Source organism: Tachypleus tridentatus, chromosome 10, assembly GCF_004210375.1.
Source record: "Tachypleus tridentatus isolate NWPU-2018 chromosome 10, ASM421037v1, whole genome shotgun sequence".
Lineage (NCBI taxonomy): Eukaryota > Metazoa > Arthropoda > Merostomata > Xiphosura > Limulidae > Tachypleus > Tachypleus tridentatus.
In genome coordinates this window covers 56612695-56756873 of record NC_134834.1, presented here as the reverse complement: position 1 = coordinate 56756873, position 144179 = coordinate 56612695, and the positions used below count along the sequence as shown (strand labels likewise).

At 33.9% G+C, this 144179-nt stretch overlaps 1 protein-coding gene and 8 non-coding genes across 15 annotated transcripts; 6 read left to right on the top strand and 3 right to left on the bottom strand.

Moving 5' to 3' along the window:
• The first annotated feature begins 12363 nt into the window (after positions 1-12363).
• Positions 12364-12435, top strand: TRNAT-CGU (transfer RNA threonine (anticodon CGU)). The gene has a single exon. It is a non-coding gene; the product is annotated as a tRNA-Thr (tRNA).
• Positions 12436-17169: 4734 nt separating this feature from the next.
• On the bottom strand, positions 17170-17241 carry TRNAT-UGU (transfer RNA threonine (anticodon UGU)). Its single transcript has one exon. It is a non-coding gene; the product is annotated as a tRNA-Thr (tRNA).
• Positions 17242-20661: 3420 nt separating this feature from the next.
• TRNAT-CGU (transfer RNA threonine (anticodon CGU)) lies at positions 20662-20733 on the top strand. Its single transcript has one exon. It is a non-coding gene; the product is annotated as a tRNA-Thr (tRNA).
• Positions 20734-25470: 4737 nt separating this feature from the next.
• Positions 25471-25542, bottom strand: TRNAT-UGU (transfer RNA threonine (anticodon UGU)). Its single transcript has one exon. It is a non-coding gene; the product is annotated as a tRNA-Thr (tRNA).
• A 3422-nt stretch (positions 25543-28964) lies between these two features.
• Positions 28965-29036, top strand: TRNAT-CGU (transfer RNA threonine (anticodon CGU)). The gene has a single exon. It is a non-coding gene; the product is annotated as a tRNA-Thr (tRNA).
• An 8202-nt stretch (positions 29037-37238) lies between these two features.
• On the top strand, positions 37239-37310 carry TRNAT-CGU (transfer RNA threonine (anticodon CGU)). Its single transcript has one exon. It is a non-coding gene; the product is annotated as a tRNA-Thr (tRNA).
• Positions 37311-42048: 4738 nt separating this feature from the next.
• On the bottom strand, positions 42049-42120 carry TRNAT-UGU (transfer RNA threonine (anticodon UGU)). Its single transcript has one exon. It is a non-coding gene; the product is annotated as a tRNA-Thr (tRNA).
• A 3423-nt stretch (positions 42121-45543) lies between these two features.
• TRNAT-CGU (transfer RNA threonine (anticodon CGU)) lies at positions 45544-45615 on the top strand. The gene has a single exon. It is a non-coding gene; the product is annotated as a tRNA-Thr (tRNA).
• A 13391-nt stretch (positions 45616-59006) lies between these two features.
• Uqcc1 (Ubiquinol-cytochrome c reductase complex assembly factor 1) lies at positions 59007-125627 on the top strand. 7 transcript variants are annotated; one of them, XR_013015824.1, is made up of 10 exons: positions 70961-71114; positions 74624-74858; positions 88677-88769; positions 93841-93913; positions 97265-97322; positions 103126-103234; positions 103541-103621; positions 106943-107056; positions 107222-107587; positions 125446-125627. XR_013015824.1 is itself a non-coding variant. In XM_076461559.1 (10 exons), exons 3-10 carry the CDS (start codon positions 74643-74645, stop codon positions 125545-125547), a joined length of 846 nt encoding a protein of 281 aa, XP_076317674.1. In that variant the 5' UTR covers positions 70970-71114; positions 73271-73309; positions 74624-74642; the 3' UTR covers positions 125548-125627. The 7 variants fall into 7 exon arrangements, 6 of the variants coding, with proteins under 6 accessions (XP_076317675.1, XP_076317672.1, XP_076317677.1 ...); XM_076461559.1 differs by lacking the exon at positions 107222-107587 and adding an exon at positions 73271-73309 and having other exon boundaries at positions 70970-71114; XM_076461558.1 differs by lacking the exon at positions 107222-107587 and adding an exon at positions 73271-73364 and having other exon boundaries at positions 70970-71114.
• Positions 125628-144179: the final 18552 nt, after the last annotated feature.

Below are 144179 nucleotides of genomic sequence, written 5' to 3'. Positions count from 1 at the left end.
AAAAATGTTTCACTGGAAATATGACAACGATCATATTTCTCATCGATTTTTCTTTCAAACACACTGTCGTAAGGTGTATTTTCAATATTGTTATCTGTAACTACTTGTTTTTATAAATTGAGAAGAAAATCGTGTTGACGTAATGATCGAGAAATTTTGTATAGCATGTCGAAATAAGTGTATAAAATAAATACCTTAAGCAGTAAATTAATGAAAGAGTCAGGCTAGTGTTTGTTAGTAACTTGTACTAATTTCTACTGGTTTGTGTTTTAAATCAAGTTAGTAAGTTGGTCATTCTGAATGATTGTTACTACTCGTTCAACGAGAAAATTCTGCAAGAAGGTTTATAAGTAAGTTAATTTCGAAGTTTCTTACAGAAGTTTTTTGTGAAGTTAAGCGGCTTAACTGCAAGTGTACGTAGCCTGTAGCAGATAGCAGACCTTATTAAAAATAATTGATTCATTATCGTTACCGGGTTTGAACTTCGCAATAATTTTACCAAATAATCCAAAAGAACCAGTTCAACAATAAAAATCGTTAAAACAATATTTGTAAAATTTCAGTATGAACTATGTTATTGTAAAATTACTTTTTTTTTTAAATTTAGCATGAAAAGCTCTGATAATACTAGAAGTTTTGATAAAATAAAAAAACATAATTCACTAACTGTATGACAAGATGGAAGTGTGAAAGAATATGTTTTGTGTACCTTAAAATAGAATCAGTAACATATTCATTAGTCTGTTTACAAGGAAGAAATATTAATTTCCTCGCGAATTATTTCGTCTGTAAACTTATGAGAAACTATTATTCATTATCAGAGTTTAAATTATGTCTTGTATGAGAAAAATTGAACTACCTATCACCTCACTTCTGAATAGACGTGTTTTTTGTTCGCTTCGTGTTAAGCACAAAACTGCACATACAGCTAGCTATCTTTGCTGTTCCAATTACAAGAACCGAAACCCGTTTATAGCCCTATACTTCTGTTCATGAATGAAATTAAAATACGCTAAGATATATGTGGCAAATTTCACTGATAGTAAAATAGTCTACCCCCCAGTGGCTCAGCGGTATGTCTGCGGACTTATAACGCTTAAAACCGGGTTTCGATACCTGTGGTGGACAGAACACAGATAGCCCATTTTATAGCTTTGTGCTTAATTCGAAACAACAACAGTAAAATAGCCGCTTAAGAAATTTGGTAAATATTTACTACTAGTTTACTGATAACATTTGTTTAAATTAATTTTAAAAATATTTTTAATTTCTTGTTTTAATTTGTTTGATTCTTCTTTCGGTAAGATTTTCGACATAAACAATGTCTTGAGAACTTAGCACCTCATAAAATTATTTATCATACCGAATTGCTTGTTAATTAGACTTACAGTTGATGTTACAGGTTTCTTTTCACCAAATGTGACATGTATTTTCAATTTTATTTTTGGTGAAAATAAATCTGTAAGATTACCATTAAACAACTAGTCCACAGCATAATGCGGAATATTGAATTTGGTGCGCTGTCACAATATCATTTACACAGTTGAATTACTTTAGTTTGCTAAGTGCGGAGCTAAAAAAGATTTAAAAACTTATAGTTCAGATAAACAGTTTCGATATTTCGTAAATATTATGCAATTCTACTGCAAAAACTACATCCATAGAACAATGAGATGCTAAAACTTGTTGATGGATATATATGTTTCTTGTACTTTTAATTACATGCTATACTATGTAACTGTTAATGTTTTTTATCCTGCTCAGAAAATTACATTTCATGTTTCAAACAAAATATTCAATCTTGTTTTCTTAGCTACATAATTAATGGACTTTATAACAAAATTTTTGTATAGATGGCAGTATCAGCACATATAAAGATTTGACAGGGTAAAGTAGTTTCAAGATATTCATACTTTTACAGCCCCATGATGTTACCACCTTTTCTTAATTCTATATTGTGTGATATATATTGGTACTGAATTCAACAATTAAATACAAATTGGCATTTGTACAGGTAAACTTTCTATTCCGGAAAATGCGTAATATTGTGGCTTTTCACAGCTTTTGTAACAAGATACATAGTTAAGAGGAGCAGGTGGTACGTGGTGGGGAGTTGGTTCGGTTCTTTTGTAGAAATTCGTTTTGACAAATGTTACATCCCACTCGTCCTCCTTCCACGTGCACTGTTTCTGTTGTCGCCTTTGTCGTGCACTGTTTCGCGCCTGTCTAAACACGAAGGGCTTGGAACGTGTATTCAACTTGTGACGTGGGAGTGTGGCGCCAGCCTGTCTGCAACCCAGCTGGATGGATGACCTTTCACTTAACTGACCACCTGTGACTTTATCATTCCTTAAAGAATCAGTTTCTAATACTATTTGAATTTCCCCTCAATGGATTCATAGTAAAGTGCATGCTGTAACTAGGAATTACCTAACCAAATACTATTATATTATATTGAACCAAAGTAAAATGTACAATTCTAACTGAAATATTCAATGCTTTTTGTATGATTTTCAAACTTCACATATGCTGATACATGAATGTTTAAAAATGTTTAAACGTCTCAGATTGACGGTTTTATAGTGCATGTTCAGCTATATTACAATAAAATGTGCAAGTACAGTTTAGACACAGGAATCAATGACTGCACAAAGTAATTTCATACTCATACGTCTCGTATATAAGCGCCACAGTATGTCACGCCACACGCAATTTCTTGAAATACGAAGAGTCAAAATAGCGGAAATGCATTTACCCAGATAGAATAGTTTCATCACTGTTTTGGTGACGTGTGTGCAAGAGTACCGAGAAACCTTATAAGTGTATTGAGTGTCGGTAATAACCCTAAAGTTAGGACATAGTGTAGGACCGATCATCTAGTCCAGAACCAAGTGCACAATATTTATATTGAAAGTAAAAATGTCGGTTTAACCTGTTCAGTGCCGTAGACGAGATAATTCGTCCAAGCCGATCGGTAACACAGTGCCACGGACGAGTTAATTCGATCTCAATAATACATAACTTCAACGCTCGATGTCAGCACCATACATGCATTTGACCTACTTACAAATTCTTTCACTTTCGATTTAAAATGGCGTCACGAAAAAAGTTACAAAATGAAGAAGCATTAGAGTTGTATTGTAGCAGCTGAAATACTTGGCAGTCAAGAGGTTAATTTTAAACTTAAATCGTTTCCGAAATAAGCTATTTTCTGTGATATCACCAACGTTTTTAATAAAAAAAAACTCATTAGTCAATCAAGATTCTAAATGAACAAATATTTTCCTAGTTTTGCAACTATACATTTCATTTTATACATTTAGTTCATAGACTAACAACAATATTAAGTTGCACTTTTGTTGCTAAGCGACATGACGTAAAAGCCATTGTTGAAACGCAGTGTCACCAAAACGCACTTGCTTTTTTATATTTTAGAAGTTGTTAACTTGACTTATTTTTGTCAATAATTACTCTATGAATATGCCAGCAATTTAGTTCATGAATAATTTTAATTTTGATTGGCTCACAAAAACATTTACCGATGTTTGATTGCCTCAGCTGAACTTTTCTGCCTCTTTGTTTGTTAAGCTTGATTTCGCAAAATTAATTTATTTCGGTTACCTGTGAAATTTTAAATTAGGATATACTTTGGAGAGGGGGTGGTATTATTTGACCCGTCATTTTGTACGAGCAAAAAGCTAGAATATTTACAATAGCCAGATGTCTGTCTGTGTGTCACGCTCTGTATCTCTTGAACAATCATTTGTATCGAAAAAAGAAATGTATATCAGAATAATTATTTTCAAAAATATAAGAAAATTATTCATTATTTGCAAGTTCTAAAATGTTTTATCGATATCGACATTGATCTGTGAGCCTTTATATATGCTGAACAGTTAATCCGAAAAGCTTGTTAATACTTGATGGGAATGCCAGCTAGCTCTATTCTTGTTTGGTATAACACGATTTAGAAGCTTACTTTTCACAGAGGAAGACAGATATCTAATGTCCTCGTAGAAATACTAACGTCCGAAGTTAATTCAATGAAGTTAAATGATTTGTAATGTTCTAACTCTTTAAACGTTCTTGGTTAAATTCTGTAGTTTTCCGATTAACAAGCGTTAATCACAGTTAAAGCTTCCGAGACTGATAGTATACCGACTCTAGTGTAGCTGTCCAATAATACTATGTTACTGTCTATTGGCTGGCTTTTATACCAATTAGGCAAGATTCTCGAACGTTCCACAATATTCGAAGGTACGCGAGTATTTTTATAAAACGCATATTGTTGATTTTTCTGTCGAGTATTATTTACAAATTTAGAACACAGACGGTACTTACGCAAAACACATCCAACAATATACGTCACATGCATGAAACTGAAACAAACGTAGATGTTAAAATAGATGTTTAACTGTAGCTCTGTTACAATGTTTTCATATAGGCATGATGTTATTAACACTCCTACGAAAAGTGGGGCCTATTAGGCCCCAGAGCAACTTGAAAGGTTATTAATATTAGGCTAATAATTTTGTATTTAAATGAAATTGCCATTTAAATCCATTAATGAATGGATTAACGAGATTCCCACTGTCCCTATCTACTATCTAGCGAAACCACAGCCAGGGGAACGGGCTTGGAGAAATCAGGACTAGAAACGTCTTTTCGTAGGAGTGTTAAACAATGCCGAATAACATGAAGTGAATATCTTCCCTTTGACACTTCTTATCGAAACGACAACTGTCAAAAAAGCGATCACATCGGTAATTGTTTTCTTTTGCGCTAAATTAAATGATAAGGAAAAGGACATATATTGAAAACTAGAGGGAATCTTCAATACCACCTGCTGTAATTATATCTCAAATCGGTTAAGATTTGATCTAAAAGTTTGTACTTGAAAAAAAACAACAGCCAAAACATTTTTGAGCTACTTTGCGGCTAAAATATCACAGCAGCTCTTAGCAAAGATCGGTTTAATGTTCTGGAGGCATCCATTGTACTAAAAACTAAAGATTTTTTTGCTAACAGTGCATTTTAATCGGTTTTCTGTGCTTAAAAAGAAACGCTACGCAATTTTCAGTATTGAAATAACACATGAAATGTCAAAAGACGGTTGTAAATGACCAGAAGACAACCATATTACATATACACTTAGATATAACGGATTGGGTATAACTGCATATTTTGTATTTACTCTTCATTATTTTAGGAAATTTACCGTTGAACTATTTCCAAGGAGCATCTGCAAGTACTACAATATTTCTTTAAAATTAGTTTGAACAATAGAGTTGGTTAAAATGGAAAAATGTATTTTATATTTAAATTTATTATTTCTCAATTATGTATGACATTTTATATATATAGATTAGTCGGCCCAAATTTAGCAGTGAAATACTAGATGGAATGTAGCTAGGTAGTCATCAACCCCACCGCCAACTCTTGGACTACGTTTTTACCAAAAATAGTGGAATTGACCTTCACATTATAATGTCCCTCACGGCTAAGAGAGCGAGTATGTTTGGTGGAACAGGAATTAGAATCTGCGATCCTTAGTCGAGCGCCCTATCCACCTTGCCTAACCGAGTGGTTAGAAGAGGCAGCCATATTCCCTGTTTCCCATTTGTACTACGTGTACTAAACTATATGTAATTCTAAAGATGGATCGGACAGTTATATATTATTAAAGTCTTGGTTCTTTACAGCCAAGTCCCTATTTGGTGTTAATAGAAAATAACGGGAAGAGAACCGTCTTGTATGAAAATAAATATAATATACATATTATACACGCGCTTATATCACCTGTATATCATGCAGTCGTGTTTTGTTAACTTCTAGTTTTTGTAGTTTAAGTATATAGGTGACTTCTGATCATAGGATGTTCGAGCAAACGGACAAAACACTGAATAACTCCAACAACACAGAAAATTCTCGATTAATCGTCCACTTTTTAATAACTATTCTACGAAATCATGTCGTTCACATCGTTGAGAGCAAACTTCAGAATCTGAAATAGATTTATTGGGTACTTGCTGAAACTACGTTTTTTTTGTTTGTTTATAAATAAATTTTCATAGGAAAAAACCTAACAAAGAAGTATCAGCGGTAAATTACTTATGCATTATTTCCTTACATATTTGTAGCGATTCGTTTATCAAAATGACTCGATGACACATACAAAAATTATCTGAATGTTGAATTCGGCGTGTCACGTTTACAAGTTCGAAAATTTTCCAACTATCGTTCGTTTCTCAGTGGCTCCGCTGTAAGCCTTATGGCGTATAACGCCAAAAATCGTTCTTCTATGTACTTATTCTAAGATGCTAATAAGTGTGTCTTTGTCGGCACAAGAGGCTCAGAGCATTGTTTAAAATAAACTTAAATACAGTTAATTGAAAGGATAGAAAAATGGAAGACCGTCGTTGAAGTTTTGAAGTTTATCCCATATCAGAGGCTATTTCTTGATTGCTATATATTCTTCTCTATATATATTTATTGAATACACTTACAGTTTGCATGAAAAACAATTGTTCTCATTCATACTTTGGGTACCACTTTTAAGATGTATATATATATATTCACATATATTTTCACTAGGCGGCGGAAAGATATTCTGTGGTGTAACTTTGTGCTTATCAACTAACGAAGTTCAATCTACTTTCAATAATAATAAGAACCGGCTAAATTAGAAACTTAATATTTACTCTCAATTTCTCTCATTGATTCAACGGTTAAGTTATTACTTATTTACCAAGGCTTATCAATTTTTTTTATGATCCAGATAAACAATAACCATAGTACTTGAAATTATTTTAGGTAGGATTAGAGTAAATAAACCTATGAGACATTTCATTCATTTATTAACTATACATCAGTGTGCAAGTAATACCAATCTTGGACGCGAGTATACGTGATTCACTATTATTACGCATCAGGATCTCTACATCCTGCCCTCATATTGAAATTATTTTGCGCAGGATTAAATTAAGAAAAACAAAACAAACCAATGAGACCTCCAGCGTAATGAAATCCCCAATCGAAATAATTTAAGCACTGAGCCCAAATTATAATGAGACCCGAAATCGGTCAAGAGAGGGCAGAGCTGTGAGCCAAAAACTTGTGCTTGAAAACAACATCAACACAAAAACTCAAAGGTGTTTTTGATGCGCTCTGCCGCGGCTAGAAACACTCTTACTTACGTGATATTTACTTATATTTTCTATGTATATTTGTGTGTGTGTATTTCGCATGAAATAGGAAAGCCATATCGGATTATCTGCTGTGTCTACCAAAGGCGATCAAACTTAAGATTTTAAGGTTGTTAATCCGTAGACTTACCACTGTACCACCTGGTACCACGTTTTGTAACATGAGTTTAGATAATTTGTTTGCATTCTATTCCATTTCTGAAAATTCACAGGTAGAGATTAACCTTATTAACATAATATTTTGTAGGAATATACACATGTGTAAAAGATAATAGCATAAATGCCGATAAATAGATTCTTTTTTTTTACCATAAGTTACAACTTTGGCACCAAAGATACATAATTAAAAATTGTTTTGTCATATTTTATGTAGAAGCTTTCTGATGAACTTAAAGGCGTAAGTTTGGGCTTATATATTAAAAAAAAAACTGTATGTGCTTAAAATATTGATTATGAAACTTCCAACCCATGAATTTACAAACAGGGATCATTTACAATGAATTTTCCAAAGATTAGTTGTGTAAATAAAATGTATTTTCTCCACGATGAGATACAGATGGCAGAAGAGTAGCAGATATTAGATATTCGGTATAAATATAATAAATCAGAACTTTTATATTTTATAATCATACTTAATAATTCACTTATCAATTAGAGTAGTGATCTTAAGTTGAACAATAGCTGCGCTCCACATAGATATCTTGTATCAGTTCAGGGCGTAAAGCAATTACATTTGTCAGTCCAATATCTTATATTTAACAACATGAAGAAATAAAATTATTGATTCATACTAATGCGTATGAGAAATCAAAATACAATAAAACAAAGTGATAATGAATTCCCAGTATTATTTGAACTTAAACTTTATAAATCGTTCGACGATAACAGGTATAAAACGAGTGAAACTTGAAGTAACAAACAAATGCAAGTGATAATATCAAAATTAAAGACAAACTTATATAACTATTCAAACTATTACTCGAGAGTTAGAATTGAAGATAAAAATAATAAGGTACTAACAAAAGTACAAACGTAAAAACAAACTGCAATCGTATTGTAGCCTGCGGAGTTGTGTAGTGACATCATTAAATGTTTGCTGAAGTGATGTGTTGGAACTGAATGACGTATTATCTACAAGGCACGTAAAAATCCTGAAAATGTTTTAATTTACGTATACACAACATGCATAAATGTCTCTTCACGTTGATTTGAGCAATTCTAACACATATTGATATGATATTTGTGTATCACTTTGCTATCGCCATCTAACGAGCACTTATTACACTTCATGTAAAATGTTGTGAGAAAACAGGCTCAGAGAACTAAACTTCAAAAACATTCTGTTTATCCTTTGTCACAGGAGCGTCGAATCATAGCACTGCATATAATTATTTATATCAAGCATAAAGCTGGCAGAACATGGTATTTTGAAATCATATTATTGGATGATCACAGGTGGTTAGTTTTTTTTAAGATTTCGTTTTGATTTTTTTTCTCAGGAAGGCACAAATGAAATGATAGTATAAGCAATGGAATTTAAAGAATATTTCTGACTTTAGTGAATGAAAAATTAATCAGTTATACTCAATATTTTGCCTAGTTTTCAGAAATAAAGACTTATACACAGTAAGTGAAAAACAGAATTTGTTGAAATTGCCTGTTTCTTAACTCTTCATATCTGTGATTACTTATGAAGGTAAAAGAAAGTATGTAAGTACGTTTACAGTATTTTGCCTGTTTTTATTCACAAAACATCAAGTTTTTCAAGCAGTTTATATATCATCTTTTAGTCTAAAATAAAATATTTTTTTTTCTTTTGAATTTAAGCACATGGAGACATATCTGGAGATTTACTCGAATATTACAATTAGCCCTTTGGGTATCTATGTGCTTAAATTATACGTGTAAAGGTAAAGCGCTGAAATTACAAATAAAACGAAAAAAGATACTTCAAAATATTCGACGAATAATAAGGCTGAAGGTCATTATATAAAAATATTTAGATATACTCATGTAAATAAATAAGGAAACTATATAAAACATTATTGTACACATGATAATCGTTATAAATGCGAGCAGAGACACTGCTTAATGAGTGGCTACTTGTGTCAGTAATTACTAGTAATAATGTTTATACGTCATTAAAAATATATAAAAAACGAACACTTTCTTAAAAAATTTTTTTTTTTGGTAAGGAGGGCGATCGCTATTTGCTTTTCCATGCTGCTTTCTACATTCACATGAGACACGTAAAATATTATACAATGACATAATATTATTTTAAAAGGGATGGTTGCCTCACAGATTTTGAAGTACATGACTTACAACCCCATAATTTGTGGGTAATAACCAACATCCAAGTAGCATGGTTTGAACATGATTTATTAGGGTGTGTGCGAAGCTTCATCTCTGCAGAATATTTCTTGAATCTTCTAATTAGTGCTACTATGACAGCGAGCTTAAAAAAGCCATTACTTACACAGTAGCCAAAACCTATTGTACACTAAAGGTCACTATATACCAAAATTATCAGGATCATAAATGTAGTGGATGGTATTTTTTCTTTTTTGTATAATTTGAGAAATATAACCCTTCGGTGCCAAGTCAGAATATTATCAGTTTTTATTATACAGAATATGAAACATAGCTTATTAGTATTTATTAGCATTAAATATATATGAAGTTAAATATCAGATGGTTATTCCTTCATCACGTCTTTCTACAGATAAAAATGACTACATAGGTAATAGGAACTTCTCTGATTACATATATAAAAATCAGAAGTTACATTATTAAAATAGTCACAGCCGATGATTCTTTAACTTTTAGTATGAAAAATTAAAAACAGTGTCATTATTATAATATTTCGAAGCAAGTATTTTCGGTTTCAGGCGTTATTCTAACTACGATCATCCTAATTACAGTATTAGATGATATCTGTTTCATTGTCATTTTCATAATAATCTGATTTATCATTACAAAGAACTGTAATTGTGATAGAATGTGTGCACCAGTTCTTCCAGGGATAGTATTTCCTCACAACAAGAAGCACTTCTGCTGCAAGACTGGTTACTGTTGAAACTTGAACAATTAGTTGTCTCAGGAGTTTTCTGGTTTAAAGTCTCACCACTAACAATTTCACAGGTTACACATGTGTCAGTAATTTTTTTTATTTTTTTACAGGGGTATTAAAACTTGAAAATTTAGTTGTCTTGGCAGTGTTCTCTTACACAGTGACTCAAATATACGTTTTTGTCTAAACCTTTTTTATATGGCTGTTAAAACACAAACAGTAAGTTATATCTTATGGTTTTATGGTTTACAGTTACACAATTAACGATACCACTAGATATAAGTTTGTCTGTCTATGTTGTTATGTATTGGTCTGGAACGAGTTAAGCTGCAACGTTTGACACATTGCAATGTTTCCTTGTTTTTCGTGATTTCATCTTTCTTTTCGAAAATTGTGTGGCATATGGGATATTGTCTTTGTTCAAATTCTATAAATAAGCCTTGCAATTATAACATATCAAAAACAATTTCTGGGTTGTACTTGTTTGCAAAATATGCACAAATTTATCTTCGACAAGCTTGATTGAACTTTTCGAGAACAATATTGAACGGAGTTACCGTCTTCACGACTTGTACGAATCATCTGATAAACAATGAAATTTCAGGTAACTATCACAGAATAATTACATTGATGAGCTTTAATTATATACAAGTAAGATACATAGTTAGAGTGAAATGTGTGTATAATGCGTTATACTAAACAAGGGAATTGGAGATTAAGACAATGCTACTAACACGTACACATACGTATCTCGTATTGATCTCTCACGTGAATATTTATTTACTATATCACTTATAACGTGGTTAAATCCTTTTTGTGAACGTAGAAACTATACGCGGGTTTTACAGTTTCAGCAATAACACATTAGAAAGTTATAATAAGAATACTGGTGGTTACTTATGTTAGTTACATTTACACCACCAGGACCAAACATTTGAACAAATGTTCTATAAATCCCAGGAGAGCTATAGAGCACAAAAAGACACATAACTAACCATTTGTTCGTGGTATCTATGTATATTAATTTGAATTACAGATTTTATTTTTAGTATTTTTCAAAACTTAAAGGAATGAATAAGTTTTTTTCATACATATGTATATTAAAGTAATCTTTTAAGACATTTTAAATAACATATTGACAACGAATTTAACTTAAAATTCAGGACGGATAGAGTTAATGTGGTATTTACGAATAAACATCTAGTTGCGATTTTCACACACAAAAGGATACGCTTCTCAAATGTTACAAAAAATCAAAACTTTTACACGTCACATTTACAATCTTGACATTCTTCCAGTCATTTTAACGACATGTAGCATATCAGAGGTTTTATGGCCAATTGAAATCTGTCAATTGGCATAACACTATATCTCTTGATAAGCGAGGAGAAGATACACTGTTATCTGCTTCTTTTGTTTGTTTTGAATTTCGCGCAAAGCTACACGAAGGCTATCTGCTTAATTTAGCAGTTTAAGACTAGAGGGAAGGCAGCTAGTCGTCACCACCCACCACCATCTCTTGGGCTACTCTTTAACCAAGAAGTAGTGGGATTGACCGTCACTTTATAACGTCCCCACGGCTGAAAAGGTGAACATATTTGGTATGACGGGGATTTGAAACCCGCGACCCTCAAATTAAGAGACGAGTGCCATAATCACCTGTTCATGTTGGGCCTTCGAGATTAAACTGAAAGAAAAAAAAGAACAAAACACTTTTGCGATATAAGTCAAAATATTACTTTAATTAAAATGACCTTTCTGTAACTAATAAGAAAAATGTCTGTCTCTGTTATTTAAAAAAGTAGATAGGTTGACAAAAAATGGATTATAGATCAAAACATTTACGTTCACGTTTGCTGAAAATCAGACCGATATTCCGAAAGTTCTTTACTACTGTTGATGTTAGGAAGGGCTATAACTCGGAAGGGTATTTTTACAGTGTCATCGAAGAAAGTTGTATCTTTAGAATGGGTAAAGGCATATCTCTGTAAAAGATTAATTTCGCTCCTAAGTAAAGAAATTGTTCTTTCCAAACACATTTGATAAGAAGATTGAATTACACTACAGGGAAATATAATTTTATACGCCTTCATAGCTCAGTGGTAGAGCACTGGTCTCGTAAACCAGGGGTCGTGAGTTCGAACCTCACTGGAGGCTTGAAACAAAAATAGAGGATGATGTGTTTGTATTGTTTAAAGGAAGAAAGATGTGTAAGCAATTTCTTTAATTATTTGCCGTCGAAGACGCTTTGAATTTGTAATGAGAGTAAGTAATAATAACGTTCGATGTGATTTCTTTACTCTTCAATATCGTTCCACCAGATAACAGCAACAATGGTTGTATTGTAATAAAATGCGCATTTTAAATTTATTTGATTTCCAAGCAAATTATTACCTTAATGTTGCGACTGTATTGTTGTCGTGTACCATTTATTTATGTATAGAGTTTCTGACCTATCAGACACAATGCTGACAGAATCAGAGTTTGCTTTTGTTTTATTGCTCACTGCATTATCTATTTCGTCCATGTTACATAAACGTTTAATATGTTACATCTCGGCTTTCTCTCCCAACAGACATCTTTAAGCTTTTAGTTTAAAACATGTCGCCAAGTGTAGTATTGAGCATCGGATCGGCTGTCTATGTGATGACTGTTGGTCAGTGTCGAATACGAATAACAGCGACCACCGCTTGATTACGATTTCATACATACTGCATCTTGAGTAGCCATCCTTAAAGCTGACAGTAGTAAGTAGAGAAAAAAACCGTATCAGCAGACGATGACGATTCTAGACGAAAGTGACACCGAAATTTTGTAGTAATATATTTATTTAGAAAATATTTAGTTTTAGATAAAGTATGCAGAAGCGACAGCCAATCAGATTTTGGGTCCTTACAATGGAGCCCTCAAGTGGAACAGCGGTATGTCTTTGAACTTACAATGCTAGAAATCGAGTTTCGATACCCGTGGTTGGGAGACTAGAGATAACCCATTCTGTAGCTTTGAGCTTAACTACAATCAAGCATCCGTCACATTGGAGGAGGGCCATAGAGATGTTACGACCCAAACTATATGAGAATGAGAGGGAGGGGTATGTTAACGTAGTGAACTCGTAATTTTTAATTAACACGCTTTCTACCTTTTAGAGTGTGCAGAATATCACTTTAAGAGGAAATCTGATGAGCTGCACGTAAACTCTGCTTGGCCTTACTACAATCAGTAATCCTTGATGGAAACAGGAATATTTTATGAAAATGATTTTAGTAAATGTTGTTAAGATTATTTTTAAAATGCGTTTAATTTTACTACTTTTGATAAGCACACGTGACAACCCACTGTAGCTTAGTCGTATAGCACTGGTTTTGTAAAGCACATAACTGATCAATATGCTTATAATTGTGGTTTACTATATATCCCTTATGATTAAGAGTTCACTTCATAAAAACACTCGAGTTACTGGGTGTCTTTTGTGATATTCACATTTTCCACTGATCCTTTGAGTCTGAGACAAAATAAACACCTCTTTTGATTTGTAATCAGCATGTCTCCACAGTCATCCAACTAATACTAGAAACGCAGAACAACTTCAGTGACGTGTTCACCACTATGTCAAGATAATCTTTTTCGGTTATGCGTTTATATTCGTTCTGATGTATATCATAAATAAAATCTAACTTATATCAGTTGAAATAATATAATTTTCACTGTTATCAAGAGATATGCTGAACGAAAATAGCTTGGACAGATACTATATCTACATAAACGTCTTTATTTACATATTCATTCAGACATAACATCTACGTCATTATACCAAAATTATATTAATTGTTTATATGAAGTAGAGAGGGAAGTGTAAATCGTTAATTAACTCTAGAAAATACGAAAAAGGCGAGATTACTACAAATAATTTTCAGAACAATTTCCAGTATATCTGTTTTCTCTTTATATGAACGGTGGCAAAGTTCTCTCTCAGTCATAAACAGTCGATAATGCTACTTTTCAAGGAAACGTGATGAGTGTAGGATGTCACAAATTCCAACTGATGAATGTAGAAACGTACCGATTCAAACGGCCGATAATCTGTATCTCCAGTACATTCATTTGAATATAAGTTTTTTAAAGAAAATACCAGTAATTAACCAAATGGGTTGTCCCGTTGCATCTTCATAAGCTTTTTGAAAAATGTTGTTTACGTGCTGGAAGCATTTGTCTTGCTGAAACATTTAACTGAGATGTGTTACTGACAATTTTCAATGGTATAATGTATTGAGAATTTAAACTGGTAAAATGCAGTTCTCTCCTCTGATAAATTATTAATTTGCACAAGATTAAACACTGATAAACTGAAATGGTGACTTCGTGGTTGAGACACTTTTTTAATTTTTGTACTTTCACTCCTAAGGTAAACAAGAATTAAAATATTTGATTTCTAATATCGTAAATTATAACGACATTTTTAAAGCAATTCGTCGGCAAATTGAATCTTAACAATATTCGAATTAGTCTAGGATACATGGTATGAAATTTACCATGAAACCACATCACATAGGAATAAGAGAGAAAACCTAATAAGTTAAAACGTTGCTTAGATACTGTGATTTACCACTTTTTGTTAGATCTGACACTAAACACAATACAGAAGGATGTAAACAGTTATCCATCTGGAATTCTAATAAGAGATTAATAAAACAGAGCTCCCATTATATTAATCAATTTTAACACACTTTGGATGATCTTCCCTCTGAGGCCCAGAAAGTGGCCTCCTTTTATTCTATAGGCCAAGATGAGGAGTTAGATGAAAAAAATTCAATATCCATACAGTAGAATAGTAAAGTCTTGAAAGATGTGTCATTTGGTGTGAAAAGAATACTTTTCTTCCGTGATATTGACGGTCTGCGTCTTTTAAATCTCTACAGATGTTCTGAGGAGTTGTCACTGACACAGTGTTCTGAAAAGGACAGAATAACTTATTTTACTGTTCAATAACGTGGAGTTGAAATTATCGATTTCATAAAATTGAAAGTAAACTCCATACTTTTCCAACATAACTTCTCATTGTCCCGTAAGTAACCGTCGTTCTTGTGATGTAAATTCAACAAGATATCTTTCACAGATGAATCACTTAATCCTTCTGAAATGTCAACAATAATATCCGTATCGTAATACTACAGAGACAAAATGAAATTCTTAAACATATCGTGTAATTTCAGATGATCGTGGGCAATGGTGAAAGAAGAAATAACGATAATGTTTTAACATTTGAAATACAAGTACTCATGCTTGTGTCTCCAAAGATAATCAATTACTTCATCATTAAAGGAAGCAACATCTGTTGGTACGTCAGTGTTAACATTAGTTAAAGAAAGGTACACTTTAAAATATGTTATGGAGGTAAGTTGTGATTTGTCTTTAGTCATGCCCTGACGTCTTTTCGAATATGAATTAAGCAAAGGTTTTGCGAAAATGACCTTCTTTTCTAAAATATGTAATATTTAGAAAACTCAGAATAGGGATTTGAAACTGGAGGAAAAAATGTGAACACTATGTCTCACACTAGTTGTTAATTTTTGCAATTGAATTTCTACTTTAAACTCCCGGTCCTTTCTGTGTATTATTCATGGTCGCAGTTACACTTTGGAAATTAAAAGGCTGTACATATAGATGGCCATATGTATTTGTTGAAGTTATATTGACATGCGTGTACATTTTAGACAAATGTGAGACGTGTCATAAATTGTATTTTATTAAGTATTTTGATATTTCTCATATTTTTCATTCATTTTCCTAAACCCATTGACAACAGTAAGGCCAGTCACAGTTTATGTGCAACTCGCCAGATTTTCTCTTAGAGCGACACTCTGTAAATTCTGCAAGGTAGAAAACGTGTTAATTGACAATTATGAGTTGATTATATTAATATAACTCTCCGCCTTCAACCCTGATATAGTTTGCGTCGAAATAGTTCTACGACCCTCTTCTATTGTAACGGATGTTTGTTTGTGGTAAAAATCAAAGCTACACAAAGGGCTATCTAGGCTCTGCCTATCACGTATAAAGAAAGTCGGTTTCCAGCTTTCTCCGACAAGAGATATAGCGCTGTACCACAAGGAGTTGGGGGGTATGCACTGTGACGATGATAAACTCTGTATATTTGGCACTGCTTCATAATTGTTGTGAAACTAAATATTTTCTTATTAAGTATATAGGTACAAAATGTCTTTCGCCTAGAATCGTCAACTTCTGCATACACGGTTTTTGCTACTCGTTATAGTCTGCTTTACGTATGGCTAATCTACCTACAATACGTAATAAATCTAAATGAAGCAGTTATGGCTGTAATTCGATACTTACCAATAGTCATCACTCAGAATGCCAATCTGATGCTCGAAACTAAGCTTGGTAGTGTCTTTCAAACAAAAGCATAATGATGTTTGTTGTAAGAGATAGCGTGGACGTTTGTGTAACGTTTACGTAACATGGCTGAACTCGATCATGCAGTGGTGAAAAAAACAAAACATATTGTGATCCAGTTGCGAGCGTCGTGTGCTACAGATTAGAAACTCTGAACATAAAAAAAAAAAAACGATACGCGATAATAATACAAGTTGAAACAGAAAGTTAATAATTTTATAAGTTGTAAAATTATGGTGACATGGTGCGTTTTGTGAAATTGCCTAGATTTTAAAAGAATACAGCCATTTTTGCTGTAATCTAAGAATATTGAATAACAGAGAAGAGACATTTAACCGTATTATTCACTAGCACCGTGATTTGTGATAATTAGAAAGAGTTTTCTTTGACGACAAAAAATGAAAATGAGTCTGTATGAAAAATAACACAATCATATCCTTTATTTAAAAGGATTTGCTTAATATACTTTGTAGAACGTGAAGCCACCAGTGAGGTTTGAACTCACGACCGCTGGTTTACAAGACCAGCGCTCTACCGCTGAGCTATGGCGGCTTACGAAAGAAAAATTAGTTAAAGATCAATTCAATCGTGTTAAAATGCTTCTTGGGAACGAATATTTTCTTCAGTTAGGAGCGAAGTTAATCTTTTCCAAATATATGTCTTTCCCCAATATAGAGATATTCGATATTACTGAAAAGTTTTCCTTTTGTAGGATAGCCTTTCTTACATCAAGAATAGTAAAGAACTTTGAGAAAAATCGGTCTGTTTTTCAGTTAACGTGAAAGTAAGTGTTTGGATCTTTAACTCATTTTCTGTGATTCTAACATATTTTTAAACAACATGAAGACACTCCTTACTTATCAATTAGAGAAAAGTCATTTAATGAAGGAATGTTATAACTTACATCCCAAAAGTGTTTTGTTTTCAGAATTTTTTCCAGATTAATATCGAAATACATTACAGTGTTTCTTCTCCTAGCTTATCAAGAGTAATAGTAATTACCATATTTCCAAAAAACCGTGGTATACAAATTGTCGTTAAAATGACTGGAAGAATGTCATGATTGTAAATGAGTCGTGTAAAATTTAAATGTTTTGTAAATTTGGAGAAGTATAATTTTCTATGTCAAAATCGCAACTAGATAGTTATTCGTAAATATTGCAGTAACTCTATCCATGCTGTATTTAAGTTGAAATGCATTTCCAAAACATGTGCAGTCAAACATATCTTGTGGCACCAATAACGGTGTGACCCTAAGTCATAACACCATAAGAGACAACTCACTTGATGTATTGTAACAGTCACTCAAAAAGATGAACGTGTATATAGTGTTAGTGTTTGTTGTGTGACTGTATATCAGAACACTGCCAACAGAACTAACTCTTATAGGTCTCCTCTAAGGAAAATATGGAGACACATGAATATCTAATGATATTCTTAGTAGCCTGACAATAAACCAGAAAACTCTTCATGTCAGCAGATTATTTATCGAATTGTATGTGTGCACAAGTTCCTCCAGGGATAGTATTTCCTCACAAGTACAGGACTTCTGCTGTAAGACTGGTTACTGCTGAAACTTGAACAGTCAGTTGTCTTGGAATTTCTCTGGTTTATAGTCTCACCACTAACAATTTCACAAGCTGTACGTGTGTCAGAATTTTTTTTTTTGACAGGGTGTTAAAACTTGAACGGTGAGTTGCCTTGGCAGTGTTCTTGTACATAGTGACTAAAGTGAAGTATCACTAAACATTCGTTTATCTGTAAGCGTCTCTTGGTCGCTGTTAAAACAGAAAGAGTGAATTGTATCTTATGGTTTACAATTACACAGTTAACGGTACTACTAGATATAAGTTTGTCTGTATAAGTTTTTATAGATTGGTCAACAATTAGTCCTCTGGTTTATATTATTATATTATTTATATTATTATATTATTATCTGGTTTATTGTCTCACCACTAACAATTTCACAAGCTGTACGTGTGTCAGAATTTTTTTTTTTTGACAGGGGTGTTAAAACTTGAACGGTGAGTTGCCTTGGCAGTGTTCTTGTACATACTGACTAAAGTGAAGTATCACTAAACATTCGTTTACCTGTAAGCGTCTCTTGGTCGCTGTTAAAACAGAAAGAGTGAATTGTATCTTATGGTTTACAATTACACAGTTAACGGTACTACTAGATATAAGTTTGTCTGTATTAGTTTTTATATATTGGTCAACAATTAGTCGTCTGGAACTTTTTATATATTGCAATATTTCCCGGTTTTCCCAGAATTCGTCTTTCTTTTCGAAACTCGTGTGGCGAATTGTCCTTTTTTTTTCAAATGCTGTAAATAAGCCTTGCAATTATAAAATATCAAAACCAATTTCTGGGTTGTACTTGTTTGCAAAATATGCACAAATTTATCTTCGACAAGCTTGATTGAACTTTTCGAGAACAATATTGAACGGAGTTACCGTCTTCACGACTTGTACGAATCATCTGATAAACAATGAAATTTCAGGTAACTATCACAGAATAATTACATTGATGAGCTTTAATTATATACAAGTAAGATACATAGTTAGAGTGAAATGTGTGTATAATGCGTTATACTAAACAAGGGAATTGGAGATTAAGACAATGCTACTAACACGTACACATACGTATCTCGTATTGATCTCTCACGTGAATATTTATTTACTATATCACTTATAACGTGGTTAAATCCTTTTTGTGAACGTAGAAACTATACGCGGGTTTTACAGTTTCAGCAATAACACATTAGAAAGTTATAATAAGAATACTGGTGGTTACTTATGTTAGTTACATTTACACCACCAGGACCAAACATTTGAACAAATGTTCTATAAATCCCAGGAGAGCTATAGAGCACAAAAGACACATAACTAACCATTTGTTCGTGGTATCTATGTATATTGATTTGAATTACAGATTTTATTTTTAGTATTTTTCAAAACTTAAAGGAATGAATAAGTTTTTTTTCATACATATGTATATTAAAGTAATCTTTTAAGACATTTTAAATAACATATTGACAACGAATTAAATTCAGGACGGATAGAGTTAATGTGGTATTTACGAATAAACATCTAGTTGCGATTTTCACACACAAAAGGATACGCTTCTCAAATGTTACAAAAATCAAAACTTTTACACGTCACATTTACAATCTTGACATTCTTCCAGTCATTTTAACGACATGTAGCATATCAGAAGTTTTATGGCCAATTGAAATCTGTCAATTGGCATAACACTATATCTCTTGATAAGCGAGGAGAAGATACACTGTTATCTGCTTCTTTTGTTTGTTTTGAATTTCGCGCAAAGCTACACGAAGGCTATCTGCTTAATTTAGCAGTTTAAGACTAGAGGGAAGGCAGCTAGTCGTCACCACCCACCACCATCTCTTGGGCTACTCTTTAACCAAGAAGTAGTGGGATTGACCGTCACTTTATAACGTCCCCACGGTTGAAAAGGTGAACATATTTGGTATGACGGGGATTTGAAACCCGCGACCCTCAAATTAAGAGACGAGTGCCATAATCACCTGTTCATGTTGGGCCTTCGAGATTAAACTGAAAGAAAAAAAAGAACAAAACACTTTTGCGATATAAGTCAAAATATTACTTTAATTAAAATGATCTTTCTGTAACTAATAAGAAAAATGTCTGTCTCTGTTATTTAAAAGTAGATAGGTTGACAAAAAATGGATTATAGATCAAAACATTTACGTTCACGTTTGCTGAAAATCAGACCGATATTCCGAAAGTTCTTTACTACTGTTGATGTTAGGAAGGGCTATAACTCGGAAGGGTATTTTTACAGTGTCATCGAAGAAAGTTGTATCTTTAGAATGGGTAAAGGCATATCTCTGTAAAAGATTAATTTCGCTCCTAAGTAAAGAAATTGTTCTTTCCAAACACATTTGATAAGAAGATTGAATTACACTACAGGGAAATATAATTTTATACGCCTTCATAGCTCAGTGGTAGAGCACTGGTCTCGTAAACCAGGGGTCGTGAGTTCGAACCTCACTGGAGGCTTGAAACAAAAATAGAGGATGATGTGTTTGTATTGTTTAAAGGAAGAAAGATGTGTAAGCAATTTCTTTAATTATTTGCCGTCGAAGACGCTTTGAATTTGTAATGAGAGTAAGTAATAATAACGTTCGATGTGATTTCTTTACTCTTCAATATCGTTCCACCAGATAACAGCAACAATGGTTGTATTGTAATAAAATGCGCATTTTAAAGTTATTTGATTTCCAAGCAAATTATTACCTTAATGTTGCGACTGTATTGTTGTCGTGTACCATTTATTTATGTATAGAGTTTCTGACCTATCAGACACAATGCTGACAGAATCAGAGTTTGCTTTTGTTTTATTGCTCACTGCATTATCTATTTCGTCCATGTTACATAAACGTTTAATATGTTACATCTCGGCTTTCTCTCCCAACAGACATCTTTAAGCTTTTAGTTTAAAACATGTCGCCAAGTGTAGTATTGAGCATCGGATCGGCTGTCTATGTGATGACTGTTGGTCAGTGTCGAATACGAATAACAGCGACCACCGCTTGATTACGATTTCATACATACTGCATCTTGAGTAGCCATCCTTAAAGCTGACAGTAGTAAGTAGAGAAAAAAACCGTATCAGCAGACGATGACGATTCTAGACGAAAGTGACACCGAAATTTTGTAGTAATATATTTATTTAGAAAATATTTAGTTTTAGATAAAGTATGCAGAAGCGACAGCCAATCAGATTTTGGGTCCTTACAATGGAGCCCTCAAGTGGAACAGCGGTATGTCTTTGAACTTACAATGCTAGAAATCGAGTTTCGATACCCGTGGTTGGGAGACTAGAGATAACCCATTCTGTAGCTTTGAGCTTAACTACAATCAAGCATCCGTCACATTGGAGGAGGGCCATAGAGATGTTACGACCCAAACTATATGAGAATGAGAGGGAGGGGTATGTTAACGTAGTGAACTCGTAATTTTTAATTAACACGCTTTCTACCTTTTAGAGTGTGCAGAATATCACTTTAAGAGGAAATCTGATGAGCTGCACGTAAACTCTGCTGGGCCTTACTACAATCAGTAATCCTTGATGGAAACAGGAATATTTTATGAAAATGATTTTAGTAAATGTTGTTAAGATTATTTTTTAAAATGCGTTTAATTTTACTACTTTTGATAAGCACACGTGACAACCCACTGTAGCTTAGTCGTATAGCACTGGTTTTGTAAAGCACATAACTGATCAATATGCTTATAATTGTGGTTTACTATATATCCCTTATGATTAAGAGTTCACTTCATAAAAACACTCGAGTTACTGGGTGTCTTTTGTGATATTCACATTTTCCACTGATCCTTTGAGTCTGAGACAAAATAAACACCTCTTTTGATTTGTAATCAGAATGTCTCCACAGTCATCCAACTAATACTAGAAACGCAGAACAACTTCAGTGACGTGTTCACCACTATGTCAAGATAATCTTTTTCGGTTATGCGTTTATATTCGTTCTGATGTATATCATAAATAAAATCTAACTTATATCAGTTGAAATAATATAATTTTCACTGTTATCAAAAGATATGCTGAACGAAAATAGCTTGGACAGATACTATATCTACATAAACGTCTTTATTTACATATTCATTCAGACATAACATCTACGTCATTATACCATAATTATATTAATTGTTTATATGAAGTAGAGAGGGAAATGTAAATCGTTAATTAACTCTAGAAAATACGAAAAAGGCGAGATTACTACAAATAATTTTCAGAACAATTTCCAGTATATCTGTTTTCTCTTTATATGAACGGTGGCAAAGTTCTCTCTCAGTCATAAACAGTCGATAATGCTACTTTTCAAGGAAACGTGATGAGTGTAGGATGTCACAAATTCCAACTGATGAATGTAGAAACGTACCGATTCAAACGGCCGATAATCTGTATCTCCAGTACATTCATTTGAATATAAGTTTTTTTAAAGAAAATACCAGTAATTAACCAAATGGGTTGTCCCGTTGCATCTTCATAAGCTTTTTGAAAAATGTTGTTTACGTGCTGGAAGCATTTGTCTTGCTGAAACATTTAACTGAGATGTGTTACTGACAATTTTCAATGGTATAATGTATTGAGAATTTAAACTGGTAAAATGCAGTTCTCTCCTCTGATAAATTATTAATTTGCACAAGATTAAACACTGATAAACTGAAATGGTGACTTCGTGGTTGAGACACTTTTTTAATTTTTGTACTTTCACCCTAAGGTAAACAAGAATTAAAATATTTGATTTCTAATATCGTAAATTATAACGACATTTTTAAAGCAATTCGTCGGCAAATTGAATCTTAACAATATTCGAATTAGTCTAGGATACATGGTATGAAATTTACCATGAAACCACATCACATAGGAATAAGAGAGAAAACCTAATAAGTTAAAACGTTGATTAGATACTGTGATTTACCACTTTTTGTTAGATCTGACACTAAACACAATACAGAAGGATGTAAACATTTATCCATCTGGAATTCTAATAAGAGATTAATAAAACAGAGCTCCCATTATATTAATCAATTTTAACACACTTTGGATGATCTTCCCTCTGAGGCCCAGAAAGTGGCCTCCTTTTATTCTATAGGCCAAGATGAGGAGTTAGATGAAAAAAATTCAATATCCATACAGTAGAATAGTAAAGTCTTGAAAGATGTGTCATTTGGTGTGAAAAGAATACTTTTCTTCCATGATATTGACGGTCTGCGTCTTTTAAATCTCTACAGATGTTCTGAGGAGTTGTCACTGACACAGTGTTCTGAAAAGGACAGAATAACTTATTTTACTGTTCAATAACGTGGAGTTGAAATTATCGATTTCATAAAATTGAAAGTAAACTCCATACTTTTCCAACATAACTTCTCATTGTCCCGTAAGTAACCGTCGTTCTTGTGATGTAAATTCAACAAGATATCTTTCACAGATGAATCACTTAATCCTTCTGAAATGTCAACAATAATATCCGTATCGTAATACTACAGAGACAAAATGAAATTCTTAAACATATCGTGTAATTTCAGATGATCGTGGGCAATGGTGAAAGAAGAAATAACGATAATGTTTTAACATTTGAAATACAAGTACTCATGCTTGTGTCTCCAAAGATAATCAATTACTTCATCATTAAAGGAAGCAACATCTGTTGGTACGTCAGTGTTAACATTAGTTAAAGAAAGGTACACTTTAAAATATGTTATGGAGGTAAGTTGTGATTTGTCTTTAGTCATGCCCTGACGTCTTTTCGAATATGAATTAAGCAAAGGTTTTGCGAAAATGACCTTCTTTTCTAAAATATGTAATATTTAGAAAACTCAGAATAGGGATTTGAAACTGGAGGAAAAAAATGTGAACACTATGTCTCACGCTAGTTGTTAATTTTTGCAATTGAATTTCTACTTTAAACTCCCGGTCCTTTCTGTGTATTATTCATGGTCGCAGTTACACTTTGGAAATTAAAAGGCTGTACATATAGATGGCCATATGTATTTGTTGAAGTTATATTGACATGCGTGTACATTTTAGACAAATGTGAGACGTGTCATAAATTGTATTTTATTAAGTATTTTTGATATTTCTCATATTTTTCATTCATTTTCCTAAACCCATTGACAACAGTAAGGCCAGTCACAGTTTATGTGCAACTCGCCAGATTTTCTCTTAGAGCGACACTCTGTAAATTCTGCAAGGTAGAAAACGTGTTAATTGACAATTATGAGTTGATTATATTAATATAACTCTCCGCCTTCAACCCTGATATAGTTTGCGTCGAAATAGTTCTACGACCCTCTTCTATTGTAACGGATGTTTGTTTGTGGTAAAAATCAAAGCTACACAAAGGGCTATCTAGGCTCTGCCTATCACGTATAAAGAAAGTCGGTTTCCAGCTTTCTCCGACAAGAGATATAGCGCTGTACCACAAGGAGTTGGGGGGTATGCACTGTGACGATGATAAACTCTGTATATTTGGCACTGCTTCATAATTGTTGTGAAACTAAATATTTTCTTATTAAGTATATAGGTACAAAATGTCTTTCGCCTAGAATCGTCAACTTCTGCATACACGGTTTTTTGCTACTCGTTATAGTCTGCTTTACGTATGGCTAATCTACCTACAATACGTAATAAATCTAAATGAAGCAGTTATGGCTGTAATTCGATACTTACCAATAGTCATCACTCAGAATGCCAATCTGATGCTCGAAACTAAGCTTGGTAGTGTCTTTCAAACAAAAGCATAATGATGTTTGTTGTAAGAGATAGCGTGGACGTTTGTGTAACGTTTACGTAACATGGCTGAACTCGATCATGCAGTGGTGAAAAAACAAAACATATTGTGATCCAGTTGCGAGCGTCGTGTGCTACAGATTAGAAACTCTGAACATAAAAAAAAACAAACGATACGCGATAATAATACAAGTTGAAACAGAAAGTTAATAATTTTATAAGTTGTAAAATTATGGTGACATGGTGCGTTTTGTGAAATTGCCTAGATTTTAAAAGAATACAGCCATTTTTGCTGTAATCTAAGAATATTGAATAACAGAGAAGAGACATTTAACCGTATTATTCACTAGCACCGTGATTTGTGATAATTAGAAAGAGTTTTCTTTGACGACAAAAAATGAAAATGAGTCTGTATGAAAAATAACACAATCATATCCTTTATTTTAAAGGATTTGCTTAATATACTTTCTAGAACGTGAAGCCACCAGTGAGGTTTGAACTCACGACCGCTGGTTTACAAGACCAGCGCTCTACCGCTGAGCTATGGCGGCTTACGAAAGAAAAATTAGTTAAAGATCAATTCAATCGTGTTAAAATGCTTCTTGGGAACGAATATTTTCTTCAGTTAGGAGCGAAGTTAATCTTTTCCAAATATATGTCTTTCCCCAATATAGAGATATTCGATATTACTGAAAAGTTTTCCTTTGTAGGATAGCCTTTCTTACATCAAGAATAGTAAAGAACTTTGAGAAAAATCGGTCTGTTTTTCAGTTAACGTGAAAGTAAGTGTTTGATCTTTAACTCATTTTCTGTGATTCTAACATATTTTTAAACAACATGAAGACACTCCTTACTTATCAATTAGAGAAAAGTCATTTAATGAAGGAATGTTATAACTTACATCCCAAAAGTGTTTTGTTTTCAGAATTTTTTCCAGATTAATATCGAAATACATAACAGTGTTTCTTCTCCTAGCTTATCAAGAGTAATAGTAATTACCATATTTCCAAAAAACCGTGGTATACAAATTGTCGTTAAAATGACTGGAAGAATGTCATGATTGTAAATGAGTCGTGTAAAATTTAAATGTTTTGTAAATTTGGAGAAGTATAATTTTCTATGTCAAAATCGCAACTAGATAGTTATTCGTAAATATTGCAGTAACTCTATCCATGCTGTATTTAAGTTGAAATGCATTTCCAAAACATGTGCAGTCAAACATATCTTGTGGCACCAATAACGGTGTGACCCTAAGTCATAACACCATAAGAGACAACTCACTTGATGTATTGTAACAGTCACTCAAAAGATGAACGTGTATATAGTGTTAGTGTTTGTTGTGTGACTGTATATCAGAACACTGCCAACAGAACTAACTCTTTTAGGTCTCCTCTAAGGAAAATATGGAGACACATGAATATCTAATGATATTCTTAGTAGCCTGACAATAAACCAGAAAACTCTTCATGTCAGCAGATTATTTATCGAATTGTATGTGTGCACAAGTTCCTCCAGGGATAGTATTTCCTCACAAGTACAGGACTTCTGCTGTAAGACTGGTTACTGCTGAAACTTGAACAGTCAGTTGTCTTGGAATTTCTCTGGTTTATAGTCTCACCACTAACAATTTCACAAGCTGTACGTGTGTCAGAATTTTTTTTTTTTGACAGGGGTGTTAAAACTTGAACGGTGAGTTGCCTTGGCAGTGTTCTTGTACATAGTGACTAAAGTGAAGTATCACTAAACATTCGTTTATCTGTAAGCGTCTCTTGGTCGCTGTTAAAACAGAAAGAGTGAATTGTATCTTATGGTTTACAATTACACAGTTAACGGTACTACTAGATATAAGTTTGTCTGTATAAGTTTTTATAGATTGGTCAACAATTAGTCGTCTGGTTTATATTATTATATTATTTATATTATTATATTATTATCTGGTTTATAGTCTCACCACTAACAATTTCACAAGCTGTACGTGTGTCAGAATTTTTTTTTTTTGACAGGGGTGTTAAAACTTGAACGGTGAGTTGCCTTGGCAGTGTTCTTGTACATACTGACTAAAGTGAAGTATCACTAAACATTCGTTTATCTGTAAGCGTCTCTTGGTCGCTGTTAAAACAGAAAGAGTGAATTGTATCTTATGGTTTACAATTACACAGTTAACGGTACTACTAGATATAAGTTTGTCTGTATTAGTTTTTATATATTGGTCAACAATTAGTCGTCTGGAACTTTTTATATATTGCAATATTTCCCGGTTTTCCCAGAATTCGTCTTTCTTTTCGAAACTCGTGTGGCGAATTGTCCTTTTTTTTTCAAATGCTGTAAATAAGCCTTGCAATTATAAAATATCAAAACCAATTTCTGGGTTGTACTTGTTTGCAAAATATGCACAAATTTATCTTCGACAAGCTTGATTGAACTTTTCGAGAACAATATTGAACGGAGTTACCGTCTTCACGACTTGTACGAATCATCTGATAAACAATGAAATTTCAGGTAACTATCACAGAATAATTACATTGATGAGCTTTAATTATATACAAGTAAGATACATAGTTAGAGTGAAATGTGTGTATAATGCGTTATACTAAACAAGGGAATTGGAGATTAAGACAATGCTACTAACACGTACACATACGTATCTCGTATTGATCTCTCACGTGAATATTTATTTACTATATCACTTATAACGTGGTTAAATCCTTTTTTGTGAACGTAGAAACTATACGCGGGTTTTACAGTTTCAGCAATAACACATTAGAAAGTTATAATAAGAATACTGGTGGTTACTTATGTTAGTTACATTTACACCACCAGGACCAAACATTTGAACAAATGTTCTATAAATCCCAGGAGAGCTATAGAGCACAAAAAGACACATAACTAACCATTTGTTCGTGGTATCTATGTATATTGATTTGAATTACAGATTTTATTTTTAGTATTTTTCAAAACTTAAAGGAATGAATAAGTTTTTTTTCATACATATGTATATTAAAGTAATCTTTTAAGACATTTTAAATAACATATTGACAACGAATTAAATTCAGGACGGATAGAGTTAATGTGGTATTTACGAATAAACATCTAGTTGCGATTTTCACACACAAAAGGATACGCTTCTCAAATGTTACAAAAATCAAAACTTTTACACGTCACATTTACAATCTTGACATTCTTCCAGTCATTTTAACGACATGTAGCATATCAGAAAGTTTTATGGCCAATTGAAATCTGTCAATTGGCATAACACTATATCTCTTGATAAGCGAGGAGAAGATACACTGTTATCTGCTTCTTTTGTTTGTTTTGAATTTCGCGCAAAGCTACACGAAGGCTATCTGCTTAATTTAGCAGTTTAAGACTAGAGGGAAGGCAGCTAGTCGTCACCACCCACCACCATCTCTTGGGCTACTCTTTAACCAAGAAGTAGTGGGATTGACCGTCACTTTATAACGTCCCCACGGTTGAAAAGGTGAACATATTTGGTATGACGGGGATTTGAAACCCGCGACCCTCAAATTAAGAGACGAGTGCCATAATCACCTGTTCATGTTGGGCCTTCGAGATTAAACTGAAAGAAAAAAAAGAACAAAACACTTTTGCGATATAAGTCAAAATATTACTTTAATTAAAATGACCTTTCTGTAACTAATAAGAAAAATGTCTGTCTCTGTTATTTAAAAAGTAGATAGGTTGACAAAAAATGGATTATAGATCAAAACATTTACGTTCACGTTTGCTGAAAATCAGACCGATATTCCGAAAGTTCTTTACTACTGTTGATGTTAGGAAGGGCTATAACTCGGAAGGGTATTTTACAGTGTCATCGAAGAAAGTTGTATCTTTAGAATGGGTAAAGGCATATCTCTGTAAAAGATTAATTTCGCTCCTAAGTAAAGAAATTGTTCTTTCCAAACACATTTGATAAGAAGATTGAATTACACTACAGGGAAATATAATTTTATACGCCTTCATAGCTCAGTGGTAGAGCACTGGTCTCGTAAACCAGGGGTCGTGAGTTCGAACCTCACTGGAGGCTTGAAACAAAAATAGAGGATGATGTGTTTGTATTGTTTAAAGGAAGAAAGATGTGTAAGCAATTTCTTTAATTATTTGCCGTCGAAGACGCTTTGAATTTGTAATGAGAGTAAGTAATAATAACGTTCGATGTGATTTCTTTACTCTTCAATATCGTTCCACCAGATAACAGCAACAATGGTTGTATTGTAATAAAATGCGCATTTTAAAGTTATTTGATTTCCAAGCAAATTATTACCTTAATGTTGCGACTGTATTGTTGTCGTGTACCATTTATTTATGTATAGAGTTTCTGACCTATCAGACACAATGCTGACAGAATCAGAGTTTGCTTTTGTTTTATTGCTCACTGCATTATCTATTTCGTCCATGTTACATAAACGTTTAATATGTTACATCTCGGCTTTCTCTCCCAACAGACATCTTTAAGCTTTTAGTTTAAAACATGTCGCCAAGTGTAGTATTGAGCATCGGATCGGCTGTCTATGTGATGACTGTTGGTCAGTGTCGAATACGAATAACAGCGACCACCGCTTGATTACGATTTCATACATACTGCATCTTGAGTAGCCATCCTTAAAGCTGACAGTAGTAAGTAGAGAAAAAAACCGTATCAGCAGACGATGACGATTCTAGACGAAAGTGACACCGAAATTTTGTAGTAATATATTTATTTAGAAAATATTTAGTTTTAGATAAAGTATGCAGAAGCGGCAGCCAATCAGATTTTGGGTCCTTACAATGGAGCCCTCAAGTGGAACAGCGGTATGTCTTTGAACTTACAATGCTAGAAATCGAGTTTCGATACCCGTGGTTGGGAGACTAGAGATAACCCATTCTGTAGCTTTGAGCTTAACTACAATCAAGCATCCGTCACATTGGAGGAGGGCCATAGAGATGTTACGACCCAAACTATATGAGAATGAGAGGGAGGGGTATGTTAACGTAGTGAACTCGTAATTTTTTAATTAACACGCTTTCTACCTTTTAGAGTGTGCAGAATATCACTTTAAGAGGAAATCTGATGAGCTGCACGTAAACTCTGCTTGGCCTTACTACAATCAGTAATCCTTGATGGAAACAGGAATATTTTATGAAAATGATTTTAGTAAATGTTGTTAAGATTATTTTTTAAAATGCGTTTAATTTTACTACTTTTGATAAGCACACGTGACAACCCACTGTAGCTTAGTCGTATAGCACTGGTTTTGTAAAGCACATAACTGATCAATATGCTTATAATTGTGGTTTACTATATATCCCTTATGATTAAGAGTTCACTTCATAAAAACACTCGAGTTACTGGGTGTCTTTTGTGATATTCACATTTTCCACTGATCCTTTGAGTCTGAGACAAAATAAACACCTCTTTTGATTTGTAATCAGCATGTCTCCACAGTCATCCAACTAATACTAGAAACGCAGAACAACTTCAGTGACGTGTTCACCACTATGTCAAGATAATCTTTTTCGGTTATGCGTTTATATTCGTTCTGATGTATATCATAAATAAAATCTAACTTATATCAGTTGAAATAATATAATTTTCACTGTTATCAAGAGATATGCTGAACGAAAATAGCTTGGACAGATACTATATCTACATAAACGTCTTTATTTACATATTCATTCAGACATAACATCTACGTCATTATACCAAAATTATATTAATTGTTTATATGAAGTAGAGAGGGAAGTGTAAATCGTTAATTAACTCTAGAAAATACGAAAAAGGCGAGATTACTACAAATAATTTTCAGAACAATTTCCAGTATATCTGTTTTCTCTTTATATGAACGGTGGCAAAGTTCTCTCTCAGTCATAAACAGTCGATAATGCTACTTTTCAAGGAAACGTGATGAGTGTAGGATGTCACAAATTCCAACTGATGAATGTAGAAACGTACCGATTCAAACGGCCGATAATCTGTATCTCCAGTACATTCATTTGAATATAAGTTTTTTAAAGAAAATACCAGTAATTAACCAAATGGGTTGTCCCGTTGCATCTTCATAAGCTTTTGAAAAATGTTGTTTACGTGCTGGAAGCATTTGTCTTGCTGAAACATTTAACTGAGATGTGTTACTGACAATTTTCAATGGTATAATGTATTGAGAATTTAAACTGGTAAAATGCAGTTCTCTCCTCTGATAAATTATTAATTTGCACAAGATTAAACACTGATAAACTGAAATGGTGACTTCGTGGTTGAGACACTTTTTTAATTTTTGTACTTTCACCCTAAGGTAAACAAGAATTAAAATATTTGATTTCTAATATCGTAAATTATAACGACATTTTTAAAGCAATTCGTCGGCAAATTGAATCTTAACAATATTCGAATTAGTCTAGGATACATGGTATGAAATTTACCATGAAACCACATCACATAGGAATAAGAGAGAAAACCTAATAAGTTAAAACGTTGATTAGATACTGTGATTTACCACTTTTGTTAGATCTGACACTAAACACAATACAGAAGGATGTAAACAGTTATCCATCTGGAATTCTAATAAGAGATTAATAAAACAGAGCTCCCATTATATTAATCAATTTTAACACACTTTGGATGATCTTCCCTCTGAGGCCCAGAAAGTGGCCTCCTTTTATTCTATAGGCCAAGATGAGGAGTTAGATGAAAAAAAATTCAATATCCATACAGTAGAATAGTAAAGTCTTGAAAGATGTGTCATTTGGTGTGAAAAGAATACTTTTCTTCCATGATATTGACGGTCTGCGTCTTTTAAATCTCTACAGATGTTCTGAGGAGTTGTCACTGACACAGTGTTCTGAAAAGGACAGAATAACTTATTTTACTGTTCAATAACGTGGAGTTGAAATTATCGATTTCATAAAATTGAAAGTAAACTCCATACTTTTCCAACATAACTTCTCATTGTCCCGTAAGTAACCGTCGTTCTTGTGATGTAAATTCAACAAGATATCTTTCACAGATGAATCACTTAATCCTTCTGAAATGTCAACAATAATATCCGTATCGTAATACTACAGAGACAAAATGAAATTCTTAAACATATCGTGTAATTTCAGATGATCGTGGGCAATGGTGAAAGAAGAAATAACGATAATGTTTTAACATTTGAAATACAAGTACTCATGCTTGTGTCTCCAAAGATAATCAATTACTTCATCATTAAAGGAAGCAACATCTGTTGGTACGTCAGTGTTAACATTAGTTAAAGAAAGGTACACTTTAAAATATGTTATGGAGGTAAGTTGTGATTTGTCTTTAGTCATGCCCTGACGTCTTTTCGAATATGAATTAAGCAAAGGTTTTGCGAAAATGACCTTCTTTTCTAAAATATGTAATATTTAGAAAACTCAGAATAGGGATTTGAAACTGGAGGAAAAAATGTGAACACTATGTCTCACACTAGTTGTTAATTTTTGCAATTGAATTTCTACTTTAAACTCCCGGTCCTTTCTGTGTATTATTCATGGTCGCAGTTACACTTTGGAAATTAAAAGGCTGTACATATAGATGGCCATATGTATTTGTTGAAGTTATATTGACATGCGTGTACATTTTAGACAAATGTGAGACGTGTCATAAATTGTATTTTATTAAGTATTTTGATATTTCTCATATTTTTCATTCATTTTCCTAAACCCATTGACAACAGTAAGGCCAGTCACAGTTTATGTGCAACTCGCCAGATTTTCTCTTAGAGCGACACTCTGTAAATTCTGCAAGGTAGAAAACGTGTTAATTGACAATTATGAGTTGATTATATTAATATAACTCTCCGCCTTCAACCCTGATATAGTTTGCGTCGAAATAGTTCTACGACCCTCTTCTATTGTAACGGATGTTTGTTTGTGGTAAAATCAAAGCTACACAAAGGGCTATCTAGGCTCTGCCTATCACGTATAAAGAAAGTCGGTTTCCAGCTTTCTCCGACAAGAGATATAGCGCTGTACCACAAGGAGTTGGGGGGTATGCACTGTGACGATGATAAACTCTGTATATTTGGCACTGCTTCATAATTGTTGTGAAACTAAATATTTTCTTATTAAGTATATAGGTACAAAATGTCTTTCGCCTAGAATCGTCAACTTCTGCATACACGGTTTTTGCTACTCGTTATAGTCTGCTTCACGTATGGCTAATCTACCTACAATACGTAATAAATCTAAATGAAGCAGTTATGGCTGTAATTCGATACTTACCAATAGTCATCACTCAGAATGCCAATCTGATGCTCGAAACTAAGCTTGGTAGTGTCTTTCAAACAAAAGCATAATGATGTTTGTTGTAAGAGATAGCGTGGACGTTTGTGTAACGTTTATGTAACATGGCTGAACACGATCATGCAGTGGTGAAAAAACAAAACATATTGTGGTCCAGTTGCGAGCGTCGTGTGCTACAGATTAGAAACTCTGTACATAAAAAAAAACGATACGCGATAATAATACAAGTTGAAACAGAAAGTTAATAATTTTATAAGTTGTAAAATTATGGTGACATGGTGCGTTTTGTGAAATTGCCTAGATTTTAAAAGAATACAGCCATTTTTGCTGTAATCTAAGAATATTGAATAACAGAGAAGAGACATTTAACCGTATTATTCACTAACACCGTGATTTGTGATAATTAGAAAGAGTTTTCTTTGACGACAAAAAATGAAAATGAGTCTGTATGAAAAATAACACAATCATATCCTTTATTTAAAAGGATTTGCTTAATATACTTTATAGAACGTGAAGCCACCAGTGAGGTTTGAACTCACGACCGCTGAGCTATGGCGGCTTACGAAAGAAAAATTAGTTAAAGCTCAATTCAATCGTGTTAAAATGCTTCTTGGGAACGAATATTTTCTTCAGTTAGGAGCGAAGTTAATCTTTTCCAAATATATGTCTTTCCCCAATATAGAGATATTCGATATTACTGAAAAGTTTTCCTTCCGTAGGATAGCCTTTCTTACATCAAGAATAGTAAAGAACTTTGAGAAAAATCGGTCTGTTTTTCAGTTAACGTGAAAGTAAGTGTTTTGATCTTTAACTCATTTTCTGTGATTCTAACATATTTTTAAACAACATGAAGACACTCCTTACTTATCAATTAGAGAAAAGTCATTTAATGAAGGAATGTTATAACTTACATCCCAAAAGTGTTTTGTTTTCAGAATTTTTTCCAGATTAATATCGAAATACATAACAGTGTTTCTTCTCCTAGCTTATCAAGAGTAATAGTAATTACCATATTTCCAAAAAACCGTGGTATACAAATTGTCGTTAAAATGACTGGAAGAATGTCATGATTGTAAATGAGTCGTGTAAAATTTAAATGTTTTGTAAATTTGGAGAAGTATAATTTTCTATGTCAAAATCGCAACTAGATAGTTATTCGTAAATATTGCAGTAACTCTATCCATGCTGTATTTAAGTTGAAATGCATTTCCAAAACATGTGCAGTCAAACATATCTTGTGGCACCAATAACGGTGTGACCCTAAGTCATAACACCATAAGAGACAACTCACTTGATGTATTGTAACAGTCACTCAAAAAAGGTTTAGAGATGAACGTGTATATAGTGTTAGTGTTTGTTGTGTGACTGTATATCAGAACACTGCCAACAGAACTAACTCTTTTAGGTCTCCTCTAAGGAAAATATGGAGACACATGAATATCTAATGATATTCTTAGTAGCCTGACAATAAACCAGAAAACTCTTCATGTCAGCAGATTATTTATCGAATTGTATGTGTGCACAAGTTCCTCCAGGGATAGTATTTCCTCACAAGTACAGGACTTCTGCTGTAAGACTGGTTACTGCTGAAACTTGAACAGTCAGTTGTCTTGGAATTTCTCTGGTTTATAGTCTCACCACTAACAATTTCACAAGCTGTACGTGTGTCAGAATTTTTTTTTTTTGACAGGGGTGTTAAAACTTGAACGGTGAGTTGCCTTGGCAGTGTTCTTGTACATAGTGACTAAAGTGAAGTATCACTAAACATTCGTTTATCTGTAAGCGTCTCTTGGTCGCTGTTAAAACAGAAAGAGTGAATTGTATCTTATGGTTTACAATTACACAGTTAACGGTACTACTAGATATAAGTTTGTCTGTATAAGTTTTTATAGATTGGTCAACAATTAGTCGTCTGGTTTATATTATTATATTATTTATATTATTATATTATTATCTGGTTTATTGTCTCACCACTAACAATTTCACAAGCTGTACGTGTGTCAGAATTTTTTTTTTTGACAGGGGTGTTAAAACTTGAACGGTGAGTTGCCTTGGCAGTGTTCTTGTACATACTGACTAAAGTGAAGTATCACTAAACATTCGTTTATCTGTAAGCGTCTCTTGGTCGCTGTTAAAACAGAAAGAGTGAATTGTATCTTATGGTTTACAATTACACAGTTAACGGTACTACTAGATATAAGTTTGTCTGTATTAGTTTTTATATATTGGTCAACAATTAGTCGTCTGGAACTTTTTATATATTGCAATATTTCCCGGTTTTCCCAGAATTCGTCTTTCTTTTCGAAACTCGTGTGGCGAATTGTCCTTTTTTTTTCAAATGCTGTAAATAAGCCTTGCAATTATAAAATATCAAAACCAATTTCTGGGTTGTACTTGTTTGCAAAATATGCACAAATTTATCTTCGACAAGCTTGATTGAACTTTTCGAGAACAATATTGAACGGAGTTACCGTCTTCACGACTTGTACGAATCATCTGATAAACAATGAAATTTCAGGTAACTATCACAGAATAATTACATTGATGAGCTTTAATTATATACAAGTAAGATACATAGTTAGAGTGAAATGTGTGTATAATGCGTTATACTAAACAAGGGAATTGGAGATTAAGACAATGCTACTAACACGTACACATACGTATCTCGTATTGATCTCTCACGTGAATATTTATTTACTATATCACTTATAACGTGGTTAAATCCTTTTTGTGAACGTAGAAACTATACGCGGGTTTTACAGTTTCAGCAATAACACATTAGAAAGTTATAATAAGAATACTGGTGGTTACTTATGTTAGTTACATTTACACCACCAGGACCAAACATTTGAACAAATGTTCTATAAATCCCAGGAGAGCTATAGAGCACAAAAAGACACATAACTAACCATTTGTTCGTGGTATCTATGTATATTGATTTGAATTACAGATTTTATTTTTAGTATTTTTCAAAACTTAAAGGAATGAATAAGTTTTTTTTCATACATATGTATATTAAAGTAATCTTTTAAGACATTTTAAATAACATATTGACAACGAATTAAATTCAGGACGGATAGAGTTAATGTGGTATTTACGAATAAACATCTAGTTGCGATTTTCACACACAAAAGGATACGCTTCTCAAATGTTACAAAAATCAAAACTTTTACACGTCACATTTACAATCTTGACATTCTTCCAGTCATTTTAACGACATGTAGCATATCAGAAGTTTTATGGCCAATTGAAATCTGTCAATTGGCATAACACTATATCTCTTGATAAGCGAGGAGAAGATACACTGTTATCTGCTTCTTTTGTTTGTTTTGAATTTCGCGCAAAGCTACACGAAGGCTATCTGCTTAATTTAGCAGTTTAAGACTAGAGGGAAGGCAGCTAGTCGTCACCACCCACCACCATCTCTTGGGCTACTCTTTAACCAAGAAGTAGTGGGATTGACCGTCACTTTATAACGTCCCCACGGTTGAAAAGGTGAACATATTTGGTATGACGGGGATTTGAAACCCGCGACCCTCAAATTAAGAGACGAGTGCCATAATCACCTGTTCATGTTGGGCCTTCGAGATTAAACTGAAAGAAAAAAAAAGAACAAAACACTTTTGCGATATAAGTCAAAATATTACTTTAATTAAAATGACCTTTCTGTAACTAATAAGAAAAATGTCTGTCTCTGTTATTTAAAAGTAGATAGGTTGACAAAAATGGATTATAGATCAAAACATTTACGTTCACGTTTGCTGAAAATCAGACCGATATTCCGAAAGTTCTTTACTACTGTTGATGTTAGGAAGGGCTATAACTCGGAAGGGTATTTTACAGTGTCATCGAAGAAAGTTGTATCTTTAGAATGGGTAAAGGCATATCTCTGTAAAGATTAATTTCGCTCCTAAGTAAAGAAATTGTTCTTTCCAAACACATTTGATAAGAAGATTGAATTACACTACAGGGAAATATAATTTTATACGCCTTCATAGCTCAGTGGTAGAGCACTGGTCTCGTAAACCAGGGGTCGTGAGTTCGAACCTCACTGGAGGCTTGAAACAAAAATAGAGGATGATGTGTTTGTATTGTTTAAAGGAAGAAAGATGTGTAAGCAATTTCTTTAATTATTTGCCGTCGAAGACGCTTTGAATTTGTAATGAGAGTAAGTAATAATAACGTTCGATGTGATTTCTTTACTCTTCAATATCGTTCCACCAGATAACAGCAACAATGGTTGTATTGTAATAAAATGCGCATTTTAAAGTTATTTGATTTCCAAGCAAATTATTACCTTAATGTTGCGACTGTATTGTTGTCGTGTACCATTTATTTATGTATAGAGTTTCTGACCTATCAGACACAATGCTGAGAGAATCAGAGTTTGCTTTTGTTTTATTGCTCACTGCATTATCTATTTCGTCCATGTTACATAAACGTTTAATATGTTACATCTCGGCTTTCTCTCCCAACAGACATCTTTAAGCTTTTAGTTTAAAACATGTCGCCAAGTGTAGTATTGAGCATCGGATCGGCTGTCTATGTGATGACTGTTGGTCAGTGTCGAATACGAATAACAGCGACCACCGCTTGATTACGATTTCATACATACTGCATCTTGAGTAGCCATCCTTAAAGCTGACAGTAGTAAGTAGAGAAAAAACCGTATCAGCAGACGATGACGATTCTAGACGAAAGTGACACCGAAATTTTGTAGTAATATATTTATTTAGAAAATATTTAGTTTTAGATAAAGTATGCAGAAGCGGCAGCCAATCAGATTTTGGGTCCTTACAATGGAGCCCTCAAGTGGAACAGCGGTATGTCTTTGAACTTACAATGCTAGAAATCGAGTTTCGATACCCGTGGTTGGGAGACTAGAGATAACCCATTCTGTAGCTTTGAGCTTAACTACAATCAAGCATCCGTCACATTGGAGGAGGGCCATAGAGATGTTACGACCCAAACTATATGAGAATGAGAGGGAGGGGTATGTTAACGTAGTGAACTCGTAATTTTTAATTAACACGCTTTCTACCTTTTAGAGTGTGCAGAATATCACTTTAAGAGGAAATCTGATGAGCTGCACGTAAACTCTGCTTGGCCTTACTACAATCAGTAATCCTTGATGGAAACAGGAATATTTTATGAAAATGATTTTAGTAAATGTTGTTAAGATTATTTTTTAAAATGCGTTTAATTTTACTACTTTTGATAAGCACACGTGACAACCCACTGTAGCTTAGTCGTATAGCACTGGTTTTGTAAAGCACATAACTGATCAATATGCTTATAATTGTGGTTTACTATATATCCCTTATGATTAAGAGTTCACTTCATAAAAACACTCGAGTTACTGGGTGTCTTTTGTGATATTCACATTTTCCACTGATCCTTTGAGTCTGAGACAAAATAAACACCTCTTTTGATTTGTAATCAGCATGTCTCCACAGTCATCCAACTAATACTAGAAACGCAGAACAACTTCAGTGACGTGTTCACCACTATGTCAAGATAATCTTTTTCGGTTATGCGTTTATATTCGTTCTGATGTATATCATAAATAAAATCTAACTTATATCAGTTGAAATAATATAATTTTCACTGTTATCAAGAGATATGCTGAACGAAAATAGCTTGGACAGATACTATATCTACATAAACGTCTTTATTTACATATTCATTCAGACATAACATCTACGTCATTATACCAAAATTATATTAATTGTTTATATGAAGTAGAGAGGGAAGTGTAAATCGTTAATTAACTCTAGAAAATACGAAAAAGGCGAGATTACTACAAATAATTTTCAGAACAATTTCCAGTATATCTGTTTTCTCTTTATATGAACGGTGGCAAAGTTCTCTCTCAGTCATAAACAGTCGATAATGCTACTTTTCAAGGAAACGTGATGAGTGTAGGATGTCACAAATTCCAACTGATGAATGTAGAAACGTACCGATTCAAACGGCCGATAATCTGTATCTCCAGTACATTCATTTGAATATAAGTTTTTTTAAAGAAAATACCAGTAATTAACCAAATGGGTTGTCCCGTTGCATCTTCATAAGCTTTTTGAAAAATGTTGTTTACGTGCTGGAAGCATTTGTCTTGCTGAAACATTTAACTGAGATGTGTTACTGACAATTTTCAATGGTATAATGTATTGAGAATTTAAACTGGTAAAATGCAGTTCTCTCCTCTGATAAATTATTAATTTGCACAAGATTAAACACTGATAAACTGAAATGGTGACTTCGTGGTTGAGACACTTTTTTAATTTTTGTACTTTCACTCCTAAGGTAAACAAGAATTAAAATATTTGATTTCTAATATCGTAAATTATAACGACATTTTTAAAGCAATTCGTCGGCAAATTGAATCTTAACAATATTCGAATTAGTCTAGGATACATGGTATGAAATTTACCATGAAACCACATCACATAGGAATAAGAGAGAAAACCTAATAAGTTAAAACGTTGATTAGATACTGTGATTTACCACTTTTTGTTAGATCTGACACTAAACACAATACAGAAGGATGTAAACAGTTATCCATCTGGAATTCTAATAAGAGATTAATAAAACAGAGCTCCCATTATATTAATCAATTTTAACACACTTTGGATGATCTTCCCTCTGAGGCCCAGAAAGTGGCCTCCTTTTATTCTATAGGCCAAGATGAGGAGTTAGATGAAAAAAATTCAATATCCATACAGTAGAATAGTAAAGTCTTGAAAGATGTGTCATTTGGTGTGAAAAGAATACTTTTCTTCCATGATATTGACGGTCTGCGTCTTTTAAATCTCTACAGATGTTCTGAGGAGTTGTCACTGACACAGTGTTCTGAAAAGGACAGAATAACTTATTTTACTGTTCAATAACGTGGAGTTGAAATTATCGATTTCATAAAATTGAAAGTAAACTCCATACTTTTCCAACATAACTTCTCATTGTCCCGTAAGTAACCGTCGTTCTTGTGATGTAAATTCAACAAGATATCTTTCACAGATGAATCACTTAATCCTTCTGAAATGTCAACAATAATATCCGTATCGTAATACTACAGAGACAAAATGAAATTCTTAAACATATCGTGTAATTTCAGATGATCGTGGGCAATGGTGAAAGAAGAAATAACGATAATGTTTTAACATTTGAAATACAAGTACTCATGCTTGTGTCTCCAAAGATAATCAATTACTTCATCATTAAAGGAAGCAACATCTGTTGGTACGTCAGTGTTAACATTAGTTAAAGAAAGGTACACTTTAAAATATGTTATGGAGGTAAGTTGTGATTTGTCTTTAGTCATGCCCTGACGTCTTTTCGAATATGAATTAAGCAAAGGTTTTGCGAAAATGACCTTCTTTTCTAAAATATGTAATATTTAGAAAACTCAGAATAGGGATTTGAAACTGGAGGAAAAAAATGTGAACACTATGTCTCACGCTAGTTGTTAATTTTTGCAATTGAATTTCTACTTTAAACTCCCGGTCCTTTCTGTGTATTATTCATGGTCGCAGTTACACTTTGGAAATTAAAAGGCTGTACATATAGATGGCCATATGTATTTGTTGAAGTTATATTGACATGCGTGTACATTTTAGACAAATGTGAGACGTGTCATAAATTGTATTTTATTAAGTATTTTTGATATTTCTCATATTTTTCATTCATTTTCCTAAACCCATTGACAACAGTAAGGCCAGTCACAGTTTATGTGCAACTCGCCAGATTTTCTCTTAGAGCGACACTCTGTAAATTCTGCAAGGTAGAAAACGTGTTAATTGACAATTATGAGTTGATTATATTAATATAACTCTCCGCCTTCAACCCTGATATAGTTTGCGTCGAAATAGTTCTACGACCCTCTTCTATTGTAACGGATGTTTGTTTGTGGTAAAAATCAAAGCTACACAAAGGGCTATCTAGGCTCTGCCTATCACGTATAAAGAAAGTCGGTTTCCAGCTTTCTCCGACAAGAGATATAGCGCTGTACCACAAGGAGTTGGGGGGTATGCACTGTGACGATGATAAACTCTGTATATTTGGCACTGCTTCATAATTGTTGTGAAACTAAATATTTTCTTATTAAGTATATAGGTACAAAATGTCTTTCGCCTAGAATCGTCATCTTCTGCATACACGGTTTTTGCTACTCGTTATAGTCTGATTCACGTATGGCTAATCTACCTACAATACGTAATAAATCTAAATGAAGCAGTTATGGCTGTAATTCGATACTTACCAATAGTCATCACTCAGAATGCCAATCTGATGCTCGAAACTAAGCTTGGTAGTGTCTTTCAAACAAAAGCATAATGATGTTTGTTGTAAGAGATAGCGTGGACGTTTGTGTAACGTTTACGTAACATGGGTGAACTCGATCATGCAGTGGTGAAAAAAACAAAACATATTGTGATCCAGTTGCGAGCGTCGTGTGCTACAGATTAGAAACTCTGAACATAAAAAAAAAAAAACGATACGCGATAATAATACAAGTTGAAACAGAAAGTTAATAATTTTATAAGTTGTAAAATTATGGTGACATGGTGCGTTTTGTGAAATTGCCTAGATTTTAAAAGAATACAGCCATTTTTTGCTGTAATCTAAGAATATTGAATAACAGAGAAGAGACATTTAACCGTATTATTCACTAACACCGTGATTTGTGATAATTAGAAAGAGTTTTCTTTGACGACAAAAAATGAAAATGAGTCTGTATGAAAAATAACACAATCATATCCTTTATTTAAAAGGATTTGCTTAATATACTTTATAGAACGTGAAGCCACCAGTGAGGTTTGAACTCACGACCGCTGGTTTACAAGACCAGCGCTCTACCACTGAGCTACGGCGGCTTACGAAAAAAAAAATTAGTTAAAGCTCAATTCAATTGTTTTAAAATGCTTCTTTGAGAACGAATATTTTGTTCAGATAGGAGCGAAGTTAATCTTTTCCAAATATATGTCTTTCCCAATATAGAGATATTCGATATTACTGAAAAGTTTTCCTTCCGTAGGATAGCGTTTCTTACATCAAGAATAATAAAGAACTTTGAGAAAAATCGGTCTGTTTTTCAGTTAACGTGAAAGTAAGTGTTTTGATCTTTAACTCATTTTCTGTGATTCTAACATATTTTTAAACAACATGAAGACACTCCTTACTTATCAATTAGAGAAAAGTCATTTAATGAAGGAATGTTATAACTTACATCCCAAAAGTGTTTTGTTTTCAGAATTTTTTTCCAGATTAATATCGAAATACATAACAGTGTTTCTTCTCCTAGCTTATCAAGAGTAATAGTAATTACCATATTTCCAAAAAACCGTGGTATACAAATTGTCGTTAAAATGACTGGAAGAATGTCATGATTGTAAATGAGTCGTGTAAAATTTAAATGTTTTGTAAATTTGGAGAAGTGTAATTTTCTATGTCAAAATCGCAACTAGATAGTTATTCGTAAATATTGCAGTAACTCTATCCATGCTGTATTTAAGTTGAAATGCATTTCCAAAACATGTGCAGTCAAACATATCTTGTGGCACCAATAACGGTGTGACCCTAAGTCATAACACCATAAGAGACAACTCACTTGATGTATTGTAACAGTCACTCAAAAAGATGAACGTGTATATAGTGTTAGTGTTTGTTGTGTGACTGTATATCAGAACACTGCCAACAGAACTAACTCTTTTAGGTCTCCTCTAAGGAAAATATGGAGACACATGAATATCTAATGATATTCTTAGTAGCCTGACAATAAACCAGAAAACTCTTCATGTCAGCAGATTATTTATCGAATTGTATGTGTGCACAAGTTCCTCCAGGGATAGTATTTCCTCACAAGTACAGGACTTCTGCTGTAAGACTGGTTACTGCTGAAACTTGAACAGTCAGTTGTCTTGGAATTTCTCTGGTTTATAGTCTCACCACTAACAATTTCACAAGCTGTACGTGTGTCAGAATTTTTTTTTTTTTGACAGGGGTGTTAAAACTTGAACGGTGAGTTGCCTTGGCAGTGTTCTTGTACATAGTGACTAAAGTGAAGTATCACTAAACATTCGTTTATCTGTAAGCGTCTCTTGGTCGCTGTTAAAACAGAAAGAGTGAATTGTATCTTATGGTTTACAATTACACAGTTAACGGTACTACTAGATATAAGTTTGTCTGTATAAGTTTTTATATATTGGTCAACAATTAGTCGTCTGGTTTATATTATTATATTATTTATATTATTATATTATTATCTGGTTTATAGTCTCACCACTAACAATTTCACAAGCTGTACGTGTGTCAGAATTTTTTTTTTTGACAGGGGTGTTAAAACTTGAACGGTGAGTTGCCTTGGCAGTGTTCTTGTACATACTGACTAAAGTGAAGTATCACTAAACATTCGTTTATCTGTAAGCGTCTCTTGGTCGCTGTTAAAACAGAAAGAGTGAATTGTATCTTATGGTTTACAATTACACAGTTAACGGTACTACTAGATATAAGTTTGTCTGTATTAGTTTTTATATATTGGTCAACAATTAGTCGTCTGGAACTTTTTATATATTGCAATATTTCCCGGTTTTCCCAGAATTCGTCTTTCTTTTCGAAACTCGTGTGGCGAATTGTCCTTTTTTTTTCAAATGCTGTAAATAAGCCTTGCAATTATAAAATATCAAAACCAATTTCTGGGTTGTACTTGTTTGCAAAATATGCACAAATTTATCTTCGACAAGCTTGATTGAACTTTTCGAGAACAATATTGAACGGAGTTACCGTCTTCACGACTTGTACGAATCATCTGATAAACAATGAAATTTCAGGTAACTATCACAGAATAATTACATTGATGAGCTTTAATTATATACAAGTAAGATACATAGTTAGAGTGAAATGTGTGTATAATGCGTTATACTAAACAAGGGAATTGGAGATTAAGACAATGCTACTAACACGTACACATACGTATCTCGTATTGATCTCTCACGTGAATATTTATTTACTATATCACTTATAACGTGGTTAAATCCTTTTTGTGAACGTAGAAACTATACGCGGGTTTTACAGTTTCAGCAATAACACATTAGAAAGTTATAATAAGAATACTGGTGGTTACTTATGTTAGTTACATTTACACCACCAGGACCAAACATTTGAACAAATGTTCTATAAATCCCAGGAGAGCTATAGAGCACAAAAGACACATAACTAACCATTTGTTCGTGGTATCTATGTATATTGATTTGAATTACAGATTTTATTTTTAGTATTTTTCAAAACTTAAAGGAATGAATAAGTTTTTTTTCATACATATGTATATTAAAGTAATCTTTTAAGACATTTTAAATAACATATTGACAACGAATTAAATTCAGGACGGATAGAGTTAATGTGGTATTTACGAATAAACATCTAGTTGCGATTTTCACACACAAAAGGATACGCTTCTCAAATGTTACAAAAATCAAAACCTTTACACGTCACATTTACAATCTTGACATTCTTCCAGTCATTTTAACGACATGTAGCATATCAGAGGTTTTATGGCCAATTGAAATCTGTCAATTGGCATAACACTATATCTCTTGATAAGCGAGGAGAAGATACACTGTTATCTGCTTCTTTTGTTTGTTTTGAATTTCGCGCAAAGCTACACGAAGGCTATCTGCTTAATTTAGCAGTTTAAGACTAGAGGGAAGGCAGCTAGTCGTCACCACCCACCACCATCTCTTGGGCTACTCTTTAACCAAGAAGTAGTGGGATTGACCGTCACTTTATAACGTCCCCACGGCTGAAAAGGTGAACATATTTGGTATGACGGGGATTTGAAACCCGCGACCCTCAAATTAAGAGACGAGTGCCATAATCACCTGTTCATGTTGGGCCTTCGAGATTAAACTGAAAGAAAAAAAAGAACAAAACACTTTTGCGATATAAGTCAAAATATTACTTTAATTAAAATGACCTTTCTGTAACTAATAAGAAAATGTCTGTCTCTGTTATTTAAAAAGTAGATAGGTTGACAAAAAATGGATTATAGATCAAAACATTTACGTTCACGTTTGCTGAAAATCAGACCGATATTCCGAAAGTTCTTTACTACTGTTGATGTTAGGAAGGGCTATAACTCGGAAGGGTATTTTACAGTGTCATCGAAGAAAGTTGTATCTTTAGAATGGGTAAAGGCATATCTCTGTAAAAGATTAATTTCGCTCCTAAGTAAAGAAATTGTTCTTTCCAAACACATTTGATAAGAAGATTGAATTACACTACAGGGAAATATAATTTTATACGCCTTCATAGCTCAGTGGTAGAGCACTGGTCTCGTAAACCAGGGGTCGTGAGTTCGAACCTCACTGGAGGCTTGAAACAAAAATAGAGGATGATGTGTTTGTATTGTTTAAAGGAAGAACATCACAAACATCTAATATCTACCAAAGCTGCAATCAATATACCAGTTAACACCCAAAATTTGATATTTAAGAACTTTGTTATAGTACTAAAATTTGAATTATAATGTACAGTGTGCTATCAAACATACTGAAGAACATTCATAAAATTAGGCCACTAAAAGTTTGAATGCAATTCTATAAAGATGATGAAATCTCCTTTTACCCCTGACTATAGGAAGACCTGTAGTGAGAGGGTTAATTAATTTACCTTCTAAACACTGACAAAGTCTATCTCTTAACCATTTTTATTTGTTGCAGTTTTTATTCTACTATCTTCACAAAATTTAGTAGGCTTTATTAAACATCACAAGGCTTTTCCACATGAAAACACCAGGTTTTTTAGTGAAGTAATTTTTAATAGTTTAAGATACCGGGATGAAAGGCTCACTTTTTACAGCCCTTACATAACTGGAGTGAGCCATATGAGCTTTAATACTTGAGTAATACTTGAGTTCACCTTAATGTCCTATACTGACTTATTTTATTATTCTAAAATTTAAAATCACTCTATTGAAACTATGAAACAGCCAATATTTAGCAGTAAATACTATACTATAGTCCTGTGAAAAGTAAACACTTAGGAACAGTTTCATTTTATAAATAGGGTGAGTAGTGAATTTTAGTATAATAATAAGCTAATCTTCAAAGTTTTTTTTTCATGTTTGTGACATTACTCTTTGAAAAAGCAATTTACTTTGACAAAATGTACTTCAGTTTATTGACTGCTGAAAAAAGATGTAATTACATCAGATGTTTTGTTGAGATGATTGTAAAATGTTAAAAAATGAGTGATAATAGATTAATGAAGTAATTTTGTTTTTATTTTATCAACCCACATTTTCATTGAGATAAACGTTTAGGGCAGATGTCTCCCTTTTTCATTCAGAAGGGACGAGAGGGACTTGCTGGCTCTCCAAAGTAAGTGAAGAAACTTTTGTCTGGTGACATATTAGTGGAAACATCCACATCTCAACACAGTGAATTCCTCTTGAATTCAATGGCAATTGTGGATATATCTATTGAGGTTACACCTCATGCTACTTTGAATTGATCACGAGGAGTTATTGTTGAGAGGGATTTAAAGAGCATTCCCGATTCTGAGATTCTCGCTGGTTTCTCCACTTAAGGATTTTCTGCAGTGAGGCATATCTCCACTCACAAAGATGGAGTTACATTGCCGACCAATATCCCCATTCTGACATTTACATCATCACGTGCACCTGCCACCATCAAGGCAGGTTATCTAATTTGCAGGGTACGGCCGTACATTCCAAACCCTCTCCGACGTTTCCAGTGTCAGACGTTCGATCACTCAAAGACATCATGTCGTGGTTCCCTGACATGCGCTCATTGTGGTGGCAAGGACTGTGATGCCTATGAGTGTGAAACGGACCCACATTGCGTCAGTTGCAATGGCTCTTACCCGTCCTACTTTCGTTCTTGCCCTAAATGGTTGGAAGAAAAAGAGGTGCAGCATTTGAAAATGTTTCATAACATTACTTATCCTGAGGCTCGAAAACTGCTGTCCACCACTTCATCTCAGACATATGCTGCTGCACATCGTTCCACAACTACAGTGGGAGTGCAGACAGATCTTTCTGTGCCTCCAAGAGAATCGTTCTGAGAACAAGTGAAAAGCCTTTTGACTTCCATGGTTAAAAAAGTTGATGAATCAACTTCTACGTCCATCTCTGTTCCATCCATACATTCCAACAAACCCCAAGATGCACATCCTTTGGTTCCAGGTACAGGCATTTCCTCAGATACATATTCTCTCTTGCAATCTCCTTCCAACAACAAAGACCTGCCCAATCGATCCAGGGCAGGATCCATGGAGGTTGATAGACCTCCCTCAAATAAGGACAATAAAGAAAAAAGACGTGGTCGTAAACATCAGGGATTTCTGGCCAATTTGTATACACGTAATTAAAAATGGCCATCTTGATATAATGGAACTGTTGAGGTTTACGTTATAATCTGGATGACATCAAAACACTGATTGTTTCCTACCATCCTGTATGTCTTTCCTTGCAGGAAGCATTTGTGAAACCTGCCGATACAGTCATTTTTTGGCAGTTTTCTTTGTACAGAAATGACGGACTGTGTGATGGAGGGGTGGCACTGTTGGTTGATCAGTATGTGCCCACCCTGTCTTTGTCACTCAACACACCCTTAAAGGCCGAAGCCATCCGTGTTTCCTTTGGCCATATCATTACTTTTTGTTCTCTCTACCTTTCATCTGGAGAGACATATGATCAATCAGACCTTGATGCTCTTATTGAACAGTTGTCATCTCCGTTTTTAATCATGGGGGACTTTAATGGAATCGTCCATTCTGGGGAACTGCTGTTATTGATAGGAAGGGTCGCTCTGTGGAGCACATGCTCTATGATCACAACCTTTCTGGTTTCAGCACTGGTTCCTATACTTATTTTCATGCACCTAGTCAGTCCTTTACTGCTATTGATCTCAGTTTGCTCCCCTTCATTATTCTCCCATTTTTTTATGGAGGGTTGACAATAATCCATGAGGCAGTGATCATTTTCCTATAATTGTGAGAAAGACTGGCCGTAGACGATGCCACTCAACCCGCGTGCTCCAGTGGAAGCTTGATCAGGCAGACTGGCCCACTTTCACTGCTCTTGCAGAACTTGATCCTGTCATCGTCTGTCAGCCATCAATAGATGACTGTGTGGCAACAGTAACTGACTGTATTATAGAAGCAGCTGCTCAATGTATTCCTAAAACCTTGACACCTTTTCCACTATATCCTCGTCCATGGTGGAATTCTGCCTGCCACATGGCACGGAAGGCTGAAAAACGGGCTTGGGATACTTTCCATAGATATCCCACACTTTCAAACAGCATCGCTTTTCAGCAGGCCCCTACACATGCTAGGTGGGTAAGACGTCAAAGCCAAAATGAATCTTGGATAAAATTCACAACTGGCATATCTTCTACCACCAGTTCCAAAGTCACATGGGACAAGATTCCATAGGTCAGTAGGGAATACAATTCTGTCCCCTTCTATACCTTACTCTCTTGATGGCCAGGAAATAGCTGATATCTGGAGCATCGCTGATACTCTAGGTGAAAGCTTTTGCTGGGTATCTAGAACTTCAGCTTCTTCTTCCACCTTCTTAGCCATCAAGACTCGGGCAGAGTGATCACCTCTTTCTTTTGAGCCGATTGTCTCTGTGACTATAATCATCCCTTTACACTGGTTGAATTGAATCTGGCTCTTCATTGGCCTGGCAGTATATCAGTTGGACCAGATGATATACACTATGAAATTCTGCACCATCTATCTCCGGCTTCTCTTTATATTCTTCTAATTGTTTTTAACCGTATCTGGCTGGTGAATGTTTTTTCTGGATGCTTTGTGCCAGGCTATTGTCCTACTTTTCTCTAAGCCTGGGAAAGATCCCAAGATTCCATCAAACTACCATCCAATTGCTTTGACGAATTGTCTCTGTAAGACCTTAGAGAGGATGGTTAATGCTCATCTTGTTTGGTTCCTCGAATCATACAACCTTCTTTAACCCACCCAGTGTTTGTTCCGATGACAGCACTCCACCTTGGACCACCTGAGTTGACTTGAAACGTCAATCAGAGAAGCCTTTCTCAAACGACAACATCTTTATCAGTATTCTTTGACATGAGAAGGCATATGACACAACATGGAGGCATGGCATTTTGTGAGACCTTCATATATATGGGTTACGTGGCCATTTGCCCATTTTTCTGTAAACAAATTTTAATGGACACGAGATTCCAAGTTCGTGTGAGTTCAACACTTTCCTGTTCTTTTCTACAGGAATTTGGAGTCCCTCAGGGCTGTGTTTTGAGTGTCACACTTTTCAGTATAAAGATTAATGCCATCATTGAATAACTCCCTCTCACTGTTGCAAATGGTCTCTATGTCGACGACTTTCACATCTCATATCAGTTGTCGAACATGAGATACATTGAGTGGCAGCTACAAACTGCTCTCAATCATGTACTGAAGTGGACCATGGCAAACCACTTTCGTATTTCTCTCTCTAAAACCGTTTGCATGCACTTTTGCCACCAACAGAGTATTCACCCTGATCCTGAACTACATATTGATGAAGTTGAGCTGCCTGTGGTCCCTGAGGCCAAGTTCTTGGGGCTTGTCTTTGACCATAAGCTGACCTTTATACCACACATTAAGCAGCTATGGGTCAAATGTACAAGAGCACTGAACATCCTCTGTGTCCTCTCTACCACCACTTGGAGAGCAGATTGATGTTCTATGCTAAAAGATATATCGTGCTCTCATTCGATCGAAACTCGACTATGGATCAATGGTCTATGGCTCTGCCAGACCCTCGGCCTTAACGATGCTAGACCCCATTCATCATCAAGGACTTCGGCTCTGCACTGAGGCTTTCTGCACCTCCCAAGTTCAAAGCTTATACATAGTCTCATGAACCTTCTTTGCACATTTGCCGTTTGCAACTGTCTTTACTATATGTTTCGAAACTTCGGTCCTTATCAAAGCATTCCACCTGGAGTTGTGTTTTCCTTCCTCGGTGGAACATACTTTTTCAGAACAGACGATCTGCCATTGCCTTTGTACCCAGGTGCAATTGAATGAATTGGGTCTGTCCTTGGATAACATTGCAGAATCCACTGGTCAGCCCATCCCACCATGGCTTATTACAGTCCCCAAATTGACCTTCCAATTGGAAGTACCACCTTTTATTCACTGAACATCTTTCAAACAATCTTTCCATTCCTACTTATATGGATGGCTCAAAATCAGGTGACTCTGTGGGCTCTGCCTCGGTTTGTTACGGTTCGGCGGTTGCTCGCAGAATCCCCTCTACAGCTTCTGTGTTCACTGCTGAACTGTACGCCATTTCTTTGCCCTGGATCACATAGAAGCCAAGCAGTACTCCAACTGCACTATTTATACTGACTCACTTAGTTCTCTACTCGCTTCACACCCTGTTCTTGTTGCTATTTAAAACTAACTGACCCATTTCTCTTTAACATCTTCTTCTATCCAGTTTTTCTGGATACCGGGCCACGTTGGTATTGATGGGAATGAGCTCGCAGACACGGCAGCCAAATCTATCTGCTCTGGCACTATCACTGCGATACCTATTCCATACATGGACTATGGTTCTGTATTCAAGACTCGGCTCTGTGTCAGCTGGCAGTCGACTTGTTTGAAAAACAAGCTTTTCCAAATAAAACCTTATATTGGACTTTGGCTGTCTTGTTTCCGTAAGGATCGAAAGGAGGAAGTTGTTCTTACTAGACTATGGATTGGTCACAGTTTTTAACTCATCGTTTTCTTTTATCTGTATCTGATGCACCAATGTGTAGTCTGTGTGACACTCAGATCACAATAAGCCACATTTTACTTTCTTGCCATCGTTACAACTCTCAACGAGGGCACCACTTTAAACATGTTTTGTCCATAACGTTAGACAGTGTTATTGGTGATGGTGACACTGTCCATCTTGATAAAGTTTTTTAAAGGTCATTAATCTTTTTACTGTCATTTAAGGTTTTAGTTTGTACATTAAACATTTTTAATGTGGTTCCTTTTTAAGAATCACAGTCTTTCTAGCTCGATTTGAAATTAGATAATGGCCATAACATTAAAGAACTCGACACCAGGACTGGAAAGACCAAGTTAAGGTGACTAATGCTGCTGTTTGAACTACCCGTTTGTCATCCTGGCGAGTTATTATTAAAATTTTGCTGCAGGTCTTTTAAAACTTTTATTCTTTTACTTTTTTAAAATTGCCACAATGACACATAACTCGGAACCAGGATTGGAAAGGCCAACTTCAGGTGACTGATGGTGGTTCTTGTACTTGCCTGTTTGTCTTCCTGCTGGCTTATTATAATTACCATTATGCTACGGAAAGCCCTTTACAACTTCTCTTACTGTAGTTTCTCTCTTAACGTTGTAAACAAGATGTCAACAGTAGTTTTATGCTATTTATGTTTTTAAACTGTTTTGTTTTACCTTCATTTCCTTTTATGAATTTTACTATATTTACTTTACTTTTACCTTTTTACTGAATGTTTGGCATAGACAGCCTAGCTGCTTTGTGCCGTAAAACACTAAATCAACCAACCAACCAAACCAATTTATTTTATCAAATAGTGCACCCTAGAAAAACTGTTTGCTATCATAATTACTTGATGAATTGAGGTTTTAGTCGTGATTTGTATAAAGGATGTGTATTTGAATTTTGTATTTGTGTCTTGAGTGTTTTATTTTGATTTTAGTTTATATGAATACATTTATCAGATTTATCTAGCTTAAATTATTTTTGTTTACTCTCCAGAGATTGATGGCTTGTGCAGTTTTTTTATATGAAGCATGTGTTGATGATGTGAATATTTCCATATTCTCTACACGTATTTAATTTCCGTGGAAAAATTAATTTTTTGCTGATGCACTATATGAGTAAAGAAAATTAAATAGGATATTTAGAATACAAATCCAAGATTTTCATTGATGAGTTTAAAGAGTTAATTCTACATGAACAGTCTTTAATTAAATGTATGTTATTTTAGATCTCATGATTTATATAGATATGCATCAAAATTCAACGTGTAATAATCAATAAAGTGAGAACTGAGACTTGAGATATTCAGAAGATACAATGAACTAAATAATTGACGGGACCACTTCTGACTACTGAGTTTTTGTGCAGCCAGTGGAAGTCTTGTTATATTTTGTTCCAACAATAAAACTAGTGAATGAAATTGTTTAAAACTTCATACAGACTTTCATAAATGCACATAATTTAAGAAGCATAAATGTTGTTACATTTGATAAGTTTAGTTGTTCTTGCATTATGATCTTTAATATCTTTTAAAACACCATCAGAAAATGGTATATATAAGTTGTGATTATGATATTTATATTAATTCCAGTTTTGAACTTTAATTTTTATGTTTTAGTCTATCAATTTAAAACCTCAACTTTTTGTCATCCATATAATACAAATTTTTGCCTATTTTTGTTTCTTCTAATAATCATACTCTTCATATAGTTCCAAGTAATATACAAAACTGAAGATCTTATTTCTAAGTAAACCTAGACAATAAAGGAGTATTTTTATTTTTATCTTGGATTTCATGCTCATGTCTGTACATAAAAGACAGATTTGTCTTAAAACGGTTCTTGTTTCAAGTTTATTCTTCATAGCAACTATATTTGTTTATTGTGCAAAAAAAGTTAGGATAGCAGCATGAACTTTGTACATTTGCTGTAAACTACCATGCCTGTTGGGGATCACTCTTGTTCATTCCATACCAGGCACATTTGAACAATACTGTAGATATGATAGTAAAAAGCTTTTCAGTACATGAATATTATTTCTGTGAACTTTCAAACAAGTTTATTTCAATACATGTCCTAATATGTTGTTTCTCTGTGGAGACAAAACTATTTACCACAACTGGTGAATGTAAGTAAAAGTTTACCATACAGGTGGTTTGAACAACACTGCCTGACCCAAGTTGTATAATATATCCTGTTACAAGATATTACCAAAGGATACATACATCACAAATTATAACGAACATCAATTTACAGCAATTACCATATCATGTTATATTTCATAGACAAGGCCACTACCTCTCGGTGTCGATTCCTGTACGTGGTAAGGGGACCTCCCATGGAAGGTTCTATTCTTTCTGGTTACCTGCTTTGGGATCTAAACATCCACCCACGTGTTTTCAGTGCGTGGTGCCCAGTGAAGGGGAGGAGAGGATCCTGGTGGTTGAGGGGTCCAACCCTAACACACCACTTTGGTCTTCAATTCCTATAGATCGGCGGCCTTTGGGTGGCCCCTTGGGTCAATCGGCTAGTCCATTTGGGCTAGGGTAAACCAACTACCAGTGTTGGAAGTTCTCAATGGGTGTTGTGGACATTGTGTCTGAATCCGATGCTGGTGTTTGGGTATAGTTCTCACGAAACCCTGGCGTTGCTGCAGTATCCTTGCTTGACATTGTAGTGTGTCCCCTCGTAGGGCTCCATGGTGGGTGGGGTCAGTGGTCACCGAAATTTCCTTTTTTCCTGTGGATTCTCCAAATAAAAATTTAAATAAAATAGTGAAAAACAGTCAATAAATAAAGGGCCACGTCTTGAAGATTCTAAGCAGCAATCTTCAACATCAGACACACTTGTCATTTTCTTATACTACATTTTCTTTGAGACAAACCTTTAGGGCAGATGTCTCCCTTTTTCATTCAGATGGGACAAGAGGGACTTGCTGGCTTTCCAAAGTAATTGAAGAAGCTTTAATCTAGTGACATATTGGTGGAAACATCTACATTTCAACACAATGAACTTCTCTTGCATTCAAAGGCGATTGGGGATATACCTATTGAGGTTACATCTCATGCTACTTTGAATTCATCACAAGATGTTATTAGTAAATATAATCCAACATCTCAGCATGCCCTCTACATTCCTACACTCAATTACACAGCCGCCTTCAAACATGTTGTCAGCTATCGGTCAGTTACCACTTTCTTTCTTTGTGAACCTGACAATGACCAAAGAAAGTCGAATCGTTGATTGCTACTCTATCTGTGCTTTCTGTTCCCGTACCTAGCATTTTTACATATATAATTTTCTCATCATCATGGACTACTTCTATCCAGTTTTTCTGGATACCGGGCCACGTTGGTATTGGCAGGAACAAGCTTGCCGACACTGCAGCTAAATCTGTCTGCTCTGGCACTATCACTGCTTTATCTTTTTTCATACATGGACTATTGTCTTGTATTCAAGACTTGGCTCCCTGTTAGTTGGCAGTCGACTTGGAGTAAGCAATGTGAAAGCAAGCTTTTACAGATAAAATTCTCTATTGGACTTGCTTTTGTAATGATTAGAAAGAGAAAGTTGTTCTTACGAGACTATGCATTGATCACAGTTTTTTAGCTCATTGTTTTCTTTTATCTAGGACTGATGCATCAGTGTGTTGTCTGTGTAACACTGAGGTCACAGTAAGCCACGCTTTACTGTCTTGCCATCGTTACGACTCTCAATGGTTGGTGGCACCATTTTAAAGATGTTTTGTCTCAAAGTTTACCCATAATGTTAGACATTGTTATTGGCGATGGTGACACTGTCCACCTTAGAAATGTTTTAGTTTTTTAAAGGCCATTAATCTTTTTAATGTTATTTACATTTTTAATTTATTTATTAGACTTTTTCTAATGTGATTCTCTTTCAAGAATCAGAATACATCTAATTCAATTTGAAATAAGAAAATGGCCGTAACGTCAAAAACTCGAGATATGGACTGGAAAGGCCAACTTCAAGTGACTAATGCTGCTGTTTGAACCACCGTTAGTCATCCTCACAAGTTATAATTAAAATTTTGGTAGAAGTCTTTTAAAACTTTTATTACTTTACTTTCTGAAAATGTCCATAACGTGAAATAACTCGGAATCATGACTGGAAAGGCCTGGTCTTTGAACTTACCTATAAGACTTTTTTGAGAGTTATGATAATTACCATTATGCTAAATAAAGTCCTTTACAACTTGTATTACTGTAGTTTTTCTCTTACCGCTGTAGATTAGATGTAAACATTGGATTTAGTGTTATTTATATTTTTTGAAACTTTTTGTTTTACCTTAATTTCCTTTTATGAATTTTACAAAATTTATTTTAATTCTGATATTTTACCAAATGTTTGGAGCAAATAGCCTAGCTACTTTGTGCCATAAAACACCAAACTAACCAAGACCACTGTTGGTTTGTTTGTTTTGAATTTAGCAGTGTAAGACTAGAGGTAAGGCAGCTAGTCATCACCACCCACCGCCAACTCTTGGACTACTTTTTTACCAACGAATAGGGGGATTGACCGTCATATTATAACGCCCCCATGGCTGGGAGGGCGAGTATGTTTGGTGCGACCGGGATTCGAACCCGCGACCCTCGGATTACGAGTCGAACGCCTTAACACGCTTGGCCATGCCGGGACCACTGTTGGATTGAGTATTTGCACTAGGCCCTTTCAGTTTAAGTAACTGTATGAATTAATGAATGAAAGAAACATTAAAAATTATATGTAAATTGATGAAAAAAATTGTTTTAAAACTTATCACCTATATTAAGTGAAATCTTTTAACAATTAAAAAGTCAATTTACATATAGTTTTAATACAGTTAAAATTTTTACTTCACAACAATGTTTTGTAAACACAGCAAAACTATGTGTGATGGGTTTGGAATCAATACAAAAAAATATATTTCATAAAATTAAAACTATTGGAGAGGTTTACATTTGGCCTTTGTTTCTGATTATCTCTCTCTGAGGATGTCATGGCACTTTTTGCGTTTGCTATGCTCATGAATCAGGTATGTGATATTCTTTTTTTTTTTTTTTATAAACTATATATTATAAATTATCTTTGTTCATTCTATCTCTTTTACTTCTTCCTGTCCTAATTCTGTACTGTCTCACATCTGTATTGTCATACTCATCTTTTGACACATTTGCTTCAGCCATTTTATATTTCATGACACCCAACATCTTTTTTTCTGCTTAGCGTCTCCTCTGTCTCTGTCATTTCTTTTCTTTCCCACTATCTGTTCATTTTTTTATATCTTTTCTATTTCTGCTTTTCACCTCCTCACTGAAGTTTGTCATGTTGACTCCAATGGTTTTTTTGGTGAAAACCTCTATTCTTCTTTCTTTATTGCTTTAGTTTTAATTTTTCTCTTCTGTCTTTGTTCTGATTTTTTTTTGGTATTTCCTTAGTTTGGTGTTCATATCCCTCCATCTTATATCTAGGTCCTTTGTCTTGTCGATTTTTTTTATAGTTCTGCCCTTTGGGGTTGCTCCCAACTCTTTGAAATCCAGGGTTTAGACTTCTTGCCTGCAGTCTTTTATTATTATTTCCATGTTTTTCCAAGTCACTGGTTAGTAGGTATTTGTGTCTGACATCCATACTCAGAAATGACCATTAGTTTGCCATATTCTTATTCTTTTTCTTATGTTTGTTACCTCCCTCCTGCAAGGCTTTGGTCCTGTCAGTGCCTACTTCTCTCACTTCATCTCCTATTCTTCTTTCTTTTGTAGCAACCCTGGTACTTTGTATGCCCTATCTCATCATTTCAATCTCCTTTTTTCATACTTCACCTTTCTTATTGTTCTCTCTACTTCCCATTATTCCTCTGTATCTTCATTATTAGCAGGAGGAATTCCCATTCTACTCTGGATTTTTATTCGTCTTTTTGTTGTCCCTATAAAGGTGGGGGTTTCTCACCCTATCCTTTCTTTATCATCTCTGAATCACTTTTTCATTATTCCTCAGTTCTGTGTGTATAATTTTCTTGGTCTGTGTTGTACCCTCTCTTCCAGGTTTGGTTCAACCAAACTAGATATTTCAGATATCTTTCTACACATTCCTGTTATTCTGTGTCTCTATGGCTTTTTCTGGAACCTATCTTGGCAGGAATTGGTAATCACTACCTTCATTGTTCTTTGGGAGCCTTCTTGTAAACTGATATAATATTTCAAATATAGTTTCTTGTTTATTTGGCTGTTTATCTTAACTACTGAGCATGTTGGGCTCAATCCTCTCCCTTGTGTATATGGAAATTTTTCTATGAAATGCACATTTTTTTTTCCATCTCGGGACTTTTGCTTCCTTAGGAGTTCTGATTCCTCATAGTCATGTACACATGCATCCCCTTTAATAGACTCTACAGGAACATTGAAACATGCCCTGCATTCTCTTATCTACCTTTATGCTTCTATCTTCCTCTCTACTTCCCTTTGTCATAGCAGCCGAAATTCTCAACATATTTCTGGATATAATGATTACTCTTTGAAGTAACTTTCATCTTTCCATTGATGCTTGTATTTTTGTGCGGAAGGAAGGGGGCAGTGTATGTCTTCACATCAACTTTCTGGAGATGGCTGATATCAATTGGCCTCATCCTGTTGTTTGGTTATGGTTGAATGGGGATTTTATGATGATCCACTCTTACAGTTGTATGGTCATTACTTCAGTCAATCACCAGGGAGGTATCTGCTTCTGGGACCTGTAATTTCTAACTCTGAATTTTCTTTCTTGGGCCTACAATTATTATATTCACTTCACAACATGTCATGCCCTTGACATTTGTATCTGGTGATCACTCACTTTTCTCATGGAATGGCATGGCCAGGTAGTGAGGGTGCTTGACTTCTGGTCTGAGGGTTTGAATTTCTATTCCACCAAACGTATTAGCCCTTTCTGTTGTGGAGGCATTATAAAATGATGGTCAATCTCACTATTCCTTGATAAAAGAGTAACTCAAGAGTTGGCAGTGGGTGGTTATGATCAGCTTCCTTCCCTCTATTCTTTTAGTGCTAAATTAAGGAAAGCTGGTACAGATCGCTCTTCTGTAGCTTTGTGCAAAATTCAAAACAAACCCTTTGAGTGGCTCTTACATCCTTTAATCTTCTGTTGGTTTTTTTAAATTTTGGAACCACTTTCAATCAATACTTTTGCAAGACCCAATTTTGTGGTTTCTCTCAGGTGACCTTAGTCATCCATTTTTCATGACAGTGTTGCACCTTCATATGGTTCCTTGTCTCATGTGAGATTGCCCTGGTGTTTCATCTTGGGCCTGTCAGTTCTGCCCAATGCATGTTATAATGGAGCATTGTCCATGCAGTTTCCTTTTCATTTGGTTTTTGCCTCCCACCAGTTGTTATTCTTTAGTCTACCCAGAAGATCTAATGTGATGATTTTTGCTTGTTGTGTTTATTAGTCATTTCCATATCATTTGTACATTCCTTGGCACCTCATTGTACATACTTTGATTTTTGTACACATTCCAACACACTGAAAACTACTCAGTCATAACAAAAAATAAAATGAATAGAGGAAGTCAAGAGTCATCACATACAATGTTACATGAACTACATTTTCACTTCTTGTCTCTGGGGCTATTGGAATCCACTGAGTTACTGGCATTACCTCACAGGTATTACTTAACAGAAGTCTGCATTGAACATGGGAGAATGGAAAATATTAAACCCATCTCCTCCTTTTAAGTGGCCAGTGTTGAAATGAACGTTTTCTGGCAATATAATTGACATAGCCAATTCTGAACTCTAACAAAAACAAAACAAATAAAACAGACAGGACTTTTCTAATCTTTTTCCTGAGTTCCAGTGCATTTTTTTTAACCTTTTCAAAACAAGCTTATGATTATGTGCTGATGCTTATATGGAGATTGTGTTACCTTTCTATTGGTAGAGGGCTACAGCAGTATGATTGTCGTAAGCTGTTGTAATGCATGTGGGAACTTGTTCAACGTTTATAGCATGTGGTAGTTGTATATAATTGAATAGCTCTTAATGATGCAGAGGTAAGTAGCTATTTGAGAAACATTTATACATAAGGGAAATTTTAACCCTGTCTCTTGACTGTTGAATAATCCTAGAATGAGTTAAAAATATTATAGTGTTACTGGTCCCTGTAGTTTGTACAAACTGAGTTTTAAGTTTTACTCTGCACAACAGTGAAAGGAAGAGTAATTTTGAATGTGATTACCAAGTTACAGATAAATATATGTATTCTACTTGGAAAGGGTTCAACATCTGTTGTTTTAGAAATTTGATTTGGTTTTAGGACTTACAATATCAAAACAATTATATTCACTAAGTTTACAATTATGAAAGGGAAAACTTTGATTTCAAGCCAGTTTGATTTTCTGTTGGTCTAAGAATGTCTCATAGTCAGAATGTATGTTTGAAGTTCCTTCAGCAAGAACCCTATTTAAAAGTCTAAAAAGCAGAAATTTCATTCCTTCTTTACTTATGTTTATAGTGTTCTTGATGAAATATGGTGTACATATTGTTGCGTATGAGATTTCTAAGACAAATCATTTTATTTTATTAAATGATTTTTTTCATTTTCTTACTCTGTCATTATGCTGATATTTATTTTATAAAAAAAAATTACATTTGAAATTTTTATTCCTTAAGTATTATATCCCTTGAAATATATTTCAGGTTATTGATTTCCAGACACATTTCTCTCCTGGTTTCTTGTAATGGAATTGCATGTTTGGTTAGCTTATTTATCTCCAAATTTTTATGTATTAAAGGAGTAGGTATGCAGATATACTTGCTTGTCAAAAATGTAAGTGGCACAAAATAATGAAGGTACCAAACATTTGTAGTGGACATGTATGAAAATATACAGGATAAAGAGAACATACATTTAAGATGCTCTTTTAAATATAAATATTATCATTGTATTCTACCATTTAAGTGCATGATAGAATTGTTGGTATTAATTTCTAAGAGAAGTTACTTTTAAATAATTATATTCTGTGGAATAACTAATGATACCATGAAATTCATTGGCTCTATCAATTTCCTATTCTTAAAAGTAGGCAATTTCACAAATGTAATCTGACTTTTATGTAGAATTTAAAAAAAGTGTTTTGATCTTTATTAAATATTTTAACTGTATAGTTGGGAAGAGTAATCTGCATTACCAGCAGCAGGATAAACTCAAAATGCATACCAAAAACATTGTTCTACATACTTTAGAGCAGGGGTTCCCAACCGGTGGGTTGGGAAGCCTTGGCAAGGCGGTCGCAAAGCCTTGGCAGGGGAGTCGCGTAGCCTTGTTAAAAGTAGCTTGGGATAACATTAATTTTATTTCATCAATTACATTTTCATGTCGCGAGTGCCAAAAGGTTGGGAACCCCTGCTTTAGGGCAAAGAGTGATACAGAAAAAGAAACATGTGAAACATCCAAGCAAAATATGAAAAATTACTTTGTTTTTATAACTCGTTAAAACAGAATCCTCAAGGCCCTCTTACCATATGGGTAAAAAACCATCTTAAACATCTTAGATACTTTAACCATCTCATTTCTACCACAAAGTATAGCAACTATACAAGTTTCAATATCATACATTCCTTAACTTATCCTGCATGTGCTTGGTTGAATTGACCAACCATGTGACCACTTTGTACTAATTTAAAATTATTAAAGTTGTGATACTACTAAATTTTAATATGCGTATCTTTACAAAATTTGTTTTCGACACAAAAAATCTTATTTTTAGTGAAGTATTTTTAATTAACTAACTAAAGATTTGTTCATCAATATATTGTTTTTTTTACTATTTCAAGTGCAAGGTGATTTTTATGTTAAAACTAATAATACTTTTCTTATCTCAAAAATGTCAGATTTCATATGCTTTATTTCTAAAATCTTCTAAATACATTTTTTGTTTTCCAAAAAAACTTTATAGTTTATCTGTTTTTTCTCTAACCCGTTAGAAGGTTATCCAATTTGAGCAACTGCATAACCACGAAAAAAAACAGTTGAAAGAAATCTAAATTAACATTTGTTTTACCACAGTGACTTCAGAATATAACATGAAATCATATTTATTTATCCTCAGTAGATTTAAACTCATAACAGTATATACATCTATTTATTTATACTTAAATGTTTTTGTTTTATTGCCCTTTGATTTTCCTTTCATATTTGTTTGTCCACGTTTTACACTATATTATCAGTTGTAAATCACTTGGGGAACATGGGGCTCATGTTATGCTTTTGAATTACATCACCTATGAGCTACTCCATACTGCTCATATTTTGTTATAATATAGGTAATCTTAAATACTCTAAAGAGATACTTATTTTTATACTTTAGTTATTTGTATAATAATAAATAAAGAATACACATGAGAAACAAGAAATAAAGAACTAACCAGGACCACCTTTTTTTTTTTTTGCTGTTGATTGTGACACTTAACCACAATGGTTATAGTGCACTAAATTTTTTTAAATTAAATAATACACCAAAAAACATACAATGTTAAGATGCAAAAAAGCAGACAATGTCCATAACTATCACAGTTTTTTTTATTTTTAACTTTGTGACAAAAGCTGCTTCAAATTCATTCAAACTAGTCAATATGTTTCCTGTGGGAAGAAACTTGCATTAGAAGAGAAATTGCCAATTCTCTATTCAGCAAACAAATAAGATTGAAGGTTAGAATAATTATGCTTTATCTGGGTGTTGTTGATAATTAATTTGTAATTTAATTTAAATTTGAAACTAAGTGAAGGGGTAGTGAATAAATTAAAGAAGAAGAAATGCCTAGAGAAAGTCACATTTCTCACAGTAGGGTATATTCAAGGTTTTTTTTCCTGTTGCCCTGTGAAATTGTAAACTTAAAACTTGTATACTATTAAAATATGGATTATCAAGGATGAGTTTATGATATATTAAATTGTATGTCTTAAAAAAAGTAATTTAAATTTTGAAGGTAATTCACTAAAAACCTTATGATGTGCAATGAAGGATGCCTGTGGGAAGAAGGTTAAAGTTTACTTAAGCAATGGAAGGAACTGTGAACTATTTTTTAGAAGTTCCTGTGAAAGTAATGTATTTTATTTGACACACTGGTTTTAAAAGCTGTTAAGAACTTGTAAAATCAAGTGTTTTATCAATGACTATAACAAAAAGATGCAAATTTTGTGTGTGTGTCTTCATGTGTGTGCATGTGCATGCTGGTGATGTTTTATTGTGTTTTACTGATTAAAACCAGGAACTTTATGTATATTCATTAAGCTATATAAATTATTGGAATAAGAAATACTTATTTCCAAAACATACCTCCTCTCGCATTTTAGCTTTATTCAAACAAAAGGTTCTCTTCTTTTCCTGTCTAAGGATTGGTAGGAATTCTACCTTGTTTGCTCCAGTTCTTATGCCCCACTCGATTGCACCTAATGATTTTAATATTGTAACTCTGTTCACTTACATCAGTGCACCCCTTCTACCCAATCCATATATAACCTTTCTGTTATTCTTTATTATTCACTGTTTCTTGACAGTAAAACATCATAAAGACAGTCTTTCACAAGACTAATGTTACTAGTACTACAACTGCAACATTTTCTTATTACTTAAATTAGATTTTCTTGGGGCTTGCATTTCTTTTCTCAATTTTATGATTAAAAACACTTTTTATGAGAATTTTTCAAACATAAATACTAAGATTAATGTATTTGATATGAAGTTGCCTGATGCCCTACCTCTACCTTGTCATGAGTTTAATGTTGCCCAGGCATCGTGGAGGCACCTTCTGTGGATGACCTATAGTTTCTTATATGTAGAGGTAAAATCTTATGTAGTCTGATGCTTTTTCTCCTGTTGGCTCTGAGGCTGCAATTATGGGAGATCAAAGGTGGGTTAGTGATAATTTAGACTTTTTCCAGTACCCTTCTTTGCTCATGAACTTCAGATGGACATTTTGCCTCCTGCATCATTTGCATAACTAGTAGAATACGTTAATGTTTTGAGAATTCCTCCTCTGGCTTATAAGCTTCCCTTTCTTTTTTGGAGAAATTATTTTATATAATTAACTGATCATCCCACCTTTACCAGATGCTGCTGTTCATGGAAGAAAAGTTACAGATTAATTGAGGGAGAGTGCTGTCATATCTTGTCCTTCTTGCTTATTGTCTGGCAATCCTTTATACCTTCTAATTCCTATTTGGTGTTTTAGACAAGATGTCAATGTTCACCTTTAGCAACTCTACTATTTTAGAATTTGTCTGTCACATACAACAGTTGTGCCATTTTTCTCATCTTTGCAACTGTTATCTGAAGCCTACTGTAAATTTTCTGTTCAAATTTTGAAGGATTGTAGTCATCTCTTGAGTTTTGCTTTGGTTAGGTTCTTGGCTGCTGCACTATCCTTAATATATTGATTGGATTGTTGCTGGGATCTTTTCGAGAGAGATGCTTTACTGAAGTGAGTGTGCTTTCTTATGTTAGGCCTTAAAGTTCTTAAAGAAGTTTCTTTTTTCAGACAATGTATTTCTGATGGAATTCCAAGCTTTGTAGAATGTTGTGTAGATATGGCTGGTCTACATTTTACACTGGCTTCTCAAATGGCCCAAAGTTCTTCTACAGGACAGTGTGCTAGATCTCATGCTTCAGTGCCACGATCTATTGGAACAGAAGGGTAATTTTGACTTTATCAGCAGAGATCCTCCTTCAAGCTGGAGAACCTGTTTTGGGATTAATGACTACCATGTCGGGTTAGGTCCAGTGGGCCTCATTTCAGAATGGAAGAGATTCACAACAGATCATTTAAATTTTGAGGAACAGAGTGGTTGTCGTTTACATCTCCTTTGCCTCTGTTTCTCATATCATTTGATGTTTTAGACAAGATGCCATTGTTCACCTTTATCAACTCATTTCACATCCAACTGTTGAGCACAAACCATCCAGGACATTCTCCTGGATGTTAAAGGAAGATGAAGTTAAACTGGGAACTTAACTAAGAATGCTCAACATATGCACTATTTGGATTTATATTTTAGTAACCACAACACCAGCTAAATGAGAATTGTAAGTGCCAATATTTTAGTCTACTAGTCTTTTACAACGCTAAAATCAGGGGTTCGATCCCCCTCGGTGGGCTGAGCAGATAGCCCTTTGTGGCTTTGCTATACAAAAAACACACACACACACTTTACTAGTTTTACAAAATGTTCTTTTGTTAATTTTTGGTAATCCGTAATGAAAGCCTGGTTCTGAGTTATTTGACATTATGGCCATTTTCAAAAAGTAATAAAAGAATTAAAGACTTGTAGCAAAATTTTAATAACTCGTCAGCATGACTAATGAGTAGTTCAAATAGCAGCGTTAGTCATCTGAAATTAGCCTTTCCTCTCGTGGTTTCAAGTTATTTGACGTTACAGCCATTTTCTAATTTCAAATCAAACTAGATGGACTTTGATTCATAAAAGGGAATCACATTAAAAAATGTCTAAGGTGTGAATTAAAAACTTTAATTCCATAAAAAACATTGATGGCCTTAAAAAAAACTAAAACTTTTCCGAGATGGACAGTGCCACCATCACCGATAACACTGTCTAACGTTATGGACAAACCTTGGGAGAGAACATGTTTAATATAGTGCCATCATTGAGAGTTGTAACCTCAGAAAGAAAGCAAAATTAGGTTATTGTGTACATCAGTTCCAGATAAAAGAAAATGATGAGTTAAAAACTGTGACCAATGCATAGTCTAGTTAGAACAACTTCCTCTTTCTGATCCTAACAAAAGCAAGATGGCAAAAGTCCAATATCGAGTTTTATTTGGGAAAGGTTGTTTTCACATTGCTCACTCCAAGTCGAATGCCCTCTGGCATGGAGCTGAGTCTTGAATACAGGATCATAGTTCATGTATGGAAGAGGCACAGCAGTGATAGTTGCAGAGCACTCAGATTTAGCTGAGGTGTCAGGTAGCTTGTTCCTGCAAATACCAATGTGACCCTGTATCCAGAAAAATTGGATAGAGGTAGATGTTAAAGAGAATTGGGCCAGTCACTTTTGAATATTGGGGAGAACAGATTGTGAACTAAAGTGAAGCAATTCCAAGACCAGTATAGAACTAAGCAAGTCAGTATAAATAGTGGAGTTTCAATACTGCTTAGCTTCTATATGATCCAGGATAAGAGAAATGGCATATAGTTCAGCAGTAAACACAGAAGCTGTAGAGGAGATTCTACGTGTGACCCCCCAAACCTAAACAAACCATGGCAGAGCCCACACAGTCCCCTGATTTCAAATAATCTGTATAAATAGGAATGGAAGGATGGATCAAAAGGTGTTAAGCAAATAACAGACAGTATTTCCAATTGGGAGTGTCTGCTTTTCTCAGATGACACATCTGGAGACTGTAAGAGCCATCATGGGATGGGCTGGCCAGTGGATACAGCAATATTATTCAAGGACTGACCCAATTCACCCAACTGCACCTGGATATGAAGGCAAAAAAGGAGCAATGGCAGATCATCTGTTCTGAAAAGTATGACCCACCGAAAAAGGAAAACACAACCCCAGGTGGGATGCTTTCATAAGGAACAAAGTTTTGAACCATATATTTAAGACAGTTGCACACAACATAGGTGCAAAGAAGGTTTAGAAGACTCTGTGTATAAGCTCTGAACTGGGGAAGTGCAGAAAACCCCAGTGCAGAGCTGAAATCCTTGATGATGAATGGGGTCCAGCATCTTTAAGGTTGAGCCATAGACCAGTGATCCATAATCAAGTCTTGATGAAATAAGAGCACGATCTATCTTTGGCATAAAGCATGGATCTGCTCCCCAGGTGGTGGAAGAGAGGACACGGAGGAGATGGCATCATGGTCCTTGACACCACAATGAGGACACATGAAGGAACCATGATATGACATTTTTGAGTGACCAAACCTCTAATACTGGAAACATCAGAGAGGGTTTGTAATGTATGGCTGTATCCTGCAAATAAGATAACCTGTCTTGATGGTGGCAGTTGGATGTGGTGATGTAAATGTCAGAATGAGATCATTGGTCGGCATCATATTTCCATCTTTGCAAGTGGAGATACGCCTAACTGTAGAAACTCTTTGGGTGGAGAAACCAACAAGAATCTCTGACTTGGGGATGTTCTTCAAATCCCCTCTCAACAATAACTCTTAGTGACAAATTCAAAGTAGCATGAGGTGCAACGGCAATAGGTATATTTCCAATTGCCTTTGAATGCAAAAGGAATTCACTGTGTTGAGTTGTGGATGTTTCTCTGAATATGACACCAGAGCAAAGTTTCTTTACTTACTTTTACTTTGGAGAGCCAGCAAGTACCTCTAGTCTCTTCTGAATGAAAGAGGGAGACATCTGCCCTAAAAAGTTTGTCTGAAAACAATGTAGTATAAGAAAATGAGGTACAACATGTGTTACAGATGTTGAAGATTGCTAATCAGAATCTTGAAGACATAGTCTTTTACCTATGGACTGTTTTATCACTATTTCATTTGGAGGATTCACAATGAAAAAAGGAATATTTCGGTGCCCACTGACCCCATCCACAATGAAGCCTTACGATGGGATGCACTACAATGTCAAACAAGTACACTGCAGCAATGCCAGGATTTTGTGAGCTCTAAACCAAAACAACAGCATCAGACACAATGTCCAAAATACCTGTTGAGAACATCCAACACTGGTTCTTGGTTGACCCTAGCCCAAGTAGATCGGCTGATTTGCCCTAGGGGTATCACCCAAAGACTGTCCGTCTATTGGAATTCATGGCCAAAATGGTGTGTTAGGGTTTGACCCCTCAACCACCAGGATCCTCTCCTCCCCTTCATAGGTCGCCATGCATGGCAAACGTGGGTGGATGTTTAGATCCCAGAGTAGGTAAACTGAAAGAACAGAACCTTCCATGGGAGGTACCCTCACCACGTTCAGGAACCCATGCCGAAGGGGAATGAACCTTAATAATGTACACAGATGAGTTGCTGACGTGTCCCAAGTTTGACTTTGGCAAATTCTCCTGAAACATTATAAAAGTAATGTAGTATATTTAACATATCACAAAAAATATATTTGGTACACTTATATCATAAAAATATTTTTAGTTGAATATAGAATTATAATTACTTTAAAGTCTAATGATTTCTGAGAATAACATTAATGTTCTTATTGAGTTTAAGAATAATATTTCTGTTGACAAAATCATTAGATAATTCTACTTTTTAAATTTTGCATCATAGAACATTTTTAACTGCTTTACTTAAAAAAAAAACTAATTAAAAATTCTGACTTTAGAAATGGAATATAATTCTAGGGCCTGAAGATATTAATACGTAACAGGCTGATTAAATTATGGAGATAAAAAATGTGCACATAACATGAATACATTTGTTGCATGAAGCAACAATTGTGACTTAGAAACAGTTTACATTTATCAACAAAACTTGTGTTTTGTTTACAGCAAAAGCTAACTGAAAAAATACAACAAACAAATAATTAAATAATTATGACCTTATGTCAGTACACATGAGCACGACTTGTTAGATATTATGATTGTATTGAAGAATAAATACTCTTTCAAACAATTTGAAAAGTTAATTTCCAAATCTGTATGAAACCAATGTATACCTGTTTCTATGGTTTCATGGAGTGTGTACTGGCCTTCACAGACTGCATAAGAGCTGGATTTAGATAGTATATTTGTTTCTTAAAAAAATGAAATAAAGTTATTATAATGTAAAAAACCCACATCCATACTAAAGTTTATTCTCAGGTCTGCTTGGACTTTTCTTGATCAATATAGTAACAAATCACTTTAAACATTTTCAACAGTTAAAAAAAAAGCAAATCACAGTCTTGTTGTATGTGAATTAATTTTAAAACGTTATGATAATTTGACATACAAAATGTTAAAACACTTGGTGTACACAAAATTTTCAAAGTCAGAATTCCTTTGTTTAACATTGAAAAACGATGGAAACAAAAGAGCACATACATATTAAATCAGAAATTTAGCCTAAACATATTAAGAACTCAATCTGCTTTATAAATAAAATACAGTTAATATGCCTAAAAAGCCCTTAATACAAAATATCTCATTAGATTCTTAACAGAAACAAGAATCCAAAACTTAAAGTTTTGAATTTCAGGAATAGATCAACAGTTTAAATTTCACAAACAGCAAAATAATCTTTTTATTTCACTGAAACTGGGAAACAATAAAATGTTTGTTATACAGCATTATATTTTTCTAGTGATGTATGCACACCCAGTACTAGTGTAGGAATTACATGGACATGTGGGTATCCCAACTGTTGCCCTATAATGAAATGTTTTTGCAACACCATTGGGTAAATCCAGTTGCTGCATCAAATAGCTTTAAATATCATGTCAGATAAATCCAATGACAGCATCCATAGAGTTTTAAAAAATCTCATTTGCTAGATTATAGAGTGGTTGGATGAGAGAAAGCAAAATATTGTTATTAATGGACTTGCAAACAATCTGCTGTCTAGCTTTCTGGTTGCAAACAACATGTACACTAGTTAAGGTCACATCAGTTTCTGTTACAGTCCTGTTTTTATTGTATAAGAAAGGAGAGTATTTATTCAAATGTATTCAAAGAGCTACTAGGATTACTTCATGAATGGAAGGATTGAATAATGGGGATGGGTTAGTCATACAGTCTAAGCTCAGTTAAAGTGCACACTGTGAAATACGAAAAGAGATAGAGCATCAACATTATCAAATCTCTTTAAAATTTTAAACACCTTAATCAGATCGTCCTAACTCTTCCTTTTTCAAGATAAACAATTTGAGAGATTTCAAGCTCTCCAACAATGACAATCCTTCCATCCAAGGCACCATTATAGTAACATTTCTCCGAACCATTTCCAACAATTTTTATCTTTTTCTAAGGGTAGAGAGCCCAATACTGAACACAGTATGCAATATTTTTGTAAATACAACCTAAAATCCTGTTGGTTCTATCACTAGCAACAACACAATGCTTAGATGATTTAGGAGACTGATGAACCATTACACTAAGATCCCTTTCTTTCACGAAACTATTATTTGGATCTAAATTTTACTCATAATTCAATTTGTGATATCTTACATACAATACTTTGCATTTATTATAATTAAAACTCATTTTCCATTTACTTGCTGAACTCACTAAATGTTCTAATTCCTTTTGCAAGTTAACTGAATTATTTTTAAAGATAAAAACACCAAAGACCTGGGTATTATCTGCACATTTCTTCACTTTATTGTCTATTCTTCAATCATGCCATTGATGTAAATAATAATAAAAGAGGATTAAGACTTTAGCCGTGAAGGTCCTTACTTGTGACATAAATCCAGTGAGGCTGAACTCCATTTGTATTAATCTTCTACACAGTCATTTATTATCCAAGTAGTTAGCTTTTCCCTCACACCTATAGAGATAAATATATAAGACTCTCATGAAGCACCTTCTCATATGTTGTTTTTTAATCCAGATACACAAAATCTGCACCATTACTCTCACGTAAATAAGCAGTAACCTTTCCAAAGAATATCAAAAGATTTGTAAGGAATGGTTTTCTCCCAGTGAAACTTTGTTGGTACGTTTTTTATGAGCTAAAAACATAAAAGAATACTTTCTTTGAGCACAAACATACATACACAGTAAACTATTTTGGCTCTCTATACTGCAGATATTGAAATCCAACTCTTAGCATTAGAAACTCAATAAGTGTAGACCCTATGAACAGTTATTCAGAACAACTTTTTCTTCTATAAATGATACATAACTCCTACTCCAGAGCGTTAAAACCTGTAATAACAAGTGTCATAACGGTTTAAAAATAGAGAAATTATTTACGTCCACCAAACAAAACCTGTGGCAGAGAAGATCAATGTTTGTTAAATGTGTTAACCATTGTACTTATTGAGCGTATGAAACCCTTTTCTACTACGAGACTTTTAAAACTTCATGGTTTTTCATGATGTTTACCATGCTGAAAAACACTTTACTCTAAAAATTGGCATATTTTTAACGCTAAATCTAAGTATCAGCTTAATTATTTTGTAACATTTATCGTGACAAAATTATTTAAGAAATAGTTTTGTTTAAATGAAGGTTAGTTTATTCATGGTTACTGATTTTGATATTCAATGAAAGATTGATCTTACCGTTTATAAGGTAACTCATAACAGATATCAAAACCAGAACCTTATTTTAGCTTCATAACCAATTATATTTAAATTTGCCCCTGTGACGCAGTGGTATGCTTGCGGATTGACACTACTAGAAACCGAATTTCAACATCTGTGATGCGCGAAGCGCAGATAATGAGTTGCATAACTTTGTGCTTACTCCAAACAATCACCCGCTCACTTATTGATGAGTCACTCATGTTTGGCGATTATGTACTTTTTTATTTTAGCGTAGAACCGCTAAAAACGCTATTTGCGCTCCGATCCACCTCGAAGAATTTAAGTACACAATTTATAGTCGTAATTTTATAAAAATAAAGATTTTGCTGTTAAAATAATACATTTTAAGTCTTCTGGTTTTACGGGTGATGATTAACAGATTTAAAAATTCAGTAAAATATTTAAATCCTAGAAACTTCCAACAAATGCATTTGTTAAAAGCTAACATAAAATCTTTCAGTATGATTATATCATTAACGGTGTACTGATGTTTCTTTCTCTCTCCAAAAGGCATAAGGTTTACTTAACACTATGTATAGTCAAAGATAATTTGTGATAGGTAAATTTCTTTTAAAGTTATTTAGTCATGTATTTTATACAGCTATTAATTACATAAATACAACTTTACATTTTTTTCAAACGTTGCTAAGAGTTATTTTGATTCACAATAAAATACTATAATAATGAGCGCGAGAGGGCGTCGCCTTAAAAGTTTCTTTTCTCACAACGTAAACCGAAAGTGGGTAGACGAACAATTATTTATTCTAATAGTAATTAGGCGAAGCAATGTAAGATTGATTTATTATATCCCTAAGTTTAGATCCCAGATTGTGTTTTCCATATCAAGTGTAAGTATTAAAGTTTAACTTTCATTGCTTCCATCTGCTGCTTAGAGTTTACAGTTTATTAAACTTTAAAGTCTCTAGTCAGTCGTAGATTCATGGTTCGACTCACGTTTGTTTACGTTGCAATTCAGTCAAATTCATAGTACATCTGATTAATTAACGCTGTTGTTATTCGGTGTTATTGTTAGAGTTGCGGTATATGTGGGGTGTTTAGTGTATAAATATATATGTGATTATAGCTACCTTTATAATATCATAAAACGGTTCCTTTATTTTTTTTATCTTACACAGTAATACTTACAATGCCCCCCAGTGGCTCAGCGGTATGTCTGCGGACTTACAACGCTAAAAACGGGTTTGGATACCTGTAGTGGGCAGAGCATAGATAACCCATTGTGCAGCTTTGTGCTTAATTCAAAAAACAAAAACAATACTAACAATTGTAATAAATTTCTGCCTAATTTGGTGAGGAACGCAGTTTTCAGAAAATAAAGTTTGGAGATGGCATGAATGGGTAGTGAGAGAGAGTGTTATTACAAATGGTCATCTTTTCGACAAACTTCTGCAATAAGCTTTATTGTTAAGTTTCTTTCACTACTCATTCAAGCAATCTCCACACATTAATATTGCCTCAGGTTTTGATTCATGAGGTAATTTGGATTTTAAAGTAACGTTTGTTGCTTATATGAACATATTATTAAAAAAAATTAACTTTTCAAATTTGTGTATGGAATAAATAAGCTTGCAATGAAATGCATATTATCATTATTAAATCATGTTAATGAGTTATAAGTGCAATTTATTATTACATTGTAATGTAAGCATAACAACTAGAGTGTGTAATTTTGTTAATTGCTATATTCCTATGCTATAGTATATCTTAGAAACACCTTGCACCATGGAATCGTGCTTAGATGCTAGTCTCAAAACTGGTACTTGCACTATGAGTATCAACAGCTTGTGGCTATCAAGTGATTATCTTGTACTGTTACTAAGCTAATTAGTCTTCTCTTCACTCAATTGCTTGTTTCTTGTGAATCTGTTGCCATGAAACTTCCTGTTCTCTGATTAGTGAGGACCATGCTTTATGTCCATCTTAAAACATTTAGGAATTACAATGGTAATAAACATTTTTGTTGGACTACATGAATTAGTAAAAGTACTTTCTTTGTTTAACACATAGAGTTTAACATTTATGATTGACTCATCAATGATAGGTTATTGGTACAGTCCATTCAAAGGAAATAGCAATAAGAAAATCTGTATTTTGATAATGAGGAGGAATTACAGAAAAATTGGGTAAAAGCATTACTTAAAAAGGATAAAAACAATTGTGGATCACACTTCCATGAAAATGGAATGTAAATAGGGCATTTAAATAGAAAATCTTTTAGTTTTCATACTTTTTAAGGGTTTACAGTGTTTCTAAGACTTTTTGATTATACATTGAAAATATAGGGCTAAGGATTCAAAATATGTAAAACATTAATTGTGATATGTTTTGATATTTGAATGGAACATGCTACCTTAAAATTAAGAATAGGGAACCCCAGGTGTTATTGATCTATTCATTTACTGATTCAGCTCCTAAGGTGCCTTTTAAGATGAAAATTTCAGTTACAGCTATTCTGGCAGAAGTTATTTGTACTATATTTACTCTTTTCCAATTATAGTTGACCACTAGAAAGTACCAAAATATTTAAAGTTGTAATACTTCACTTGCATTTCTTATCTAACTTCTTTAAAACTTCAAAACCTTTTATGACAATAGTTTCATTTTAACTTTATCCATGTATTATAAGTATATAAATAATCTGTCAATTTGTTTCTGTTGATATGCATGTGTAAGTAATCACTCAATTATAAAAATTAAACACATCTTAAGGGTGTTGAATGTTGATATAATTACTAGAATCTTCTTTACCATTAAAACTTTTGTTTTTGAGAATGATTGTATGAGTGATCGAAACATTGTACTAGTTTTTAAGATATTGTTTCTTACTGTAATAGGTGTAACTTGTAATAATATTCTTACAGCAGTGTTGGTATTATCAAACAGTTATCCCTTTTTATGCACTTGTTAAGAGAAGAATGACTTTATAACACCCCTATTTGAAAAAGTTTGAATAAGTTATCCCTGTTTTTGCACTTGTTAACAGATTCCTTAGAATTCTTGCTCCACTACCAGCATCACAGTGGTATGTCTGTGGACTTTTAATGCTAGAAACTTTGTTGTGTGTTCTGATACACATGGTGGGTAAAGCAAAGATAGTCTGTTGTGTAGATTTGTGCTTAATTACAAACACACAAATACTTAGAACTCAACAAAACATTTAATTTCTGAACAAATTTTAAAAAATTATACAGCAGACATAATTGAAACTCAAATAGAAACAACAATGTTCAGGTGCAGTTAATTCACATGTATTGTTTCTTTAAAATAAAAATGTCTTGAGCATAAAATAACATAAATAATATTCATAAAATTGGCTTTTTAAAAATTATTTTGATGCAAGAAATTTAGATAAATTGAAAAATTAAAAGCTTTTGTCCTAGAAAATGATTTTTGATTAATTTTTAACAACATACATAGAAATTAATGTGCATCCAGTAAATTCACTATTAAAAACCTTGCATCTTATATATATATTGTATGATTGTAATATGAATTGTTTTTTTGCCTGTTTTTTTATTTTATTATTGATATTTGTATACAGTGGAGAGACATCCATATTCACAAATAATATGATCCTACTAGTAAAATGTGTGAAAATTTGATGAAATGTATGGAGTTGTGACATTTCAAGTTACAGTCTTAAACTGAGGACATTTGAATTCATGTTGGGAAACTTGTTTACACAACTTCCTTGTAAACAAAATTTTCAGTATTTCTTTATAGTTACAGAGATATGATACTAACTTGGTGAATAACTATGACTTGTGCAGAGCTTTCTGAAGCTTACTGGAATAGAAAATTGGCTCAGCTAAGTGCAAACTTAACTGACAGCTGTGAATTTTTTACAAGTTATGTTATTGTAAGGTTTATAGTGTTGTTACATTTAATAAACAACAACAAAATAGAAATTGAACTTCTCAAAGCCCCTGTTTTTATGTAATTATTATTTAAGTATCGTATAAGAAAGATTTAACACCAAACTTAACAATCTGAGTAACAGTATGTGCTGGTGAACAAATTATATGCTGTGTCTTTTTGTGTAAGTATTAAAATTCATGTGTAGATTAAAGATAAAAAAGTATTACATTTGTTTAGAAAATGAGATAGAAAAATAACACTTTCCATTTAATATATATTAATTAAAGCATAACCTACTATTTTATAACTTTGATCTTCATATACAGTATTCATCTACATATTCAGAGTAAACGAAGGGATTATTGGAATATAATTTTTGAGCTACAAAATCTTTGAAAATGTAGAATAAGTTTTTCATAAACAAGTACTTGTGTTGAGCTGTACCTCATGTTTAAATGTGTTAATGCCATGTTTTTAGGTAATCACCCAGATAAATCATGATTCTAGCCTGTCTAAAAGCTCAAGTTGGATTATACACACCATTTTTACATGTGGTAAAACAGAATTTTACATTATATCAGTGGTGTTGTGCCATGACTATCTGCACAAACAGAAATAAGCTTCAATATGCTGGGCACTGTGTATGTGAATTGAACCATCTGCCAAGATTTCGTGAATTTGAACGTATGCTAGGACACTCTTGTAAGTGGAACGTAAGTTAATTTCTATAGTTTTTAGTATCTGCTTAGATTCATGTAAGTTTAAAAAGTTCAAACATTTCAAGTAACCGGTCGGGTTGTTTTTTAAAAAATTTTGGTACCATTCAGCAGTTTTATTTAATCAGCATTTATGTATTAACATGTTAGGGTAATTGAAAACCAACACTAGCCAAAATGAATAGTGATATATATACTAAAATTTTGATGTTAGTCACATACAACACTCTGAGTTATTTATTGAGCATTGGAAGTTTAAGTTATCTTTATTAATAATTAAATAAAGCAGGTAGAAAAATTTGCTTCAGTTTAAATTATCCAAGCTTTGAATAAGGTTTAATAGGAACTGAGAATGTCTTTCTATATGTATATTTTAATTTATAATACATTTTCATATTCTTGTCTTTTAATTATAAGTGAATATTGTTTTTGACTTTTTTATCTTCAGTTTACGTGTGAATAGATGTAGATGACTTAATAATTTAGAATTTAGAAGTATACATAATACATTGAATAGTTATATAGTTTAAAGTAACATTTAGGGTGGCTTAAAGCTATGAAATGGGTTAAAAAGTAACTTATCAAAATAGTTTATTAAAAACATAAAATAAGCACAACAAAGTGCCATTTGCTCCTACAAAGCAGTATTTAAATATCCTTATCTGAGAAAGTAGAGATTTCATTCAGAAAGAAAACATTGATTCCTCTCTTAAGTTCTCTTTGAGTACTGACCTCCACTAGTGCTGACAGAAACTCATTTCATAAACCAATCACACTATTATAAAAATAAGTTTTGCTGTTACCTTGCCATTGTTTAAATTTTAACATTATGCCCTCTTGTCCTATTGTGTTCACAATATAGCAAAGAAATTAAAAGGCTTTATCCTACTGAATCTTTGGATAATTTTATATACTTCAATAAACTAACAGTGTATTTGGCACATAATAGTAGAATTAACATATTAACTTGCAGTTTAGGCATGGGCACTCAATTTGTAATATACAGGTTTCAGGTTTGAATCCCTGTTTCCAAACATGCTGATCCTTTATTTGTTATAGGAACAAGACATCTGAATGTAACCTTTCTTGGCTAATACAAAATATCTGAACATCAAACATGAAATTTTGATGGGATTGAGGTTGACTGAAGAAGTAGAATTAACACCAGGACTTTCTTTAGATGTTGTCATAGTAAATAGAATATGTGAATTGGGGCTGGCCTTTAAAGGGTCAGGGAAAAGTTACTTTTAATAAATTTGATACTACTGAACTTTGAAATAATGGTTTTATGAAGGACAGTGTTTGGCAATTTTTTTTAATCCTGAAAATCTGTTATGAATAGTGTGTGATGTAGATGGTAATGTATAATTTCTTTTTTTCTTTTAAATGAGAAGAGATGGGATATAAACATTGTTTAATGAAATTTAGTCAACTTATTTTTACTCTAGTAGTGAGGAAAGCTATAGAATACTAGTAAATAAAAGGCTGTTACTGATGGAATTTTGGCAAGCTATAGTTTTAGCTTAGTTTGTTGTATACATAGGTCAAACTGAAATAAACTTAAAACTTTAAAATGAATAAACATAAGTAAAATGTTGGGAAAAAAAGGTGAAATTCCTACATTATGTGAACGTGCATATTATATCAGTTTTATCATTCATTGGAAAAGAACTGTTATTTTGGATCAACTGAATGAAATAATAGCTGGAAATATCAGGTAATCTATGAAAGAAATTAAAGTGAAGTAATTATAAAGATAAAGGTTGTCAAGTCAACCAGTATATGAATGGTATGTTTTTCTGAAAGTTCAGTGTATAAATTAAGTACTGACATGATCAGTGGCTTTTTACATATTTATGGTTTGCATGTAGACTACCTGGTTTGAAACTATTTAAACTTTCAGGAAAACATTGATCACTTGAGTGCCTTAATTAAACTGTACCCTTGTTATTTGTGGAGTACCTGAGGGTCAGTGCTTGGGCTTTTGTTCTTTTGCATTTACATTAATTATATTGATAGAGGCATGTCATGAGAGTTTACTGAGTTATAAATTAAAAATTTAATTAAATTACTTTTATTATCGTGGTAAATAAACTTGGCCTCAAAATGTAACTTGTAATACAACTTTGGAAACTGTATAGTTTTAATTTTCCAGTTTTATAAGACAACACTTAAAAGTGTCTTCAGTTTGCCATTGTTCCAGAATTGTGATATTTGCCCATTAAGTATTTCCCCTTTTCTTATTTATTGACCACATCTCCAAGAAGTACAAAATTTAACATAAGTTGCTCACTATAATATTGTTATTACACAGACAAAGTATAATTTTTTATAGCCTTCAATCTTATTTGGTTGCAGAGTGATAAACTAGAAAATCAAGCATCTTTAGCCACACCGTCACATTATGTTTTCTCTTTCACAAGTTTCCAATATTTAGTTATCTTTGATATTTAAAACTATTTTACTTATAACCAATAGAAATCCAAATATTTAATCTAACAAATTGCATATTATATTACATCATTTTATGTAAAGGAGTTTGTATATTTTGCTTCCAGTGCAAATTATATTCCCACAGGAAACACATTGGCAAGTTTAGCTAAATTTTTATTGGGTTTTATTAAATAGTTATAAAGCCAGAAAAATTTTGATAGTCCTGGGACAATGTGTAATTTTAGCATGTTATTATGTATTTGTTGCATTTTTGATTAACTAACAATCATTTAGTGGAGTAATACCATTATAATAATGGTTAGTTTTAATTGAGAGTTGATAAAAAAAAACCCAGGTAAGTACAAATTTCTAGTTTTTCATGTGTATTATTTTTTATTATAAAGGTAAATAAAATATAAGTTTTAGAATAGGTTAAATAAATAAAAAAGTGCATTACATAATTTCTTAGGGTAACTTAAGCTACGTGTTTGCAAAGTGTTTTACAACTTTTGGTGAGATTATTAGTTAGACACAGTTCATAGACCAATAAAATTTAAACATAAATATACATATATTGTTAAGAGCTTAAAGCAATTTAGGATAAACAAATGTGTCATGAAGTTATTCTAAAAAATGAAAAGGGCAATATGTTTTCATGGTATATGAGGTATAGAGTTAGAATGGGGAAAATATCATAATATGTAGTTTTACTGAAAAAAACACAGATTGAAATTCCAATGCAATTACCTACCCTTTCTCACAGTTATAGCTATTTTTCATATGATTTCATTCTAGTGCACAGATTATCACTCACTACTAGCTTTGAATTACTATCTAATTACACAAGTATGCCACATGGCTCAGTTGTGTTTAAGTGTGCAAATTAGCATTCAACAACCTTCCACCAATATGAGTGTAACACATCCTTCTATTGCAGCTGATTCTCTCAATACAGTAAACTCAATTTTCACTTTTTGGTTTAACATGATCGTGTTAAGACATAGAACTTAATTTCAGACATTTTTATTTTATAGTGTGATATTTGGTGGGCTTCCTTGGAGTCTCATGTTGTATCATGTAGATTGCACAGTTCCCTTACTTTTCATTGCCTCAGCTTTCTCTTTCATATCCTTTACTGGTTCCTTCTTTCATGACCATGTCAACATGTTTTTCTGTTGTTCACTGAAACCTTGTATGATGTTTCCAATTCTGGTAACTACTCATTGGATTCGTATCCTACTGTAGCCAGGTTTGCTTATTTTTCACAAGTGTGGGAGACTTTTACCACTAACTCATGGATTATTTGAGTTTTGTGAGAAGGATTGACCCTCCTTTTTCTCACATTTCTTACCTAATCTATTCTAATTTTTCCCCCTATTAAGATCTCATTTTCTACTAACATCTCACAGAAGCTGTTCAAGACCTTCTCATCAAAGGTGTCATCAAATAGTTTTGTCTTGTGCTTTCAGGATTGTATTCCTGAATATGTCATACCTAAAAAGACTGGCTGTTGGTGTCCAGTTGTCAGATTCTTCCATCTCAGTTTCTTCTTTGATGTGATGTTTCTTGACCTACCATGGAATTCTCTTTCTCAGATTGGACTTTTTTTCCAGGGCTTTGGATGATAAGACTAGACTTGTCTCATATTTATCTTTACATCCTATTGCTCAAGTGTCACATCATTTTTTTTCTTGTTTCATCCACAATGATTGTGTTTATCAATTTCAAGCTCTTTCTTTTGGGCGGGCATCAGCACTCTATGGTTTAGTCAGGTGGTCTGGTTGTTTGCCCGATTCATTCATTCTCATTGGCTGAATCTTCATCATTGTATATAGGACCAGCCTTTTCTCTTTCCATCTTCACAGTCTCTCCTCACACACCCAGTTCCTCTTTAGAGAAGTTCATCTGGTGTTGGTGGGTTTATCAAGGTGGAGAAGTCTGCTATCTGCACCACTCAATTTCTTTTTTACCTTGGGGTGTTTGATTTATAGTTTACATATTAATTGAGCCCAACCTCCTCCTCTTTGTCTGCAGTCAATGGAGGTTTTAGGTCAGTAGGCACTTTCAGCATCTTTTATCCTTGCACTGGAGGTTTTGTTTCTTCCAGGGACTTGGGCATCACTGGAGACTCTTATCTGTCTGGGCCATGTTCACATGCTTTCCTTCCAGTGGGTACTACAAGTTCATTAGCACTCATCACCTACCCTTTGAATTTTCAGATATTCCTTTTTCTTTTCTTCAGGTTTAACTTTTTTTTGGTAGTTAGAAAGGAAATACATAACAGTGAAGGTACATATTCTATGTACCTGTCTAGATGGCCATGTCTTCACAGATGCAACATTATCAGGGTGGAGTGCATACTGCATTAAACAGGAGTTCTTGGGCCATTGGTCTTGAGAGGAGTTAGATCTTCATATTAACCTCTTGATACTTCTTGCTGTTTATCAAGCAGTGGTTCATTTTTTTTGTAATCTCTGGGACATGGCAGTTATGAAGCATTCCATAAACTCAGTTGTTGTGTCTTACACCACCCCCTCGATGTTCATTCAGTTTACCTCTTCTAGGATCTAAATGTCCACCCACGTGTTTGCCCTGGTTGGTGACCCGTGAATTGGAGGAGAGGATCCTGGTGGTTGAGGGGTCAAACCCTAACACACCATTTTGGCTGTGAATGTCTGTAGACGGGCAGCCTTGGGATGGCCCCCTTTGGGTCAGTCGGCTGGTTCACTTGGGCTAGGGTCAACCAAATACCAGTGTTGGATGTTCTCAACAGGTGTTGTTTACATTGTGTGTATCTGATGCTGGTGTTTGGGTGTAGTGCTCACGAAATTCTGGCATTGCTGCACTGTCCTTGTTTGGCATTGTAGTGTGTCCCCTCATATGGATTTGGTAGGTGGGGTCAGTGGGCATCAAAATATTCCATTTTTTATTATGGATCCTCCAAATAAAAACTTAAATGAAATAGTGAAAAACAGTCCATAGGTAAGCAACCATATCTTTAAGTTTCTGAGCAGCAATCTTCAACATCTGTAACATCTGTCATTTTCTTATACTACATTTTCTTTGAGACAGACTTTTAGGGCAGATGTCTCCCCTTTTCATTCAGAAGGGACTTGCTGGCTCTACAAGGTAAGTAAAGAAACTTTTGTCTGGTGATATATTTGTGGAAACATCCACAACTCAACACAGTGAACTTCTCTTGCATTCAAAGGCAATTAGGGATATACCTATTGAGGTTACATCTCATGCTAATTTGAATTCATCATGTGGAGTTATTGTTGAGAGGGATTTAGAGAACATCCCGAAGTCAGAAATTGTCAATGGTTTCTCCACTAAAGTAGTTTCTGCAGTGAGGCATATCTCCATTCGCAAAGATAGAATTCTGATGGGGACCAGTGTCCTCATTCTGACCATTACATCACCATGTCGACCTGCCACCATCAATGCTGGTTATCTTACTTGCGGGGTATAGCCAAACATTTCCAACTCTCTCAGATGTTTCCAGTGTCAGCGGTTCAATTGCTTGAAGATGTCAAGTCATGGTTTATTTTACTGTGCTTGTTGTTGTGGCAAGGATCACAATGCCTATGAATGTGAAATGGACCCTCATTGCATCAATTGCAGTACTCTCACCTGTTCTACTTTCATTCTTGCACCAAAATGGTTGGAAGAAAAAGAGATGCAGCATTTGAAAATGATTGAATACATTGCTTACCCTGAGGCTCGAAAGTTCCTGCCCACCACTTCATCTCGGATATATGCTGTTGCACCTCATTCTGCAACTACAGTAGGAGTGCAGACAGATCTCTCTGTTCCTCCAAAAGAATCATTCTCAAACCAAATGAAAAGGATTTTGACCTGCATTGTTAAAAAAGTTAATGAATGAACTTCAACTCCCATCTCTGTTCATCACATACATTCCAGCAAATCCCAAGATTCATTGGTTCTGAGTGTGGGCATTTCCTCGGGTGCATTTTCTTCTCCCACCCCAAGATGTAAAATGATCATTTCTTCACATCCTCAATTGCTGGAATCCTCTTTCAACAGCAAAGACCTGCCCGATCGATCCAGGGCAGGATCCATTGAAGTTGAGAGACCTCTCTCAAATAAAGACAGTAAAGAAAAAAGATGTGGTCATAAACAGAAGGGCTCTCCATTTAATATACCTACACATAAATAAAAATGGCCACCTTTGTACAATGGTACTGTCTTGATTTATGTTCCAAACCGGATGACATCAAAGCACAGATTGCTTCTTACCATCCTGTATGTTTTTCCTTACAGCAAATATTTCTGAAACCTGTCATTGCATTCACCTTTTGGCAGTTTTTGTTCTACAGAAATGACAGGCTGTGTGATAGATGAGCATATGGAGGTGTAGCACTGTTGGTTGATGAGCATGTGCCCACCCTGTCTTTGCCACTCGACACACCCTTGGAGGCCGTAGCCATCTGTGTTTCCTTGGGTCGTACCATCACTGTTTGTTCTCTCTACCTGTAGCTTTGAGAGACCTGTGATGAATCAGACCTTGAAGCTCTTATTGAATAGTTGCTGTCTCCCTTTTTAATCCTGGGAGGACTTTAATGAACATCATCCCCTCTGGGAAAGTGCTGATATTGATGGGTGGGGTTGCTCCATAGAGCATATGTTTTCTGATCACAACCTTTCTCTTTTTAATAGCAGTTCTTATACTTATTTTCATGCACCTAGTCAGTCCTTTACTGCTACTGATTTCTGAATTTGCTCCCCTTCACTATTTTTCCACTTTTCATAGAGGGTTGACAATTATCCATGAGGCAATGATCATTTTTCTATAATTTTGAGAGAGACTGGCCCCTCTCACATGCCCCAGTGGAAGCTGGATCAAGCAATCTGGCTGTCTTTCACTGCTCTTGCAGAACTTGATCCTGCCATTGTCTGTAAGTCATCAATAGACTCTCAATGATGGTACCATTTTAAACATGTTCTGTCCCAAGGTTTGTCCATAACGTTAGACAGTGTTATTGGTGATGGTGACATTGTCCACCTTGGAAATGTTTTTAGTTTTTTAAAGGTCATTAATCTTTTTACTGTCATTTAAGTTTTTTAATTTATACATTAAACATTTTTTAATGTGAATCCCTTTTAAAAATCAATATCCATCTAGTTTGATTTGAAATTAGACAATGACCATAACGTTAAATAACTCAAAACCAAGACTGGAAACACCAACGTCAGGTAACTGACACTGGTGTTTGAACTACCCATTAGTCATCCTGGCGAGTTATTATTAACATTTTGCTATAAGTCTTTTAAAACTTTTATTACTTTTTGAAAATGGCCATAACGTCAAATAACTCAGAACCAGGTCTGGAAAGGCCAACTTCAGGTGACTGACAGTGGTTTTTGTACTTACCTGTTAGTCTTCCTGGCAAGTTATGATAATTACGATTATACTACAGAATGTTCTTTAAAATTTGTATTACTGTAGTTTTTCTCTTAAAATTGTAGACTAGATGTAAACATTGGTTTTATGCTATTTATGTATTTTTTTAAATTTGTCATGTTTTACATTTATTTTCCTTTATGAATTTTACTAAATTTACTTTTATTTTAACTCTTTTTTTGGATGTTTGGCACAGATAGCCAAGCTGCTTTGTGCCATAAAACACACAATCAACAAACCAACCAACAGAGAAAACACACCCTGCTGAAGAGAACAAAGAAATGAAGCAACTAAAAGAACAGTAATGTTAACAGTTTTCTGAATCATGTGCTGCTGCCATGATATTGTGGAAACTAAGTAATAATAATAAAAATTCTAATTATTATATCACTGTAAAAGATGTAAAACATATGATGTGCCCATATATCAAAATATCATAAGGTTTAAGAAATTTATTGACCAGTTTTCATCTTTGCCATTAATATAAATCCAAAAGAGTAAAGTTTCTAACACTGATCCTTGAGGTACCCCACTCATGACATTAATTCAAGTTGATTGAACTTCTTATATAAGGGTCCTCTACTTTTTGCTATCCATTCACTGTAGATTGTAAATATGCTCATGCAGCACAATTAGCAGCATTTTTCTGCAGGGATTATTGTAACCCTGGTTCTGAAAATACAGTGGGAGAGTATTTATCTTCTTGACTTTAGTATAGTTGTTGCAACTAGAATTATCTTAAGTAATAAAAGTATGAGAAATTGTTTATAGTATGACACTGTACAAAGTTCAGATTGATTCAATGAGTGTGATAAGAGTTTGGATTTTAGTTATTCTCCCAGAGTGATTAGAATTTAGAGATACAGGTGTACAAATTGTGTAAGTGGTAATTAACATATGTATATGTATGTGTATATACTACAAGTTTTGAATTTCCCACTTATTTAAATTGTCTTAGTGCCATGAATCTAGCATGCAAATCATCACATGACAATCTTTCACCAATAAGAATGCCAAAAGCCTCTCTTGACACAAGTGACTCCCTCTATTGTGTTATAGTGTTTAGTTTCTGTTCTCTTCAAGTGTTTTATTTTTTAATATTTTTCCATATCTTTGTATTAATTTCTCATAACAAGTTTAGTATTTAGAGTACAACATGCTGAGTTATTCCGAAGAAGTATTTGATGCATTTACCCAGTTACTGAACTTACTACTTCATTACAAAAACTTTTTCTTTTATTCTGACAGCACAGTTGTATATTTGTTTGGTTATTCACTTTTCATTATGAATTCTACATTAACACTTTGGAGATGATATGTTCTATTAGCGTGCTTACATTGGCTTTGGGACTTTATTTAATCAGGAGATTGATCATTCAGTACACTGACTGTTGTCTGTCTTTGCTTTGAGTTTTAGGACCTACACATTTGAAATACAGTCTATCAACTTTGTAAAGATAAGACATTCTACTGTTATGGTTTTTGAATAATTTTATTGTATTTATTATTATCTATATATATTTGAGTTCCATAAGTTTCATTATATTGGTTAATAATGATAGTCAAGTTCAGGTTAGTTGGTAGTGTTAGTTTTATCCTTTTTTTTGTTAAAACCAGTTCCTAGGTGTATCATGGTTTTTGTTATTTTACGTTCACCAATAATTCATCTTGCTAGTATATGAATCATTATTGTAATTATACTTTTTTCTACTGTATATCACATCTCATACATATGTTATTGTAATTGCAAACTTTCTTAATTTTATACAGTCATGTCTGCTTCATTTTTATTATTGTTTTGTATTGTTTAATTGGGCTGCACAAATGTTTATTTGCAGTTTACCTATATTTCTGTTTATAATTTACTCAACAATTAGGTTAAATAGTTTTTCTGCAACACATACATATAATTATTTGACTTTACAATTTCTTAACATTTCCATTCTGTCGACTATTTCATTTTCATCTGTCTTTGTAATAATATGTACTTTTACTGTTGATTTTGTTTAATTTATAGTTTATACTTCTTTACCATTAATTTTGTTTGTGAGTGATTGCGTGGAATGGGATCGTATTACCTGCTCTCAGTATTGCTCACCTTCCTTCTGTAATGACTGAACCATTTTCAGATGATCTAGATTTAATTAGTATTTCTTGCACCTTCTTATAGATTGTCTCCCATGCCTCTACTGCAAAATTTGCTTTGTCTATATGTTTTTTTTTAAACATGTTTCACAGTATATTAGGGGTTCTTGTGTTATTATATGATGATGATATTTTGTTATCATTGAGAATGGGTAATTGCAAGCCTCATAATGTACAGGCTTTAATTCTTTATGCCATAGTGTGCCATCAGCAGATTTTATTTCTGATTATATGTTATTTGAATCTCTTCTAAACTAATCCATTTTTATCCACAGCTTAGTTTTTAGCTTTGTTTTACCCTATTGGCACTCCCACAGTTAATTTGTTACATTCAGTTTCCTTATTTCTATGTTCCACTTATAATTAGGGTATTTTTGTGGGACACCTTCACCTTTTTCCTACCATACTGAGGTGTTTTGTCATTTTCAGTTCATACCTTCCACACATGGTTTCTTTGCTTTTATCATTTTTCTGAATGTGTTAATGTAATAAAAATAATATATATATATATAAATGATTATAAAACCTTTCAAATGAAAGTAGGACAGTGGTGTTCTGCTGGTATATATAGCATGATATTGTCCACTGTGTAATATGGGAGGAGCCATCAAAATTGCAGTTCACCATTTAGATTGGTGTCATTCATCCTACCTTTATGTAGACCTTGGTTTCAAGTAGCTGGGTTTATATTTTGAGCTTACAAAATCAACACAGGTCCTCACACATGTATTACAAATGTCTGTTCCCTGACTCCTTTATATTCTTGTTACTGGATTCTTGTTGTAGGTCAAGGTGGAGGCATTTACAGCTTAGTATGATTCTTTATTTTCTATTATTCCTTGATGTTATTTTTCTGAGGATGTTACTGCACTTTGGATAATTCCTGTCAATTTAAATTTTGGGAGAGATGGTTTACATTTGGTACACATCTGTTTAGTCTCGGATGTTGTATTTCCATATGGACCAATCAATTTTTCACATGTCTGAAATTCTTTCTGTTCTTATGAACTTGTGGTGAAGATGGTGATATTCTTTTCCTACCCCCATCAGATGGCCGTGTTTTGATTTGTAGTTGACTTGTTGCTTCATACTTCATGTGAATTTCAGTTCCAGGTGGCCTGGATTGTAATTTACTTGCTGTGTATGGTCCATTGTACCATAGCCACTCTACATCTTACCCACTTTGATGTTTTCTGGGATTGAGTTTCATAAATATGGGCAAAGACCAAACCTGGTTTATAAGTGGTGTGGGCTTCCACATCAGATTTTTAATTCCAAAGATTTTCTCATAGGCAGTATCCTTCAAATACATTTGAAAAAAGCTTCATTCATTCCATTACACCAGAATCTCTACCTATTCAGTTTGAGGAGTGGAAGTAATGTACCTATCGGAAATACATTTCAGAGTAGGAAAAAATATATCTTTCACTTTTTAAAAAATATATTCTATTTCCCAATCGTGATATTAAAATGTATTAAGATTTTAATTATAAACTACTTGTTAGACCAATGTTATTCACATTCAGTGATGGTAAAGGTGTTTAATTAAATTTGGATAATAACTTAAAATGTGACATACAGTCTTTCAAGTATCTGTTGAAGGAAGTTTAATTATAAAGTTAGGAAGACAATTTCATTGCTTTAATCACTATTTAAGCTTGATTTTGAGTATTATATACAGGTATAATTCCATTACCTCAGGAAAAATATTGACTTTTGTTATGTAATGCATAGAAAAAAGGCTATTAGGATGGATGGATTATCATATAAGAATAGGTTTATCTTTTAAATTGTTTCAATTATTAAACATTCGTAAGAAACTTATGAAATTGGGGATTTTTTATATTGAATATAAAGTGTAAAAGGAAAAGAGGATATGTATGTAAGGTTTGTAAATGCTACTTTCTCCCTTCAGTTGAGATTGAAAGAGTCATAAACTTTGTAGCATGTTAAAAAAGGGGGTAAATGATTATTAACATAATAGTACACTAGAAGCAACAAGAAACCATTTGATCTGTCAGAGCTGTTTCAAAACACTCTTGCATTAAAAGATAAAAAGGTAAACTTACATTTGATTTTTCAAGAAATTATCTATTCCCATCTTGCAAAGTGTTGGTGTACACTTAGTGCTTGTGATAATTTATTGTTTATGCATGACACCCTGTTAAGAATATAAAATTGGTCTTACCTGAAATCTAGTATGTCTTTTTGAAATCGTGAACTTGTATATTCTCATCCTTTGGTTTTAGATATATCACAAGAAATCACAACATCTTCATCCTTTCTGAATAAATTTATATATTTCAATAAAATCTCTGTTTTGTTTTTTTAAGGCCATTACCATGCTTTTTATTAGTTGCCAGGTAAGTCAATTACCAAATTCAGTTGATGAACAGAGAATCTACCTTATTCTGTCTAGTTATTTTGGTTTTGTATATGCCTTATTAACTAGCTTTTTTATTTTGTAAAAGCTCAGTCATCAACATTATTTTAACTGATCTTCTCAAGTCCTTAATTAAAGGAAAATGTTTTAAAGTTGTTTTAAATACTTTGTTGCAAGAGAGATGTAATGCAGATTGTATGGTCAGTTGTACGTACTTAATGGGCATTCTTTACTCATTCACACAAAATTATATTCATATTGCTTCAGGCTCAGTCAGTAAATGTAACAACACCCCACCCCCACAACAAAAAATTATATTTTTCTAACAAATTTTGCCTACTTCAAAGGTATCTTCAGGTAACTGAAGGGAAAAGAGTTACGACATTTATGAAAAGATGTTATTCACCTAATGGAGAAAATGTTAAATAATTTGTTTATTGTAAATTAAACACTTTTTATACCTTTATTTGAAAAGCGACCAGAAAATACAAAGAATGGCGTTTCCAATTTTAAATATTTCTGGAGGAGTATGCTTCTGGATCTTCCTAAGGGTATTGTACCTAAAATATGGTGTAGATTCATAAGCCAACAATACATAGTACACTAACAGGATTACCTGCCTGACTCATTAGTATCACCCACTTAATGTGAAACATACTGAAAACACTGGTTTTTGCTCTTTTCTGAAGAGATCTTAATATAACCTTTCTGTCAATGGAGTAATTTTAGGAGTTATAGTGTGAACAAGACTACATTGACTATCGAGGATCTTGTGACTTGTATAGAAAGATAATTTCCTCTTTTTTTACTTGATAATCAGTTTAATTTGAATTACCCTGAACAGTCCTTAAAACGTCACTTCATTCTTGCGTAAGAAGACCAAAGCTGCACTTTTGTAAGCATTTGGTGGATCAGATTAAGATATATTGATTATCATTTTGGTGAGAGAATTGATCCCAGAGGAACTTGACATCTTGTATTTCAGAAGTTACTTTGTTTCATAAATGTTTAACAGAATTTGAACAATAACGTTTTTTAATAATTGTTTTTTATGTGGACCACTAAGATTTTCTATACAAAATCTTTACTAAAAGAAAAGGATTTTAATATTATAAAACTTAATTTTTGTAATTATAATTTCTTTAATAAAGATATATGATTTGATATGAACTTGTAGAAAGACTTGCCATCATTATGGTTGAGAATGTAACTGAAATGTGCCTAGGGTAAGTAATCACCGTAATACCAAAGTATCCAATACCAAATAATTAGTAGTAAACTGTATTTTAACAAAAAGATTAATTATGGGACAATTGAAAACAAACTACATATTATGTGTTATAAATATTTTCACCTGATTTTATTCCTCACTTGACTTATGTTTAAAATTTGGTGTAGCAAGTAAATTTAGAAAAAGTAATTTTTACAGCATCCAATCAAGAACAGTTTTCCTGATGAAGTTACTGGTGGCGTTTTATCAAAAGTGAAAAGAAAATTAGGCTTACTAGACGTTTCCAAAATGGTAAGTGTATCTAAAGAATTTAAAAAAAAATGTACTTCAAACTAAAACATTTAGGCTATTGATTGTCATTCATATACATATTCCATTATCACTTAAATTATACTCTTTTAAGCCTGTATATGGACTTGGTCATTATGACCAGTTCTGTAATCTCCATGCAACCATGAAACTACATAAGCTACTGTAATGTTCTAAATATACTAAGTGTATCATAATGAGTTTTGGCAAATTTTTATGTAAACCTTACAAGCCTTTTGTAAATGGAAATTTTATTTTAAGTAAATTGTTTTTACAAAACATTTATCTGTTAATTTATAATTCTTTATCCAGTAATTCTGAATAAAGGGCAATTTTTCATGCTAAGAACAAAATTACTGGTGTTCGCTTTATGGTTTTTATATTTAATTTACATAACTTGTAATACCTTCTAAATCAATATCAATTTTTTATTTTTCATGGAACTTTTGCCATCCATCCTTTTGGTCTTCATATCCAGGTGCAGCTGACTGAGTTCGGTATGTCATAGATTGAAAAGGCTGTCTCCACTGATTAGCCCACCATGCTATGTCTTATAACCACTTCCACCTGTGACTTTTCTCTGTGTCATGTTTCTGTGTTCACTGTCAAGTTGTATGGTATTTCTTTTATTCTGCATAAAACACAAGTTATTCAGAACACTTATTGTACTATTTACACCAACTCTCTTAGCTCTCTACTGGTCAGGGAATCACTGTGTTAATTCTCACCTTGTTCTCATCAATATTCAACACTGGCTGACCTATTTTTCCTCTATCTTCTATTCACGTGAAGTTTTTCTCGATAACTGGCCATGTTGGTATTCACAGGAATGAGTTCACTGACACTAAGTCAGTCTGTTCCGGTGCTGTCACTGCCGTACTTTCTGTATATTGATTACAGTGCTGTATTCAAGGCTCAGCTTTGTACCAGTTGGCAGTCATCTTGGAATGAGCAATATCATAAGTTTTTTTTTAAATCAAATCTTCTGTTTCTCTTTAGCCATCTTGTTTCAGTAAATATTGGAAGGAGGAAGTTGTCCAGGCTAGGCTATGCACTGTTACAGTTTAATAATCAATAATTTTGGTTTATTTGAGACTGATGAATATGTTGTTTTTGGGACACTTGAGTCTCAGTAGCTTACATTTTACTGTTGTTTGTAATGAAACTGAGCTATGGTACCATTTGGACAGTGTTATTAGCAATAGTGACACTGTACAACTTGCTTTTTTTTCAAATATTTATGGGACATTGGCTTTTTTAGCTGCCTTTGGAACCTTATTTGGTTTTTAACTTGATTTATTTTTAATATGTATAATATTTTACTTTTGTATTTTTACCACTTATTTGGCACAGATGGTCTTGTTGCTTTGTGCCATAAATCACCAGTTGACAAACCAACCAATGAGAAACTACAGTTATGAAAAATGCAAATGAATTTATGTACTTTATCTGTAAAAAACCTTTTAATGATGGACAAATTATTCTGTATTAAATAAGTAAACATCATAATATAACTTCTTTGGAATATTCCTATTTACAAATGAAAAGATTATAACTTTAAAAGTTTAACACAATTAGTGATAGAGACATCTAAATCTAATTAGTTTGCTTTATTTCTAGCAGAAAAGTTTTTTCCAGAGTGAGCTCTAGTATAAAAATATATAAAAAATTGTGCCCAGAAAACCTTAATAATTTGTTATAGTATTATCTATATATCTGCAAAGCTTTACTGTAGTCTGACTAGTAAAGTTTGCAATGTAAGGAAATTTTAGTCTAAATAAATAAAGATTTCCAATTTGTTGACTACAGTTAACACTAATTGCAATTCCTTATCCCAGTTTGAAGAAATGTTGGCAAAATTGCAAAAATGTATTTTCAATTAAAATATGTTGTGGCTTGTACTTGACAGAAACAGAGATAATTTTCATAAGTGATGTGCCATATACACCTCCTCTGTGTTTACAGGAGAAAAGTCGTTAACTTAAGTAATCAAAAAACTAAAATTATTCATGAAACCCTCTAATTTTATCAACATAGAAACTGGTGTAATGATTGCTGAAATCAAATGTTTATAATGTTATAGCTTCAAAGCCTTTAATTTTCTCTTAACATTGAGTGGAATTACCATTGGTTACACATTGATTAATACTTCTCTCTCTCTCTCTTTTTCTTTATTTAATAGCATTGTATGACTTCTTTAAATGTTGTTTGATGTAATTCAGACCGTTACCTATAATAATTGACAATTCCTTGGTTATAGTTTTTTATTGCTGTAATAAAACCTTTATTTTTACTGTGTTTTTATGTAATATTAGAATCTAAAGTAATAAATCTAGGTTTAACAACATTTGATCTGACCAAATGTATATTAAATCTGATAAAACAAAAATTTCAGTTTTATTGTTTATGAACTTTATTATCTGGTTGTTTTAATAAAACAAAATGATAATTTTAGGTTTTATATATGCATTTTAAAATAAGTAAGTATTGCCAACTACTCGATCAATATTGCAGCATTCTTCTGTGATTTATCAGGCTTACTAACTGATCTGTATTTTGATTAAAAAAAATAGTTTTTTTGGATAACATTTTCATTTTTTCCTTCCTAGTAAGATGCTAGACAAATAAATAATCTTGAAAAGTTCCCACTTTTTGAAGACTGAGTAAATCATGTGGAGGGAAGTATTCTGATGTTTCAAATGATTATTCACTTGCTAGAGGCAGAAGTAGGTATGCATAAGCAGGTATTTACAAAAATGAAGATTTGTGCATCACCCACTATGTTTGATTTGTTAAATTTAGTGGTAACTCTGCAAATAGAAAACCCTTCTGTGTGGATTATTGTACGTGGTGAGGACCTCCCAGGGAAGGTTCTGTTCTTTCAGTTTACCTCCTCTGGGATCTAAACATCCACCCACGTGTTTGCCGTGTGTGGTGATCTGTGAATGGGAGGAGAGATTCCTGGTGGTTCAAGGGTCCAACCCTAACACACCACTTTGGCCTTGAATTCCTGTAGATGGGCGGTCTTTGGGTGGCCCCCCTTGGGTCATTCAGCTGGTCAACATGTACTAGGGTCAATCAAGTACCAGTGTTGGAAATTCTCAACACGTTCTGAACATTGTGTCTGATGCTTGTGTTTGGGTATAGTGCTCACAAAACCCTGGCGTTGTTGCAGTGTCCTTGCTTGACATTGTAGTGCGTCCCCTCGTAGGACTCCATGTTGGGTGGTGTTAGTGGTCACTGAAATTTCTTTTTTCCTATGGATCCTCCAAATAAAAATTTAAATAAAATAGTGAAAAAACAATCAATAGGTAAACGATCATGTCTTGAGCAGCAATCTTCAACATCTATACCACCTGTTTTACCTCATTTTCTTATCCTACATTCTCTTTCAGAGAAACCTTGAGGGCAAATATCATCCTTTTTTATTCAGAAGGGACTGGAGGAACTTTCTCGCTCTCCAAAGTCAGTAAAGAAGCTTTGATCTGGAGACATATTGTTGGAAACATTCACATCTCAACACAATGAATTCCTCTTGATTTCAAAGGCAATTGGGGATATATATACCTATAGAGGTATGCTACTTTGAATTCATCATGAGTAGTTATTGTTAAGAAGGATTTGAAGAACATCCCCAAGTCAGAGGTTCTCACTGGTTTCTCCACTTGACTAGTTTCTACAGTGAGGCATATCTCCACTCGCAAAGATGGAGTTACATTGCCGACCAGTATCCTCATTTTGACATATACATCACCACATGCATCTGCCACCATCAAGGTAGATTATCTTATTTGCAGTGTATGGCCGTACATTCCAAACCCTCTCCGATGTTTCCAGTGTCAGACATTTGGTCACTCAAAGACATCATGTCATGGTTCCCTGGTATGTGCTCGTTGTGATGGCAAGGACCATGATGCATATGAGTGTGAAACGGACCTACATTGTGTAAATTGCAATGGTTCTCATCCATCCTACTTTCATTCTTGCCCTAAGTGGTTGGAAGAAAAAGAGGTGCAGCATTTGAAAACTATTCTTAACATTACTTATTCTGAGGATCGAAAACTGCTGTCCACTATTTTATCTTGGATGAATGCTAGCACTTTTGCTTCTTTCTCCACCTTCTTAGCCATCAAAACTCGGGCAGAGTGATCACCTCTTTCCTTTTGAACTGATTGTCTCTATGACTATAATTGTCCCTTTACACTGGTGGAATTGAAACAGAGGTGCTTCTCTTTATATTCTTCTAATTGTTTTTAACTGTATCTGGCTGGTGAATGTTTTTCCTGATGCTTTGGCCAGGCTATTGTCCTACCTTTCTCTAAGCCTGGGAAAGATCCCAAGATTCCTTCATACTACCATCCAATTGCTTTGATGAGATGTCTCTGCAAGACTTTAGAGAGGATGGTTAATGCTCATCTTGTTTGGTTCCTTACATCGAATAACCTCCTCTCCCCCACCTCTTTTAAAACTTTTATTCCTTTACTTTTTGAAACTGGCCATAAAGTCAAGTAACTCGAAACCAGGACTGGAAAGGCCAACTTCAGGTGACTGATGGTGGTTCTTGTATTTACCTGTTTGTCTTCCTGGTGGCTTATGATAATTACCATTATGCTACAGAAAGTCTTTTACAACTTCTCTTACTGTAGTTTCTCTCTTAACATTGTAAACAAGATGTCAACATTGGTTATATGCTATTTATGTTTTTAAACTGTTTTATTTTACCTTCATTTCCTTTTATGAATTTTACTACATTTATTTTACTTTTACCTTTTCACTGGATGTTTGGCACAGATAGCCTAGCTGCTTTGTGCCATAAAACACTAAATCAACCAACCAACCAACCAAACCAATTTATTTTATCAAATAGTGCACCCTAGAAAAAAACTGTGTTTGCTATCATAATTACTTGATGAATTGAGGTTTTAGTCGTGATTTGTGTAAAGGATGTGTATTTGAATTTTGAATGTGTCTTGAGTGTTTTATTTTGATTTTAGTTTATTTGAATACATTTATCAGATTTATCCAGCTTGAATTATTTTTGTTTACTCTCCAGAGATTGATGGCTTCTGCAGTTTTTTTATATGAAGCATGTGTTGATGATGTGAATGTTTCTGTATTCTTTTCACGTAAGTATTTAATTTCCTTGGAAAAATTATTAATTTTTTGCTGATGCACTATAATGAGTAAAGAAAATTAAATGGGATATTTAGAATACAAATCCAAGATTTTTAGTTGTGAGTTTAAAGAGTTAATTCTACATGAACAGTCTTTACTTAAATGTATGTTATTTTAGATCTCATAATTTATATAGATATGCATCAAAATTCAACATGTAATAATCAATAAAGTGAGAACTGAGACTTGAGACATTCAATAGATCCAATGAACTAACTAACTGACCTGACCACTACTGGCAATTGAGTTTTTGTGCAGCCAGTGGAAGTCTTGCTATATTTTGTTTCAACAATAAAACTAGTGTATGAAATAGTTTGAAACTTCATACACACTTTTGTAAATGCACATAATTTATGAGGCATAAAGGTTGTTACATTTGATAAGTTTAGTTTTTCTCTCATTATGATCTTTAATATCTTTTAAAACACCATCAGAAAATGGTATATATAAGTTATGATTATGATATTTATATTTGTTCCAGACTTGAACTATAATTTCTATGTTTTCTTATATTATTTTAAAACCTCAACTTTTTGCCATCCATAGAATACAAATTTTTGCCTATTTTTTGTTTCTTCTAATAATCATACTCCTCATATAGTTCCAAGTAATATACAAAACTGAAGGTTTTATTTCTAAGTAAGATTTCATGCTTATATATGTACATAAAAGACAGTTTTGTCCTATAACGGTTCTTGTTTCAAGTTTATTCTTCATAGCAACTATATTTGTTTATTGTGCAAAAAAGTGAGGATAGCAGCATGAACTTTGTACATTTGCTGTAAACTACCATGCCTGTAGGGGATCACTCTTGTTCATTCCCTACCAGGCACATTACTGTAGATATGATAGTAAGAAAGTTCTTCAGTGCATGAATATCATTTCTGTGAACTTTCAAACATGTTTATTTCAATACATGTCCTTATATGTTGTTTCTTGATAGAGACAAAACTATTTACTACAACTGGTGAATGTAAGTAAAAGTTTACCATACAGGTGGTTTGAACAACACTGCCTGACCCTAGTTGTATAATATATCCTGTTACAAGATATTACCAAAGGATACAGACATCGCAAATTATAAAGAACATTCCTGTTCTTTACACGTGTGGATTCTTGTAGGTGGTGAGGGGACCTTCCAGGAAAGGTTCTGTTTACCTCCTCTGGGATCTAAACATCCACCTACATGTTTGCTGTGTGTGGCGACCCGTGAAGTGGAGGAGAGGATCCTGGTGGTTGAGGGGTCAAACCTTACACACCACTTTGGTGAATCTCACTGTTCCTTGATGAAAGAGTAACTCGAGAGTTGGCAGTGGGTGGTTATGATTAGCTTCTGTCCTTCTATTCTTTCATTGCTAAATTAGGGAAAACTAGCACAGATTGCTGTTCTGTAGCTTTGTGCAAAATTCAAAACAAACCTTTGGAATGGTCCTTATATCCTTTAATCTTCTGTTGAATTTTTTAAATTTTGGAACCACTTTCAATCAATACTTTTGCAACACTCAGTTTTGTGTTTTCTCTCAGTTGACCTCAGTTGTCCATTTTTCATGACAGAGTTGCACCTTCATATGGTTCCTTGTCTCATGTGAGATTGCCCCAGTTTTTCATCTTGGGCCTGTCAGTTCTGCCCAATGCAGGTTGTCATGGAGCATTGTACAAGGTGTCCATTGCTACCTATTTTTGTGGAAAATTCTGTTATCTATGTTTACTTTTACAGAATCTTTACCTCTCTAGATTTGTCCTTTTCTAGTTTAACTGTTTGGGTTCACCAACTGATCCATTTTGCATATTCTTCTTTGGGTGAGTCTGACCATAGGCTTTTTTGCATCTCCTGCCAGTTTCAACATAGCACAGTCTCTTTCCTCTTTTTATTGTTTGTCTTTAGAGATCTCACAGACTGGTGTATGAACTAAAGGTATCACTTTTATCTAGCATAGCTTGTATTGTCACACAGTTTCCTTTTCCTTTGGTTTTTGCCTCCCACTAATTGTTATTTTTTAGTATACCCAGAAGATCTAATGTGATGATTTTTGCTTGTTGTGTTTATTAGTCATTTTCATATCATTTGTACATTCCTTGGCACCTCATTGTATATACTTTGATTTTTGTACACATTCCAATACACTGTAAACTACTCAGTCATAACAAAAAATAAAATGAATGGAGGAAGTCAAGAGTCATCAGATACAATGTTACATGAACTACATTTTTCACTTCTTGTTCCTGGGGCCATTGGAATCCACTGAGTTACTGGCATTACCTCACAGGTATTACATAACAGAAGTCTGCATTGAACATGGGAGAATGGAAAATATTAAACCCATCTCCTCCTTTTAAGTGGCCAGTGTTGAAATGAACATTTTCTGGCAATATAATTGACATAGCCAATTCTGAACTCTAACAGAAACAAAACAAATAAAACAGACAGCACTTTTCTAATCTTTTTTCTGAGTTCCAGTGCATTTTTTTTTGGCCTTTTCAAGAACAAGCTTATGATTATGTACTGATGCTTATATGGAGATTGTGTTACCTTTCTATTGGTAGAGGGCTACAGCAGTATGATTGTCGTAAGCTGTTGTAATGCATGTGGGAACTTGTTCAACGTTTATAGCATGTGGTAGTTGTATATAAGTGAATAGCTCTTAATGGTGCAGAGGTAAGTAGCTATTTGAAAAACATTTATACATAAGGGAAATTTTAACCCTGTCTCTTGACTGTTGAACAATCCTAGAATGAGTTAAAAATATTATAGTGTTACTGGTCCCTGTAGTTTGTACAAACTGAGTTTTAGGTTTTACTCTGCACAACAGTGAAAGGAAGAGTAATTTTGAATGTGATTACCAAGTTACAGATAAATATATGTATTTTGCCTGGAAATGGTTCAACATCTGTTGTTTTAGGAATTTGATTTGGTTTTAGGACTTACAATATCAAAACAATTATATTCACTAAGTTTACAATTATGAAAGGGAAAACTTTGATTTCAAGCCAGTTTGATTTTCTGTTGGTCTAAGAATGTCTAATAGTCAGAATGTTTGTTTAAAGTTCCTTCAGCAAGAACCCTATTTAAGCTTCTGAAAAGCAAAAAGTTCATTCCTTCTTTACTTATGTTTATAGTGCTCTTGATGAAATATGGTGTACATATTGTTGTGTATGAGATTTCTAAGACAAATTATTTTATTTTATTAAATGATTTTTTTCATTTTCTTACTCTGTCATTATGTTGATATTTATTTTATTAAAAAAAATTACATTTGAAATTTTTATTCCTTAAGTATTATATCCCTTGAAATATATTTCAGGTTATCGATTTCCAGACACATTTCTCTCCTGGTTTCTTGTAATGGAATTGCATGTTTGGTAAGCTTATTTATCTCCAAGTTTTTGTGTATTAAAGGAGTAGGTTTGCAGATATACTTGCTTGTTGAAAATGTAAATGGCACAAAATAATGAAGGTACCAAACATTTGTAGTGGACATGTATGAAAATATACAGGTTAAAGAGAACATACATTTAAGATGCTCTTTTAAATATAAATATTTTCATTGTATTCTACCATTTACGTGCATGATAGGATTGTTGGTTTTAATAAGAGAAGTTACTTTTAAATAATTATATTCTGTGGAGTAGCTAATGATACCATGAAATTCATTAACTCTTTCAATTTCCTATACTTAAAAGTAGGCAATTTCACAAATGTAATCTGACTTTTATGTAGAATTTAAAAAAGTATTTTGATCTTTATTAAATATTTTAACTGTATAGTTGGGAAGAGTAATCTGCATTACCAGCAGTAGGATAAACTCAAAATGCATACCAAAAACATTGTTCTACATACTTTAGATACAGACATTGAAATGTGTGAAACATTCAAGTAAAATATGAACAATTACTTTGTTTTTACAACTCTTTAAAACATAATACTTAAGGTCCTCTTACAATATGGGTAAAAAACATCTTAGATACTTCAACCATCTCATTTCTACCACAAAGTATAGCAACTATACAAGTTTCAATATCATACATTCATTAACTCATCCTTCATATGCTTGGTTGAATTGACCAACCATGTGATCACATTGTACTAAAGTTATTGTTGTTGTGATACTACTAAATTTTAATATGGGTGTCTTCACAAAATTTGTCAGACTTTCAGTAAATATTACAAGTGTTTTAGATACAAAAAATCTTATTTTTAGTGAAATATTTTTAATTAACTAAAAGATTTGTTCATAAATATATTGTCTTTTTTGACTATTCCAAGTGCAAGGTGATTTTCATGTTAAAACTAATAATACTTTTTTTATCTCAAAAATCTCAGATTTCATTTGCTTTATTTTTGAAACCTACTAAAAATTTTTTTGTTTTCCAAAAAAAATTTTTATAGTTCATCTGTTTTTTTCTAACCCCTTACAAGGTTATCCAATTTGACCAACATTATAACCACTAGAAAAAAAGTTGAAAAATATCTAAATTAAATTTTTTTTACTACATTGACTTCAGAATATAACATAAAATCATATTTATTTATTATCAGTAGATTTAAACTCATAACAGTATATATATGTATTTATTCATACTTAAATGTTTTTGTTTTATTGCCCTTTGATTTTCCTTTCATATTTGTTTTTCCATGTTTTACACTATATTATCAGTTGTAAATCACTTGGGGAACATGGGGCTCATGTTATGCTTTTGAATTACATCACCTATGAGCTACTCCATACTGCTCATATTTTGTTATATTATAGTTAATCTTAAATACTCTAAGACAGGGGTGTGCAACAGGCGGCCCGCGGGCCACAACCCAGCCCGCCAAGCCATTTAGTGTGGCCCTAGTTGTTGTAATCTAACCATGTGGCCTGATCTGTAATCCAACGCAAATGGAATATTTTTAAAAGCATCGATCCTACGGGATTCCCAGGTTTCGACTCGACAAACTTCTAAAATTATCTTTGCTAGAGAGGAGCAGGCCGAATTCGATTGGTCGGCCTCCTTAGGGCATGAATAGGTGACGTGCACTAGCACTATTGTCTACGACTCAACGTCATGTCCTGAACCTCGCCTTCGCCCGCTGGCGACAATTTTCCCTAACCTCTGCTGTCCGTCATTCATTATTGGTGAAAATTTTATTACCTTTTACAGTTACTACAAGAGATTGAAGGTAAATTGATTATTATTTAGCATATTGTTGTGACTTTACTGAATTTATTAAAATTTTTGCTTTCAGATGCATCTGATTCTATGTACAGTGTGACCTCGTTATTCGCGGGGTTACGTTCTTTACCCTCCCGCGAATAGCGAAAACCGCGAATATTAGATGCAGTTTTAAAACGTATATGTATGCGATTATATACTATATGAAATGCTTCCCAAACACTAATGATACTTATACTCATTGATGCAGTAATAATGTAGCAATATTGCATACTGTTATGTATTTCACTAAATTGTACCGTGCGTTACCGGGCTGTGCTTTGCCGTTTGCGTTGTTGGGGAAGCTGAGGCAGTCAGCCAATAGCAGTCCAATCTTGTTTGGTGAAGACGACAATTGATAAAAACGGCTTGATTGAGTAAATACAACAGAAATCTCCTCGAAAAGCCCTTTCAGTCTCTGTGACCTACAAAAACGCAGTTCGCGCATAACCCGCGAATATGCGGGGCCGCGAATGGCGAACCGCGAATAGGCGAGGTCACACTGTATTTTGCTATTCTCAATTAATTTAAGTACCGGAAGGCTATGATCGGGATGCCAATTTAGAAACATGTGTTTCTGTCCATAAGAGGTTCCATGTGTAAATAAATTCTATGTTTTTTTCTACTTTGCTATTTTCGTGAGAATAATTTTTGTTTTGATTTCAGGGCTAGTAAAATGTCAGCAGTTAAGAAAAATGTCGTCCAATGCGTAAATTATATTCGAACACGAGGATTAAATCATCGACAATATAAAACTTTTTTAGATGAGCTGGACAGTGAGTATTCAGATGTTTTGTACTTCTCTGCTGTACGTTGGCTTAGTAGAGCTGCTACTTTGAAGAGATTCTGGAATCTGCGAGAGGAGATTAAGTTCTTCATGGAGAGCAAACGTCAGAATGTGGACTTCTTGAGCAATGAGAACTGGCTGAATGACTTAGCATTCCTCACAGACATTACACAGCATCTGTCTGATTTAAACTTAAAACTACAAGGGAAAAGTCAACTTGTGAATAAGTTGTTTGAGCATATTTGTGCTTTTGAGAAGAAATTGGAACTTTTCCAGGTTCAGTTGAGAAGAGCCATATTGACCCATTTTACATGTCTTGCAACCAGGAAACTGGAATTTCCTAATCTGGATTGCACCAAATATGGAACCAGTGTACAAAAGCTGCGTGATGAGTTTGCAAACAGATTTCTAGATTTCAGACAAACTGAAATTAGATTGAAATTGTTCGCTCAACCTTTTGATTTGGCAGTGGAAGACAGTCCTGATGATTGCCAAATGGAACTCATTGAACTGCAGGCTGACATGGACACTAAAAGGAAATTCTCTGAAAACAGTTTGCTAGACTTTTACAAACTCTGTGTACGTGAAAAGTTTCCCAATTTGTCCTGTCATGCACAAAGAATTGCCTCCCTTTTTGGTAGCACCTACTGCTGTGAGCAATTTTTCTCCAAAATGAAGCTCATCAAAACCAAATGTAGAAGTCAGCTGACTGATGAACATTTGACCAGTCAGTTGAGAGTGGCAACCACTTCTGTCAGCTGATATTGACAAGCTCTGCAAGGACTCTAAATTTCAAGTGTCACACTAAAATGATCACTCATGCAAAAATATAAAATATTATTGCTTGCATTTTGAGAATTTTTTTTAATTTATTGTGCATGTACACGAATAAGCTTGTTTTTTAAGTGGCCCCGCTTGATTGATGAAGTTGGTTATATGGCCCACCGACGAAAAATGTTGCACACCCCTGCTCTAAGAGATACCTGTATCTATACTTTAGTTATTTCTATAATCATAAATAAAGAATACACATGAGAAACAAGAAATGAAGAACTAACCAGAACCACCTTTTTTCTTTTTGCTGTTGATTGTGACACTTAACCGTAATGGTAATAGTGCACTTATGTTTTGAGAATTTCTCCTCTGGCTTATGAAGCCTTCCATTCTTTATTGGAAAAACTATTTTATAACTGGTCATCCCACCTTTACCAGATGCTGCTGTTCATGGAAGAAAATTTACAGATTAATTGAGGGAGGATGCTGTCATATTTTGTCCTTCTTGCTTATTGCCTGGCAACCATTTATTTGGACTCCTAGATATTAGACCCTCTAATTCCTATTTGGAGGTTTAGACAAGATGCCACTGTCACCTTGATCAATTCTAGTGTTTCAGAATTTGTCACACACAACAGTTTTGCCATTTTTATCTTCTATGCAATTGTTATCTGAAGCCTACTGTAAATTTCCTACGCAAATTTTGAAGGATTGTATTCATTCGTTTTTTTATGCTCTGGTTAGGTCATTGGCTGCTGCACTATCCTTAGTATATTGATTGGATTGTTGCTGGGATTTTTTGGAGAGAGATGCTTTACTGAAGTGAGTGTGCTTTCTTATGTCAGACCTGAAAGTTTTTAGAGAATCTCCTTTATTCAGACAGTCTATTTGTGATGGAATAGCAGATTTCATGGAATGTTGTGTAGATATGCCTCATCTTGATTCTACACTGGCTTCTCAAGTCACCCAGTGTTCTTCTACAGGACAGTTTACTGCATCTTCTCTTCAAGTTTCTAGCTCTACTTTTTCAGTGCCACGATCTGTTGGAACATAATGGTGTTTCTGACTTTATTAGCAGAGAACTTCCTTCAAGTTGGAGCACATGTTTTGGGGTTAGGTCCAGTGGGTTGCATTTCAGAAGGCTTATGTCAGGATAGGAGAGATTCACCACAGATGATTTTGTTTGGAGGAACAGAGTGGTCATTCTTTACATCTCTTCTGTTTCTCATATTAATTGGCTTTCTGCTCCCCAAGTATCATCTCACATCCAACTGTTGAGCACAAACCATCTAGGACATTTTCCTGGATCTTAAAGGAGGATGAAGTTAAATTGGAAACTTATATAGTGATATCTGACTGAGTGGATTTCATCATGGCTTACCAAAAAATAATAAAAAGAACACTTTGTAAGACTAGTAAACTAAAATATTGGTTAATATTCATCATAAAAATACAATAAATGAATTCATCATTAAAGATATTTTTATTTAGGTTTTGACTTTGGTTCAGAATATAAAGCTTAACATTTGCATTTCCAACATTAATATGGAATGCATTTATAATAACATTCCATGACAAGAAATTATTAATTTAGTAGGTTTAGACAATTAAGTATATAAACCTCATAACAATACCCTTTATTTCCCTTTTTTCTTTATCTTAAAATTTACTGTTGGTTTAGCTTCAAGATTCAGAGTGTAATAAACATAGACCCAAAATGCAGATAATATAGCTGACATTTACTGTAATTAGTTTACTTTTCATGTTGGGTTTGGACTTTTTCTAATGTTCAAAGATGACATAAGGAAATGATAAAAGAGTAAATGTTTGTATGATTAAAGTAATGTATATATTTGTTTCAAAATGCGATTTTGATAAAATTTATTGCTGCTTTCAATCAAAATGTTGCAGCATTTTGTCACTGAATGAGTTGCAGCTCTTGTGAATATTATTTCATCATTGAATTTTTTTTGTAATTTGTTAGTAGCTATCAAGCTGCTTGACACCACTCAATACGTATAGCCATTGGGTGGAAGACAGCCTTGGTAGTGTGATAAAAGTGTACTAGTAAATTTTTAGGAGAAATGTGTTTCTTGAAATATTTAATGGACTTAAAACATAAATTAACATTTTCTACTTGAATATTTTATAAACATTTTTTTGTGAAGACAAAAGAACTACATTTGCAAAATCACCTTTTAGTTGGTTATTCATTATCATGGTTACATTTACTGCTGTAATGTTTTTGTGTAGGACTGTTAAGTAAGCTTTAATAGTAAACTACTTTCAAAAGTGTTATGATGCTCTGTAAATTGTGTGTTGAAAGAACTCATTCTTTCTTGGTTGAGAATGTTTTAAGATTTTATTTTTTTATTGGGTTTAATTAAGATTCATCTATAATTTTAGGATGTGCTTAGTTAGAGTAATGAAGGAAGGAGATAAAGGCAGGTTTATGAGAAATAAAGTTGTTGAGGCTATGTGGAAGGATGTAGATGTGCGACTTAGTAAATTAGGGGTAAGTCATATTTGTTATACGGATTATCTTCTAAAACTATAATATAAATTTGAGGGAAGTAAAAAAGTTGGATAAAATAAGTTTAGCAAATCTCAAGAAAAGGTTAAAAACCCATGTTAAACTTATAATTTTAATAACTCTTGTAAATGGGAAAGTAGATCTTTCAAGTTGTTTATTCTTAACCTTGGGTTTATTACCAGTCTGTATTTAGTATTTTAGTCATACTGTATTTATTATACAGTTAATTTATTTTGGATTAAAAGTTATTTTAAATTAACAATTTTATAATTCCTGTATACATTATAGGAATCCAGTACAGCCAAGAAAAAAGAAGGCAAACAAGAATTGCAAAACCACTTTCAAGCTTCTTTATTTTCTTATGATGAGGTATGGACATTCAGTTTTATATTGTACTCAGTTTTAATGTTTAACAACAGTTAAACATTACCATTATTTTTTGACATAAAACATAGTTATCAATGAGCATATAACTATTGAATGGAAAGCATTTCAAAAATCATTTATGCTACAATTACAGTTACAACAGAAAGTGTTCGTACCCCTGCGTCGTGAGTAGTTTTTTTCTCATAACTTAAAAAGTATCACGATTAGGATAATGAAACTATGGTATATTATGAATATTATATTAACACACATCTACATAAATTTTTATATAAATTGAACGACAAATAAACCAAAAATAGGAGGGGCAGAAAGTGTTCATGCATCTACTTTAATGGTCAGTTGTTTAGCCTTTCAGGTGAAGTATTTGGTGCAATCTCTCCTCATAGCCCTCCATGATCATTTGATGGTACTTGACTGGTATTTTCTTCCATTCTTCTTCACAGAAGGCCTCCAACTCTTGCAAGTTTTTCAGATGATGCTGATGAGCCCTGGTCTTCAACTCATGCCAAATGTTTTCGATTGAGTTGAGATCTGGTGACTGCTATGGCCACTCCAGAATGCTTATATGGTTCCTCTGCAACCAGAATTGCACATATTTTGATGTGTGCTTAGGGTCATTGTCGTGCTGGAAGATCCAATGACGCAAAGCCTCAAGTTCCGAGCATCATTCTTGATATAAGTGCCTAATATATCAACGTACTCTTCTTTTTTCATGATTCCATTGATGCGGTGAAGGCTGCCTCCACCAGAAGAGCTGAAGGAACCCCATAACATGATCGAACCATCTCCGTGTTTAATTGTAGGGATGGTGTTCTTTGAAAGATTTTGTTCTCCCATCTTACAGAAAATATAGCAAACATCATTGTGGCCAAAAAGCTCGATTTTAGTCTCGTCTGACTAAAGAATACTCTTCCAATAGGTAAAGGGTTTATCTACATGCTTTCTTGCATACCTCAATTGTGCTTCTAAGTGAACAGGTTTTAAATATGGAGTGCTACTAGGACAGCATGCTTTGAACCCAGACGAGTGTAACATGTTCGTAGCTGTAAAGGTGCTTACTTCAACCCCAGTTTCTCTTACTAGTTTCTGTATGTGTTAAATGAGCGTTCATACTAACTTCTCTGAAAACCTTCCTCTTGATTCTCTCTGGAATTTTGGTGGGGCGTCTGGAACAAGGGAGGTTAGCAGTTAATCCTGTAAGCTTAAACTTGACAATTATGCTTTGAACAATAGATTTCGGCACATTAAGTTGTGTAGCAATACCGGAAAAAGACACACAAGACTTGTATTTTACAATAATTTGGTTTTTAAATCACTGGACAGTTGTTTCTTGTTTGCTATGATGACCAAGCAGATAATGACAGAGATGGCGCTAAATTGCTGGAAGTACATTTTCTGCTGGCTAAGTTCCAATAATTATGAAACCAGTGTCTAGTTCTGGAATGGTATAATGTAGTTTATTTGCCAAACTAAACAAAATTTTTACAGGAATATCAGATTTTTCACACATTCAGAACTGTATGAACACTTTCTGCTCCTCCTATTTTTGGTTATTTGTTTATAAACAGTTTATTTGTCGCTTAATTTATATAAAACTTTATGTAGATGTGTGTGTTAGTATAATATTTATAATATATTATACTTCTATTAGCCTGCTCATGATACTTTTTAAGTTATGAGCAAAAAAACCACTTGGGATGCAGGGGTATGAACACTTTCTGTCAATTGTAAATATATATATGTATTAGTTTGTTATAACCTGAAGACAAGCCAAAACACAAATAAATTAAAAAATAATAAACAAAAATCTCTGCACAAAGTTAAAAGATCCCAGAGTACAGGCTATAATGTGGGATATAAAATGTATTCAAGGTTTTGGAGGTGACTGTTGAAGTATGACCCATATTGAGGTGGGGATATACCGTCTATCAGTTTTCCCTCTATTTGCCAGTCCCACATAAAGAAATAAAATAAAGGAGTAGCAATAGATATAGAATAGAAATTAGGAAAGCGAGATGTGGGTCCTCAAGCCCACAACGTCCCACATCTATATCACCCTTCACTGTCTGCAGAGATTTTAGGAAGGTGACTGCTCTCCAAAGTAAAGAAGAAAAATTAATTGAAAAATAAGAATAAGAAAAATAAGGTACTACCATTTGGGGGTAAGTAATTTAAAAATTTACCTCTTGAAGTTAGCATACCAGCCCCTATTATGGTAGAAAGGCACTAATTGGTGGCCCAATAAACAAATTATACTAGTATAAAGAGTCCCATTAACTTATCTAAATGAACTAATATAGTACCCAATCATCACCAATTTATTAAGTCTACTGTAACTATCATGTTCTAAAGAAGCCTTTATGTGCAGCAAGGTGTACATCCAGATAAAGTAGTACTAAGTTGTTGAATAATTATTACAAATTTTTAGTAAAATTTCTATAATTTTTATTTTTTTATTTAATACATTTTTATATTTGTTACAGAATGGTTTAATAATTTTATTTGAAGTTTCTTTATTAAATTCATTAGCTTTTGATTTTTGTATCAGTATTTCAACATCACTGATAAAATATTTTAATTTATTACAAATTTTACAATATCTGTGAAGTTATAATGCTTCTAACAGAAGAGTATGGTACATTACTTTTGAAAGAAGGTAAACCATAAATTTGAGAGACAAAATATTTTCTTTTATCAAAAATATTTAGATTGATATTCTTATCAATTATTTTAATTCCTAAATCTAAATAATGTGTTCTGTACTAGATAGTGAAGTAGTTTTAATTTCTATTTCTGCTGGATAAATAGTGTTGATAACATTATTTTGGGATTATTTATACTAATTAAATCATATATATATCTGTAAGTTAAAGTAGAAATATTTGGATTTGTTCAGTTTTCAATAATTCTAGTCTCATAATACTAAATGTATAAATTTGTCATACAAGTAGAATAGTTAGCTCCCATTGGAACTCCTATTACTTGTTTACAATAATTATATATTTTTCAATAACCAGGTTTTTAATCATCATGAGTAAACATAATTTTTTTTTGTGAAATAAGCTTGTTTTTTTTAAACAGTATAGAATAAGGAAAAAAGAAATATATGTAAATGTAGATAAGTATATCTGTATTTGTAGCAGTAAGTAGATAACTATTTACCTCGATTTTATATTAATCTTTCACCATTAAGTAATATAAAAGCACATATATTTAAAAAATTGATACATATGAATATTATAAAACAGTGATGTGAAACTTGTAACGTTCAATTTCATTTTATCATTTTTATCACATTATTAGGGTCTTCTAAGTGATGACAAAATCCTTGCTGCTGCTATCTGGAGGATTTTATTTTGTTACTCTTGCACTAGTCCAATTTTTCTTGAAGAATTAGTCCATTATGTTCGAAAACAGGTTTGTAACAAACTTTTATGACTTTATTGCCTTTACTGTACAACCACAAATATGTTCATAAAACATCCATACATATTCTGGAAATTTAGGGTAAATATATATATTTCAGATAAAAATAGGTGAACCAGCATAAACATAGACTTAATCAATTATTTATTCCTGAAGAAATACCCATCAAGGTGGATTCTTGTACTACCAGAGAAGGTTCTGTACTGTCAGTTTATCTCTTCTGACATCTGAACTTCCACCCATGTGCTTGTCCTGCATGGTGACCTATAAAGGGGAGGAGAGGAACCTGGTGGTTGAGGAGTAAAACTCTAACACACCACTTTGGCCTTGAATTCCTGTAGACAAGCAGCCTTGGGGTGGCCTCTTAGGAGCAAACGGTTGACCCACTTGGGTTCGGAACAACCAAGTACCAGTGTTTGATATTCTCAACAGGTGTTGTGGACATTGTATCTGATGCTGGTGTTTAGCTATGGTGCTTAAGAAGCCCTGGCATTGCAGTGTATTCTCTTGTAGGACTCAGTGGTAAGTGGTGACCGTGGGCACTGAAATGTTCTTACTTTATTATGGATAACCCATTCATGAAGACAAAAATAAATGAAATTGAGAGAAGAACTCATGAAGACAAAAAATAAATGAAATTGAGAGAAGAACAATAATTGTTAAATGGTCATGAATGTATGAATGTTCAACAATCACCATCACACTCAGTTTCTGTACCTAGATTCTTCATTTTGCACTTATTGTCTGAGAAATTCTCAAGGTAAATGTTTCCCTTTTTTATTCAAAAGGGATTAGTGGGACTTGGTGGCTTCCCCAGATCAGTTTTCTTCTCTCGCCCTGAGATGCAAAATAATTATATGTTTACACCCTCAATTACTGGAAGCTTTATCCACAGACAGAGACCTGCCTACTCAATCCAGGGCAGGGTCCATGGAGGTCGATAAACCTCCTTCCAGTAAAGAAAAAAAAAACATGGTCGGAAATAGAAAGTCTCTCTGCCCAGTTCTCCTCTACATAAATAAAAATGGCGACTTTGACACATAGGGTTTTTCTTTGAATACTGATGACATTAAGGATTTGATTGATTTTTATCATCCTGTAAGTGTCTCCTTACAGGAAACATTTCTGAAACCTGTTAATGCAGTCACCTTATTTTCATCAGTCTCTCTGTTTGCTCCCCTTCACTTTTCTCTTAATTTTATTGGTGGGTTGACAGTGGCCCATAGGGTAGTAATAATTTTCCTATCATTTTGAGAGAGACTGACTGTAGTAAAGCTAGACTAGGCCAACTGGCCCTCTTTCACTGCTCTCTCAGAACTTGATTCTGCTGTCATCTGTAAGCCATCAATAGATGTGGCAGCAGTGACTGATTGTATTGTCCAGACAGCTGTTCAGTGTATTCCTAAAATTTTGACATGTTTTCCATGGTATCCTCACCTGTGGTGGAATTGTGCCTGCCACATGGCATGAAGGTTCAAAAACAGGCTTGGGATATCTTTCATGGTTATCCCACACTTTTAAACTGCATATTTGTCAGCATGCTTATCAGGTAAGATGTCAAAGCCAAAAGGAATCTTGGATTAAGTACACAACTAGCATCTCTTATACCACCAGTTCCAAAGTCATATAGGACAAGATTTAGAAGGTCATTGGGTGGTATACTTCTACCCCTCTTTTAATCTTACTCTTCAATGGCCATGAAGTTGCTGTTGCCCAGAGCATTGCTGATACTCTTGGAGAAAGCTTTTCTCATGCATCTAGCACTTCTGCTTCATCCCTCACTTTCTTAGCCATTAAGACTTGGGCAGAGTGATTACCTCTTTCCTTTCAAGCTGATTGTCTGTATAACTATAATTGTATCTTTACACTGGTGGAACTCAAGCTTTCTTTTCATCAATCTGGGAGTATATCATTTGGATCTGATGATATTAATTACAAGATGTTGCACCATCCTCTCTCCTGCCTCTCACGACTCTTCTGGTTATTTTTAACTGGATCAATTGCTTTGATGAGCTGTCTTTAAGATATTGTAGAGGATGATTAATGCTTATCTTGTTTGGTTTTCTTGAATTAAACAACCTCCTTTCACCCACTCAAGTGTGGGTTTTGATGATATTGCTCCACTGTGGACCATTTGATTTGACTTGAAACATTGATCAGGGAAGTTTTTCTCAATCAATATCTTGTTTCTGTTTTTTTTACCTTGAAGGCTTGTGATACTACATCGAGGTATGGTATATTGTGAGACCTCCATTCATTTGGGTTGTGTGGCCATTTGCTCATTTTTATCAATTCCAGCTTAATGTAAGTTTGAAACTTTTCTGTTCTTTCTCACAAGAACATGGAGTTCCTCAGGGCTGTCTTTAGTGTCAAATGTTTCATTATAAAGCTTGATGCCATTACTGGACAACACCCCCAACAGTTGCAAATGCACTCTATGTTGACAATTTCCACATCTCATGTTAATAGTTGAGTATGAGATTTATTGAACAGGAGTTACAGATTGCCTTTAGTCATTTATTAAAGTGGACCACAACAAATGGATTTAACTTTTTTCTTTCTGAAACCCTTTGTGTCAGTGGGTACTCACTCTAATTTTAAGCTCCATCTTGGTGAAGTTGTGCTTCTTGTTGTCCCCGAGGCAAAGCTTATTTAACCATAAGCTGACCATTCCATACATAAAGCAGATACACGTTAAGTATACAAGGCCACTGAACATCCTCCATATCCTCTCTTCTACCTCTTTGGAAGTGGATTGATGTTCTGTGCTAAAGATCCATGATGTTCTCATTAGAATAAAACTGGACTATGGGTCTCTGGTCTATGGCTCTGCCAGAACCTCAGCCTTGAAGATATTGGACCCCATTCACCATTTGGTGCTTGAACTCTGAACATGGCTTTTCACACTTCTCCAATCCAAAATTTGTACAATGAGTTTCATGAACATCCTCTAGCCTTTGCTGTTTTCAACTCTCTTTGCTGTATGCTTCAAAACTTCGATCCTTACCACAGCATCCCACCTGGGGTTGTGTTTTCCTTCCTCAGTAGTCCATACTTTTTCAGAATACAGTCTGCCATTGTTTTTTTTAGTCTTTGTATCCAGATGCAACTGGCTGAATTAGGGCTGTGCTTAGATGAAATTGTTATCTATACAGATTAGCCCATTCCACCATTGCTTATTACCATCCTCACCTGCAACATTTCTTTGAGTCATTTGAAGAAGGATGATATTCCCGATTGGAAGTACCGTCTTCTATTTGCCGACCATCTTTCGAACCATCCTACCATGCCCATTTATATACATGGTTTGAAATAAGGTGACTCTGTGGGCTCTGTGATAGATTGTTATTGTTAGAAGCTATGCAGTACATGAACTGTACTATTTATACTGACACACTTAGCTCTCTAATGGCCCTGGAATCACTTCACGTTAGTTTTCACTCTGTTCTCAACAATATTTCAAACTGACTGGTCCATTTCTCTTCATAACTTACTTTTATCCAGTTTTTATGGATAATGGATCACATGGGGTATTCACGTAAACAGGCTCGTTGACACTGCAGCTAAGTCTGTGTGCTATTACTGTTGTGCCTAATTCCATACATGGACTACAGCACTGTATTCAAGGATATGCTCATCTCTACTCCAGTTGGCAGTTGACTTGGAGTGAGCAATATGATAATAAGCTTTTCTAGTTAAAACCTTCTTTCAGACTTTGGTCATCTTGTTTCTGTAAGGATCAGAAGGAGGAAGTTGTCCTAACTAGGCTACTCACTGGTTACAGTTTTTAACTGATCATTTTTTCTTTTTTATCTGGGACTGATACACCAATGTGAGGTCTGAGTGACACTGAAGTCACAATTGCCCACATTTTACTGTCATGCTGTTGTTACAACTGTGAACAACAGCATCATTTTAGGCATGTTTTTTATACCTTATGTTGGACAGTGTTATTGGTGATAGTGACACTGTCTACCTCACAAATGTTTTTAATTTTTAAGGGTCATTGACCTTTGAAATTCTATTTAAGCTTTTATCTGAAATTGGGGCATTGTTTTTGTTTTAACATAATTTCCCTTTACACTTTACAATATTTTTCCTGTTTTTAATTTTTTTACTGGTTGTTTGGCACGTAACCTAGTTGCTTTGCACCATAAAACTCCAAACAATAACCTGATCAAAGATGATTGCGATTTAGTAGTTGGCTCTACTTTCACAAAACAGGAACTGCTGTTTAGTCAACAATTATTCTAATATTCACTGAAGTCTAACTTGTTATTTACCCTATTTGTGCTAGGTATCCTTTACTGTATGACACAGAGGTTTAGTGTCTTGCATTCAAAATTTTATTAAACTACTTTTTGTTTGTTATACCTACCAGAATAGCATAAAATCTTTGCTTATAATCTGTATGTTAATTGTATACCAATTTTAAAATCTTAATTCTACGAGGCAATATTTTAAAAAATTCTGAATTTCTCGTAATGTGACATACGACACATTTTCTCTTGGCATGGTATAATCCCTATTTTATCCATCACCCCTCGGAAAAGTATGAAATTAAATGTAACTTACTCAGTAAGTTTGCCATTGCTCAAATAAATCAGATTTGTTATTATTGTCAACTTTGTTTGGTTACAGAGCTATCAAATTGAAAATCAGGCCCCTCTTGCCATACCTGCTCAATACATTTCTGGACAAATCTTTATCTTATTTTATTAGAAATACTTCACTAAAAAGTATTGTATTTTGTATGTTAAAGACATATAATATTAAGTGAACTACTGCTATATTTTGTGAAGATATATACACTGTATTGAACGTTAGCAGTATGAAATCTAAAAAGACTTTAAATGACTACAAAGTGGTCATGTGTTTTGGTCACATAGACTGATCCTGTATTGTGAGAATTAATGTATTTACATTTTGTGTATTTACTTTATAAGAATACAGAATTATGAAAGATAGTAACTTTTTGAGCATTAAAATAGCTTTATACTGTGAATCCACTACAAAATGACAAATTGTATAGTCTTTAAGAATAAACTAGTCAACTGTATGTGCTGTTTCAAACCATTATAAATTGTCTTTGTAGTTATAGAGAATTGTCATTTAAACTGAAATAATTTTTTTTTATTGTTTCTCTTTTGTTAGCAGAAACATAGACATGGAAAATAGTGTTATTTGTAGCCTTTGTATGTTTGTATTTCTGCCTGTGAAAAGCATATAGAATCATCATGAGTTTTATTTTCAGAACTGTTTGAAGTGAGGGAAAAGATAAAGTAGGACAGCTTGTAAAATTCTGACTTTGAAAAATAAAAGAGAGCCTTGTTGGGTTATGTATAACTTCAGGCTGACATTCATTAGTCTCTAATAGTCATTTTAGTTGCAGCTTGTTTACTAAATTTGTAATAATCATATAATTACAAACTTTTTTCTACTATGGTGACAGGAAAAAAAGTATATTTACCACATACAGGTTATTTTATAGTCATGGCTTTAAAAGGTTAAAGTGGAAAACCAACCAAAATGATGAATATGAGATTTAATGACATGATTTATCCACGGGCACATTTGACCTCATTATTAACCACCAGTAAGTTTCTACAAAACCAACTCATGCTATGTGTAATTTCTAGCTTTTTTATCCTTTTTTTCAAATTAGTACAACTTTGATCATTTAGACAATTTAGGATTTAGTTTATGCATCAAGGGTTGTTAGGATTAATAACATAGTGGAGACTCTAGAAAGGAAAAAAAAAGAAGTAATAATATATATATTAGTGTAAGAGGTTTTGGATATGCATACAAAATTGGACAGTTTTCAGATGAAGTGTTTTTAATATAATCATGAAAATCACTTTGCACTCAGAGCATTAACCACTTTTACTTCAAATATCCTTAAAGAAATTTTCAATAAATATATTTAATTTAAAAATTTTGAATTTGTGTCCACAAAAACTTGTGTTTATTGAAAGCTTACTAATTTTATGAATATGCATTTACCATGTTAGAAATAATAGTATGGAAACAGTTGGTGTTTTTTGGTTTTGAATTCAGTTATACTGACCAACCCTATAGTGAGAGAATTAATTCACTTTATCCGTGTACTGCTTTATCTCATTCCTGTCTTCCCCGTCTATGACATTTTAAAAATAAAATGTAGTTTCTCTCACCATATGCTTGCTGCTGTAAGCATTTATTGCATCTTCTATTCAAGCTTTCTATTATGAAAATCTTAGTCATAATTATAGTTGAGGCACTTTATTAGTTAATTAAATTTTTACATAAAGTGGGAGTCAAAAAAAACTTTTATAACTCTGTTACATTTTGTTTCATTTTTGCTGTCTGTTGCCCCTTGCTACTTGTACTGGTGTGAAATGGAGATGAAAGTGAGGACAAGATACAGTGGAGTGCCATTAAGCCGCAGACCAGTAAACCGCGAAATCGCTTAAGCCGCTGTAGCAAGTCTTGTGAGCGATGTGAGCGAGGATTATCGCAGCTCACCGCTAATTTAAGAAGGTGTAAAAACGTGGCTTACGAATTTAATCCTGGCTTTATAACTTCAAGGGGATATTTAAAAAGGATTTGCTTTAATTTGGGAAATAAATAAAATATATTACAATAGAAATCAACCGTTAATCTACCTTATCCACTCTCTATGTCAGCTTTATGGAGGCCGCCATTGTTACCAAATCACACCTCTTCATACATTAAAGTTAATCCGCGGTAAATCCGTGAAAAAAGTAATCAATAATTAAAATATTATTTTTAATTCGATTATCCGATATTTTTGTGGAATTATATATATATTGGCCACAAACCCAATAGAAATCACTCCATTGTTGATGATGTACCAGTAGCTTCCTCAATTTTCTACAAAGGTTTAAGCCGCGGACCACTTAAGCTGAGGTTAAGCAGGTTGACCCCCCAAATACCGCAGCTTAATGGCGCTCCACTGTATTTGGCAGAGTTGTAGACAGCTGTAAAAGTATTGAAGTCATTTCAAGTTTAATAAAGATAGTGTAATGGCATCCCACTCCACTTCAAGTGCCAATTTTCCCAGGCTACCTCAACACAAAGCATTTCATTGAGTTAATTTCAGTTGCGAAGAATATGCCACTAAGTCTTCATGTATAATTACCATTAACTGAGAACTGCATGGATTTTAAGACATCTGTTTTTAGAATCCTTGTCTTTGAACATTATATAGGTTAAGAAACATTTTTGTTTATTTATATCTTATTAAACTGCTTTAGTATACATCCATTTATATTTCCCTTAAGATTTTCTGGCATTTAACAGGTGTCTGAAAGATTTTGAAAGAATCCTGGCACTCATGAAGTAGTTAATTAGTGTATTTAAAATTTATGGTAAATGCATTCTTTGCTTGAACTTGATGTGGATAATTAGAATAGTACTGGTAAATTTAAATAAATTTCAAACAGAAGTCATTCCCTGAGAATATACATACATGAATAAATTTTAAGTGTGTTGAAAGAGGGATGACAGAGTGTAAGTAAATGTATGTTTATTCTCTGGTACATCTATTTAATGTTTTATATAATAACTCTTAGTTTCAAACAGCAGCTATAATAAGTTTAAAATCAATAGAAAACTTAATTCTAATATTCTATTTCAAATTTATTAACCATTGTTATTTACTTTTTCAAATCAGGTAAATTTACTTCTGAAGTACTTAAAGCCTTTCCTTCTAGAATTGGAATTTGTGCATGCCTCAAGTGTAACTTAAAATTTCTGAATGCTCTTTATGTATTTGTGTACCATATATCAGGTCATCCTTTAAGTAATGTCCAATTTTAGGTTCAGAAAAAGAGAAAGGATTTCAAATGCTTTTAATGCTATTTAATCAGCAATGTATGTTCCATCATTATTAATTACTTCCTGCCAATGATTCACAAGCTTCTGAATGCCACTTCTATAAAATTCTTCAAGTTTGGAGGAGAAGAATTTAGAGAGGGTAGTTTTGACATCTTCATGTGTTCTAAGCTCTTTTCCATCAAGATGGGTCTGCAAACTTCAGAATAGATGATAATCAAATGGGGCAAAGTCTCAAGAATAAGAAGAATGTGGAAGTTTTTTCCCAGCCTAGCTCTTTAATCTTTACAAATGTGATCCTTTCTGTATGGATCTGTGCATTTTCCTGGTGTAACAAAACACCTTTATGATTGATCAAAGCAGGTCTCTTTTTTTTTTTTCCCCGTCGGTGTGGATTCCTGTACGTGGTGAGGGGACCTCCCAGGGAAGGTTTTGTTCTTTCAGTTCATCTCCTCTGGGATCTAAACATTTACCCGTGTGTTTGCCGTGTGTGGTGACCCATAAAGGGGAGGAGAGGAACCTGATGGTTGAGGGGTCCAACCCTAATACACCACTTTTACCTTGAATTCCTGTAAACAGGCAACCTTGGGGTGGCCCCCCTTTGGCCGATCGGCTGGTTTACTTGGGCTGGGGTCAATCAAGTACCAGTGTTGGATGTTTTTAGCAGGTGCTATGGACATTGTATCTGATGCTGGTGTTTGGGTATAGTGCTCACAAAATTCTGGCATTTCTGCAACATCCTTATTTGACATTGTAATGCATCCCCTCATAGGGCTTCATGGTGGGTGGGGGGTCAGTGACCACCAAAGTATTCTTTTTTTTTTATATTATGGATCCTTCAAATAAAAACTCAAATAAAATAGTGAAAAAACAGTCCATGGGGAAATAACCACTTCTTAAAGATTCTGAGCAGTAATCTTCAAAATCTGTAACACCTGTATCTTATTTTCTTATACTACATTCTCTTTCAAACAAACCTTTGGGGTAGATGTCTCCATTTTTCATTCAGAAGGGACTAGAGGGACTTGCTGGCTCTCCAAAGTCAGTAAAGAAGCTTTGCTCTGGTGAAATATTGGTAGAAACATCCACATCTCAACACAGTGAACTCCTCTTGCATTCAAAGACAACTGGGGATATACCAATTAAGGTTGTGCCTCATGCTACTTTGAATTCATTATGTGGAGTTATTGTTGAGAGGGATTTGAAGAACATCCCTGAGTCAGAGATTCTCACTTGTTTCTCCACTTGAATAAAGACAATAAAGGAAAAAAATGTGGTTATAAACAGAAGGGCCCTTCAATAAATTCACCTACACATAAATACAAATGGCCACCTTGATACAATGGAACTGTCAGGGTTGAAGCTCTAATCTGGATGACATCAAAGCACTGATTGCTTCCTACCATCCTGTATGTCTTTCCTAACAGAAAACATTTCTGAAACCTGCTGATACAGTCACATTTTGGCAGTTTTCTTTGTACAGAAATGACAGGCTGTGTGATGGACGAGCACATGGAGGGGTGGCATTGTCCGTGTTTCCTTGGGTATTACCATCACTGTTTGTTCTCTCTATCTGTTGTTTGGAAAGACCTATGATCAATCAGACTTTGATGCTCTCATTGAACAGTTGCTGTCTTCCTTTTTAATCCTGGGGGACTTTAATGGACATCATCCCTTTTGGGGAAGTGCTGTTATTGATAGGAGGGGTTGCTCTGTAGAGGTTATGCCCTCTGATAACAACCTTTCTCTTTTGAGTAGTGATTTTTGTACTTATTTACATGCACCCAGTCAGTCCTTTACTGCTAATGATCTTTCAATTTTTTCCCCTTCTTTATTCTTCCATTTTTCATGGAGGGTTGACAATAATCCACAATGCAGTGATCATTTTCCTATAATTTTGAGAGAGTAGCCATGATTGATGCCACCTGACCCACATGCCCTGGTGGAAGCTGAATCAAGCAAACTGGCCCTCTTTCACTGATCTTGCAGAACTATAAGTCATCAATAGATGCACATGCTCTCTGAGTAAGATGTCAAAGCCAGAAGGAATCTTGGATTAAGTTCACAATCAGCATATCTTCTACCACCAGTTCCAAAGTCATATGGGACATGATTTGAAAGGCCAGTGAGCAATATAATTCTCTCCCCCTCTTGATCTTGCTCTCTGATGGCCAGGAAGTAGCTGATACCCAGAGCATCGACTGTCCTCTGGGTGAAAGCTTTTGCTGGTATTTAGCACTTCTGCTTCTTCCTCCACCTTCTTAGCCATCAAGACTCAAGCAGAGCAATCACCCCTTTCCTTTCAAGCTGATTGTCTTTTTAACTATAACCGTCCCTTTACACTGGTTGAACTCAGTATGGCCCTTCATTGGTCTGACAGTACATCGGTCGCACCTGATGATGTACACAATGAAATTCTGCACCATCTATCTCCTGCATCTCTTGCTATTCTTCTGATTGTTTTTAACCAGATCTGGCATGAGAATGTTTTTCCTGATACCTGGTACCAGGGATGAGCTGTCTCTATAAGACTTTAGAGAGAATGGTTATTGCTCATCTTGTTTGCTTTCTTGAATCAAACAACTTCCTCTCACCCACCCAGTGTCGGTTCCGATGACAGAGCTTCACCATGGACCACCTGATTCAACTTGAAATGTCATTCAGAGAAGCCTTTCTCAAACAAGAACATCTTATATCAATATTCTTTGACATTGATACAACATGGAGGTATGGCGTTTGGGATACCTCTATATATATATATATTGATGACGTGGCCATTTGCCCATTTTTATTAAACATTTTTTAGTGGATAGTAGATTCCAAGTTCCTGTGGGTTCAACACTTTCCTGTTTTTTTTTTTTTTGTAGGAACTGAGTTCATCAGGGCTGTGTTTTGAGTGTCACACTTTTCAGTTTAAAGATTAATACCATCAGTGAACAACTCCCTCTTACTGTTACAATTGGGGTCTATGTTGAGGCCTTTCACATCTCATGTCAGTTGTCGAACATGAGGTACATTGAGCAGCAGCTACAGACTACTCTCAGTCACTTACTGAAGTGGACCACAGCAAATGGCTTTAAGTTTTCTCTCTCTAAAACCATTTGCATGCACTTTTGCCACCAATGGGGTACTCATCCTGATCCTGAACTCCATATCAGTGAAGTTGTGCTGTCTGTGGTCCCTTAGACATTTCTTGGTGCTTATCTTTGACCATAAGCTGACCTTTATACCACACATCAAGCAGCTATGGGTCAAATGTATACAAGCACTGAATGTCCTCTATGTCTCCACTTGGGGAGCAGAATGATGTTTTGTGCTGAAGATATATCATTCTCTTGTTCCATCGAAACTCAACTATGGATCACTGGTCTATGGCTCCACCAGGACCTATGCCTTAAAGATGCTGGATCCCATTCTTTATCAGGGACTTGGGCTTTCTGCACTTCCCAGTTCAAAACTTGTACATAGAGTCTCATGAACCTACTTTGCACCTTCGCTGTTTGCAACTGTCTTTACTATATGCCTCGAAACTTCATTCCTTACCAAAGCATCCCACCTGGGGTTGTGTTTTCCTTCCTTGGTGGGCCAGACTTTTTCAGAACAGATGGTCTGTCATTGCTCGTTTTGGTCTTTGTATCCAGGCACAATTGGATGAATTGCATCTTTCCTTGGATAACATTGCTGTATCCACTGGCCAGCCCATTCCACCATGGCTTATTACACTCCCCAAATGTGAGCTGTCTTTAAGTCATCTGAAAAGCAGACACTCCTGATTGGTAATACTGTCTGCTATTTGCTGAACATCTTTTGAACCATTCTTCCATTCCTATTTATACAGATGTTTCGAAATCAGGTGACTCTGTGGGCTCTGCCATGGTTTGTTGTGGTTTGGTGGTTGCGTGCAGAATCCCCTCTACAGCTTCTGTGTTCACTGCTGAATTGTATGCTATTTCTCTTGCCTTGGATCACATAGAAGCTAAGCAGTACTCAAACTTCACTATTTATACTGACTCGCTCAGTTCTTTACTGGCCCTGGATTCGCTTCATGTTTGTTCACACCCTGTTCTCGCTGATATTCAAAACCAAATGGTCCATTTCTCTTTAGCATCTATTTCTGTCCAGTTTTTCTGGATACCAGGCCATGTTTATATTTGCAGGAACAACTTGCCAACACTGCAGCTAAATCTATCTGCTCTGGCACTGTCACTGTTGTGCCTGTTCCATACATGGACTATTGTCCTGTATTCAAGGCTTGGCTCCATGCCTGTTGGCAATCAACTTGGAATGAGTGATGTGAAAACAAGCTTTCCAAATAAAACTCTATATTGGACTTTGGCTGTCTTCCTTCTTAAGGATTGGAAAGAGGAATTTGTTCTAACTAGACTATACATTGGTCACAGTTTTTTTAACCCATTGTTTGCTTTTTTGATCTGGGTCTGATGCATCAATCTGTTGTCTGTGTTACACTCAGGTCAAAATAAGCCACAATTTACTGTCTTGCTGTCATTATGACTCTCAACAATGGCACCATTTTAAGCATATTCTGTCCCAAAGTTTATTCATAATGTTAGACAGTGTTATTGGTGATGGTGACACTGTCCACTTTAGAAATGTCTTTAGTTTTTTGAAGGCCATTAATGTTTTTAATGCTATTTAAATTTTTTAATTTATACATTAGACCTATTTTAATGTGATTCCCTTTTAAGAATCTAAGTACATCTAGTTCAATTTGAAATTAGAAAATGCCCATAAAGTCAAATAACTCAAAACGAGGACTGGAAAGGCCAACTTCAAGTGACTGATGCTACTGTTTGAACTATCTGTTAGTCATGCTGGTGAGTTATAATTAAAATTTTGCTAAAAATACTTTACTCTCTGAAAATGGTCATAACATCAAATGACTTGGAACCAGGACTGGAAAGGCCAACTTCAGGTGACTAACGGTGGTTTTTGAACTTACCTTTTAGTCTTCCTGGCGAGTTATGACAATTACAGTTATGATACAGGAAGTCCTTTACAACTTGTATAACTGTAGTTTTTCTCTTACTTCTGTAGACTAGATGTAAAAATTGGATTTAATGCTGTTTATGTTTTTATTTCAAAAATTGAACTTTGTTTTCTTTTACCTTAATTTCCTTTTATGAATTTTACTAATTTTACATTAATTTTAACTTTTTACCAGATGTTTGGCATTGATAGCCTCTTTGCTTTATGCCATAAAACACCAAACCTACAAACTCTCTTCTTTCAGTGCAACCTTCAACTGCTCTAACTGATGACAGTAAAAGTCTGATGTAATCATTACTTTGAGTGGAAGCAACTAAAAGTGGATCACACTTTCCTTTGGTGGAGGTCTGTTTTGTGCTGTGCTTTAGCCAGTGTATCTGCACTGAGTCATTGTCTGTGGTGCTTAACATTTTTATAAAATATCCAGTCACTAACCTGTCCAAAAAAAGATGAGTTACATTCACAAGAGTGCAGAGAAATGCAAATTTCTACTCTTGCTGTTAGATGGACTTCTGTCAAATTAAGGGGGATCCATTTTCCAAGTTTTTATACCTTTCCAAGCTGTTGCAGATGACAACGTACTGTTGCATGTGTTGAATTATGCTTCTGTTCTAATTCTTTAATTGTTACAGCACAATCTTCTTCAAGTGCAAGCAGCAGCAAGTCATCTTTAAACTCGAGAGGACGACCTGAATGTGGCACATCACTTAAGCTGTAGTCACCTGATTTGAACTTCTGAAAACATGTTCAACATTTTCTTTCATCGATAGACCACCACAAATACACTGAATGTTTTGTGTAGTTTCTACTGCACTATTGCCGTTTTTAAACTCATAAAGCATTGTATGCCTAATGTGCTCCTCAGACACATCCATCTTCATAAGGGTTTGTTTGATTAATAATCTGAAAAAGTGGAATTGGGTTAGTTTCTTTTGTTGGTCTGAACATTTTTATACACGTCCTACTACATATTTTAGTCATTAAAGCCTTCTAGAAAGACAGAAATGATGATGAACTTTCTGTATTAAATTTTCAGACATTACTTTTGAGGTGACCCGATACATTACCTATCATTTTCTACTCTCCCACCTTCTATGTGACTTGTTGTACATGTATCAGTAGTTGTTAAATATGCTCTGATTTTCCACGATAAATTATAATTCTTTGTTGAAAGTCATGCTTTCACTATTTTGTTAGTTTGTGTTCCTTCATTTGGATGCTTATGCACTTTACCTGGTAAATTGATGATAAAAAATAAATTTACATGGCTAAATGAAAACTTTTTAAATTTATTTCATTTAACATTTCATGCAGACACTCTTCATCAGGCACTTGAAGAATTTACCATGATCTTTAGTGCCTGACATAGGACATGTGCTTTAAAAAGGTCAAACAAAATAAACAGAAAATGTTTGCATTTATAGACATGTCAATTTCTTCTTTATTATCATTCATCCAAGCTTTTTGTCTTAGGTTTTATTGAATAACACTCATCTTTGCATTTTTATTTGTAGTGTATAGGTTAATTGCAGATGTATTTTCAGCATTGAGAATTCCATATATTTGTGTCATTGTATACTGTTTCTCACATGCATGCAGTTTATGTGGATGGTTCATTTGCATACCACTCAAGTTTGTATGATAACAGACGTTTTTGCTCCAGCCTTATAATTTTCAGTGTATGCAGAACTAGTTTTGTTTACTGTAGCATTATCTGTAACCCTGAACACTTCTGCTGCTCTCAGTTTCTTTTATTTTTAGTATTGAACCCATTTCAATTACTTCTGATGATTTATATAATAGAATAAGATTTATTTGTATGTGGACTTGTGTTAAAAAAAATCTTCATCTTTGTCAGTTACTGTCCAAAATCAGTTGGATCTCAGTTTTCTTTTTTCCTGTAGTTTTCACTTTTATTGTCCATTTCAGATAATCTTATTTCATTACTTTGCTACATTTTCAGCAATTATGTTTGTGTCTCCAGCTTCACATCTGACAATTTTTTGGTCTCTTTTAAGTGAAGCTGGGTTATCCTCTTAGATAGCTTGTTCTTTGAAAGTCTTAATGATACGAAACACTTGAACTAAAATTTTATCTCAGAATGGCTGGTATGGGTATTAATACTTTTTTTGATAAGAAGAGAACAATGTTTTGTCCTTTGTAGGTAACCTGATGATGATCTAGGAAGGTTGAAATGTTCTCTGCTTATCAGTAAAAGTGTTAATGTTCATACTAGCCATTCTGAGATACATGTTCTTGGAAACATTCCCTTTCAACAGGATACTACTGTCATTGGCCCTTCTTTTGGAATTGGTGCCTCAGAACAGGTTTTGTCATTTTCTAACTTATTCACAATTTGATCCTTCTTTTTTCATGTATCTATTTCATAAGCAGGGCTTAGTTGCTGCTTTTGTAGGCTTCAATGCTGCATATTTTGTTGTAATAGATGGCTTATATCCTTGTTGTCACTGTTAGAGTTTCTGGCTCTTTTTGAAACATAATGCTTAATGTGAATTAAGTGTGGTCTTGAGTTGCCTGGTTTCTCCATTTTTTGCTTTTGCAATTTTTCATTTGATTTGCTCTCCAGATTTATTAGATTTATTTTCTCTATGTTCAGAGGATGTTCTGACATTTTTTGTCATTGATGTTTTTCTTGCTCTTGTTTTTATCTAGGAGAACTGTATTTATATCCAAATTGAGCTTTCTTGCCATCTTATGATGACTCTTGTTCCATGCTCTATCTGTATTAGCAAGTTTGTTTGAGTAGCTGATCTTCCTTACTTGCTTCCACCCATGGTGCTACAATACCTTTCATTTTTCTAGGTATCATGTTGTATTTCCTTCCAATCATTTCCCATTTATTGTATTCCTTCCAGATTGAAATGCTACTATTGTATTCCATTCCTTTATACTTTTTTTTCTGTTTGAATCTTTAGCCTCCTTTTCCTTGTATCACTTGTTCCTTAAGATCTGTGTCCTACTCATTTTAGCCTGTGAGGTCATCAGTCAGATATTTTTGCATTCAACATTTCAAGTATACTGTTTCATTCCTATCATATTATTTACCCATATTAGTCTTTCCTGCCCAAAACATTAGGAGCTCATGAGGGTAATTCTTCTTTAATGTTGGTTTCCCTTCCCTCCCTTTCTTACCTTTTTCTCACTCTGATCCAGATAGACTTCTGTGTCCTGTTTGTGCTATTCATTGTTGTATTGCCCACACAATTTCCTCCTGTTCTTCTTGATCCTGCCTTTTCATTCTCTGGAACATTTACTCACTTCATGATATTTCTTCTTCTACCCTTACAGGTTAGGTTTATCAGCTTATCATAGTAGCATATTCCTCCATGTCTTCTTTCCAGAACTTTTCTTGGTGATTTTGCATCACACATGGCACATTACCCTCTCCCTGGCATCTCATCATCCTCATCCATAGGAGAAAATTCTTTAGCTGGGCATGTGTATGACATTTCACACATTCATATCCCATTATCTTCATTTGGTGGCTGTTTCTTCCTTGTTGGGGTACCATCTTTTGCCTGTTGCCATACTTCAAACACCAGTTTGGCTATGACTCAGTAAGTTTACTTTTCTTACATTCCCCTGATGGACAGTGATATGTCTTTGGATTTACAATATTAAAGTCAGGGGTTCTATTCCCCTCTGTAAACACAACAGATAGCCTAATGTGCCTTTACTGTAATAAAACACACATGCTTTTTCGTATATGTTACTTTTGTTTACAGAGGTACATTCTCTTTGATGTCATGGATCCAACTCAATGGCAAATGTTGCCTTGTCTAAGTGTACTACTACTGTCTAATCTCATACATTTCCACACTGTATGTTCAGCCATAAGTTATACATTGTTATATTAATAGCTACTTAGTGCTTGATGCTTCCTGCAGCTGGTCCCAGAGGTTTATATTGTACTGTCCTGGCTCTGTTCATGCTGTAAACTGTGGTTGCTTAGGCATCAACTGGTTGTACATACACTCCAGCTTCTGCACAGCTCTATCCAGAAGATGATGTCACACTGGCCAAAAACAGTTCCTCCTGGCACTCCACCACCATGAGATTTGCACTCAGATTCTGGTGATGTGCAGAACTGATCCAATGTAATTGGTTGTGGATTTGTGCATGAGCTCTATTTACATGAATAGTACAGAAGTATGAAAATTTTTTCCCATTCTACCCAACTTGATGCAAAGATGGTTTGGACTTTTCTCAAACCATGGATTGGAAGATGTATGTCTGACAACATCCAGTTTTGGACTGGAGTTCACCTAAAGAGATTTGTCTATCACTCCATAGACATTCAACACTAAGGGACACATCCATTTCAGCTTTCCCCACTATACTTTCTGTAGCAAGACCCTACATGCATTTTTCTACTAAAATATGATTCTGGATATTTCAGTGCGTGTGGACCACCCCAAATTTTCTCTCATTTCTTGGATGTGCTTCTTATGATTTTCACACAGTTTTTAGACATTTACTAATGCTCTGCACAAAGAGTATACCTGGTACAGAAGTGGTGCAATCTTCCATATGTATTCTTCTCCCAATAGAAGTTCACAGTCCATGGATATTCTTAAGATGCTTATTTATAATGTTCTTTGCACTAGTTGCTTCACCATTTCAGTGTGGGATTCTAGTTATTACATGAGAGGAGGTAAGGTACTGTATGAGAAGATATTCTCATACACTGAAAATATAGTTACTTATCTCCTCTCACAATTCCCACCCTTCCTTCCCCTACTTGTAATTAATTTCTGGCTAATTTTGAAGTGATAGTTAACAAGAATTGAATAGAGGGAGTAATGTGTCAGGAGAGTGTATTCCATCCCTCTTAGTCAATGATTGTCTCATGATAATTTAAATGTGAAGATACAGAAGTAAACCACATTGATTGTGGGAGTTTAAAGGCTAGTGGCATGCAAAAATATTTATAAAGAGCAGCACTGAACAAGAAAAGCTATTACGTGAGAGGTGGTAAGTACCTATTGTCAATATATTTTCAGTGTAGGAAAGTAACTTACGAGTGTCCTATAGCTCTTTTTTTGTAAAGCTTTATTTTTCTTCTCCTTCCTGGACTCCAGTTCATTTCTCATTCTGAATTTTGCTCTCACTCTGCTTGGCTACAGTTATTTTTCAAATCTAGATAGCTTACATTTCTGGTTTGTAGTTATTGTTAATTGGTTCTCATCTACCTTACAGTGTGGGTATTTTGGATTTTAGTATTTTATAGGAAAGCCTACCTTTTTTGGAATTTCACATTCTTAGAATTAAAATGAACTGCAAACAATAGTTTTTTTTTTTAAATCACTTCCCCATTGTCATCCCGCAACTGAATTTTCACCATGGCTCTAAGTTTTAAAGAAATCTAACTTACGGTGTGAAAGTAGAACTTTATTATTTCAAGGATAAGTAACTGTTTCAATTTAATTTTAATTTTAAAATGTGAAGCTTAAGGTAATTTTTAAAAAATAGTTTTGTTAGATATTAAATTTTTACTTTGTCTTGTTTTCTAGGTAGACTACCTTGACTCTCAGAGCAGTGAAGCTATAATAACAAAAGGGAGATTACAGTGGGCTCCTCTGTCTGAGTCTCTATGTGTTAAGAAATTTACTTAATGTGTTGTTACATTGTTAGAAATGTAGTTAACTGCATATTTCAGATCATTTTATACAGTAATAAATAGTTTTAAATTGGATTTTTACCATTGGGTTTGATGTATGTTTTTGTAGTTTTACTTGAATACTGAGTAAACTTTATTAGTTAGAAAACTGAAGAGGAAAAGAAAAAAATACCAAATTAACTTTTGAAGTAGAATGGGTGTTTACTAATAAAAGATTTGAAATGAGAACAACATTTCTTATACTCTTATACGTAAATATATTTATGGTTTCCTTTTTAATATTTATGCATTTTGATTGCATTACACTACATAACAAATTTTGTTCCTGGATAGTATGTATTATTTCTTAATTGCTTATGTTGTAAAAGTACAGAAAATGGCCATTATTTCCTTCAAACTTTGCTTTTCTGATCTGAATGATGAAATTTAGAAATTAACCTATTTTTTATATAAAAACGGGCAAATTTGCACATTTTTATTTACATAAGGTCTGAATAAAACAACATAGGAATCAAGATTTACATATATTTATACTAAAGTTATACAAAAATGTTTAGAAGTGAGTAGTTTTTGAGACTTACAACTGTAATGTAAATCAATTTCACGTATTAGCTCCCAAATGTAGTCTCCCATCATGTTTTCATTATACACTTCTTGGTAGCAGTGTTCAAAGTCCAGTATATCTTGGTGGAAGTGCTTGCCTTGCTCCTCTGAGTATGCTTCCATATCCTCCTTGAATTTATCAAGATGAGCGTCAAGGATATGGACTTTCAGGGACATCCTCTAGTCCATTTTGCTGTAGTTTTTCACCAGAGCCTCAACTAGTTCCACGTAATATTCAGCCTTGTGATTGCCCAAGAAGCCCCAAACCACTGCAACAAAGTTGCCCCAAGCTTATTTTTCCTTCCTACTGAGCTACTTTGGGAATTCTGTGCACTTTTGGATCTTCTTTATTTGTGGTTCAACTAAGACACCAGTTTTGACCTATGCCTCGGACAGCTTAGGTAGTTGAAGGCTGCAGACTTCTTATCAAGAGCTGTGACACATTGTTTCATTAGACCCTGTTTTATATGCAGTAGTGGGAACAACACCTTCTGGAGGTATATTAGTGGCTCACACTTGACATTGTGCCTCCCCACAAAGAACTCTATATGTTGTGGCCAGTGCTTCCTGTTCTAGTATGCTGCAGTGTTCCTGCTGTCCCAAAGGCAAAGATAATAGGGAAACTTGGCAAGGCCTCCTTGGAGACCCATCAGGAATGCCACCATTTTGAAGTCTCTAATAACCTCCCAGTCATACTTATCACACTTCAAGGCTTCTAGCTAGGTCTTAACACTGTTGTATTCCTTTTTGAGGTGTATGGAATTTTGAAAGATCTAAAATTTGTATAATATAAAATCTTATTATTTAAGCAAGCAAAAATTGTCTGTCTTACCTTCTAGAGTTTTTTGCAGTGCTCACAGGTAAAATGAGGTGCCCAGGGTTTGGCTTGATTCCCGACAGACATGCTGAAATATGCCATCTAGGTTTTACACATTTTAGTAGATGCTGTTACAGAATACTTTTTCACTCTTGTTTTGATAAATTGTCCACATACATGGCAGATTGTATCTGGAGAATGCTTCCAGCTTCTTGATGCCATCTCTAATAAAATCAGATTGGTCTATGTGTTCACTTAGGCAGCTAGAACTAAACTGAAGTGGTGAGTGGTGAGCCCCTGTATATATATATATTACTATGGAAAGTTTTAGAAAATTCTCAAAGGTTTTTGAAAATTCTCTTAAGTTCTACAACATTCTAGAAAGTTCTTAAATTCTTGTAAGTTAGAGAAAATTTTCTATCAGCCACTCAGCACTGAATATACCTGGAATGTTCTAGAAAATGGGTAAATTTAAAACTTTCATTACCCAGCTCACAAAAGCAAAATTTGAAGTGAAAAATAGGTCTTTTCCATTTACTTTAGGCATAAGCAGTTGGGAAGTAACATTTCTGCCCAGGAACAAGAAAAGTAAAAATTTTGTGACATAGTGTTAAGAAAGTTTAGTTAAGAATGCCAAAAATACTTTTTATTTCAGTTTCACTGAACCTGTTTTTATTACTAAAATTTAGAGAATATTATAGTTTATATCTACAGGGAGCACAGTAAAACTTTTAAAAATTACTTGGGATTATAAGTGGGGTTTATGAATGCCATTGGCTTTATGAACGTATTTTCCTTCAAATTGCTTGTTGGTACTTTATTTTGTATTTGTTGCCTATTAACATAAATTCATACAAAAGATATAAACAAATTCCTCCAATATTTCAATTTATCTTACTTATTATCTCTGACAAATAGAAAGTAGGTTTTATAATGACCTATACTATGATATTTCTGACCTGGCCATCCATCATCTTCAGGTCCTTTCTGACCTAGAATGACCCACCTGCACATGTCTCAGCTTGGATCACATGTGGTTTCTGTGTGCTACAAAGATGATGTCTAATCAGATTTAAATGTAGTAGAGATCCATTAGCTGTGTTAGAGACATGTTTATGTCAAAAAAATACTTCAAAGCATCAATGGAACTGTGCTATTCAAGGCAAAAAAAACAACAAAAAACGTTGTGGGAGTGACCTATATAGTTCACTATATTGGTTTTGAGCTGACTATTATTATCATGACAACTAATAATAATTGTGAATATTAGACCAAGAAGAGTCAATGCAGTACACATTTGGTGTTATTGCATAATGCTGGAAATAAGCAGTAAAAGCAGAATCTCAAATACAGAAAATTTTCAGAATTAATTGTGAAAGTTATTTCATGAAGAACATGAAAAATGCTAATTACTGAACATGTGCAAAATACAAGTAGCAAAATATCTTTAGTTGTCTTAGAAGTTTAGTAGTGATTCATATGGCTTGATGATATTAAAGAATGGTTAAATATCAAAGAACTTGTAAAGAAGTTAGGGTGAATTGGAAGATCATGATTTCCAACTTTTGGGTCAAAGAGGGAATTATGATAGATTGAATTGCTGCTGTGATTTCACTTTTTATTTTCTGTAGATGAGTGATTTTGATTGCTTTTCTCTGGTGAGTTATTTTTATTGAATGTTATAAAAGGCAAAAGCATTGTGTTTCTTCATGTGGAACAATATACAGACCCCACTGAGAGTGAATTGTGTAACAGCAAGCCAGTAATCTGAGGGTTAAAACATCAAAATGCACAATTCGTTGTTCTTTTCATTGAAAAGCTAGATGCTTGTTTAGTAACTTACCTTAGTTTTATGAATTTGGATGATGCTGTTCACTGACTGTCCAAGAGAGAGAGAGAGAGAATATTCCCTCTTTTTACATAATAATTATGAGGATCTGTTAACATGTACTCTTTTATTATCAGCTTTGAGCATGAACAGGAGGTCATTAAGGCTTTCATTGCATTTTTAATTCTTCTGTATATTATACAGATCATTCTAATTTGTTGAATATGTACATTAATACTAATCTTTAAACATGAAGAAGTAATCAGAATACATACACAAGTTTTTTTTTTTTTTTTAAATATGGACTGTTTTCTTGTAGATGTTCTGAAATGTGTGTTTCCAGATAGAACACCAAGCAGTATTGAGACATCTAATCAAAGCATTTTACATGTACAAAAACAGCCAGTTTAGAATAAAAGGATCAGTCATATAAAGATTTGATGTTGACAAAAGGAGCCAAGTTATATAAAAGGTCCCATGGGGAAATATAAAAATAAGTTATTTAACTTGGGAAACATCTGGCATCATTTTTAATTACAACAGAAACTTGCAGCGGCATTGATATTGATGCCTAATTTGTCTGAGTATTCTGCACCTACATTTATTTAGTAAATTACCTTGTGTAGAAATAATTGTATTTTAACACTCCTTGTTCATTTGCCACCTATTAAAATAGTGCAAAAGGCACATTTAGAAAAAATCCAATCTTACTGTGAATCCAGAGAAAGTTAATAAAAAAAATGATAAGAAGTACTAGTGCTGTGAGTTTTATGTATTTCTAAAGTTTTTTTTACCTGTTTACTTTTCTTAAATAGAAAAAAAATATAATTTTCAATTCTGTCATCCCTGGCCTGGCATGGCCTACTCGAGGGCTATCTGTGCTAGCCGTCCCTAATTTAGCAGTGTAAGACTAGAGGGAAGGCAGCTAGTCATCACCACCCACCGCCAACTCTTAGAACATTTAAATGGTCTATTGAAAGAAAAGAACTATAGTTTTCCGAAGGTGTCATGTAAATATTTTTACCAACGAATAGTGGGATTGACCGTCACATTATAACGCCCCCACGGCTGAAAGGGCGAGCATGTTTGGCGCAAGCTACTCGAGGGGGATGCGAACCCGCGACCCTCAGATTACGAGTCGCACACCTTAACGCGCTTGGCCATGCCGGGCCGCATATTATTATGTAAACGGACGTTTTATTAATATATCCATGTAACTGTGATAAACAAAACGTTTAAAGTATGTATTCGTTTTTTTATCGCGTATTTATGCAAAAAGGTTTAGCGAAAATTAAAGAGAGGGTACTATTCTAGACGAATGAATGACTTATCGCTAGGGTTAATCTACTCACCGTTAACAGTACATGATATATAACGTTTGTAACTCATGATATCTAGTTATTTAGTAATGTCTATTACTACTTATAAATTAATAACTAATTGCAAGTACGATTCAGTTGTGATTTTGGACTAATTATCAAAAAATATTTAAAGATTTCAATGTAGTTAGACACAGATCAGTTTTTTATCATTTCGCTACAAGATTCATTGGCTTCAGCTGTCCGTCGTAACCATGAATCTTGTTGTACACAGGAGTAACCACACTTGTTTGAACAAATTACATATAGTCATGGTGACATCACCTGCATATTTGGTTTACAGCTAGTATCTGACCATCCGATAACAACACTCCCACTATTAAACTTGTGGTCAAAAGAATTTTTAAAACTTTTTAGAAAAAATATTCCTATTGGTAGATAATTAAACGACGTAGTGTAAAGGACATATTTCAAAGAAAGGAGCCTCGAGTATCTTCTTTGGAACCGGAAAACTTGCTCAGTGGTGTTTAGGACAGAAATGGGCTCAAACAAAATATCTACTCAGATCGGAGCAACATTTTTATCCACATAGTTCAACACTAGTTACGAAAGAGAATCCTCATACGCAAAAAAAACTATTGCGATGAAGCTGTACATATTTTCTGATACTTTTGTAAGCTCATTTTCAAAACTTTAAAATATGTGACTGTTTTGCTGGAAGAAAAACTCTGGAATCAAGACATTTATCAAGGTCAGTAAGCAATTCTTAGGTACATTTGTTCCTCTAGTCTGCTTAAACATTGTACTCTTAGAAATCAATGTACGCAAACTATAGATATTTCGTCAAAAAGTATTTGATGTATTATTTATTTTTGATGACGTTTATTACAATAAAAGTTTGAGCAACGGAATCCTTTATGCGAAGCACGATCTCGAGTGGATAAAATACTGTTTAACGCAGTACCTGGAACATCACTCTCTTGAAGAGATGAATGTAAGTTGGGCAAGAGGCACCAAAGATAGAAATTGTTGTGTTTATATAAAAGGTTTACTTTCGTTAAAAAAAATTGTTTTATAACAGTTAATGAAAAAGAATATTACAAAAGGTAACATTTTTATTTTTGTAAAATTTTTCTTTGGTACAAGTTTCAATTACCTATTATTATGAGCACAGCATGGTAAGGTAGGTGGTTAGGGTGCTTGATTCATAATCTTCGAATCTCAGTCCCACCAAACATGTTTGCTCTATCAGCCGTGGGGTCAATTCCACTATTCGTTGGTAAAAGAGTAGCCTAAGAGTTGGCGGGGTGGTGATGACTAGCTGTCTTTCCTCTAGTCTTACACTACTGAATTAGGGACGGCTAGCGCAAATAGCCCTCATGTATCTTTGCGCGAAATTCAAAACACCAAACCTAGTAGTCTTATTGAGAGTTCAGTACGTTATATTAAGAACCACAACGTATCGTTAAAATCAATGTTGCAACGTCACTTGCTCTTTCTAACAACCATACGTCACAATTAGAGTCCTGCAGAGAAATTTATACTAAGAAAGGTTCTGTTTTTAGGTTGTCCAACAGCACACTTCTCCTTCCTGTGCCTTTCATACTTCATCTTGTCTTCGACAACGATGTTCTTTCAGAGTCCGTTTCAGTTGTCGAATAGTAAGGCAATGTATCTGTGAACTTGATCGGTATGTCTTTGTATGAATACCAATTCAATCTCCAATTGCTTGGGGTATATGATAGTTGAACAGAAGGTATGTGGGAAGGTTTATTTTTATGAATGGTGAAGTAGAAGTTTTGTAGAGGCAACTTGTATATACGTGACTTGTAAAAACCTATACCCTATTAACCTCGTTTCTAGACGCAGATCCCTCTTGATTGTATTGGGCACTGCTACTTGTGGCGACCTCTCCCACTGACCCTTATGGACTCCTAACGTCACATTTTGCTTATCACGGCTTGGTTATGACTTGTTGCAGTGCTTTTTTTGTATTGTCCTGTATTCCTTTGTTTTGGAATGTCATTAAGTACACGGGATACTAATGTCTGTGTATATATATATATATATATACATGTTGTTAGATATACCCAGTACTCCCAATAATTTCTAAAGTTGGTGCCAATGTGCTCTGCAGCTAGACCTCTTTCCTGGAAACAACCTAAAGAAGAGTAGTTTATTCGTCTAAAAGTGTAGAATGTTAGATATAATCGCTATATGTGAATAATACAAAGTGATAGCTTTCTCTGGATTGTATTCCAGAAGATACATAGTAAGATGTTTAAAGGTCGTTGAATATACAATATTCCAGTAAAAACACTGCAGATAATACTGATTTCATCGGGAAAAAAAAATCCATAATCGTGAAAACACTGATGTCGATTGATAGGAGAGCTAACGTAACCATGCAGGAACAAAAAATATTAACAGTTTGTGACAGATGTTATATTTCTCACAATAGCGTTTTTAGTCCGTTTTTTTTCTCTTTTTCATTTCTACCATCATATTTATTATGTACCATTAGCTTCAAATAAATATCATACTAAGGATTATCCCGTTTCGCCAAGCATGTTAAAGCGTTTGACTCGTAATCCGAGGGTCGCGGGTTCGAATCCTGGCCGCACCAAACATGCTTGCCCTTTCAGCCGTGGGGGCGTATAATGTTACGGTCAATCACACTATTCGTTGGTAAAAGAGTAGCCCAAGAGTTGGCGGTGGGTGATGATGACTAGCTGCCTTTTCTCTAGTCTTACACTGCTAAATTAGGGACGGCTAGCGCAGATAGCCCTCGAGTAGCTTTGCGCGAAATTCAAAACAAACCTTATCACGTTTCATATCCAATATCCTTTAACGAACAGATCGATTGCCTAATAAGTAGGACACAACAACTAAATTATGAGTCTCCATGTTGTACAGCACTTAGGTTAGAGTCGTTAGAGTCACCCTAGGATAAAAGACGGAGTTCGATTCCAAGGAGTAAACACAGGAGATTGGATAATATAATTCTTCTCTATAATAAACAACAAACGAAGAATCTATCATGACAAAAAGTTTCTTCTAGACATATTTAATCATAACAAAGGCACTTTCAAAAACAATTTTTTAAAAGAAAGTAATATGCAAAAGGTTTTTAAATTATCAGTTGAAATAAATTAATGATTGTGTACATATTTTATATCATATGTAACTACAAAGGTTTATTTTGGACACCCTTTATGCGGTAGAACAATGGTATGTCTGAGGACTTATACAGCAAAAATCAGGTTTCGATACCCGTGGTGAGCAGAGCTGAGATGATCCTTTGTGTAACATTGTGCTTAATTACACCAACTTTGGCCATATCTTGGATTTCTGTGCTTGAAGCTCCTGGTGTTCTGAATAATGGGGTGATGAAGCAGAAACGATTTACTGCTATTTGCTTCGAGTTTGTTCTGTATAAACATTTAGAATAAATTATTTTATAATATGAATTACAGTGTGATCTTTTGTAAATGATAGAATGAAAAGCTATTTTTAATGCTTAGAAAAGTACTTAGATTTTTTTTTTCAAATAGATGAGTTATAGATAGAGACATTTTCAGCTTTGATGGAAACAAGAATATTTAAAAAGTGATTTTATTAAATGTTATCACGATTATCTTTCAAATGTTTTTAATTTACGTTTAATTAGAAACAGCTAATATAAGCTATATCTATAGCCAAGTGGCAGAACACTTCTCTCAAAAATTAGTGGTGGTGAATTCGAATCTCACTGGTGACGGAGAATTGTTTATTATTTATTTTGAATTTTGCCCAAAGCAACACAAGGGCTATCTGCGCTATCCATCCCTAATTTAGCAGTCTAAGAGTAGATGGAAGGCAGATAGTTATCACCACCCACCGCCTACTCTTAGACCTTTTTCACCAACAAATAATGGGATTGACAGTCACATTATAACGCCCCCACGGCTGAAAGGGGGAACATATTGGTGTGACAGGGATTCGAACCCGCGAACCTCGGATTACGAGTCGCGTGCCTTATCCGGCCGTGGCGAGAAACCCTAGGGATTTGAATCTCGGTTTGTGAGAGAGAGAAATGGTAAAGTTAAAATGTAAGAAAATGTTGTTTATTTGTATAAGAATTTCAAGTGAATAATTGTTGCACTTTAGACAAAAACTAATTTGAGAATGTAAAAAAAAATCTATTTATATTCAGTTTTCGTTGTTTATATCCTTCAAATATTGAAGAATTATTTAGATAAAAATGAAAATATTATGGAGGCATGTCCGGCATTTACTGCCACCGTGAACGCTCCAGTTTATAAGAGCTGCGTCCATTTAGTTTAGTAGATGCTACACAATTACGTATATATTTATATACAGGCTTCATGAAATCCGCTAATCAATCGCTCTTTTTTGAAAAATTTCTCTACAATGGATTATAGAAAACGAGCTTCTCTATTATTTACATTTTTTTCTGCTAAAGTTACGCTATGGCTTCGTCGAAATACTACTATTTATTTAGCATTTTGTACGAGGACATAAGATATTTGTCTTTCTTTGTAAAAGTAAGTTTCTCACAAACAAGAATAGGGCGAGCTGGCATTCTGATCAAGTAATAAGAATCTTTTCTTCTGAAATTGACTGTTCAACATATGTAAAGGTTCACAGATCGATGTTGATATCGATATAAAATACCGATTATATGTGGATTAACAACTTACTTCCGCTATTGAATCAGTTTGAGAATAATTACAATGCACATCGAGATTCAATAGAACACCAAAAATTGGTTTTCTTTACTTGCAGTGACAGAGCAGAATTGGCTCACTGTGTTGCTTTTTGTTAACTAGCGAAAACATTAATCCATTTCATAGGTCTCATTTATTATTTTTCTCTAATTCTGCTTAAAACAATTTTAATTTGTGGAAGAACTGGTAGAGTTCCTGATGACTAATAAAATCGAATCGAGTATAGCACGCCCCACACTAAGTATTACTAGGGCAAAAATATATATATCTGAAAAACGAGAAAAGGTCTCAGAGATTAATGAACTCTATTTCCGCCTGAAGGAATTGCATGTGCCGTATGTATTGAATATTTACTCATGTTTAATTATAAAGAATACATAGGGCGACCAGCGACGTGACATGCTGTTTTCTCAGGTCAATATTAACAGACTTAAAAAAGACGACCACTTATTTAACACACTGTATGTTATTCGTATATTAATTGTTTTTCAGATTAACTGGTTGGCCTATAGAATGGTTTGCTTTGGAATATTTTGGAGGGAGTAAATTAAAGGGAGTTTGAAACAAAGTCTCACAGACTTATGAATGATAAGAGCTGGCTTAAAATGTTTTTATTTTATTTTATAATCATTTTAGTTTGACTTAGAGGATGGGACAGTTGAAATGAACCACTAAATATCTTGTTGTCCTTACTCATTAGGTTTTGTTATAATGAGTGTACAGATAGTTCAGATGTGAATCACCAAGAGTGATTGATATCAACATGTCACTATCTTCATAGTAACAATCAATTGTTAAAATTTATGATTTAGGTAATTTACTCAAAGTAGTTTTTATAATTTACAAGTCCTTGAGTTAATACCTTAATAAACTATGTAACAATGACAACTGACATAATCTTTTGACTGAGACATAGTTACATTTTCCTCTGACGTACAATGAACTTTTCTCACTTTTGTAAACTTTATAACAATTTCGTTGATCTTTAATATATAAAACTTAAATTCTATTGTTATGTTATACAGTAGCCTGATACTAACTTACTATAATCATCACAGTCTTTGGCCAGTAACCTGAGAAGATAAATCTGGTCACATTGGTGAATGTTTGACATGATTTTATCGTGAATAATCTTACTAAACAGATTTCATATGAAAATGATAGATACGTCTTATCTTATATACCATATCTTTTGTCACATTGTTCCAAGGATAGTTGGATGGTTATATGTGTTCAACTCTTAATACGAGAGTTTCGGGTTTGAATCCCCGTCATATCAAACATGTTTTTCTTTCAGTTCTAAGGAGGTATATTGGGACGTTCAATCCCACTATATGTTTGTCAAAGAGTTGTCCAAAAGTTGGCTGTGGGTGGTGATGTCTAGCTCATTTGTGGACGGCTCGCACGAAAGTAAAACAATAAAGAAACCAATGATATAATGATGTAACATTAAAGAATTTAACTATTTCTCCAACTTTTGTATTCTAGATGAGCCTAATATGTAGAATATAAACACTAAATGAAATAATACAAGATAAAAATAATATGCAGAACTTGTATAAAAGTTAAAAAATTTCTTAAGTCTGATTTTACATTGGTGTTGTAAAAGTAAAGAACAAATGTTTGGATTTGTAAAATGTGGAAAAGAAATTACAGGATTTATAATGACATGTTCTTTTAAGATTACGATTGTCAACTCTTTTTCAGTTATAAGCTTTTATTATTTGTGAAATTTTATGTAATGTTTCGATGAGCAACAAAGATTAAATGTTCTTATGTAACATATTTTATAATTTGACAATAAACATTGTAGTGTGTACAACAGAATCATTATAAAGTGACATGAATTTAGCATCAAAAATATCATTCATTAGATATAATATAATTTACCAAAATGCGTATGTCTCTATGCTTCAAAAATTTGTAATTGTAAATTAATTGTATATTGTTCTGCTTGTTCTAATTTGTCCACAAATATTTCACATATAAACGTGAATCATTATAAATTGACATGACATTAGTCTAAAACAATATAATTTATTAGAAACAATATTCTTTACCATAAAATTACGCCTGTCTCTGTGTTACACATTTTTAATTGTAGACCTTTAATTTCAATTCTATTTTATATCACCAGTTTTATTTAAGCAAACTGTTTTTTTTTTGTTTTTTTTTGCTACGTGACGACTTCTTCTGGCAATGATCCTCCGTGTTTCCTGGAATAAAAAATTATTGAGTACGTTAGTGATCTCGAAGATCAAAAACTTAGATACACTGACTGGCACTAATCAGTGATGTCGAGAAACCCACTTGTTGAGAAATTTATATGCAAAAACGGCTCGTTTGGGTTGAGAAAATATTTTACATAGAAGAGCGAACAACGTTTCGACCTTCTTCGGTCATCGTCAGGTTGACGTTGTTCGCTCTTCTATGTAAAATATTTTCTCAACCCAAACGAGCCGTTTTTGCATATAAACTGACTGGCACTGTAGTCTTCGACGATTATGTTTGCTTCATCATGTATTAGTGAAGCGGTTTGTAAATCAATTAAACAGATAATAGTAAAAAACGTACACAGAGTAAAGTTCTGGTTATGCTATAATTTTTGCTTCATTTAAATAATGGTTTTTATGTGTTCACATAAAAATAAATAGTATGTTTACATCCTACACAACTATAAAAACATTGTTCATAATTACATCGTTCACCTAAAATTGCATTATTCCTAGTAACACATGTGTGAAAACTATAAAGTAATTGTCAAGATATGTAAAATGAAATATTCTGTCAAGAATTAATTTCCTGTTATTCGCAAAATAACAAATAAAAATTATATATACATGGGTAAGAAGGAGTGTAAAAATTTATTTAACCTATAAAACTAAACTGATGAAACGTGCAGAAAGTGAAACATTAAAATTATATTTTATATTACTGCATGATGTTTACACATGTTATCACGATGAATCTACCTTTTTCAGGATAAATACTCATAGAATATACGTTATACAAATAAGGAAAAATGTTATTAATTAATCTATTGTCCTAGAAATTAGGACATTTGTTGGTAGTGTCATCCGCCTACAGTAACAACATCCACCTTCATAAAACATACACAATTAAAAATATGACTTAAAATTATAAAGTTGATAAGAAGTAGAGATAAAAATTGTAGATTTAATGTCTTATTTTTGCAAGAAGTCTCTAGGTACTGATAAAATACTTTTCTGTACTCATGCTTTAGCATAGTGTTATGTAAGCTAGAGAAATATAAATTTTAAAATTAATTTTCTTATAATGCTGAAGATACGTCAGTATCAACCATCTCTGGTGGTTTGCTTGCATATACTGTGTGTGAGCTGATCATAACAACGCGTTTTCTGGCTGCACTTTATTAAACTATGATATACAAAGGCGTTCTCTGGAGTTATGACGTGGAACTATGTAGCCACCCAATCCCAAAGACAGCAACGCCATCCAGTGACCAAGGAACTGTGACAAAATCATTTCAAGCTCGTGCCACTTCGGCATCATCCCCATTCCTCCGAGCCAGCTAGTCAGCTGAAGTTTCCAGGATTATTTTCTGACCAATTGGGTTTTCACACTGTCACAGTGCTTTACATTCATATCACTTCATGCGCACTATTCATTCATTTCCTTCCATTTCAAATGGAAGTAGGAATCGGGCTTTAGCTTTGACACATCATGCACCAAGTCGAAGGTACACAGTATTTTGGTACATTTTGAAAAACCTGTTCATTATTACCAACCCCAACGAAAAACGATGACAAAGATGTAAAATTAACTCATGACTATAATGATGCGTTTGAATAATTAACATCTTTCGCAAAGAAATATTTTAGATATCAAATTTTAGCACGCCGATTTATATTTCAAAGAGCACAAAAGTTAAACTAATAAACAATGATTAAAAAAAATGATTGTATGTATAATTTTCTATTAATAATTTAATTATATCTTAAGAGATAATTGATTGTTTGTTTGTTTTAAATTTCGCGCAAAGCTATTCAAGGGCTATCTGCGCTAGCCATCCCTAATTTAGCAGTGTAAGACCAGAGGGAAGGCACCTAGTCATCACCACCCACTGCCAACTCTTGGGCTACTCTTTTTTCCAACGAATAGTGGATTGACCGTTACTTTATAATGCCCTCGCGGTGAGAGGGCGACTATGTTTGGTACGACAGGGATTTTAACCCACGACCCTCGGATTACGAGTCGGACGCCTTAACCCACTTGGCCAAATTGGAAAAAGAAAGATCGTCATTTAGGTTTTGGTGTTTATCCCATATAAAAAACTGTTCCTTGACTGTTAATTCTTCTTTATATGTTTGTTTAATACAATTACATTTGTCATGACTAAACAATTGCTCTTATACATATTTTGTGTACCTCCTTTAAGATGTATATATATTCACAATTCTTCGCTCTGTGCTTTGTAACGAAGTCCAACCTATCTTCCCCAACTGTAAAAACCTAATGTTTTCGAAACTTATTCTGAGCGACCTTTTAACCAGATATCCATGAATTGTTGCATACGAATGTTTAATAAAGGAAAACATATGCAAATAATTTAACTGTTATTTACAAATCCTCTCAGTGATTTAACGATTAAGTTAATTGCTAATTTATCATATCTTATCAAAATGGTCTTCTTCATGCTTCAAGTTAAATAGCGTGATTCTTTAAAAGCCATGTTACTTGAAATTCTTTTAGATCGGATTAGTGTAAATGAATCGATGATTTTTATTTTTACTTTTTATTAGATATTTATATATATGCAAGCAATAACCATTATACCTGTTTCAGTTTTATTATTAATCAGGATCTCTATCAGCCTGCCGTCATACTTAAATTATTTGGGACAGGAATAATGTAAATTAAACCCTGAGACCTCAGACAGTCAAATATACCTTCTGAAGTCTTGAGTCTTAAACTGTTGTTAAACCCCCAACTGGTCAAGAGAGAGAGAAGCCGCGAGCCAAAAATTTGTACTTTGAAAACAAAACAAATTTCACACAAAAAACAAACAAACTCCTAGATGTTCTATTATGCGCTCCGCAAAGGTTGGAAACACTCTTACTTACATAATATTTAATTGTATTTCATATGTAAGTTTGTTTGTGTATTTCACACAGAATAGCAATATTGGGTTATTGACTGGGTCTGCAAAGGCAATCGAACTTCTGGTTTTTAGGTTTCCAATCCATTGACTTACCATTGTGCCCCCGCGTACCATGTTTTGTGACAATAGTTATGACAATTTGACTACGTTCTCTTCCATTTCTGGAATTTCATAGATAGAGATTTACCTTATTAACATAACATGTTGTAGAATATACTCCTGTGCACACACTAAAAGCATAAGTGTTGATAACTAGATTAATTTTTCCTTGAGCATAAATTATACATTTGGCACCAAAGATACATAAAATGTTTTTTTATATTTTATAAAGAAGCTTTGTGATGAACGTAAAAGCATAAGTTTGGTCTTAAATATTTTTTATAAAAAATGATTAGGTTTTTAAAATATTGATCATGAAATTTTCAAACCGTGAATTTACAAATATTGTTCTTCTACCATGAATCTTCCAAAGTTTATCAGTGTAAGTGAAGTGAATTTTGTACACGATTAGATATAGATGGCAGAAAACATACGGATTTTAGGTACTCAGTATAAATAAAATAGATTAGTAATGATTTTATATTGTACGCTATCTCATACAATGTTATAAAAGTAACAGAGCTTTTATATATTATAGTAATACATAATAATTTACTTATTAATTTGAGATCTTAAGTTGAATAATTACTGCAACCAACATTGGTATGTATTTTTTTATCAATTTAGGGTGAATAGCGATTACATTAATCAATCAAATACGGAATATTTAACAATATGAAAAAATAAAATTATAGGTTTAAACAAATTCGTTACACGTTAAATCAAAACATAATAAAACTAAACAACAATGAATATCCAATATACTTTGAACTTATCTTAAGAAATCTTTCGAAGATAATAGCTAAAAAAAAAGAGTGAAATTTCAACTAACAGAAAATGCGAGTGATAAAATCAAAAATATATATATAACGTGCATTTGTTTTTTTGTTTGTTTTGGAATTTCGCACAAAGCAACTCGAGGGCTATCTGTGCTAGCTGTCCCTAATTTAGCAGTGTAAGACTAGAGGGAAGGCAGCTAGTCATCACCACCCACCGCCAACTCTTGGGCTACTCTTTTACCAACGAATAGTCGGATTGACCGTCACATTATAACGCCCCCACGGCTGGGAGGGCGAGCATGTTTGGCGCGACTCGGGCGCGAACCCGCGACCCTCAGATTACGAAGTGCACGCCTTAACGCACTAGGCCATGCCAGGCCCCTATAACGTCCAAACAGAAGTACAAACGTAAAAATAAATGAACTATAATCATTCTGAGGGCTGCAAAGTTGTGTAGTGACGTCATTAAACGTTTGTTGAAGTGATGTTTAGGAACTAGGTGAGGGATTATCTAAAAAGTAGGTAAGAATCATAAAAACATTTTAACTTACGCGTAGCATGCATAAACGTCTCTTCACGTTCGTTTGAACAATTCTGTCGCTTATTCGCGTTATAAAGTTTACGTATCACTTTGCTGGCGCCATCTCACAAACATCATGCTCCATGTGCAACGTTAGTCGTGAGAATACAGATTCTTAGAACTAAACTTCAAAGACATTCTGCTTTCCATTTGTCACAGGAACGTTGAATCATATCACTGCATATAATTTCTGTCAAGCCTAGAGGAGGTAGAACATGATATCCATTGGCTGAACACAGGTGATTAATATTTTATGACATTTCGTTTTGTTTTTCTATAAATAAACCAACGAAACTCCAGTATATGAACCTTGGTATTTAAAGCCTATTTTTGACTTTAATGAATGCCAAATTGTTTAGTTGTGCTCATATAATCGGCTTATAGCCGGTTTATTTTTAACTCTTTTTTTTTTTTTTTCTCTTTTCATATCATTAACTAAGTGATTGAATTCATATAAACTACCTAACAAGACAAAAGGAAGTCTAGGGAAGTACGTTTATAGTATTTCCACGACTATTATTTTTCCATTAAAGACCAAGGTTTTCAAGCTGTCAATAAATCACCTTTTAGTATAAAATAAAATAAATTTGTTTCTTTTGAAGTTAAACACACAGAGATTCAATGAGCTATTTATACTCTGTACACCACGGCTTTCGAAATCCGGCCTCTAGCGGATAAATCCGTAGAAATGCCGATGTAACAAGTAAAAAAGCATGATTTGAGCATGACTTAATTATGTGTTCTTGAAACTTCATGTCTGCAGAACATTTGAGTAACTAATTTAGAAGTGTAATATTAGAGGGAAGGCAGCTTGTCATCACCACTCACCGCCAACTCTAGGGCTACTCTTTTGCAAGCGAATAGTGGAATTGACAGTTACGTTATAACGCCCCCACTGCTGAAAGAGCGAGCACGTTTTGTGTGACGGGGATTCGATCCCACGACCATGAGATTACGAGTCGAGTGCCTCAACTACCTGTCCATGCCGGGCCCGTATTACATGAACATTTAATTTTTTTAAAAAATTACTACATGATGTATCGAGATGTTATCATGAAGAATCTGCCTTTTTTAGGATATACGTTGCCCAAAAAAGGTAAAATATTATTAATTAATCTATCGTCTTACCAACCAAGGTTAAATTTTTCTTGGAAGCATCATCTGCCTTGAGAAACAACATACATCCTAATAAAACACACAATTAAATATATGGCCTAAAACTGTAAAGTTAATAAGAACTAGAGATAAAAATTGAAGATTTAATGTTTTACTAATGCAGCAAGTCTCTAAATTATGATGACACACTTTTTAGTACTCTTGCTGGTTAGCACAATGTTATTTAAGCGAGAAAAAATATTAATTTTAAAATTAATTTTGCTATAATGTTGGTGATATGTCAATCTATACCATCCCTGATGGTTCGCTTACAAACTGTTTGTGCACTCATCATACCAATGTGTCTTCTGGTTCTACTTTGTACTTTATGGAACTATGAAATATAAAGGGGCTTTCTGACATTATGTGATCGATCTATGCAGTACTCAGACTTAGTCTGATGTAACAAACTGAAATTGTTGAAAAAGGAAACCGTTGTAATTTTTATTACAACAGTATGTTATTGTAACGAATTTACTGTTATACCTTTGTTTTAATGTCTACGTTTTTTTTTTTCTTGCTGTTATTGGATGTAACGTATATTATTAAATGTGTATACCGCAAGTCCCAACTGTTCTCTGAGATCGTGAAAGATGCCCATGAGCAAAAATCAATAATAAACGTTTTAAAAAATAGTAGTGTATCTTGTAATATTGTTGAATGGTTGAGAATCTTGCCTAATTGGCATAAAAGATAGCCGAGAGACAGTAACGTAGTATTATTGACCAGTTACAGTCAGTATACAACAAGCCTCGAATCTATAACTGTGACTAACGTTTATCAAGGGTTCGATTCCCCTCGGTTGACTCAGCAGATAGCCCGATGTGGCTTTGCTAAATGAAAACATCAAAAACAAACTAACGTTTCTTGTTCACAAAACTACATCTGTCTGACGAGAAAAAGAGTGTAAATTTTGAATATTACAGTTTTACTTCAGTGAATTAACTTCGGACGTTAATATTTCAACGAAGCTATCGTATAACTTCAGCAGAAACAATTGCTTTGTGTGAAGACTAGAGCTAGTTAGCATTCCCGTTAATTAACGCATACCTTTACAGAAATATGAAAGTAATTTGCGAATCATTTATCTGGACTCTCCATAAAATATCCAGTTCCGACCAGATAGAACACTCGGTACAGTTTTTAAGTTTGTAAAACTTTTGTACATGAATTATTATTTGTAATAATCGTTAAGATCAATTGTATTATTATTTGTTTATTAAAATATATTTGTGTCAGGAAAGAAAATTGTGTGTGTGAAACTTGTTGGCGTGTGTGTGTGTTTTTTTATAACAAAGTCACATGGGGCTATCTGCTGAGCCCACAGAGGGGAATCGAAGCCCTGATTTTAGTGTTGTAAATCCGAAGACAAACTGCTGTAGTAGCGGGGGACAATCTTCCAAAGATTTATAAATTCTATTTGAAAGAATATTGGCATTTCATTATTACTTTGATTTAATATAACTTGATTTACATTCGCATCTTTATAAACCCATAATTTTATTTATTGATGTTGTTAAATATACCGATTTTAATAGACTAATGTAATTGCTTTTCGCCAAACACTGGTAAAA

What these genes read in the sequence shown, in the direction of transcription:
- Uqcc1 (XM_076461560.1), top strand. Translation starts at nt 74,643, where the DNA reads ATGATTCTAGCCTGTCTAAAAGCTCAAGTTGGATTATACACACCATTT. An exon ending in GACACTCTTGTAAGTGGAAC is followed by an intron (nt 74,859 to 88,676) that starts GTAAGTTAATTT and finishes TAATTTTTACAG; the next exon opens with CATCCAATCAAGAACAGTTT. An exon ending in TGTTTCTGTATTCTTTTCAC is followed by an intron (nt 93,914 to 97,264) that starts GTAAGTATTTAA and finishes AATATATTTCAG; the next exon opens with GTTATCGATTTCCAGACACA.